Genomic DNA, 144,179 nt, shown 5'->3' with positions numbered 1-144,179 from the left:
GCCTACTCTTGGAGCTCTAAAAAACAATATTATGTTGCTCGGTCGTCCACAGAAGCAGAATATAAAGCCTTGGCTGACACGGCGAGTGAGCTGCTATGGGTCATTTCCCTACTCACCGAACTTAGCCATACTCCAACAGCCAATCCAGTCATCTATTGTGACAATCTCAGTGCTACCCATCTTAGCGCTAATCATGTATTTCACTCTCGGATGAAACATATTGCCTTAGCATACCACTTTGTCCGAGAAAATGTTCAAGATGGCAAGTTTCGCGTATCCTTTGTTTCTATCGATGATCAACTTGCTGATATTCTAACCAAACCCCTGCTTCGTCCTCAGTTCGATTACTTAATGTCCAAGTTGCATCTCTCATTCAGACCATACAACTTGCGGGAGGATATCAATAATAATAATAATTAGAATTTAATTTTCTTTAATTATTATGATTTATAAATATGATATTGACCCATTATACTAATTAGTGAAGAGTTTATAGAAAAGTTGTTAGTCTGACTCACTCTATTTAGGTTTATCTATGTTTACTTGGGTTGTATATATACATGATAGTACCTAATGAGTAAAGTATGATTTCTTTACACAATTCTTTTCTTTCAATTTCTAATATAATATGATGCAAAATGTATGTTTTGCTAGTTATATTTGATATTCAAATAATATTATGATTAAGAATGAAAAGAATTGAATATCTTATAAAATTAATAATAAGTTAAGTATAATGCAAAAGGCACGTTTTGTTGGTTATATTTGAGTTTCAAATAATATTATGATTAAGAATGAAAAATTCTTATAAAAAAATCTAAATACAACGTGGTGTAGCAAAATTTGAAGTCTCCAACATCACTTTTTTAATGAAGAGGTGATGATATAAAATTATAAAGGTAATCTTTTTGTGGTGCTGGTTTCCTTTCCACTATCGAGTTTTCTTTATTATGTGTCCTTACACTCATTAACATGCATTAAAAGACTACTTTTCTTTATTATTTATTTTTATTTTTATCATGCATATTTCTAATGGATTTTTGCAAACCAATTAGAAAGTAAACTATGCTACAAACTAGTAACAATCAATCTATTCACTTTCTGACCTTATTTTTATGTGTCCAATCACAAACGTAATATCATGTTATAATTCTTTTCGCACCCATATATTTTATAGAGTAATACTAATTTGTGACCTAAAGACACAGGTTAAAAACTAATTAATAATATTATATTGAAAATTATGGATTAATTTTAATAAAAATATAAAATTAATTTTTTAATTATTTTTCCAAATACAAACTTTTTATAAATAGGTTTCTTAGCAAGATTATTTTTATCCTTACTTTAACAAAATTTATTATTAATAATATTATGAAAAAAATTATTATACATCCCTTAGAAGTATAAATTTAAACTTTTTCCACTAAAAATCGACACATGCGTATGCGTTTTTCAACTTGAGCCTCATGCAACATTTTGTGATTATAAAAACCAAAAAAGGAACTAAACAATTTACTGAATCACTTATTTTTTTGGAAAAAATCATTTTTTTATATTTTAATGAAAAAAATTAAGTTTTTTTTCGGGAAAAAAACATATTTTTGTAATTTCAGAAAAATAAATTTAAAAATTGTTTTTTTTGGAAAAAAATTATTTTTTTATATTCGTAAAAAAAAAAATTTTTTGAAAATAAAATAGAATTTGGGTAATTTAGAAAAAACGATTTTTTAATTTTTGGGAAAAATCAATTTTTTTTATTTTAAAAAAAAATCGATTTTCTCCGAAAAAAAAATAATTTTGTATTTTTTAAAAAATATAATTTTTTAATATTTTAAAATATTCATTTTTATAAAACTAGATATAAAAAATCTACTGGATCATTAAAATGTGTTGGATGGATTGGATTAATCCATACTCATAGATGGATGGATTTAATTCAATCAATTAACTTAGTTTTTATATAGTGGATGAATTGGATGAATTTTGTCTTAATGGAATCACTTGCCACCCCTTTGATATTTCATGTAGACTAGGCATTTTTTGAAGAAAAAAAAGATTTACCAGTTGAAAGACAGGTTTTGCCTAACTCATTTTATCTTTTTTAGATACGAAGAAATACTTGCTAAGTTAAGTTCACATAGAGGATTCAATTTACATTCATCCTACACCTGTCCAAGGCGGCCTTTCATTCTTATCTCTAACCTTTTTAAATATATCAGTCACTCGTTTGATATATTTTTGATGAAACAAATATTTTCATTTTAGCATCATCATAATATTCTAATGATACAAGCGACTGCCAAAATCTACTAGTAAGACAAACTCTAAAAAATCTACATTATTATCATCAAACTACTAAAAAAGAAATTACATTTCTTACTTTAAACATACCAAACCACTCTTTTCTCTCTTTTTCCCTTCCTTGGACTTTAAGCTCACGTTGAACGTTCCCCGATAATATTTTCTACAATTTTTGGAATCGCCGTGATAACAACATTGTTTGGATGTAACCTATAATCACATGCATAACAATAAAATCAACAGTAGCATATGAGACAGAAAGCTTGCAATTGATGCAATATGGTGTCATTTATGTGATGCAATATTTTTTAATAAAAGAGATAGAACAAGGAGTAAAAGAAGAGCAAAACTAGTCCAACAATATTGAACAATTTTTACATGTAAGGGAATCGTATATCAATACTGACAATTTTTATGTAACATGTAAAGGGATTTATGCAATAATTTTTAAATGAAAAGGAACCTTATAACTAGCCATACTAGTCTCTAATCTCATTGCATGAAATTCTGTTCAACATCACACCCTTTTTGGATTAATTAACAACAATAACTCATTCGATAATCCATGATTGCAATTAATGTCCCAAATGCACAGAGATCATTTAATTCTCACCAATTTTTAAATTATGTGGCTCTCAAATCTTTTAGGTGAACATGGAATTCCATCTCAAATCCCTACCCTTTTGTGATGATATTGGTACAACTTGGGTATGTTATAAGGGGTATATTATGATATAATCCAAGTTGTGGCCCAAGCCCAAGTTAGTTCGGGTTAGGGTTTGTTACTTAGTAGTCAAGTCACTTAGTTGTATATAAATAGATACTTTGTAATTCAATTATTAGCCTTTCAATAATAACAATCCTTATATATTCATACTCCCTTTATTTCTCTCCTTACTAAAAGTGCCTCACGCACTAACAAATTGGTATGTAGAGCTCAATTAGTTTCTTGATTGTGTTTTCAAGAATCACACGTTGGTGATCGTGTTTCCGGGATCGTGGGTTGTTAATCGTGTTTGCTAAAAAGATGAATGGTAATTATGGAATTTAAAATTCTCTTCCAATTCTTGACGCCAAGAATTGGATCCGATGGAGAAAGCAGATGCAATATTTGTTTGACTTTCATGAAATCCTTGAAGTGGTTACTAATGACGTCCCTGAGCTTGCTGAGAATGCAATTTAAGCTCAGAGAGTCACAAACAAGGAGGCCAATAAGGAAGATTGCAAGACTTTATTTTGTTTTCAATCGGTGTTATGCGCGGCAAACTTTGATAGGATTTCTCATGCTGAATTGGTGAAGGAGGCATGCGATATTCTTGTCAAGTATTACGAATGAGGTAGGAAGGTTAAAGTCGTCAAATCATAGAAGTTGTGAAGGAAGTATGAATTAATGAAGATGGGATAAGAAGAAAAGATTGTAGGATATTTCTCGAAGGTGTATAATCTTGTCCATCTCTTGAAAGGTTGCAGTGAAACCCTAAATGATAAGATGATAGTTGAGAAGGTAATGTGTGCATTGACCTCTCACTTTGATCATATTATCGTTGCTATTCAAGAATCCAACAATCTTGAAATATTGAAATTGGAAGATTTTATTGGTTTGTTTGAGGCATATGAGATGAGGATTATCGAAAGGAAAAGTGTTCAAGATTGGATACAAGATCTACAAGCTCGGACATGGAAGAAACATGGTGGTCCCAACAAGTTCAAGGGAAAAGGAGAAAAGACTTAGAGCAAGAAGTCTTGGTCGAACCCTAAAAAATATAAGGTCGGTGATATGACTTATGAATCCTCGAAAAGAGGAGAAGGAAACTCCTATCAGAAAGACAAAGAAGATAAAAAAGGTGTGTAGTGCTATCACTATGAAAAATAGGGTCACTTGTCCAAGAATTATTGGTACAAGAAAGGGAAGAATGAAGGAGAAAACCTTGCACGCCAAGATTCAGATAATTCTGAAGATATGGTGGTTATGACTGGAATCACAAATGACCATGTCGACTCCAAAATCTAGTTCGTCGATATAGGCTACTAGAAGAGCAAGGTCAAACTTGTCGATAAAATCTAATTGCAAATAGAAGGTACTAACAACATAGATATTTAAAGGAGCAATTGAGCAAAAGATATGATCAAATATGTACTCTTTGTACCTGGAATGAAGTGCAACATGCTAAGTGTTAGATAATGGTCGAAAAAGGTTTCTCAGTGGTTGTGAAAGATGGAGCCTTTGAACAGTTTGAAACCCATAATAATTTGGTCTTGATGTTGGTGTAAGCCCTAGAGGCCAATACTTTTGGTACTTGTATCGAATTATTTATTAATAATAAAAGGCTTTTTCTTTATTATGTTTGTTTAATAAAGTCCCTAGGATAGCTAGTCAGTTTAATGTATCAAGTATGACTTAATCATGAGATCACATTAAACATAAGGACATTATTCTTAAATTTTCCGTAGTCGAGCTTTAGTGTGAAGTGGGGTAACATTAAAGCATTAAGACTATTATGTATATAGGTTGATGATCACATCTCATGGATCATGGATAAGGAGTTATCAAGTCTTAAACATAGGTATGAATATTAAGAGTAATATTTATACTGGATTGACCCGCTATGAGAATACTATATAGAATGTTATGCAAAGTGTCATAAGTTATTCTCATGGTGATAACGGTGTATACCACCCTTCGACCTGAAACCACTATGGACCCTAGATGTAGAGTCGAGTGCTTTATTGTTGATCAAACATTGTCCGTAACTGGATAACCATAAAGACAGTTGATGGGTACTCCATGAAGCATGCTAAAGGACATGAGTGACCTAGATGGAATTTTCCCATCCTGCGTAACAGGATAAATGTCTATGGGCCCAATATTGAACTGGACAAGGATGACACGATCTATGCCTTGTGTTCAATATAGACATAAGGGCAAAAGGATAATTGTACACATAAGTATTATCACAGAAGGATTTGTCATCTCACATGACATTTTCGTGTCTTGGGTAGCAGTGATGTGTTGCTAGATACCGCTCACTGTTTATTATGTTAAATACGCGATTTAATATAATTGCCAATGCCGCGAAAACCTATAGGGTCACACACAAAGGATGGATTGATGAGAGATAGAGTAACTAAGGAACACCGTAAGGTACGGTACACTTAAGTGAATTATAGAACATCGTAAGATACAGTGCACTTAAGTAGAATACGAAATATGGTAAGGTACCATGCGCTTAAGTGAATTTGGCATATTATAAGATATGGGCCACATACACTTAAGGGGGCTTTTTAGCTTGAAGCCCACACAAGTGGTTCTATAAATAGAACCCTTGTGCAGAAGCATTAAGTGCGGTTGCATTATTTTCATTTTCTCTCTCTCTCACTCAACGCCTTCATTCGTAGCAGCTAGCACTGATATTGAAGGAATTCGTTCGTGTGGACTGAGTAGAGGCGTTGTCATCGTTCAACGTTCGTGATCGCTCCGTAGATCTGCATCAAAGGTTTCAATCGTCACAAGAGGTAACTATTCTATCATTGATCATGCCCATTCGTAAGGATCACTAAAGGAGAAAATTTTAAATTCCGCTGCGTTTTGGATCGCCTTTCTCCTTCACTTAAAATCTCCTTTGTCAAAGAACATGACATTTAAGATCATGATCAGTTCGACTGAGGTACAATGCATCAAAATAGTTGTCGACCATAAGAATAACTGGTTGTGGCCTTTGAGGTTTGGCCATTTGAATTTTAGGTCACTCGATCAACTGACTAGTCAAGATATGGTAACTGGTATACCAAGTCTTGATATACCCAACAAACTTTGTGAATGTTGCTTGGTAGGTGTAGCGGTGTATTCGTCACTTTATGATTTATTGACTAAATCAAAAGTAAAGTATACAAAGAATCGAGTCGCCACCGCACTTTTATTTATCCAAAGGAATGGCTAAAAAGCGAACAAAAGCCTAAGAAGTTTTACACATAGAAAACTAATGAAAAGATCAGAGATCTGGGTAAGGGGTAAATTACGCAATGGGAAGGTGTTAGGCATCCAAAACGTCCTAGGTACTCCTAGGGAGCCCTTTTCACACTTGTTGTATAAAATGTTATTTGTTTATGAAATATTTATTGTGCAAACATGATTGAAGAGATGAGAAAAGAATATACAAGTTATTAATTTTGTGTTTGGATGGATAACCATTGCCTACGTACCTTTACAGGATCAAAACCTCGTAGTTCGGCTAAAAGATTTCCAAAAATATGAGTGGGTTCATTTTAAACAAAAGCCCTAAGGTCTTTCATTATCCACGGGAGAAAACTCAACCTTATACAAACAACAAGTCCACCATGTGAGAAAAGCTTCAACTTGCTAGTGAGGGGTTAACCCTATAATAAGCAAGGAAGTCTTACAATTCAATCACTAAGGACAAAAGGTGAGATTAACATCAACCACTAAGATAATTTAGATCTATGGCTAATGTATGAAAACTTGATTAAGAATGGACAAAGCCACAAAACAATTGAATGAGTTGGATTAACCAATTAGAATCTATTCACAAAAGAGGGTCAAAGTATGATCAGAATTCAATTCAAAGAAATATTATGAAAATGAAGTTTGAAAAAGTCAAAGGCTTAAGGCCTAGGTTTCTAATTTGAAAAGAGATGAAAATGTTTGCACAATAGTTTTCAAGTTTGGATTAACATGCAAATGGAGGTTTAAAGAAACAAAAGGTGGGAGGGTGAGGGATGTAAAACTTCTTAGATGTTCACCTCTTGAGATCATATGTAGATGATCCAAGTGATTCCTTTGGAATAGGCAATGAGCAATAACAGATAAACAACAAAGCAAATGGATACCGGATGCCAATCAATGGACTTATACCAATCTCCTAAAACAAACATGGATACCGGATACCAATCAATGGATTTACACCAATCTCCTAAAACAAAACATGGATACCAGATGCCAATATATGGACTTATACCAATCTCCCAAAACAAACATGGATATCAGATGCCAATCAATGGACTTATACCAATCTCCTAAGGCAAAATGAAACAATGATACCAGATGCCAATCAATGGACTTATACTAGTCTCACAAACAAAATGGATACCGGATACCAATCAATGGATTTACACCAATCTCCAAAGAATGATCATAGGAAACAAATGCCAATAAATGGGCTTACAATTGACTCCTCACATACAACAAACAAAACAAATGCAATAAGCAAGAGGAAACAAGTTGCCAATAAATGGTCTTACACTCGACTCTAAGGAAATAGGATGCCAATAAATGGTCTTAGTCCCAACTCCTTCCAGATCATAGGAAACAACTGCCAATAAATGGACTTACAATTGAATCCTCAATGGACAAACAAAAGTGTCACAAAGATATGAACAATGATCATGAAATTATGTACAATTAATGATGCTAAATGCACAAAGGCACACTCAAACAAATATGCACAGATGAATCAGGTAATCAGACAAACAAGTCAATTAGCACACACTATACACAAGCAATAAGGCTCAAGCAAGGTTAGACTTTACAGTCAACTGGAATGGGGTAATATGAGCTCTTAACCCTAACATTGAGAGTTAGGGTGAAGCAGATGAAATGGAGATGAGGAGTATGCCTCATAGCTCTTATCCCTGGCCTGGGAGAGCTTTAAACAATAGAAGATGTGGGAGTTCAGAAAGTAGGAACTCTTCTCCACAAGTGAATGACTCTATAAGATCTTGGGTTAATATCCATAATGCATCAACACATTGTGTGAGCAAAGGAATGACACACTGAATAGCAGGAGATGGATTACACATCTCTTTTATCTGCCAATTGCCTCATAAGAGGACTTTTCCTGCTTGGCAAAAAGATAAACAAACACAAGCATTGCCTCTTAAGGAGGACTTCAGACAGGTGCCTGCCCACATAACAGGACAGGTCTTCCATACTACATGAAGATTAGAGGTTATACCTAAGTGGTTAAGCAACCAAGCAAAAGCAAAGTTCAAATGAACTTAAAGCAACTTATGTACCTGTGGAAACATCAAACAAATCAGTACAAAGTTCAGATAATCAAACAACAGTCAATAAGCAACAAGCAATCCCAATGTACAGAATGTATAAGCCAAAGGTCAAACTCAAATGAGTCAACATCAACCTACAAAACACACAAAGATTAGTAATCAAAGGAAAACATCAATGCTCAAATGATGAAGCATCAACAACTATGGAACTTGGATGTTCAACCTGAAATCAAAGCTTCAAATGTGATAGGCAAACCACTAGGTCAAAGCCTAGGGTCAAAGGTGGAGGAAAAATTCAAAACAGAAGCTGAAAATTAACATGAATCAACTTCAAACATATCTTGAAACGTTCCAAAAGGTCTCGCATCAATATCATTAACCAAAAGCATTTCATGATCAAATGAATTTCAAGGCAATTTTAAAACTCAAATGTGACCGACCAGAATGAAAAATCTCAATTAAATCAGAAATGATTCAAATAATTCTAAAACAAATCATGCACATTCACAACATCCATAATATGCATCACACAAAAAATCAGGACAATTGGAGATCATTTGGCATGGTAAACACATCACCTAAGTTGAACATCAAAAGGTGTGACACAAATTGTCACATCAAATTAACATGATCATAAAACAGAAATGATAAATGGTAAAAATCCCAAATCAACACCAAGATGTCAAGCAATGAGTCTAGTTTTATCATGCAAATTTTCAAGTTCATTGGATAAAAGATCAGCATTTCACAAATGATATAGCAAGGTAAGGTACAAAATGGCATACATGTTCAAACACCCTAGCACAAAACAAAATCCAGCCAAGTACAATTTTGAAATTAATGATCAAAAAATAATGGACAAGATAAGGAATGCAATGCAAAAAACCTCATAATTTTTGGATCAATTTTCAATTTGATATAAATTTTGCAAGTTGAGAAAAAAATAAAAAATGTATGAAGCATAGCACATGAATATATGGAGGGAAAATGAAAAAGAATGAAGCATTTGAAATATTTGGAGCCGCTGGGAATCGAAGTAGGGAAATATTTGAAATGCTGCGCGCCAAGCCTTGAAACGATGCGTTTCATTTATCCATGTGGCTTGGTTAACGCGCAGTCAAACGTGGATAGCCAATCAGAAGCTAGCATGGCAATCAGCATGCACCAATCACACGCGAGCCCTATTCTAACATACAGGAACGGATTTATGTTTGCAGAAAATGAATCAAAAGCGTGGCCTAATCATGAACAACATCATCTTCATCGTGAATGCATGAACAGTGATATGCAGCAAGAACAATTTTTCCAGAATTCATAATCAAGCATACTAACACGTAGATCCTTCATTCTAGGTCACGAATCCATGCCTAGTTTAGCCTAATTCCAACTATCATGAGCAAATCGAAGCCGACAACATTTATGCACAAAACTTTAAACAACCCTAACTCATTCAATTTTGCATGGAATTTCATGATTTAAAGCTCAGCATCACCAACAAACTTAGATCTACAACAATAACATAAGAATTTTAAGAATTAGAGAGATCGATTGGTAACCTCTTTGAAGTGCAGAACTGGAATTCGTGTAGTTCAAGGCCTTGTGATGCTCAACAGTTCTTCTATGATGCTTGTACAAGTGATTGGATGAGAGATCGAAGCTCAATTGTGCATGATTATACCAGAATTTGAATTCACCATTGTTGCTTCAATCTTCAAGAATACTTCAATCTTGTACTGTTTCTACTGATTCCACGTGCCAATCTTCTTATGAACACTTCAAGAACAGGAATCAAGCCAGAGAAATGGATTGAATGTGAAGAAAATGCAAGAAATTTTTGAGAGAAAATTTGAGAGTTTAAGATCTAGATCTGAAATTATGAATGTTAATCTGAAAAACAGTTAGAGCTTTAGCTTATATAGGCAATGCTAATCATGTTTAATTAAGCTTAAACCAAATGCTAATGGAATTAATTGAATTTTAAGGTGTAAGTGCAAATTTGGTTTTCCACCCTTATGCATGAAAATGCATGTGAACAGTGCACGAAATTTTATTTGATTTCACTTAAAATTCTGTTTTGGAGCCAATGGTGGTGGTGAAATGCTTGAATGATGCACCAATTTTAAATTTCATATTTTCCCTCCAAAAATCAAGTGAAATATCAAATGCTCATCTGAATATAATTTGTACAATGCAATGTATGATTTGGAAACTAGAAGTCAAAATGAGAAGAATGCAAAAAGAGCCATCCAATTTGGAGTTTTGGTTGAGAAGTTATGCTCATTTGAAGTTCCATGCATACTTTGCCATGTTTTGATCATATCTCCTTAACCACACACGCGAAATTGATGATCTTGGACTTTTTGGAAATGGGAGAGAAATATCTATAACTTTCATGTTCAACAAAATTTCATTTGAAGCTTTTTTGATGATGTAATTTGAAGTTGAAGTTGGGCTAAAACCTTTCCATTTTTGGCAAGTTTGAATTATAGGTCACTTTCTATTTTTGGAAAGTTTTGACCTGACTTAAAATTCTTCAATGTTGATGTTTGAAATGTCAAATGAGACTTGTTTGAACATGAATGAAGTATTTCTAATCACTTCCCACCTCCAATTCCACAGTTGACTTGGCAGTTGACTTTCTAGGTCTTCAATTGACCTGGCAATGTTCTGATGAAATTCAAGCCTCTACCACTTGGGATTTTGCTTCAAAATAACATCATAGCTCATATGAACTCTTGATAATGATCATGGGGTCCAAATTCTCAAGAATGGCCATCATCTATTGCTCAATGACTGCCTTTGACTGCCTTGTCCTGTGATTGCTTCATCTGCAAGACAAAGGTTAGATGACATATTTTTGTACTTTTGGTTAGTGATAAAAAGAAAAAGCAAATGACATACAAATGCAAGGAATGCTTGGTGATCAAGAACCACTCTCAATAAGATAACCCACCCACAAGGAAGGAGGCAAGGTGCACAATGATCCTTGAGGCAATGAAATGGTATGATATGATGCCATGAGGGATCTTAGGGACAAAAATTGGGGTCTTACAGATGCCCCTATTTAAGGTCATTCTAGCCGGAGAAGTGAAGTTTAGAAATCTTCATCTCGACGCAGTAAAATGGGCTTAAATAACAGTAATGAGACAAATTTTGGTCCCTAAGAGACCTCATGATGCAGAAGTATGCATGCAAAAGAAACAACCTCTTTGGGGGGTAGTGATCCACAAAGAAGAAAAGACGATCCATCGGAGTAATACACTCACCAGGAACAGAGACTTTAATAGGACTCTCATGGGGATAGGAAAAAGAGAAAAGAAAGCGTGAGCAGGACACGACTCTGAATTAGGGAAAACAAACTGACACTGCGTGAACAAAGCACGACTGGACTGGAGACCTCACTGGGGAGTGAAGGACTCGCACTGGGGAAAAGAAGAATTCCAAAGGAAAACACGTCCCTTGGAAAGACTCAAGCTGACTCAAGCTATCCATGAAGGATACTTCGGATAAAAATCCGGATTCGGACTAGGAAAAGGATTCACACAGAATCTCCCTGCCGGGAATTTTTTTTTTGCATATATTGGGGAACGCCAATACAACAAAAGGGTAAAATCACAACGGAAACTCCACTGGAGAAGGTCAACAAAAAAGACTCTTCTGAGGAAGAAACAAAGAATGAGGTGTTACCGGTATAAGGGTAACAAGCTCAGGAAGAATGAATATCTAAGACCGGTATAAGGGTGAGAGATATCAATCAACCAAACATCTGAGAAAGACCTAAAAAGGTACATCATCTCAGGAAAATCTGACTCCACAGGGGACCAAGGTCATAATAGGGAGCAGAAAGGAAGGAACACCAGGGATACCGGGTACTGGGTATATAATAGGTGACCGACCAAAGTGTGAATTAGTATATATGCCAAAACACTCATCATCCGAAAGGAGGGCTTGAAAAAGCAAATCGACTTACAGGATGGACATTCGAATCCACAACGGGAAAACGAACCTTACTCAGCTGGGGAAACAAACCCAAAGAGCGCATGAGATATAATATCCATTACCGTCAGAACATGGATAGTATACTCGCATGAGATATATTATCTATTACCGTCAGAACATAGACAATATACTCGCATGGAAGGAAACACCAGGGATATCAGTTACTGGGTATATAATAGGTGACCTACCGAAAACGTGAATTGGTATATATGCCAAGACACTCATCATCCAAAACACAAACTTGTTAAAGGATGGATATTCGATTCTACAAAGAATACGAATCTTACTCCGCTGGGGAAAATCAATAAAGGATTCCAACCAAAGAGTGAAAGAGATATATTATTCATTACCGTCAGAACGTGAATAACATACGCGAAAAGGAAGAGACACCAGAGATACCGGTTACAGGGTATATAACAGGTGACCTACCGAAAAGAGAGACAATCGTTACCAACAACAACAGGGTGAACGAAAGACAACTCACAGGGGATAAATTGCAAGCATCCGACACTTATCCAAGAGACAACAAATATTCGATTCCACAAAGGAAAAACGAATCTTACTCGACTGGGGAAACACAACAGGCTTCGACTGAAGAGTGCATGAGATATATTATCCATTACCGTCAGAACGTGGATAACATACTCGCATGGAAGATTATCCACAACCGGTTACTGGGTTAATAAAGGATAAATCCACCGAAAAAGAAAGGCATCGGGATACCAAAACGAGGTATATAAAGATGACCGATCAAAGGGAGCAACAATCATTACCAAGCAAAAGGGTAAATGAAAGACGACCCGCTGGGGATGAATTGCATAAACAGCAATTATCCACAAGGACTTGCTGGGGACACAATTGCTAGCAAACGGCAATTACCCACAAGAAAGGAGGGAATATCAACATCGAATATTGAATGAAGATAACCACAAAGAGTAACCATCATCGGTTAGGATGAACAACAAGGTTAACTCTGCACAGGGGAGAAATTAGGGTTTACAACTACCGAATACGGGGTAGAAAACCACAAACTCTGGCTAAGGATAAAATTGCTAGCATCCGACAATTATCCACAAGAAAGCACAGACTCCGTTGGGGATAAAACCACAACAACATAGGATTTACAACTACCGAATACGGGGTAGAAGACCACAAAATCCACCATCAACCAGAATGAACCACAAAGGTTACCTCTGCTAGGGGAAAAGAGATAGGACTTATAACCACCGAATACTGGGTCGTAGCCAACAACTCTGATGAGGATAAAAAGATAGGGTTTACATCTACCGAATACGGGTAGAAAACCAACAACGTCCGCATGGGAATGAAAGAAACACAATTCCGCACGAGAAACAAAATAGGGTTAATAACAAACCACAAACTGCTGGAGAGCAAGAAAACTAGGATTTACGGCTACCGACTACTGGGTAGAAAACCAACAACTCTTGCCGAGGAATAAAAGGTATATAACCACAAATTCCGCCAAGAGGCAAGGAACAAAGGACTTACAACTACCGGTATAAGGGTAGAGGCCCAAAAAGATTCCGCTGGGGGATAAAAAGAATTTTTGCCGGTTACTAGGCAATTCATTCATTTATTCCACAGGGAAGCACAAGAAACAGTTGACAAATGGTCAATTCGGGATCAATCCGAACAGACAGACTGAATCAAGACTCGTCCTAATGAGGATATAACTCAATAGGAAGATCCATCCCAATATATGTGTTGGGAGGAAACGGAAAAAACCGTCATCCACGAGGATACATCTCAGTGGGGAACTGCAGAAGGAAAGACAGACACTTTCTGCTTATGGGGCTGACTCTATATGGAGAGATTAAACCCCCGACATCTGCTTGGAAAAGATCTATTGGAGAGATCTTTATCACCATTAGCAGGGAACAACAAACAAGAGATATATGGCAAAAAAAATGAAATCATGAATATCTAAATGTTGAAAGTATGCATGAATATGCGTAATTTATGTTTGATGAATGCTGACAAAACAGACATTTCTAACACAAACAGGCCCAGGAATCAAACGCCCGGTACTACACTTCCAGAGGAAAATCCAAGAAATTCAACTGGACAACCCATTTGCTGGAGATCCATATGCTAAAAGCAAAGATCTGCGGGGAGCAAAAGATGTCAGAGATATCAAGGAAATCACAAAATCTATGAGTGATGGATCAACAATCAACCCAACTGGCGTAGAAAGTCACAACAGGCAGGAACTGCCACAAAGACAAATCTGTTGGGGAAATGGAGAAATCCCGAGATTTCTGCAGGGGGATCCTCAGTATCAATTGGGAAACAAGAGTTCACTGCACAAACAAGAACTGCCGAAGAGAACAGGACACACAAGTAGAATCTAGCTGCACAAGCAACTCTACTGGGAATACTGTCAGCCACTCCATTGGGGAATAAACCCACTGAGGGAAAATGGATCACAAAAGTAGATTCTGTCACAAGCCACTCTACTAGGGATCAAAAGCATCAGGGAATCAACCACATCTCTAGATGATAGATCACCAACCGACCCTACTGGGGAAACAGAGATTTCAACAGGCAGAAACTGCCACAAAAACAACTATGTTGAGAATACCAACTCTTGGCGGGGATCCTGACTCTGTTGGGGATACCAACTCTATTGAGGAATCACATAGATACAATCCACCATACCACAAATCTACTGGCGGTTCAACTGGGGATGAGGAGGAGAGTTGGGGATCAACCACCAAATGCTTATGCTGAACCTTCCAAGAGAAACCCAACAACCGCGGAGGAGGAAAATAAACACTGCTCTGCTGAAGGGATAAGAGGTGAAAACCTCAACAAGCGCTCCGATGGGGAAGAATATAGCATATCATATCAACAAACCCTGCTAGCGACTGTGCTGAGGAAAGTGGTAAAGTACCGGGATGTCAACCCACCAACCATTGAATCTTCCAAAAGGAAGCACCCATGCTGGGGAGAGAATACTGTTGGAGAGGATTGTAAAGTCTTAACCAACACTCTGCTTGAGGAACAACCCCAACAAAAGCTCTGCTTGGGGGACAACCCCAACAATAAATCTGGAGAAAGAGGATACAACCATGCCAGGAATATGAATAAATGTCTTACCTGCTGGAAATCATGCCACCCTTGGGAGAGCACTGAGAAATTCTTGAGTATCCTTTCAGCATTGTGAATGTTCACTTTATTTAAAACAAATTTTGAAAAAAAAATTTATTGTTTAAAACAATGACATTTTATCAATTAAAACATGCAAAACATTTGTTGAATTGAAACAAATAAGAGTGCAAATAATTGGATAAAAGCTCAAATTTATTTGATGGAATAGTAGCCTGCCAAAGGCAAGACTCCATAGATCTGTACAAATTTGAAATCAGTGATATATATTGGAAGAGGGCTACATTGAACATAATGATCCTTTCTCTACCAATTTGAATTTCGATGTATTCGAAGCTTCCGTCGATGACGAATCACGAATCTCTGACGAAAAGACAGTTGTGGAACAGAAAGTCTTGTCAGGATGTTGTTACTTGCCATATCCCTAATTTTTGCCTAGATTTCCCCAGGGTGAGGTACACAATCTAGCGGGATACAAATATTCTTTTTTATGTCTCTAACTTTTGCCTGGATCGCCCTTGCGGGTTCTCCACCGAGACACTCATTTTTGCCTAAGCCGCCCTTTCGGGTTTTCAACTTAGCGAGCTATTCTGTTTTTCTTTTATATACTGTTTTTTTAGGCAAAGTATTTCTTGACTGCATCTGAATTCACAGGACGAGTGAAATCCTCCCCATCCATTGTTGTAAGCATCAAAGCTCCGCCTGAAAAGGCTCTCTTGACAACATATGTACCCTCATAGTTTGGAGTCCACTTGCCCCTGGAATCGGGTGCGAAAGACAAGACTTTCTTGAGCACGAGGTCACCTTCTCGGAACACACGGGGCTTTACCTTCTTATCGAATGCTTTCTTCATTCTCTGCTGATATAACTGACCATGGCACATGGCAGTCAATCGCTTCTCTTCAATCAAATTCAGCTGGTCATAACGACTCTAAATCCATTCAGCATCAGTCAACTTGGCTTCCATCAAGACTCGCATTGATGGGATCTCCACCTCTACTGGGAGAACAGCCTCCATGCCGTAAACAAGAGAGAAAGGGGTTGCCCCTGTTGAAGTGCGGACAGATGTACGATAACCATGCAAAGCAAATGGCAGCATCTCATGCCAATCTTTGTACGTAACTGTCATCTTCTGGATAATCTTCTTGATATTCTTATTAGCAGCTTCAACAGCCCCGTTCATCTTTGGTCTGTAAGGAGAGGAATTATGATGTGCAATCTTGAATTCAGCGCACAACTTATCCATCATCTTATTATTCAGATTAGATCCATTATCAGTAATGATCTTATCTGGCACACCATAACGGAAAATCAGCTGATTCTTGATAAACTTCACAACCACCTGCCTGGTCACATTCGCATACGAAGCGGCTTCAACCCATTTGGTGAAGTAATCAATTGCTACGAGAATAAACCTGTGTCCATTGGACGCTTTTGGTTCAATCATGCCGATCATGTCGATTCCCCACATAGAGAAAGGCCATGGTGATGAAATCACATTCAGAAGTGTCGGAGGAATATGAATCTTGTCCGCATAAATCAGACACTTGTGGCATTTCTTCACATATTTGCAGCAGTCAGACTCCATTGTCAGCCAATAGTAGCCTGCTCTCAACATCTTTCTAGCCATGGCATGTCCATTGGAATGAGTACCAAATGAACCCTCATGGACCTCAGTCATCAACAGGTTTGCTTCGTGTCTATCCACGCATCTGAGCAAAACCATGTCAAAATTTCTCTTATACAGCACTTCACCACTGAGGTAGAAACTGCCTGACAACCTTCTCAAAGTTTTCCTATCTTTCACAGATGCCCCAGGCGGGTAGACCTGGTTCTGAAGGAAATTCTTGATATCAAAATACCAAGGCTTGTCATCATTTACTTCTTCAACTGCAAACACGTGAGCTGGTCTATCCAAGCGCATCACGGTGATGTTGGGAACTTCATTCCAATACTTGACCACAATCATGGAAGCAAGCGTAGCAAGAGCATCTGCTATCCGATTCTCCTCTCGAGGAATATGATGAAAGTCAACTTCTATAAAGAACGTTGAAATCCTTCTCGCATAATCTCTATACAGAATGAGACCTGGCTTATTCGTCTCCCATTCACCCTTGATCTGATTGACAACTAGGGCCGAATCACCATACACATCAAGATGCTTGATTCTCAAATCAATGCATTCTTCCAATCCCATAATACAGGCTTCGTACTCAGCCATATTATTCGTGCATTTGAAAGTTAGCCTTGCTGTAAACGGAATATGTGTGTGTCGCATCACGCGAAAAACCGGCGGGAAAAGAAAGAAACAACAGAGCCGCCACCGTGCGTTATTTATCCCAAAGAGGGAAAGGAAACGCTCGAAGTAAACCTAGGAAAGAACATGGTCTCGCGACCAAAGAGAATGGGTTCGGGAGTCGGTTATGCGAAGGGAAGGTGTTAGGCACCCTACGCATCCGTAGTACTCTACGGGATCCACGCACAATAGAAAGGATAAATTGGTTGCTAAACACTGCTCAAACACACACACGCACTGGCTGAAAAGAGACAAAAGAAACTGACTGAAACTGACTCGGCAGGATGTCGCATCCTGGGCCTACTTAGTCTATCAGGCATAGACATCAGAGTCGAAGTAGTTCGGACTGGGGAAACGAAACATGCTCGCTAGGATGTCGCATCCTATGCATACGTATCTTCTCGGACGAGAGAAGAATCAGAGCATTCGTAGCTCGGCTGACACGCACACAAACAAACAAGACACGGGCAAACGCGGAGCCCGACTGCCAATCACTGGACTTATGTCAGCATCCGAACCTAAACACACGCACACTGGAACCCAAATGCCACTCGATGGACTTACATCGGCTTCCAAGCACACAACAACACAACAAGCTAATAGGGAGTCGGGGACTCGAGTCTATAACTGTCAAGCACACACTCAATCAAACAGACAATAAATTGCTAAGGAGTCAGGCACTCGAGCCTAGCAACTGTCAGACAACACACACAAAAAGAAAAAGGGCGCCCGGAGAGATCAGCTCAATCTCCTGCCTACATACTTCATCTGGTGTGAAGATCAGGGCGATGTAGTTCCCCTACGCAGGGACAAAGGTTCTAGCCTAACCAGATAACAGAGGGAGACACAACACTAGGGAGACTACGACTCGAGCCTAGATGTTGTCATGCAAAGTCAACCCTAAGTTAAGGTTTCTAGCTAAATGGCACAAGGGCCGACCTATCCTAAGCAAGACTTGCACAGGAAGCAAGGGTCTCGATTGCAACTAGGGCAAGAGAAAGGGGAGGTCTCAATCGCAACGAGGGCGAGAGAAAAGAAGAGATCTCAATCACACAGGGGTGAGAGAAAAGAATTAGATGTTAGTGGTTAGTCAAAACTCGGCAAGACATCGCGTCTCGTGCCTACGTATCTCACCTGAACGTGAGAATCAGAGTTGCCGTAGTTCGGCTGAACAACTCTAAGCATGGCTCACACAGGGAGCAAGCCACACAGACTTGACTTGCACAGGAAGCAAGTCAAGCACAACCTATCTTGCACAAGGGCAAGTCTAAGCTACACCTAAAGAGGCAAAGCAAACAGGCAATCACAAAAAGCACACTCTATATGCATACAAGAGATTCATACAAGGGTTAGGCACTAGGGCCAACTGGAATAGGGTAAGTGTGCTCTTAACCTTGCCATTGAGAGGCTAAGGTGAAGCAGATGAAAGGATGAAGTGAGGATGAGACCTCACAGCTCTTATCCCTGGCCAGGGAGAGCTAATAGACAAATGAGCATGGGTCCAGAAAGTGGGAACCCTTCTATACTCGAAGACTCTGACACTGTACACTTTGTACAAGATCTTGGGTTTGTATCCCAATGCATCAACACACAGCAGTGTGAGCAGAGGGATGACACAACAAGAGTAGTGGGGGATAGATTGCATATCCCTACCTTCCACCAATTGCCTTACTTGAAGGACTTTTCCTGCTTGGGACAATTTTAAACACACACAAGCATGGCCTCTTAAGGAGGACTTCAGACAGTTTGCCCGACCAAGTAACAGGCCGGGTCTCCAGACTACATGAAGTAACAGAGATTATACCTCAAGCAAGTTGCTAAAAAGCAAAGCAAAGCAAGTTCAGAGAACTTAAGCAACTAAGGTACCTGAAAAAGTCAAAAAAATCAGCAAACAGTTCAAAAGTTTAGATCAAAAGGAATTGGTAAACAGTCAACACAGATGGTCAACTGTGCAAGGCACAAGACTCAAACACATGAGTCAAACCTACAAAACAAAGGTTAGCATATGATAAACAATCAAGTTCAAACAAGTTTGAATGATCCTTGAGGCATTGGTGCTTAACCTGAAACAGGAACTCAATTGTAAGCTCAAAAGACCACTAGGACTAGCCTAGGGTCAAGGATGAAAGAAAAAAGTCAAAACAGCAAAGAAAAGTCAATTAAAGTCAAGTTCAAACATTTAGGAAACAATCACAATTGGGCCCACATTCAAATCATGCATCATTATCATCTCATGAACATTTGAAGTCAAAGTAAGGCAAATGAAAGCACAAAAAAGTCAACAGAATGACTTGCATCAAAAGTCAAACCAAACAATCTCAAAAATCATCAAATAAATCACATTCAATCCTAACATCTAGCATGGCAAACATGTCAAATTTCATGGCATTTGGATGAGAGGAAGGCAGTCAATGAAAATCAAGAAGTCAAACCAAATTTAAGCATGCACAATGAAGGTCAACAAACATGGGTCAACTTCAAAAAATCATATCAAATTGAAAACAGATGAGAAATGAATGAGATTAACACCAATGCAAAGCTTAAGATGTCTAGTTATCACATATGAAATTTCATGATCATACAATATGGTATGAGAATTTCCCAAAGGATTTGGCAACATGTATCACATAAAGTCAACCATTGACTAGGCAGGGAAGAAAAATCTCAAATAAATGGAAAACAGCACAATTAATTCCAAGAAAATTCACACATGAACTAGACATATAATAGAGGGATCATGCAAAATTTGGGGTCATTTGGATGTCAGGAAGTATGTCATCAAAATTCATGAAAATGCACATCATTGGTGTGACACAAGTTGTCACACCCTACTCCAAAAAATCATACCCAGCAAACCACAAATGATAAATGCACAAACTTTACATCAAAACAAAGGTGAATGTGTCTGGTTTCTTCACAAAAAATTTTAGGACCAATGGATGCATCATCATTATTTCACAAAAGAAATGGCAAGAGGTATCAATTTTTGTCACATAACACAAACCCTAGAGCCAATTAACATCCAATGATCAGAAAAAATATTAAAAATCATGGTAAAATACTAGACATCCAACAGGTCACAATGCAAAAAATCCCATGATTTTTGGAGTTGAAATGAATTAGAAATGATTTATGGAAGATGATGAACAAATTGGAATAAACATAGACAAATAACATGGATGGATGGTCAAACATGGTTGACCGAGTGGCAATGCTGTAATTATGCGTACCACTTAATTAAACACAGCGTTTTGGGGACGGATATAGAATTTTGTGATTGGCTAGTGGCTCAAAGGAACAGTGAAGCTCATGCCATGCAAGAGTTCAATACGCAGAACAATATCCAAATGCAATTTCTGGGTTTAGGGTTTGGAAATACAGCAACCATTGTCAACAAACACCATGAACGAAATTCAAGCAGGGTTTAACAAGCAGCATGGCAATGCAATAGTAATGTTCATGCAACATAAAAAAACCAATAGCAATAACCAAACACGGTTCATGTTCTGGGCAGGTGTTAGGGTTTATGCAACAGCAAGTTCAACTTGTTCATGCTAATCAACATAAAACGAATTCAAACAAAATTTCAAACACAGCCAGGCAATGGAATATTAACATTCGATGCGATATCAAACCAACACAAACCAAACACACTGCAAGTGAATTTTCTGGGCAGATTTCCTTAAGGTTTATGAACAGAGTAACTTCATTTCCAACATTCAAGCATGAAAAAGCAAAGTGCCCAGAAATCAACAATATGTATACCAATCGAGCAATCAGACCAAGCATAATCATAATCTCAAGTCCATATTCGTTAAAACAAACTGGGCACAAAGTAATAAGCAAAAACGTTTATGAACAACCAACTTCAAAACTGAGTTACTCACTCCATACTCAACCAATTTCAATGATCTAAAGCTCTTTGGACTCGGCAAGATGTAAGCTATCTAAAACATGGCACGATTTTGGAAAATAAATGGATCGAAAATTTACCAAAATGAAGCTCAGTTGCAGATTCAATGATGTTTTAGCTCCACAAGTCTGAAACAGTTACTCCACAAGCTTCAAGAAGCTGAATGAATGAAGGTTGCGAGCTCAAAGATGCTGGGTATGGTTCATGCTTAGAAATGCCATGTGTGAAGCTTGCAATGGAACAATGAATTTCTTCTGCTTGCAGTCGAGCAGTAAGGTCCAAAACAGCCTCCAAATAGTTGATGGATGATGGAATAATGAAGGGAACTCGTGGTGTTTTGAAGTTTTGCTTAGAAATTCAATTTTGGTCAAAATGCCAAATGAGAGAGAAGAGAGTATTCTGTGGTTTTTAGGTTGTGGCTAGGGTTGATTTCTGCTGAAAATGATCTTTTATATGGCTGCTTAAAGTTACCAATCCATGTGCTAACCAGAATTAATCTTAATTAAACCATTTGCCATTTGCTAAGTTTGACATAAGTGGATATGGAGGTGTGGTATTGTACACGAATTGGGCCTCAAAACAGGCTGCCAATGATCCTTACATCATCTGTTTTTTGTTGGTTCAATGAATGGTAATCATGCTTAAGTGAAAATGAAGTAAAATCACAATTTGCTAACTTGGCCAAAAAAATGCAAATGGAGGTGGTATGATGAAATGCTGCTCAATTTTGGGCTTGGAACATCTTGCAAATGACATTTAAAATGAATCCCAATTGTCCAATTATGCTGAAAAGGCTTAATTCAAAAAGTCAAACTTGAGTCAAACTTGAATTTTAAATGGAACAAGTCAAAAAATGCCATTTTGATTGGCAAGGTTTTGGTTCATGAAATTTATATTTTTGGAAAGAGGAGGAAAAATGTGGTTTGTAGGAAAAAAACCCACCAAATTTGGCCTTATGGTTTGAGAGATATGCCCCTTTGAAGTTCACAAATTTTTGAAATTGAATTGATCATATCTTGACAACCACACATGGGATTTGAGAGTTCTTGGACTTTTTGAAAATGGGAGAACAAAATCTTCAACTTTCATGTTGGGCAAAAATTCATTTGAAGCTTGTATCATGATGCAAGTTGAGGATCAAGAAGTTTCCATTTTTGGCAGTTAAAATTACAGGTCCAGTTTCTATTTTTGGAAATTTTCTGATTGGCTTCAAATTCTTCAATGATGTTGATTGCCATGATATATGAGGCCTATTAGGACATGAATAAGCTCCCTCAAACCATTTCCATCCATCAAATCCATAGAATCAACCACAGTTGACCAAGTTTGACTTTTCTAGGGTTTTGGACTGACTGTGCACTTCTGATGAATTCCAAACCCTAATTCCTTGAGACCTTGACTTCAAATGATGTCCCAAGTTGTATGGACTCTTGATTATTGATCATGGTGCCCAAATTCCACAAGAATGGCCACCATCCACTGCAAAGACTGACTTTGACTGATTTTGACCTAATTGACTGATTGTGCATGAACTGATGACCTCTGAACATCCAACCCTTGACTTGAACACTTCAAATGGACCTTCAAGTCATGTGAACTTGTTGGACAAACCCTAGGACCTTGGCTCCTTGAGAAACACCTTTGCTTGATTGGTGGACTGATCTCCTGATCAGTTTGACCTAATTCTTGCTTGCTTGCTCTTGAGGCAACTGGGGACAATGCAATGCTATGCAATGTATCATGATATGCTATGACCTAATATGAGATAGTATGTACAATGATAGGTGCAAATTTGAGGTGCTACAGTGTGCCCTGAGGAGTAATGATTACTGCCCCAATTCCATTTCCGTACTGATTCACAGCGCCATCAAACACCATCGTCCATCTGGAACCAGGTTCCAGACCTTCATCAAGTGTAGGCTCATCACAATCTTTCATTTTCAAATACAGAATCTCCTCATCTGGGAAGTCGTACTGAACAGACTGATGATCTTCAATCGGCTGGTGCGCTAAATGGTCAGCCAAGATACTACCTTTGATAGCTTTCTGAGCTCGATACTCGATATCATACTCAGATAACAACATCTGCCAACGGGCAATTCTCCCAGTTAAAGCAGGCTTCTCGAAAATATACTTGATTGGATCCATTCTGGATATCAACCAAGTTGTATGATTTATCATGTACTGGCGCAAACGCTTAACAACCCAAGCCAAAGCATAGCACGTCTTCTCAAGCATTGAGTATCGAGACTCACAATTAGTGAACTTCTTACTCAGGTAGTAAATAGCAGATTCTTTCTTCCCTGATTCGTCTTGTTGACCGAGTACACAACCCATCGAGTCTTCAAGAACAGTCAGATACATGATCAAAGGTCTTCCTTCTACAGGCGGAGACAAGATCGGAGGTTCAGACAGATATTCTTTGATACTGTCGAAAGCTTTCTGGCAATCCTCGGTCCAATCATGAGATTGATCTTTCCGAAGAAGCTTGAATATCGGCGCACATGTGGCAGTCATGTGGGATATAAATCTGGAAATGTAATTCAAGCGGCCAAGAAAACCTCGGACTTGTTTCTCAGTTTTGGGTGCAGGCATCTCTTGTATTGCTTTGACCTTTGCAGGATCAACTTCAATACCTCTCTCGCTGACAACAAAACCCAACAACTTGCCAGAACGGACTCCAAATGTACATTTGTTCGGATTCAGACGAAGCTTGTACTTTCTCAGACGTTGAAAAAGCTTCAACAAATGTTCAACATGTTCAACTTCCGTTCTTGACTTAGCAATCATGTCATCGACATAGACCTCTATCTCTTTGTGCATCATATCATGAAACAAGGTAGTCATAGCACGTTGATACGTGGCTCCGGCATTCTTCAAACCGAAGGGCATCACTCGATAACAGAATGTTCCCCAAGGTGTGATGAATGTTGTCTTCTCCATATCCTCGGGTGCCATCTTGATTTGATTATAACCGGAAAATCCGTCCATAAACGAAAAGACTTTGAATTTAGCTGTATTGTCTACCAACATATCAATGTGTGGTAGAGGAAAATCATCTTTAGGACTAGCTTTATTCAAATCTCTGTAATCAACACACATACGGACTTTTCCGTCCTTCTTAGGCACAGACACAATGTTGGCCACCCATAGAGGATATGTGGAAGTCACCAGAAACCCCGCATCAATTTGCTTCTGAACTTCCTCTTTGATCTTCACCGCCATATCTGGATGAGTTCTTCTGAGCTTCTGCTTCACAGGCACACACTCAGGCTTCAAAGGCAGGAAATGTTGCACAATATCTGTATCTAGACCCGGCATGTCTTCATACGACCAAGCAAAGATATCGGAATATTCTCGTAGCAAACTGATCAACCCCTTCTTGACAGACTCTTCAAGAAGTGCCCCAATCTTCACCATACGAACACAATCTTCAGACCCCAAGTTGACTGTTTCCAGATCTTCGAGATGCGGCTAAATTATCTTCTTCTCGTGCTCAAGGAGACGGGTAATCTCATCAGGAATCCCTTCAACATCATCTTCCTCTACCTCAAATACAAGGAATTCAAAATTTGGAGATGGCGTTGGATCATTATGTTCAATGGGTTTTAGAATCAACCTGCATAATGATTTTGGTTAATAAAAAACTTCAGAATTTAAACAAGCAAATCATTATGCAGATGAAAAAGATTGCTTTTATTCTTGTTTTTTAGGGTTTTTTGTGATCACTGATTTCATGCAAAAGCAAAAAGTGAAAACAAATGGAAAAACAAATGTTTAACAATGCATTAATTGAATGAAATATCATCGTATAAATGCTTTGCCAACAATGTCATCACTTCTCCTTTTGGCATGGGAGAAGGGTTTTTGAACAAAGTGAACAAATTACGCTGACTTATGAATGATTGTAGGAACATCCACAGCGACCCAATTATGGCAGACACCACCAGGGATGACAAAGTTGCTCAAATCCTCTGCATCCTCTTCCAAAATAGCACCAGCTTCCTCAGCTTGATCAGCATGGATGAAACCTCCACTCTTGAACAATCCTTGCTCGTTGAATGCCCCATAAGAATAGCCAATGCCAGCCCGGGATTTATTGTCTTCAAGCTCAATCATCTTCCCTAAACCAGCAACTGCACCACATTCAATGGCCAGTTTCGCATCACGATATGAAGCAAATGAAGGAGACTTCTTCTCAATTGGCTCAGCAATAGATAAAGCTTGGAAAGGCGTTCCAACTTCATCCTCAGCATCAATATATGAGAAAGAAGACAAGTGGCTAACCAGGAGAGCCTTTTCTCCCCCTACCACAACCAGTTTCTTATTCTTGACGAATTTCAGCTTCTGGTGTAGGGTGGATGTCACGGCGCCAGCCTCGAGAATCCATGGTCTACCAAGGAGACAGCTATAAGATGGGTGGATATCCATAACCTGAAAGGTAACTTGGAAATCACTTGGTCCAATCTTGATTGGGAGATCAACTTCCCCAATCACGGTCTTACGCGACCCATCAAAAGCCTTCACAACAACACCACTCTGCCTCATAGGAGGACCTTGATACGACAATCTCGAAAGAGTGGTCTTTGGAAATACATTTAGAGATGACCCAGTGTCCACCAGCACGTTGGACATGGCGTCGGTCTTGCAATTCATGGAAATATGTAGAGCCATGTTGTGGTCTCTTCCCTCCTCAGGGAGATCAGCGTCACAGAAACTCAAGGTGTTGCAAGCAGTGATGTTTGCAACTATACTGTCAAACTGTTCAATCGTGACATCATGATCAACATACGCCAGGTCCAATACTTTCTGCAGAGCCTCCCTATGGGGTTCTGAATTCAGAAGCAAAGATAGTACGGAGATCTTGGATGGCGTTTGTAGAAGCTGGTCTACAACGTTGTACTCACTCTTCTTGATGAGCCTCAGCATCTCATCGCATTCTTCATTCACAGTGCCACTAGGGCCAACAGAAGAAGCAGGAGTCTTTTGTACAGAGGAGGGTTTGGCAACAGGTGCCAGATTCTGAACATTCACCGCAGTCCTAACCGGACGCTCAGCAGAATCAGAAACAACAGCTCTACCTGAGGCTTAGGTGCTGAAAACACACGACCACTCCGAGTTAACTCGCTCACATCAGCAATATTGACCACAGAGGTAGAAGGCAAAGGCACTTCTTTCCCATCTTCCACAGCAACGGGATTGTACCAGAAGGGAATAACTTTATCTGAAGAATAAGGCACAGGGCCTGCAGGCTTGATCACCAGAGAAGGAGAGGCTTTCGGCTTGCTACCATCATAACGGATGACAACAGGCTCAGGAAGCTTGAACACAGGAGAAATCACATTCACTTCTGGTTCATCTTCATCAACATTTCTGTTCTGAAGAATCTCAATGGTACCCTCATCCAACAGTTCTTGAAGCTCTCTTCGCACCTGGCGACAACCCAATCTATTAACAGAACAGATACGGCATCTGTCATGGTCGTGCTCCATATGACTGTACTGACACAGCAGGCGATGCAACTCAACCAATGACTGTCGAATATGACTCACATATTTGACTTTATATTTGCCAGGGAAACCCTGGACCATGTTCACTGACTTCCCATGCTCGGGCAATGGGTTCTTCGTAACATTCGGGCCTGAGTCCTCGAAGCTCAGAATGTCGCACCTCATAAGGTCTTGAACCTTGGTTTTCAATGGATATCAGTTCTCAATATTGTGTCCCGGAGCACCGAAATGATAAACACAATGTTGATCGGGCTTGTACCACCACTGCGGGTTAGCAGGCACAGCCAGAGGCTCTCTGGGAGTAATCAGTTTCCGCTCTATTAAAGAGGGATATAGCTCATCATATGACATAGGAATATGATCGAAACTGATCTTTTTCCTATCATAATTCAGATTGGCCTGATTACTGGTGTTGCCACGAGGCTGGTAAGCCTGTTGCTGTGGACGATGTTGCTGTTGATACTGAGGTTGTTGCTGATGCTGATGATTGGGCTGCTGATATTGCTGAGCGTTATCTCTGAAAACAGGTGCTATATGAGCCACCTGGTGCTGATGACGCGCCGGCTTCCTCTTAACAGAGGGTCTTCTTGGTTTAGCATGGGACTGCACAACATGTGCCTCCCCATCTTTCTTCTTAAACGCCCCATATCGTTTAGAAGAGCTCTCATCCTTAGACAAACGTCCTTCACGGACACCTTCCTCCATACGCATCCCCATGTTCACCATCTCGGTGAAATCAGAGGGAGCACTCGCAACCATCCGCTCATAATAAAATGAACTAAGAGTCTTCAAAAAGATCTTAGTCATCTCCTTCTCTTCCAGCGGAGGAGTAATCTGAGCTGCTAACTCTCGCCACCTCTGGGCGTACTCCTTGAATGTCTCTTTATCCTTCTGAGACATGGCCCTGAGTTGATCACGGTCAGGCGCCATATCAACATTGTATTTGTATTGCTTGACGAAGGCTTCGCCAAGATCGTTGAAGGATCGGATGTTTGCGCTATCAAGGCTCATATACCAACGAAGAGCCGCACCAGACAAACTATCCTGAAAGTAATGAATCAGCAAATGATCATTATCAGTCTGAGTAGACATTTTCCTGGCGTACATGACCAGGTGAGCGAGAGGGCAGGTGTTCTCTTTATACTTCTCAAAGTCAGGGACTTTGAACTTGACCGGAATCTTAACACCGGGAACCAGGCAGAGTTCAGCAGCAGACTTGCCGAACAGATCTTTCCCTCTGAGGGTCTTCAATTCCTTTCGGAGCTCGAGGAATTGGTCATTCATCGCATCCATCTTCTCATTAACATCTGGGCCCTCAGACGGCTCAGAATGATAGATGGTGTCGTCTACCCTGGGAATGGTATGCACGACAGGAGGAGGCATTGCAAGGACCGGGCTAGACGCCGACATAGAAGCAAAGGTAAGAGCTGGAATATCTGGCATGAAACCTGGAGGCATACCCCACGGAAACCCGGCTGGCATGGCATTCGGCATGAAATGGGCACTGGCAGCTGGCATAGTCGGAGCAACCACTTCTGATATAACAGTCCTCTAGGGAGGAGTTGCAGGAGGTGGAGATGGTTGATTCTGAGCAGCCAAGAATTGCTCCATCAGAGCGCTCAATCTGGCGACCTCTTCCTTCAGCTCTCTGTTCTCTTGTTCAAGTTGATCCATCACTTTAGCAGAATTGGCTCTGGTGTAATACCGGTGAGTCAGCTTGTCTTCAAAATAAATGAAGAGCACAGAGTTAGGCCACAAACAAGAAGACCAGAACAACCTGCTTATGCAAAATGATACATGCAATGCTTGTGCATATGCATATGCTTTATTTTATTTCAAGGAACTTTTTAGGGTATTATTTGCAAATTTTTGAATATTTAAACATTTAATCGCATATGGAAAATATCTCATCAAATATATTTGAGACAAAGAAGTACAACATTGTTGATTATTACAAGGGAAAAGGAAAATGAACATCCTATGGATCCCTAGAAGCTCGGGATGCTGGAAGACGAGATGCACAAAGCTTCTTGATCTCTCTCTCATAGGCAGCTTCCATATCCGCTTTCTCCTTCGCAAGTCGATCATACTTCCTCTTCCAGAATTTGGAAGACTGAGGGAGCAGAGAAGTCCAAGTATCATTCGGATCATCTATCACCTGATGCTCAAGAAACTCAATCAGAGCATCCTTCTCCTTGATTTGTTGAAGCAACTCTTCCCTTTCACGGATCCAGGCACGTGAAAGGTCTTCATTTCTCAACTCCTCTACGCCTTGGTTAGGGAGGGTTGAAGGCCCAGCCACAACCAACGGTGTAGGTCTCGAATAATCATATGGCATAAGATACTCAGAAGCCCTCTGTCTGACCCAAGAAGTATACGGCTCCAAAGCAATGCAGTTCTTCGGACCCAACTCGTTTCTACCCTTCTTATGAATCTTGCGCCAAGCGCGGACCATCCTGGCTTTCAGGCCTTGGGGATCTTTACCCTCCTGAAAGAACACACCTTCTAATAGAATGTTATGAGGTTTATCCTTTAGGGGGAACCCAAGCTGATGACGTGCTAAGATAGGGTTGTAGCTGATCCCACCACATGTACCAAGAAGAGGCACATTAGGGAATTCACCACAATAATCAATGATCTGAACAGTATCATACACGCGATTATACCAATAGATATCGTCATTAGTGAGAGACATAAGTCTCGTGGACCACCGTAGACATCCCTTGTTCTCCTTGAAAGCACACGTCTGCGGTAAGTGAGAAATAAACCACTTATACAGCAGAGGCAAACAGCACACAATAACTCCTCCACCCTTTGCATTCCTCAGATGCAAAGAGACATAGGCATCACCCAACAGAGTCGGAACGGGATTAAGAACAGAAAAGATCCTAATGGCGTTCACATCCACAAATTTGTCGATGTTGGGGAACAATACCAAACCATAGATGAGTAGCACAAATAAAGCCTCAAAGGCATCCTCACTCATGGCCTTCCCATAAACGGTAGCTTGAGCGACGAGGAAATCAGAAGGAAGACCCTGAATTCCACCTTTGGTGGTCATATGCACTTCAATAAGGGATTCATCTATGTGCAACAAGTCTGCGATCTCTCGAGAAGTCGGAATACTCTTTAAGCCACTGAACGGCACCTGATCCAGAATAGGAATACCCACAAGATGAGCGTACTCCTCCAAGGTAGGCAACAGCTGGAAGTCCGGGAAAGAGAAGTAGTGATACAGAGGATCATAAAACTGCGCCAAAGTACTCATCAGTCCTTCATCAACCTGAGTAGTCAACAGAGGCAGAAGCTTCCCATAGCGAGCTTTGAAACCCAAGGGATCTAATACATAAGATGTCAGATTCCTTAACTCTTTCACATCGGGCTGTCTAAAGTTGTACTTCTTTATATGCCTTTTTGGTCTTTCCATGTTTGAAAATTTTGCAAATAAACCCTTTAAGTTCCTTGAAAATTTTCTCATTTTTCTGATGACATGAATGCAGATGAATGTATGAATGCATGAATGCAGCAATCACACTCAAGGATCAAGCAAATCACACCAGACAAAGGTCATGGGAAAGCTCATAGTATCCTTAATATCAATCATCCATTTTGGTGGATTATGGTTTACACCTTATCGACACCCAAGTTCCATTGATATTAACAATACATGAACCGGCTCAATCATCCTTAATATCAATCATCCATTTTGGTGGATTATAGTTTACACCTTATCAACACCCAAGTTCCATTGATATTAGGGATGTCTGAACGACTCGACCATGAATCACGGGTTTGTTGAGAGTCACGAGCATGGAGTCTCGGTTAAGAACCACCCAAAGGGAGTGTACTAGGGTTTAAACCTGCCGAACATGTTCTACCAGAGGTTCCCATAGTCATCATCCCATCTTTTGAATATTATCGGAGGAACGAATACTCGTATTCCAAAAATATTCTCAAGAGAGACTCTTATGAGTGTAGTATCGCGTAACAATCGCATCAGATCTGACATCTGAACGACCTCCGCACTACGTCCTAAAAATAGGCCAAGATGGGCTTAGTAAACTAAGGTCCTTGGCTTCTAAGGCACATGATTGAAAGAATAATGCCTAACCATAAATAACTTGTGTGACATTATTAATCCAACATGACCTCCACCAAGTGAATGGACTCGCAAGTCAACTTGTTAAGGAATACTCCACACAAGTCGACAAGACTATGCCATTCTCCTATCCTAAGGTGCACTCGAGTTCGGGTATAGAACTCATCTCACAGAGATCACCAAGCAAACAGCAATTGTATATCAAGCAATTCAAACATTACAATCAATACAGTTATCCCAAATTGTACAAAAATATACAAAGAATCGAGTCGCCACCGCACTTTTATTTATCCAAAGGAATGGCTAAAAAGCGAACAAAAGCCTAAGAAGTTTTACACATAGAAAACTAATGAAAAGATCAGAGATCTGGGTAAGGGGTAAATTACGCAATGGGAAGGTGTTAGGCATCCAAAACGTCCTAGGTACTCCTAGGGAGCCCTTTTCACACTTGTTGTACGAAATGTTATTTGTTTATGAAATATTTATTGTGCAAACATGATTGAAGAGATGAGAAAAGAATATACAAGTTATTAATTTTGTGTTTGGATGGATAACCATTGCCTACGTACCTTTACAGGATCAAAACCTCGTAGTTCGGCTAAAAGATTTCCAAAAATACGAGTGGGTTCATTTTAAACAAAAGCCCTAAGGTCTTTCATTATCCACGGGAGAAAACTCAACCTTATACAAACAACAAGTCCACCATGTGAGAAAAGCTTCAACTTGCTAGTGAGGGGTTAACCCTATAATAAGCAAGGAAGTCTTACAATTCAATCACTAAGGACAAAAGGTGAGATTAACATCAACCACTAAGATAATTGAGATCTATGGCTAATGTATGAAAACTTGATTAAGAATGGACAAATCCACAAAACAATTGAATGAGTTGGATTAACTAATTAGAATCTATTCACAAAAGAGGGTCAAAGTATGATTAGAATTCAATTCAAAGAAATATTATGAAAATGAAGTTTGAAAAAGTCAAAGGCTTAAGGCCTAGGTTTCTAATTTGAAAAGAGATGAAAATGTTTGCACAATAGTTTTCAAGTTTGGATTAACATGCAAATGGAGGTTTAAAGAAACAAAAGGTGGGAGGGTGAGGGATGTAAAACTTCTTAGATGTTCACCTCTTGAGATCATATGTAGATGACCCAAGTGATTCCTTTGGAATAGGCAATGAGCAATAACAGATAAACAACAAAGCAAATGGATACCGGATGCCAATCAATGGACTTATACCAATCTCCTAAAACAAACATGGATACCGGATATCAATCAATGGATTTACACCAATCTCCTAAAACAAAACATGGATACCAGATGCCAATATATGGACTTATACCAATCTCCCAAAATAAACATGGATATCAGATGCCAATCAACGGACTTATACCAATCTCCTAAGGCAAAATGAAACAATGATACCAGATGCCAATCAATGGACTTATACTAGTCTCACAAACAAAATGGATACCGGATACCAATCAATGGATTTACACCAATCTCCAAAGAATGATCATAGGAAACAAATGCCAATAAATGGGCTTACAATTTACTCCTCACATACAACAAACAAAACAAATGTAATAAGCAAGAGGAAACAAGTTGCCAATAAATGGTCTTACACTCAACTCCAAGGAAATAGGATGCCAATAAATGGTCTTAGTCCCAACTCCTTCCAGATCATAGGAAACAACTGCCAATAAATGGACTTACAATTGAATCCTCAATGGACAAACAAAAGTGTCACAAAGATATGAACAATGATCATGAAATTATGTATAATTAATGATGCTAAATGTACAAAGGCACACTCAAACAAATATGCACAGATGAATCAGGTAATTAGACAAACAAGTCAATTAGCACACACTATACACAAGCAATAAGGCTCAAGCAAGGTTAGACTTTACAGTCAACTGGAATGGGGTAATATGAGCTCTTAACCCTAACATTGAGAGTTAGGGTGAAGCAGATGAAATGGAGATGAGGAGTATGCCTCATAGCTCTTATCCCTGGCCTGGGAGAGCTTTAAACAATAGAATATGTGGGAGTTCAGAAAGTAGGAACTCTTCTCCACAAGTGAATGACTCTATAAGATCTTGGGTTAATATCCACAATGCATCAACACATTGTGTGAGCAAAGGAATGACACACTGAATAGCAGGAGATGGATTACACATCTCTTTTATCTGCCAATTGCCTCATAAGAGGACTTTTCCTGCTTGGCACAAAGATAAACAAACACAAGCATTGCCTCTTAAGGAGGACTTCAGACAGGTGCCTGCCCACATAACAGGACAGGTCTTCCAGACTACATGAAGATTAGAGGTTATACCTAAGTGGTTAAGCAACCAAGCAAAATCAAAGTTCAAATGAACTTAAAGCAACTTATGTACCTGTGGAAACATCAAACAAATCAGTACAAAGTTCAGACAATCAAACAACAGTCAATAAGCAACAAGCAATCCCAATGTACAAAATGTATAAGCCAAAGGTCAAACTCAAATGAGTCAACATCAACCTACAAAACACACAAAGATTAGTAATCAAAGGCAAACATCAATGCTCAAATGATGAAGCATCAACAACTATGGAACTTGGATGTTCAACCTGAAATCAAAGCTTCAAATGTGAGAGGCAAACCACTAGGTCAAAGCCTAGGGTCAAGGTGGAGAAAAAATTCAAAACAGAAGCTGAAAATTAACATGAATCAACTTCAAACATATCTTGAAACGTTCCAAAAGGTCTCACATCAATATCATTAACCAAAAGCATTTCATGATCAAATGAATTTCAAGGCAATTTTAAAACTCAAATGTGACCAACCAGAATGAAAAATCTCAATTAAATCATAAATGATTCAAATAATTCCAAGAAAAATCATGCACATTCACAACATCCATAATATGCATCACACAAAAAATCAGGACAATTGGAGATCATTTGGCATGGTAAACACATCACCTAAGTTGAACATCAAAAGGTGTGACACAAATTGTCACACCAACTTAACATGATCATAAAACAGAAATGATAAATGGTAAAAATACCAAATCAACACCAAGATGTCAAGCAATGAGTCTAGTTTTATCATGCAAATTTTCAAATTCATTGGATAAAAGATCAGCATTTCACAAATGATATAGCAAGGAAAGGTACAAAATGGCATACATGTTCAAACACCCTAGCACAAAACAAAATCCAGCCAAGCACAATTTATAAATTAATGATCAAAAAATAATAGACAAGATAAGGAATGCAATGCAAAAAACCTCATAATTTTTGGATCAATTTTCAATTAGATATGAATTTTGCAAGTTGAGAAAAAAATAAAAAATGTATGAAGCATATCACATGAATATATGGAGGGAAAATGAAAAAGAATGAAGCATTTGAAATATTTGGAGCCGCTGGGAATCGAAGTAGGGAAATATTTGAAATGCTGCGCGCCAAGCCTTGAAACGATGTGTTTCATTTATCCATGTGGCTTGGTCAACGCGCAGTCAAACGTGGATAGCCAATCAGAAGCTAGCATGGCAATCAGCATGCACCAATCACACGCGAGCCCTATTTTAACATACAGGAACGGATTTATGTTGTAGAAAATGAATCAAAAGCGTGGCCTAATCATGAACAACATCATCTTCATCGTGAATGCATGAACAGTGATATGCAACACGAACAATTTTTCCAGAATTCATAATCAAGCATACTAACACGTAGATCCTTCATTCTAGGTCACGAATCCATGCCTAGTTTAGCCTAATTCCAACTATCATGAGCAAATCGAAGCCGACAACATTTATGCACAAAACTTTAAACAACCCTAACTCATTCAATTTTGCATGGAATTTCATGATTTAAAGCTCAGCATCACCAGCAAACTTAGATCTACAACAATAGCATAAGAATTTTAAGAATTAGAGAGATCGATTGGTAACCTCTTTGAAGTGCAGAACTGGAATTCGTGTAGTTCAAGGCCTTGTGATGCTCAACAGTTCTTCTATGATACTTGTGCAAGTGATTGGATGAGAGATCGAAGCTCAATTGTGCTTGATTATACCAGAATTTGAATTCACCATTGTTGCTTCAATCTTCAAGAATACTTCAATCTTGTACTGTTTCTACTGATTCCACGTGCCAATCTTCTTATGAACACTTCAAGAACAGGAATCAAGCCAGAGAAATGGATTAAATGTGAAGAAAATGCAAGAAATTTTTGAGAGAAAATTTGAGAGTTTTAGATTTAGATCTGAAATTATGAATGTTAATCTGAAAAACAGTTAGAGCTTTAGCTTATATAGGCAATGCTAATCATGTTTAATTAAGCTTAAACCAAATGCAAATGGAATTAATTGAATTTTAAGGTGTAAGTGCAAATTTGGTTTTCCACCCTTATGCATGAAAATGCATGTGAACAGTGCACGAAATTTTATTTGATTTCACTTAAAATTCTGTTTTGGAGCCAATGGTGGTGGTGAAATGCTTGAATGGTGCACCAATTTTAAATTTCATATTTTCCCTCCAAAAATCAAGTGAATTATCAAATGCTCATGTGAATATAATTTGTACAATGCAATGTATGATTTGGAAACTAGAAGTCAAAATGAGAAGAATGCAAAAAGAGCCATCCAATTTGGAGTTTTGGTTGAGAAGTTATGCTCATTTGAAGCTCCATGCATACTTTGCCATGTTTTGATCATATCTCCTTAACCACACATGCGAAATTGATGATCTTGGACTTTTTGGAAATGGGAGAGAAAGATCTACAACTTTAATGTTCAACAAAATTTCATTTGAAGCTTTTTAGATGATGTAATTTGAAGTTGAAGTTGGGCCAAAACCTTTCCATTTTTGGCAAGTTTGAATTATAGGTCACTTTCTATTTTTGGAAAGTTTTTACCTGACTTAAAATTCTTCAATGTTGATGTTTGAAATGTAAAATGAGACTTGTTTGAACATGAATGAAGTATTTCTAATCACTTCCCACCTCCAAATCCACAGTTGACTTTCTAGGTCTTCAATTGACCTGGCAATGTTCTGATGAATTCAAGCCTCTACCACTTGGGATTTTGCTTCAAAATAACATCATAGCTCATATGAACTCTTGATAATGATCATGGGGTCCAAATTCTCAAGAATGGCCACCATCTATTGCTCAATGACTGCCTTTGACTGCCTTGTCCTGTGATTGCTTCATCTGCAAGACAAATGTTAGATGACATATTTTTGTACTTTTGGTTAGTGATAAAAAGAAAAAGAAAATGACATACAAATGCAAGGAATGCTTGGTGATCAAGAACCACTCTCAATAAGATAACCCACCCACAGGGAAGGAGGCAAGGTGCACAATGATCCTTGAGGTAATGAAATGGTATGATATGATGCCATGAGGGATCTTAGTGACAAAAATTGGGGTCTTACAGTAGGGAAGCAATCCAGAAAGTCTTTTGTTTCGAATATGCCAATGAGGTCCTCTTGCATATTAGAAGTAGTACATTCAGATGTATGTGGCTAGTTCGAAGATCATGCCATTGGTGGAAACATGTATTTTGTATCATTTGTCGATGAGTATAGTCGAATGATTTTGATCTATGTGATCAAGCGAAAGGATGAAGTATTTCAAATCTTTAAGATATTCAAGATGCTTGTCGAAAGCCATAGTGAAAAGAAGATCAAGATTCTGCGAATAGATGGAGATGGTGAATACACATCCAAGATATTTGAGGAGTTATGTGTAGAACATGTTATTGATCATGAGATAAATTCTCCTTACACGCCTGAACATAATGGAATAGATGAAAGAAGAAACATGACCATATTGGATATGGAGAGATGCATGTTGAAGTAAAATAATTTGCCAAAATCCTTATGGGATGAAGCTGTCACTAGTATTGTTTATATTATGAGAAGGTGACCTACCAAGAAGATGGAGAACAAGGTTCCTGAAGAAGTGTGGAGTGGAAAATGACCATCAGTGAGTCAACTGAAGGTATTTATCTCTAATTGCTACAAGCATGTTCCTGATGCATGGAGAATGAAGCTTAATGAGAAAAGTGAACCTATGACTCTGGTAGGATATCACAAGACTAGAGCATAGAATTTATTCAATCCAATAAACAATAAAACCATGATGAGTTGATAAATTGTAATTGATGAAAACACTGACTTGACTTGGAATTCAAGTTATGCAATTAATAAGCCTTTGATGAGTTATGGAGCCGATGAAGAAACTGGTGAAGTCGAAGTCGAAACAGTTACGGATATTCTAGACACAGTCGAAGTTGAAGAGGGTGTGGGTAGCACAAGCCAAAGACCTTAAAGAACCAGATTACACCTAGAAAGGCTTCAAGACTGGGAAGTGGTTGGTGATGATTAAGTCACACCAGATAGAGATTTGGTTCATTTCTCTTTACATGCAGGTGTTAAACCAATCAAGTATAGCGAGGCCTTCAAAGACAAACAATGGAAGGAGGTTATGGTTGAAGAGTTACAACCGATCAAAAGAAACAATACATGGGAGCTAGTTGAATTGCCAGCACACACAAAAGCAATCAAAGTGAAATGGGTGTTCAAACTGAAGCAAAATCTTGATGGTTCGATTATAAGACACAAGGTAATATTAGTAGCTCGGGGATTTCTTCAGAGAACATGACACGACTAATGTGAAACATATGCATGACTTTTCGATTGGACGTAGCCTTGGCATGCAAGCAAGGAATGTAATAATTTCACTTAGATGTGCAATCAAAATTTTTGAGTGGTCCTCTAGATAAAGTTGTGTATGTCACACAACCTCCCGGGTTTCTGATACAAGAGGAAGCAAGGAAAAGTGTAAAAGTTTCACAAACCCCTATATGGTCTCAAGCAGGAACCTAGGGCGTGGAACAAGAAGATCGACTCATACTTGGTAGAATTGAGATTCATCAAATGAAAATCTGAGTATGGTGTCTATTTTCATTTTGTGGCACAAGATATAACAATCATCTTCTTATATGTTGATGACTTGTTAGTAACTACAAATAGCTTGGAGAACATGTTAAAGTTCAAAGAGCTAATGAAAAAGGAATTTGAAATGTCGAATATGGGAAAGTTGTCATACTTCCTAGGCACGGAATTTCAAATTTTAAAGTAAGGTATGGTCATACATCAAAGAAAGTATGTCAAAAAGATACTCAAGAGATTCGTGATGGAAGACTCGAATCCTACATCTTCGCCTGTCAAATCAAATTTGAAGATGGAGAAGCATGGAGAGGAAAATAAAATGGATGTCACTTTGTTCAAACAAAATTTCAGATCTCTGAGATATGTGCGAAACAGCCGACCTGATATAAGTTTCTAAGTCAGATTAGTGAGTAGATACATGGATAAACCAAAGGTGTCGCAAATGAATACTGCAAGAAGAATCTTGAGATACTTAAAGGATCAATAAATTATAGAATTGTATTTCCATGAGATTCTGAAAGCAAAGAAGCTAAGATTACTTGCTATTCAGATGTTGATTGATGTAGAGATAAGGAATATCGAAGAAGCACACTTGGTTATTTCTTTCAAGTATTTGGTGCCCCAATATCATGGTGCTTGAGAAAGAAACTTGTGGTGGTATTATCATTATGTGAGGCTGAGTATATAGCAGGATTCAATATTGTGTGTCCAAAAATTTGGATTGGATCTGTGCTGGAAGAGATGGAGGTCTAAGTGAAGAAACCTCTGGTGCGGAAGATCGACAACAAGTCAACCATTAATCTTGCAAAGAATCTAGTTCTGAATGGAAGGAGTAAGCAGATTTAGGCTAGGTTTCATTTCCTAAGGAATAAGGTAAACCAAGGTGAACATGAAGTGAGGCATTGCTCGAGTGAAGCACACATGGCCAAAATTTTCACCAAAGGACTGAAGATCGACAGATTCTTAACATTGAGAAAGAAATTAGGAATCACAACTAGAAAATATACCTTCGGTGACACAATATTAAAACAACCACTTTTCCACCATAGTCATATCATATTTTTTACGCGCATGTTTTTTTATTTTATTAAGAAACTTTTCATCACGGTTCCTAAAAAGAATCGTGGTCATAGAATTTTGATGACAAGCTTCGAATCCCAACATCAATATTTTTCCCTTTTTTTGATAAAAATAAGCGCATGTCCCTTCACCTTTATTGTCGTCGTACCCCAAATTTTGACCACCCATTTTCCTCTTTTATCCGACTTAGAACATAGTACATTGACTTAGTAGAATCTCATGTATGTCATCTGGTTAATCCCAATGACCTAAAAAGTCAAAGAGATACTGTTTAGACTTTTTAACCCCCTTAAGGAATTTGATTTTATACTAGGGTTTAGTTGTTATTTTAGGACTTTTTAAGGACTTTATTTTTAATATATAGTTTTTATTCAATTATTTAATTAGAATAAGAATTAGGCTACTAGGTTATTATTATTAGCTTGCTAGAAACATATTTTAATTGGGAAAATCAATCTCTTTATTTAAAACTAATCATTTAGGTATTATTAAGATAATTATTATTTGATAACTAAAGGGTAATTAGTATATTTAATTCATTGATAAAAATTAATAATAATATTATTATATTCTCATTGGTTTTATAATATTGAAATACGTTTATTGTTATGGATAATTAAATGATTATTATAATTATTAATAGTATTATTATTAATATCATTTGTTGTACCATAAATTTTGACCACCTCTTCTTTCATGCTAACATAGTTAGATATTCAACCTCAGGACCTAAAAAGTCAAGGGGGGCGTTTTGACTTCTTAGTTCCTCTTACGAGTTGATTTTAGTTTAGAGGTATTATTTAGACTTTTCAAAATAATATAATTTGTAGGATTATGCTAAAAAAGTGTTTATAACTATTAAAATTATTTTTTAGGAAAAATAAATAGGATTAGTAATTAGAATATTATATCTCATTAGATTATATTATTAAGAAGGTAATTAAATACAAATATTATATTATGTTGTTACTTATTTAATGAAATTATAAATTAATGGTTTAGGAGGTCTTTTCTATTATTAAAAATTAGGCAAAAAGTTTAGTTATTATTTCCTAATAATAATTATTTTTTATTTAAGTATTTAGAAGTGTCAATTTAATTTTGAATGAGTACAATAGTCTAATGGTTGGTAGAGTATGGGTAAGGAGTTATGAGTATGAGAGGTTATGAGCTTGAATCTCACATTTCTTATTTTTAGTGTTTTTTCTCTTTTATTTGTTTCTAATCTATCTATTTATTTTCAAATGAATATGTAAATTGTGGATGAGAAATAATGTAGAAAACATGTGTTATTTATAGATAAAAGTTAAGTTTAAAAATGAACGTGGTTGAATCGTTTAGGAAATATTTCATTTAACCTGATTTTATCTATTCTTAAGGGATAAGCCAATAAATCTGGATGGATTCATGGTCTGGAATCAAGAATGAAAGAATCAGAAGGGAAAGGGGAAGCAGGTCAACAAAAGAAGATTCAAAGAAAGTTTTACCTTTTTCACCGGAGAATCCCTCCTCTCCGTAGGTTGGTTACATTACTTGTTGCCTGATGATAATTGTTATCCTTGCATATATTGTATTAGTGTGTTGATGGATATTGCTTACGTGTGAATTGTAGATCAAAGTTTTGTTTCTGTTTGATTTAGGTTAAGGGTTTGAGGGGTTAATTGGTTCCAAATAAGGTTGGATCTATTGTTTAGGGTTACCGGGGGCTTTATCTGGGTGGTTTATGAATAAATATAGGTTAAATTAGGTTAGAGTTAGAGGGAAGAAGATAAATCTTCATCTTCTTTGATAGGGTTCGTTTGAGACAAATGTAGTAGGGTTAGGGTTCTTCATTGTTAAGGTTAGGGTCTGTCACCCGGGGTTAGGGTTTGAAGAGTTCAGGTTAGGGTTCATATGGTTTAATGGGTTATGGGAGTTTTGGATGAAGGTATGAAGTTTCATGTTGAACTTCAACCAAAAATTAGAGAATAAGGTGGTTTTATGACTGTTTGTTAGGAATATAGGGTGGTTGTAGAAGTGAGTCTGAGAGAACGAAAAAAGAATAAAGTGAGAGAGGTGAGTTAAGGAGAGAGAAAAGGAAAGAAAAAATGAAATGGTTATGAAGGTTTCACACTAAAATACCCCCTCTGTCTGCGTCCAGGTCATGCTTAAGTGACATGTTTCCATTCAATTATTTTGCTGACTCTGACGAGGCATAGTGGATCCACGCTTACCATGCTCCTTCCGTGACTTTGCATCTTTGTGCTCCATTGCACATACCTTAACTAGTAGGATTAATAAAAGGCTATGATCTCACACAACAGGGCCCTTCTGATCATGATCCCACGTCACATAGGGAGTCTAACTTTGACTCTCTCTCCTAGACCACACTCAGCGTTAGGTCCCAGGAAGCTAATGGGCTTCCTCTTTTTGCTATTCACGTACCTAAACTTAGCCCATTTACTAAATATAACTAGGTCTGCACCCCCTTAGAACTTTGTTTATTTTCTTATTTATTTTGTTTTGTTTTTTAATAATTATTATTTAGGATCATTGTTAGGTTAATCTTAAATAATTAATTAGGATAATTAGAGTTAATTAGTTTAATTAATTAGTTAATATAATTTATAGCTAAGCATTTTATAATAAAACATTTTATCTTATAATTAACATAAAAATCCAAAAAATAATAAGTGATTAGTATTTGGTAATTAGGATAATATTAGGGTTTTGATTAGGATAGTGTTAGGATTTTAATTAGCGTAACGGTAGGGATTAGTTAGAATAATTAAGATTAAATAATTAAATAAAAATAAAAATATATAACATTAATCAAAAAGATATAAGTAGAAAATTGTTTTCTCTTACAAAGATTTGTAAGTTTTTTATAAATGATGGAAAATTGTGTTTTCTAAAACAGATTTCTCAACTTTGTTTTTATTGAAGAAACTCAATATTAATTGATGGTTGAACTATGAGTTGTCACAAATTTATTTGCACCTTTCACTATTTATATTTAGAATGTATTACACCAAACACTTTTGTTTTTTTATTTTATTTATAAATAAAAAATAATATTTATAAGAAAATATATTTATTTTTAAAATTATTTTATAAAATAAATATAAAATTTGTGATTAACTAATATTATTATTATATTAACCACAAAATATAGGTCCTTAAACACATATTTTATTTATAATTCATTAATCAAATTTATTATTTCATTAATTAATAAATTTTATAACATTAACTAAGTTATGACATACAATAATTAATCATATTCTATTATATTTAATATTTTAATTTTAAATTTAGTTATTATTATGAAATTTATTAACTAATAAAGTAATAAATTTGATTAATAAATTAGAAGTAAAATATGTGGTTAATAATTTATATTTTTATGGTTAATATAATAATTAAATTGATTGATCATAATTTTTTTATGTTATAAATATAATTGTAAAAATATTAATATTCTTTTATTAATATTATTTTTTATTTAAAAATAAATAAAAATACTGTTTAATATATAAATACGTGAATAATATTAGATGTAAGTATTTAATATAGAAATTTGTATAGGAAAAGTAAAGACCTGTTCTTACCAAACTCATGTCTTAAAAAAAAATTCCCCTCATCCAAGCACTATTTCATATTTTCATGCATAGTGCATGAAATAGTCCCCAAACATTTGTGTTAATTTAACAATATGTAATTTTTTTCTTTAAAATTTCTTACTCCTTAAAAAAAATCCTAAATATAATTATGGTTAAAATTGAGACAAAAATAACAATATGATGTAAGTTAGAAAGAAAAAAAAACTTTTTTTATATTATTATATTTTAAATTTGATATTTATCTGTTTAATGTCTTCAAAAACTTTTATTTGTGAAGATGGTTTATAGATTTTTTAAATACAAAAAATATCAAAAATTAATTAAAAATAATAGTTTAAATTTTAAGTATTTGAATTTGATTAGTTTAGTGTTCTATAGCTATGTTTTAAAAATCGAATTGGAGATTGAACCAATGAAACTTGTGATTTAATGTTTAATTGGTTCAATCGGTTAATAAAATAAATATTTCAAAAATCTATTACAAAATTAATACAATAATATCGATAATACATATAATAATATAAGATAGTTCAACAATCATTTCAACCATCACTTAAGAATAATTTGATCAAATTAAAAAATTATAATAAAAATAGTTAAATTAATTCAAATCAAAATTAAAAAAATAGCATATAATATCTAAAATAAAGCTAAAATAAATAAGAATACATAAATTAAATAAGAAGAATATCAAAAATAAATAATATAATATATTTCATTAAACAAAAAAAATGAATTTGAGTTGAAGTAAGACAAACAAGTCTTAATTGAGAATAAATAATATTGACTTGAACATTAATTAATACATCGTGACTATGCTTAAAAGAGACGACATGATAATGATTGAGTGGAGTTGAAAGAAAAACTATAATTGAGTGACAAAATTTAGAAGTTTATATTGTTGTAAAAGAAATATGAAATTCTTTTTGTGATTGCACAATGTTAAATTTTGATATTGACGTATTAAAATTAAAATTAAAATAAAAATATTATTAACTTTATGTTTTTTTAATCGGTTTTACATGATTGACTTTGGTTCGAATGATTTTGGACGGTTCAATTCAGTTTTACTTCAATTTTGACTCATTAAGGATTTTGAAATATTGATCCAATCGAATTCATCTATGATTCTTGACCAACCGATCGATTCGATCCGGTTTTTAAAACATTATTCCTGAGGACAGAAAATAGAATTTTTTAGAAGATCATCTTCATGTGGATATATGATTGTCATTGAATAAAAAATTTAAAAATTGAAGACTACGATAACTAATTTGCAACATCGATTTAATATTAATAAATGATGTTTAATATAATAAATTTAATACAATATAATCATATTTTTAATAGTTATTATAAAATTAGATTAGCATAGTTGTAACATGATAAACTAATAGATATTTTTCACAAGTCCTCTCCAAAAAGAATTTATAAGTGAGCTTGTTCAGATATTTTTTAATTAATAATTTAGTATAATTTTAAACAAATATTAGCATTACTTAATTTACGTTTTCATTGTAATTAGGCAAACATCCATGTTTTCGTACAGGTTTCCTATAAATATCATTTTTAATTATTCATAAAATATATAATATGTAATATATTTTACTAAACAAATTAATATAGTATGTGATTCATTTGATATATTTAAAATGAAATAATATGATTAGTAGAAAAAAAATTAATTAAACAACCATGTATTTTCAAAATAATTAAACCAAATGATTTATGTTTTGTATTGGTCAAAAAATACATGTGTACGATGGTGGAGTTTACCCACGACAGTGAGAAGCCGTGTATGGTTGTGTTGTAAGGTTCTTTGCGGGGTCATGCTCACGTGAGATGAAAGACCATGTAGATATATGGACTGCTTAGGTAAAAGCTCCTAAAAGGTGTAATGATCGGTATGACTTAAGATTCCCATTTTCCATTATGAGGGAGGTATTTATAGAGGCCTTCGGGCAAAGGGCTTGGGTACCCTTGAGTGGCGGCAATGGCTCCCTCATGACCAGGATAGGTTGTTGACTATCTATTCTTCAAGAAATGGTGGTGGACTCTATTTCCTCTGACCAACGGCTTTATACACGTCAGCAGTCATAGGTCAGTCCCCTATTCTAGTAAGGATACCTCCCCAGGAGATACTATACTTGGGTGAGGGCGTCCTAATATAGCATGCTCATAAATATAACACTACATAATACCTCACGCATTAGGGGTTTTACTAAGGACTAAGTGTTTTTAATACCTCATTTTTGCTCAGGATGCGCCCCTTGCCTTAGTAGTGAGTTTCTGGGTTGATAGTGTCCACTACGCCAAAAATGACTTTTAACAGCGCGTCTTAGACAACACTTTTAAAAGAAAGCGCTGTCTAAGGTTAAAATTAAAATAAAACACGGAAAATGTTCCAAAAAAATAATGAAAGCGCTGTCTAAGGGGGGGGGGGGGGTCTTAGACAGCGCTTTCTAAAAGCGCTGTCTAAGACCCCCCCTTAGACAGCGCTTTTAGAAAGCGCTTTTAAATATAGACCTTAGTCAGCGCTTTTGATAAAGCGCTGTCTAAAGTCTTTAAATTAAAAAAAAAATTAAAACCAAAAGCGCTGTCTAAGGGGGGGTTTAGAAAGCGCTTTTGGAAAGCGCTGTCTAAGGCATACCTTAGAAAGCGCTGTCTAAGGCATACCTTAGAAAGCGCTTTCCACAAAAGCGCTGTCTAAGGTCTAATTAAAATAAAATTTCAGACTCCATTTCAATTTTCGTTCTCTGTTCTTTTGTTTTCCCTCCTGCGAACGTTGAAACCCTATCAGCGAAAACCATAACAGCGAACACGAATACACTTCCATTTTTCGGTTTCAATCATTGAACGTGTTTGAAGAATCGTACGTGTCTCGACATTTGGGTGTTGACTTCGTTTTTCGTTTCTACTGTTCTTCATTTCTTGCGGTATGTTCTTCAATATTTCTTCATTTCTTCGTTTCTACTGTATAATCTTGTTGAGAATGTTGAGAATGTTTATAATCTTGTTGAGAATGTTTATAATCTTGCGGTAGTTTACTAATGTTGAGAATGTGCATAATCTTGTTGACTGAGTTTAGTGTATTATTCTTGTTGAAGTTGTTTTGATTCATAAAAACTGAGTTTAGAAGTTGACAATAGAAAAATGTTGATGTTTGTAAGGAAAACAATAAGGTACATTGTTGTTGTTATGTTTGATTAGAAAACTGAGTTTGTAAAAACTGAGTTCATAAGGTACATTGTTGTTGTTATGTTTGATAAGTAATAATGTTGATAATAGAAAAATGTTGATAATAGAATAATGTTGATAAGAGAAAAGTAATGGAAGAAAAAGTTTGATTCTTGTAATAGAAAAAATGAAAGTGATGAGGTAATTAAAGTTGTTATGTTTGATAAGTAATAATGTTGTAATAGAAAATTAAAGTTAGTTATAGAAAAATTAACGTGTTATAGGTATAGTTATAGGTATATTGTAATAGAAAAAGTTTGATTCTTGTAATATAAAAAATAAAAGTGATGAGGTAATTAAAGTTGGTATATTGGCGTATCGGATACGTTATTGAAGTTTATATTAACATTGGTTATGTATAGGTTTTTGAAGTTTAAAATGAATTGAACTTTATAATTGTTAGGATATTCAAAGATACTACCTTAGTTATGTATTTTCGTCTGGATTAATTGTTTACTTTAATAAGTAGGAAAACCATGGATAAAACATGGATCTGTGTCGATCGAATGACCAAAGAGTACGAGAGTGGGGTTGCGGAATTCGTTAAGTATGTTGTTCAACACGCTGAAAACCCCAGACGAATGCATTGTCCTTGCTTGCGTTGTTGTTATATTGGTAAGGTTGACGCACATGGATTGAAATCGCATTTGCTGAGGCATGGAATTGATCAAAGTTATCAGTGTTGGATATTTCATGGTGAGAAAATTAACGAGAATGTTGAATCGAGTGGAAAAAGTAATACGACCTATGCTTCATACGACAAAGACACGGAAACATACGATTGTGATCGAGTTGAAGAGATTGTAGAAGCACTGGAAGAAGATCTTCATGATTGTCCTGAAATGTTTGAGAGGATGGTAAGCGATGCAGAGAAACCGTTGTACAAAGGTTGCACTAAATTCTCAAGACTTTCTGCGGTATTAAAGTTGTACAACTTAAAGGCGGGCAATGGATGGTCGGATAAAAGTTTCACAGAGTTGTTGGCCCTTATGAGAGAAATGCTACCGGATGATAATGTTCAAAAAATTTCTTAGTTTATGTGAATTGTTCTAATTGCTTCATTTTTATTTTATTAGCGTCCTACAAGCTTTTCGGGCCCAACGAGATATCCAAACCTCAAGGAGGGGCGCCAACTCCATTACATGGATTAAAGTGGCGGTATATTTTTAATTACCACATTTTTTATTATATTAGTGATGACACTTGATAAAACTTAGGATTTATAATCCATATTTTTTTTTCATATGTAGTGTCCTCAACAACGTAATCAAATAGATTGCGGGTATTTCATGTTGAGGTTTATGCGAGATACTCTTGCTTTGGGCCGATTAAAGATTCCCACCGATGTATGTATTTCTAACTTATGAGTTATTTTTATATTTACACATATCTTATATAATTAAATAGTTGGAATTAATTCAAAATATGTTATATTATTATGTAGTACTTTGAGGAATTCAAGTGTGCATTTTATACAAAGGATCAAGTGGACGAAATCAAAGAGGAGTGATGTCAATTCATGATAGAGCTCAATGTTTGTTCATAAATTTGTGTAATTAATGTGTACATTTGTAGTATATGTAATGACTTGTAAATGTGTACATAAATTTGTATATATTTTGATACATTTAAGGCAAAATTGGTTTGAATTGGTATATATATATATTTGTTAGCCAAAAATTGGTAGAAAAAAGGCCAAAATGGCATATATAAAATGTGATAATTGTCTGTCAAAATCTGGTTGAAAACAGGTAGAAATTCTGGTTTATAAACCTGGAAAAAATGTGGTTTAAAACAAAAGCTTCAAAAAATTTCGTATACCTTAGACAGCGCTTTTGTAAAAAGCGCTGTCTAAGGGGGGATTAGAAAGCGCTTTAGGCAAAAGCGCTGTCTAAGGGGGGGGGGGGGGGGGGGGGCTTAGACAGCGCTTTTTGAAAAGCGCTGTCTAAGGTATACCTAAAAAAATTAAAATAGGAGGGTCTTAGAAAGCGCTTTTGGCCAAAGCGCTGTCTAAGGTGGTGGGGCATAGACAGCGCTTTTCAAAAGCGCTGTCTAAGGTATACCTAAAAAATTTAAAATAAGAGGGTCTTATAAAGCGCTTTTGGCCAAAGCGCTGTCTAAGGGGGGGGGGGCTTAGACAGCGCTTTTAAGATTTAAAAAAGCGCTGTCTAAACCTTTAGCAGCGGAGGTTTAGACAGCGCTTTAAAGCGCTGTCTAAGGCTAAAAAAAACGTTGTCTAAGGTCTTGTTTGTTGTAGTGGTCCCTAAAAAGGGGAGTCTCTCAACCTGAAGTGAGTTCCTTAGCTGAAGGGGACTTTATTCAAAGGGTGAGTCCCTTAGCTTCAAGAGAGTCCCTTAGTTAAAGGCGACTACAATCAACCCAAACTAAAACAACGACTATTAAACAGTCAGTTTTCTCCTCCAGACGCACTAAATATCAAGAATAATGGGAACGATAAAGTAAATGGTTCTTGATACATTCATACACGATTACCAACGTTAAACCCTAACAAAATTAAGCAAAGATATAATGTTATTCCATAACACATGTCAACAATCATAGAAAATTCTGAGACACACCCTTGGATGTGTGAACCACTGCGAAATGTTATTCAACGTGATGCTTGAAAAGTATTTTCCAAGATAGAATTTTTGCCTCTTTAACCATCTTCATAATAGTTATTTCCTCATTTTGAAAAGTTATTTCGTTTTTGGCGTCCCATATTGTCCCCACACACACGAACCATAACATCACATTTTTCGAAGGCGACTGACTACCTTTGCTCAACAGCCATTCAAACTGCAATAAATGTTGTTAACATTCATTATGCATAGCAGTAGACACTCCCAGCCATTAACGGATACAATTCCACACACCTACAAAATCAGGGCACTTAAAAAGGTGAGAAACTCGCATACCTATGATCAATCACTCCCCTTTTAGCAAGGTTATCTTTGGTTGGGATCTTATGTTCAAATATTCTCCACACCATCCCCGACACTTTTGACGTAACCGCCTTATTCTAAACTTTAGACCAAGGAATAATAGTCACTACTACAAAATATATCTTTGATACCACTATCTTACAAAGGCCATTTGAAAAAATATAGTAATATCTTAGTTTTGCTCGTCTTAAGTTTGTTTATTATTTTATTGAAATACATCTCATCACAGTTCTTAATAACAACCGTTGTGATTGATGGTCACTTGCTTCGATTCTCAACACCAACTTTTTATATTTTTTGTTATTGAAATATGTCGTTTATTTTTTTTTTTGAAGATGTTAGAAGAGTAAATTAATATCATATAGTGAATTTTAAGAAATGTACATAAAATAAGTAGTCACCTACTCACGCGTTTGTACTGGTCACACAATATCGTTATAAAGAGTAAATAAATATAGTGTAGTGGTGGTAAAGAAATGTATAGAAAAGATATATAAATTATGTATTTTTGACCCATCGAAAATGTATATTTTAGTAGAAAAATAAATAAAATAATAAAGTTGTCATCTACCCCTGCGCTCACACGAGTCATGCAATGTCTTTATAAATAATAAATAAATATATTACAGTGATGGTTAATAAATTTTTATAAAAGATACACAAATTAAGTTGTCTCGGCATGTCGAAAATGTATATTTTAGTAGAAAAAATAAATTAAATAATTAAGTAGTCATCTACTTGTTGTTCGCACGGTTTGCGCAATATCGTAATAAATAGTAAATAAATATAGTATGGTGATGATTAATATGTACATATAAAATCTTTAAATAAATGAAAAAGTAGTTTTAAATTTTGAATACGGTATGAATATTAATTTAATTTAGAAGAGGTTAGTTTATTATCAGAAATTACATGAATATTATGTTAATAGAAATAAGTATCATCTTTATATATATATATATATATATATATATATATATATATATATATATATATATATATATATATATATATATATATATATATATATATATATATATATATATATATATATATATATATATATATATATATATATATATATAATCATGTATAATTTATAACTTTGTGTTTTATGTAAACAATTAAAATAAAATTTGAATAATTGTGGACACAAATATTATTAATTTTACTGTTTTTAGACGATAATACTAAATATGAAATAGATAAATATTGTATTATATATGATTTTATAATTGATATTAAAAAAATATATCAATACTATTACATGAAATTTATATTCATTTTATCTGTACTATTGAAAATTAAATAGATGTGATTCTATAGTTGATAATAAATCCAAATGTATAGGGTACAAGAAAATCAAATAAATATGATTATATTATTGATGTGTAAATATTTGATATGATTTAATAATTGATAATAAATCGATAATATTGAAAGTTAAATAGATATGCTTTTATAATCGATAATAAATCAAAATGTATAATAAAATATAAAGGTTGATGTAAATCGATACTTCCTCCGTTCCTTTTTAAGTGTGTATTTTTAAAAAAAAAATGTTTCTTTTTAAGTGTCATTTATAAAGTTCAAGGTAGTATTTATTGTATTTTGTCAAAATTATTAGAGAGAGAAAAAGTAAAATGAATATAATAAATAGCTAAGGGTATTTTAGGTAAAAGAAGAATTGTTGTTGAAAAAATAACAATAATAATTAGTAGGGATGGCAATATGACCCATTCCTAATGGGCACCCGCAAATTTACCCACAACAGGTAGGGTAAAAACCCGCAAAAATGGGTACGGGCATGACTCGGGTAATTACCCATAAAAAAAGAGGGTGCGGGTATAGGCACCTTGGTTCCCAGCCCGCCTCATACCCGCGCAATATATATTTATGTATTTTTATTTTTATTTATATATTTTAGTTTATATTATTGTATAAAAATGTATGTCTATCAATTATAAAACGTATATCAATGTTAAGCCATTACATGTTTAATATAAGTATTCATTTATTTCAATAATAAATTGTTTGAAAATATTTTTAATGTTTTTAAAAACTTAAAATTATATGGTATTTTATAATTGATCTATTTATTTTTAATACGAATGCGGGTCACGGGTACGGGTATGAATACTTACATACCCATAGGGCACGGGTACGGGTGCTAACTTTGACACCTAAGCTGGTATGGACTCGAACACGGGGATTTTTTCAAATTGCGGGTATGGGAATGAGTATTATAGTACATTACTCAAACTCTGCCCATTGCCATCTCTAATGATTACGTTTATTGGTATGTGGTAAAAGTAAAAAAAATGACATTTAAAAAGGAACGGATTTTAAGTAAATTTTTTCCATTGTCTCAATAAAAGTTGTTAAGTAACTAACTAACATAAATTCCAATAAGTTGTTTTTGACTTTCTATAGAATATACTTAATATAGACTCAATTCGACTCGGTTGAACGCACACTACTTTGACATACAAAATTACATATTTAATCGTACTGAGTACGTACCAGAATTGGTGTAATGCATATCAAAATATTAAAACGGATTACCCGACCCTAAATAGGCCGGTCCTGGTGGACCTCAGGCTTTTAAGGACCATGTCAAAAAAAAGCATATTATAATATAGGCTCAAATATTACTACCCGAGTCTGACCCTATACAAGCTTCGGACTACCAGACCTTAGACGAGTTTTTTAAAATTATTTTTTATAAAATAAGTAAAATAAAAACCTTATAATATTAACATGTCGATATTTAATTACTATATTAATTTTATAAATACTTTAATATGTTTTTGGATTACATGTCGATATTGTATAAAATAATATTCAAATATTTAACCTAAAATGAACTAATATAATATGAAGAAGTTGTGAATTAAAACACAAAATAGTTACCTATTAATTTGATTATATCAATGTATAATATTTTTAAAAGATAAAATTTATTGAGGTGAGAAAATGTAATGTGTTATTTTAGAGTGAGATAACATAAATATTAATACTATTTGTTTAAATTTATAGTTATGCAGACATAACGGCTACTCGCTGTCCATATTTATGAACTCTAATAGATAAGTAATTTTTTATAACCAAGTTAAAAAAGCCTAAAAAAATATGAATTTTAATTTTAAGATTCAAACTGTGTGATTTTATGGACTTGACAGACTGACCCATATAACTATTCCATTTTGACTGTTATATTTTCAGACAATTGTTTCATTATCCTCCTAGCCGGGAAAAAATATCAGTGTCATTGTTAATGAATCTTTAGAAAAGTCAAAAGTATAATGAAATTAAAATGAAAATGTCTAAAACAATCATTTCTTTTATTTAATAACAATTCTAATATTTTTAAATAAGTCTTACTAATAAAACAATCTTCAAATTAACGGAAAAGAGAAGGCGAGTAAACTTCTTTGTACTTTCACTTTGAGTGACATGGTTTTTCATGGATTCCACTCAAGGGTTAGCTAAACTATGAAATGGTTGGCTTTTCCCAAAGAAGAAAAAAAGATAGTAAACATTCTAAAAGATATTAAATTCATTGTCCAACCTTTTATATCCTCTTCTTTTGATAGATCGAAAGTGGATTGATAATGGAATTGAGAAGACTTTTAATAAACTTTAAACATGTCTTAAGTTGTAAAGCAAGTAGTAGTAGTATTCGATTAGACTACAACTTTCAATTTCATTCGTTATTTATTATTATGTGAAAACTTCATAAACCATGATGTTTTTTTGTTGGATTTTTATCTTTAATAATTTAAATTTTGAATTTGTATTTTATGCATATTTAATTTAAATTAATATTTAAAATAAATTGAAAGTATTTTTCTAATTTATTGTTATATATGGCTTTAAAACAATTTGGTTTGGATTTGTATGTTATGTATATTTATTTTTAATTAATATTTAAAATAAATTGGAAATATTTCTCTAATTTGGTATTATATATGGCTAAAAACAATTTGGTTTGGATTTGTATATTAGACATATTTAATTTGAAGTAGTATTTAAAATAAACTGGAAATATTTATCTAATTTGGTATTATATATGGCTTTAAAACAATTTGGTTTGTAATTGTATTTTAGACATATTAATTTAAATTAATATTTAAAATAAATTGGAAATATTTCTCTAACTTGGAGTTATATATGGCTTAAAAACAAATTGGATTGAATTTGTACTTTAGACATATTTAATTTAAATTAATATTAAATATAAAAATTCACTATCTTTTATCTGAATTAGTATTTATTTATAATTAATTGATCATATCATTTATCTTATTTTAATATAATAAATTAGTCATTTATTTATTTATTTAATAAATTTGTCCTTTAATCATTTTAAAACCTGTACGTTGTCATTATGATAGGAAGAGTTAAAAAAATTAATGAAGAATTTTTAACTACCAAATGATTTTTATTTCAATTAAGAATGAATGGATGAAAAAATAGTTTTAAATTTTTAAATATAGTATGGTGGTGGTTAATATGTACATATAAAATATTTAAATAAATGAAAAAATAGTTTTAAATTTTGAATATAATATGAATATTAATATAATTTAGAAGAGGTTAGCTTATTGTCAGAAATTACAGGTAAATTATGTTAATAGAAATAAGTATCATCTTAATTTATATATATATATATATATATATATATATATATATATATATATATATATATATATATATATATATATATATATATATATATATATATATATATATATATATATATATATATATATATATATATATATATATATATATATATATATATATAAAGAAGTTATAATCATGTATACAATTGAATAATTGTGGACACAAATATTATTAATTTTACTGTTTTTAGACAGTAATACTAAATATGAAATAGATAAATATTGTATTATATATGATTTTATAATTGATATTAAAAAAAATATATCAATACTATTACCTGAAATTTATATTCACTTTATCTATACTATTGAAAATTAAATAGATGTGATACTATAGTTGATAATAAATCAAAATGTATAGGGTACAGGAAAATCAAATAAATATGATTATATTATTGATGTGTAAATATTTGATATGATTTAATAATTGATAATAAATCGATAATATTGAAAATTAAATAGATATGATTTTATAATCATTAATAAATCAAAATGTATAATAAATTATAAAGGTTGATGTAAATCGATACTTCCTCCGTTCCTTTTTAAGTGTCTCTTTTTAAAAAAAATGTTTCTTTTTAAGTGTCATTTATAAAGTTCAAGGTAATATTGATTGTATTTTGTCAAAATTATTAGAGAGAGAAAAAGTAAAATGAATGTAATAAATAGTTAAGAGTATTTTAGGTAAAAGAAGAATTATTGTTGAAAAAATAACAATAATGATTCAATTCGTATAAAAAAAATGACATTTAAAAAGGAACATATTTTAATTAAATTTTTCCATTGCCTCCATAAAAGTTGTTAAGTAACTGACTAACATAAATTTCAATAAGTTGTTTTTTACTTTCGATAAAATATACTTAATATAGACTCAATTCGTCTCTGTCGAACGCACACTACTTTGACATACAAAATTACATATTTAATCGTATTGAGTATGTATCAGAATTGGTGCAATACATATCAAAATATTGAAACGGATTACCCGACCCTAAATGGGTCGGTCCTGGTGGACCTCAGGCTTTTTAGGACCATGTCAAAAAAACATATTATAATATAAGCTCAAATATTACTATCCGAGTCTGACCCTATAAAGGCCTCGGAATACCAGACCTTAGACGAGTTTTTTAAAATTATTTTTTATAAAAAAAAGTAAAATAAAAACCTTATAATATTAACATGTCGATATTTAATTACTATATTAATTTTATAAATACTTTAATATGTTTTTGGATTACATATCGATATTGTATAAAATAATATTCAAATATTTAACATATAATAAACTAATATAATACGAAGAAATTGTGAATTAAAACAAAAAATAGTTACCTATTAATTTGATTATATCAATGTATAATATTTAAAAAAGATAAAATTTATTGAGATGAGACAATGTAATGTGTTATTTTAGAGTGAGATAACATAAATATTAATACTATTTGTTTAAATTTATAGGTATGCAGACATAAGGGCTACTCGCGGTCCATACTTATCAGCTTTAATAGTTAGAGAATTTTTTATAACCAAGTTAAAAAATCCTAAAAAATATGAATTTTAATTTTAAGATTCAAACTCTGTGATTTTATGGACTTGACAGACCGACCCTTATAACTATTCCATTTTGACTGTTATATATTCAGACAAGTATTTCAAAATCATTGTCATTGTTAATGAATCTTTAGAAAAGTCAAAAGTATAATGAAATTAAAATGAAAATATCTAAAACAATCATTTCTTTTATTTAATAATAATTCTAATATTTTTAAATAAGTCTTACTAATAAAACAATCTTCAATTTGCAATCCATATTTTCCTAAAGCATCAATCATAGAACAATCTAGGGGTCACAAATTTATCTATTCATTTATTATCATTCCAATTTCAATATTAATTGATGGCTGAGTATGAGTTGTGACAAATTTATTTGTACCTTAAATCTTAAATTGTGGAGTAGGCACAAACACAATTACTGTTTATATTTAATCACATGCATGCATACTGCTTTTATCTTGTTTAAAAAGGAAAGATGTGTTCTTTCCCCTCATCCCAACACTATGCACATAATCATTATATCATGAAACTTCTTTTCATAATAAAGCCTCTTTCTTTATCAAATTACTAATATAGTACCAACAACATCTTATTTACTGAAAGCTTCTTTAATAATCAAAATTAAAGCTACTCGTACATGAAGAAATCATTGGTTTATATGTCATGGGCATGATACAAGATCTGAGAGAATTAGTACGATAAATAGGATAAAAAGTGTGACTTTTGATTTGGTATATGTGAAGAGAAAATTTTAATGTTTTAATTGATTATATCACACTTGAGAGACATAATAGTTAAACACTTCAATATGAATAATTAATAATTATTATTAATTTCTAAACAGTTTAATAATTTATTTTCTATTGCTATATATTTTAATATTTTATATAGAAAAACTTAGAGAAAATTATTAATAATTAAAATAAGAGGAGGATAAAAACATGTTAAAATAATATGTCTACATCAAAAATGAAAAGGAAGAATAAGAGTTATATTTAAAAAAATAAAAGTTGATAAATTAGGAAAAACATAAATGTATGAATTTTAATCACATCTTCATTTATCTCTTCATATAATATTGTGAACAGTTGAATTTTTCCCAATACAAACTTTTTATAAATATAAAATTAATTTTTTAATTATTTTTCCCAATAGAAACTTTTTATAAATAGGTTTCTTAGCAATATAATTATTTTTATTCCTACTTTAACAAAATTTATTATTAATAACAATATTATTATAAAAAAAAATTATTATACATCTTTTAGAAGTATAAATTTAGACTTTTTCCACTAAAAATCGATACATGCGTATGCGTTTTATCAGTATTTAGAAGAATATATGTTAAAATTTTCTTTTCAGTTAGTTATGAAATAAGAACTTATCAGTATTTAGAAGAATATATGTTAAAATTTTCTTTTCAGTTAGTTATGATATAAGAACTTATCGGTCTATTACAAAATTAATAGTAAGCAAGTTAAAAAAACATTAAAAATAAAACAATACCTGCAAATTCATCATTTAGAAATATATAATCATACGTGTTGGCCGAATAAGAGAAACCAACACCAGCTGGAGAATCCAAGTATATCATGCTTGCTTCTGTAATAGAGAATGCAAAATCAGTAAAAAAAAACAAATTTTATAATGGAGAACTCATAAATAATTTTTGTGGTAATTACTTGAAAAAATGTATAAAAATACCTCTATTCCAGTTGAAGGGATTTTTTGTTGGTGCAAAGGTAGAATAAAAGATGAATATTCTATTAAGAGAATGACGGCTACAAAAAGGATTAAAAGTTACAATGATTGACACCCTATTTATAAGCCTCTAACAAACTTAAATATGAATCAAATCTAATATTTAAATCTAATATCTAACAAACTTAAATATGAATCAAATCTAATATTTAAATCTAATATCTAACAAATATGAATTAAATCTAATAATTAAATCTAATACCATCCCTTAATTCATATTCCATCAAAACTTGTAACACCAATTCCATCCCTTAATCTGAGAAATTGATCAGTCTTGATAGCTTTCGTCAGAACATCTGCCAACTGCTTCTGAGTGCTGCAGTGTACAACTTCTAACACTCCCCTCTGAACTTGATGTCTCAGAAAATGATACTTGGTCTCAATGTGCTTGCTTTTCCCATGCAACACTGGGTTTCTGGCAAGATTGATTGCAGACTTGTTGTCAATCATCAGCTTCAGAGGTTTGTTTACTTTAATCTTCAGATCCTGCAATAGATTCAGAATCCACACAGCTTGGCATGCAGTAACAGCACCTGCAATATATTCAGCTTCACAAGTTGACAACGCCACAACAGGTTGCTTCTTGGAACACCAAGAAATGGGACCTCCCAGAAATTTGAATAAGTACCCAGACGTACTTCTTCTGTCAACTCTGTCTCCACACCAATCAGAATCTGAATAACTCAGAAGTTCTGACTCATCCTTTCTTCCAGAAGGAAATAATACTCCATACTTCAGAGTTCCCTTGATATACCTCAGAATCCTGACTGCAGCTTGGTAGTGGGACCACTTAGGTTTACTCATGAACCTACTAACCATCCCAACTGAATAGCAAATATCAGGTCTGGTATTGCACAAATACCTCAGAGAACCAACTAACTGTTTGAAGGTTGTAGCGTCCACATCCTTTCCATCAGAGTCAGAATCCAGCTTCTGATTTGTATCAGAAGGTGTGACAGCAATCTTACAATTCTCTAATTCAAATCTCTTCAGAAGTTCTAATTCATACTTGAGCTGATGCAAAATAATACCTTTCTCAGAGTATCTGAATTCCATCCCTAGAAAGTATGTCATTTTGCCTAGATCAGTCATTTCGAATTCATTCATCAGAACTTTCTTGAACTTAGTTATCTCCTGTTCAGAACTTCCAGTCAGCAGTATATCATCAACATATAAGCATACCAGAGTCATATTTCCTTCAGAAGTATGCTGAACATAGACACCGTACTCCATCTCACATTTCTGAAAGCCTTGCTTCTTGAAAAAAGAATCAATCTTCTTATTCCAAGCTCTGGGCGCTTATTTCAATCCATATAGAGCTTTGTATAATCTGTACACCATCCCTTCCTGATTCTTTTTCACAAATCCAGGAGGTTGTGACACGTAAACTTCTTCTTCTAATGGACCGTTCAGAAATGCAGATTTTACATCTAAATGCATCAGAGGCCAATTCCTGTTAGCAGCTATTGCAATCACCATTCTGATTGTTTCATGTCTTGCTACAGGTGCAAACACTTCAGAGTAATCCAGCCCAGGTTTCTGTAGAAATCCTCTGGCTACCAACCTTGCTTTATGTTTGCCAATTGAACCATCTGGCTTTAACTTCTGCTTGAAACCCATCTGACGCTGATGGCTTTCTTGTCTGTTGGAAGTTCTGTCAGCTTCCATGTCTTGTTTCTCTCTATAGCATCAAGTTCTTCTTTCATGGCCTTCAGCCAGAGCTTCTGCTTAAGAGCCTCTTCTGTACTTATGAGTTTAGAGTCTACTAACATGGCACACTGAATAACTTCTCCTTCAGAGTCTACTTCAGTGTCTTGCAGCATGTCAAATTCTGCATATCTTCTGGGGATGTTTCTGATTCTTTGTGGTCTCTGAACTTGTTTAGAGTCTTGAGCTTCAGAGTTTCTAGCTTCAGATGGTTGACTTCCTCCAGAACTTTGACCATCTTCAGGGTCTGACATATTTCCAGAGTCTGAATTGCCACCAGAATCTGGATTACCATCAGAGTCTGGGTCATCAGAGTCTGGATCATCAGAGTCTGGATCATCAGAGTCTGGAACATCAGAGTCTGGAACATCAGAGTCTGGATCACTATCAGAGTCAGAATCAACGTCAGAGTTTACTCCAACCTCAGAAATTCTTAACTCTGACCTTTCTTCAGAAGTTCTAACATCAGAATCAGATTGAGACTTATCCCAACTCCAAACTTCTGATTCCTTCACAATCACATCTCTGCTGAATTCAATTTTATTGGTTTCTGGACAATAGAGCTTGTATGCACCTGTACTGTGGTACCCTATCAGAATCATCACTTTGCTTCTATCATCCAGCTTCTGTCTTCTGGCTTCTGGAACATGTTTATAGCAAACAGAACCAAACACCTTCAAATGACTAACACTTTGCTTATCTCCAGTCCACTTCTGTATTGGAACTATTTCCTTCAACTTCTTCGTAGGACATCGGTTGAGTACATACGTTGCAGTGGCAACAGCTTCTCCCCAGAGCTTCTGAGGAAGCTTCTTCTCCTTTAGCATGCTTCTCACCATATCAAGCAAAGTGCGGTTTCTTCTTTCAGCAAGACCATTGTGTTGAGGGGTATAAGGAGCAGTAACCTCATGCTCAATTCCATTCTCCTCACAGAATTTCTGGAATTCTTTGGAGTTATACTCACCTCCACCGTCAGTTCTAAGAATCTTCAACTTCTGACCACTCTGATTCTCAGCCTTCATTCTGAACTTCTTGAATTCATCAAACACCTCGTGTTTAAACTTAATAAGGGATACCCATGTCATTCTTGTGAATTCATCAACAAATAACACAAAGTATTTATTCCCTCCAATCGATGCTACTGGAAATGGACCACACACATCAGAATGTACAACTCCCAAGGCATGTTTTGCTCTTGGAGCAGTTTCTGACGCAAATGGCAATCGTGGTTGTTTTCCTTCCATGCAAACTTTGCATGACTTTTCAGGCTTCTTAATTGCAGGAATTCCATGTACCAACTTCTTTGAATTCAGATGTTTTAAGCTTCTGAAATTCAAATGACCAAATCTTCTGTGCCACAGCTCACTCTCCTTCTCAGCACTTGTTGCACTAAGATATTCTGAGTCTGCAGTTCTGACATTCACCTTGAATGTTCTATTCCTTCCCTGTTCTGACTCCATAATCAACTTCTGATTGCAGTCATACAGCTTCAGAAGATTGTCCTTCATGGTAACTGAAAAACCTTTCTCAATTAATTGTCCCACACTCATCAGATTGCTTCTGATGCCAGGTACATACCACACGTTCTGAATCAATGCTGTTTTCCCATTGTTCAGAGTCACTCTGACATTTCCCATACCTTCTGCATTAAGATATTTGTCATCAGCACATCTGATCTTTGTCCTCTTTTCAGAGTCAAAGTCAACCAGCCATTTCTTGTTTCCAGTAAGATGATTTGAGCAGCCAGTGTCCATATACCACCAGTCTATCAGATCCATATTATCCGATTCAGAGGCCATCAATAGCACAGATTCGTCATCAGAACTTCTGGCTATATTTGCTTCTTCTGATTTTCTCTCCTTGTTTGACCAACAGTCTCTAGCAAAGTGACCGAACTTCTTACAGCAGTAACATTGGATTTTCTTCTTGTCATACTTCTCTTTTCCCTTCTGAACATTCTTTTGTCTGTCAGAGGTTGAGCTTTCTGACTTCTGACCACCATCAGATCTTCTCCTGGCTTCTGACTGCTTCTGATACCTCCTATCAGAAGTTGCTTTCAGAGCCTGCTGCTCTACTTCCCTTTCAGAAGTTCTTTCAGTCAAACGCAACTCTTGCGCTTCTAGACTGCTCTGCAGCTCTTCAATTCTCATGGTGCTCAGATCCTTGGAATGTTCTATTGCTACCACAATGTAATCAAATTGAGAGGTAAGGGATCTCAATACCTTCTCCATGATTGTTTCTTCAGAAAGAGTTTCTCCACACGCTTTCATCTCATTAGTGATCAGAATCACTCTGGAGATGTATTCAGAAACTTTCTCATTATTCTTCATGTTGAGATTCTCGTATTGCTTTCTCAAGGACTGAAGCTTCACCTTCTTCACTGATGCGTCACCACCATAACATCTAACCAGTGTGTCCCACGCAGCCTTTGCTGTCGTTGAATCTGCAATCTTCTCAAACACATTTACATCAACACATTGATGAATGAAGAACAATGCTTTCTGATCCTTCTTCCTTACTTCCTTCTGCGTGTTTTTCTGTTCATCCGTCGCATCTGCTGCTACCGGAACATAACCATCAGTGACAAGATCTAGAACATCTTGAGCACCAAACAGTACACGCATTTGGATCATCCAACGATTCCAGTTTTTACCGTCAAATACTGGAAGTTTGGTGTTCATGTTGCCGTTTCCGTTCATCTTTCTACCATTAACAGTACACTCAGATTTCTCACACAGTGTTTCCCAACCCACAGAATTAAAATTCTGATCAGATTTTGTTCAAGATTCAACACGAATCTAAGAATCAAAATCAAACACACAAGACCTCACGTTCACTCGTGTTTCCCGTGTTTCCCAATGAATCCGAACCGGAGCTCTAGATACCAATTGTTGGTGCAAAGGTAGAATAAAAGATGAATATTCTATTAAGAGAATGACGGCTACAAAAAGGATTAAAAGTTACAATGACTGACACCCTATTTATAAGCCTCTAACAAACTTAAATATGAATCAAATCTAATATTTAAATCTAATATCTAACAAACTTAAATATGAATCAAATCTAATATTTAAATCTAATATTTTTGACCAAACCCTTGGGACTGACCAGGAAAGGTTCGTGCTGGGTGAAAGCAGCTTCTCCTACGGCAGAACACCTAGGCCCTTCAAAATATATAAGACTAATGAGTAAAAATCACATAAATTAATTTTACAATATATATAAAAACGTTAAAAAAATTACGAACCTCCATGTAACCAGAGTATAACTGGTTTTGATGATCGGTCAACTTCTACTTCTACGAAATAGTAGAATAGGTTCCTCTGGTGATTAACATCGACAGTGATGTAACCGGAGTATTGGCTGAAGTTTACCGGTGGCTAATCCGGTAAACTGATAATCTTATGTGTTGCTGCTCCATATGAAAATAGAAAGCAAAACAATATCAAGAAGAAAATAGATAATGCAGACATTTTGACACTTAGGGTCTGATTGGTAATAAGAGAGATTAAGCAGAGAGAAGTTGAAGAGATATATATGATCTTAGATAGCTCTCTTTTCCTTGGAGTATGGTATAAATAGAGGAGAATGAATGATGTGGGCTCCACTTTTGTTTTCTCCATTGAACAGAAATCAAGAAAATATATGTTAGCTACATGTATGATTTCATTGCAGCTCACGTAAAATTAAAGAAAGAGCAAAAGTAAACATGAGTTGATATTTTTAATTTTAAAAATACATTTGTAAAATAAATTTTGGTTAAATAATTTAATGAATTAGGTTGATAAGTTTTTTTACAAATATAACTAATGAAAAATAAATTATAATAATAAGTCAATGAAATAACATTCCTAATTATATTATATAAAACGAATAAATATAATTTAGCTATGTCCATGATAAAATGAAATGAACTTAATTTAATCTAATTATTATTATTCTTGAATTAGATTAATAATTAATTAAAAAATTATTATTATTTAAAGAAAATTAATAAATGAGATTGAATAAATTATTTGAATTTTTATATTAGTTTAACTAATTAACTTTAATTTTTTGCATATCTTTTTAAGTTAGAGATATTTTTTACTTTTAAAAAATTAACTATATTTCTGTCTCCACGTGCTTCTGCATCTCAGCTTTTATTTCTATCTAATTTGTTTATGATTCCTTTTCTAATTACATGAGAAATGAAAAAGAAAAACAAGTTTATCTTAGTGTAAAATGTGAAAGAAAAGATAGTGAAAATAGTGGTCACTTATAGAGTGAGAAAAAAGTTTCAAATTAACAAAAAAGAGAAGGTGAGTAAACTTCTTTATGCTTTCACTTTGAGTGACGTAGTTTTTCATGGGTTCCACTCAAGGGTTAGTTGCCTTTTCCCAAACAAGAAAAAAAGATAGTATACATTCTAAAAAATATTAAATTCATTGTCCAACCTTATTAGTCAAAATGGTCTCACCCCCAACATTTTCGTGTCTTCTTCTTTTGATAAAACGAAAGTGGATTGATAATGGAATTGAGAAGACTTTAATAAACTTTAAACATGTCTTAAGTTGTAAAGCAAGTAGTACTAGTACTAGATTAGACTACAACTTTCAATTTCATTCATTATTTATTATTATGCGAAAGCTTCATAAACCATGATGTTTTGTTTGATTTTTGTCTTAATAATTTAAATTTTGAATTTGTATTTTATGCATATTTAATTTAAATTAATATTTCAGATAAATTAAAAGTATTTCTCTAATTTATTGTTATATATGGCTTTAAAACAATTTGGTTTGGATTTGTATGTTATGTATATTTATTTTAAATTAATATTTAAAATAAATTGGAAATATTTCTCTAATTTGGTATTCTATATGGCTAAAAAACAATTTGGTTTGGATTTGTATATTAGACATATTTAATTTGAATTAGTAATTAAAATAAATTGGAAATATTTATCTAAGTTGGTATTATATATGGCTTAAAAACAATTTGGTTTGTAATTGTATTTTAGACATATTAATTTAAATTAATATTTAAAATAAATTCGAAATATTTCTCTAACTTGGAGTTATATATGGCTTAAAAACAAGTTGGTTTGAATTTGTACTTTAGACATATTTTATTTAAACTAATATTAAATATAAAAAATTCACTATCTTTTATCTAAATTAGTATTTATTTATAATTAATTGATCAGATCACTTATCTTATTTTAATATAATAAATTAGTTATTTATTTATTTAATAAATTTGTCCTTTAAAACCTGTACATTGTAATTATGATAAGAAGAGTTAAAAAAAATTAATGAAGAATTTTTAACTACCAAATGATTTTTATTTCAATTAAGCATGAATGGATGAATGGTATGATGAAGAAAATTGTAATCACTTGTTAAATTTTACACACTCTCTCTTGTTAGATATATCGGTAAAGTTGAATGAATTCACTCTCTTTATTACTAGCATCCACTCCAATGTCCGCCACATATAAGTTACTCAAGGATTCAGGCAATCTCATACCCTCCCCAACCGAGTATCGAGCTCTCGTTGGAAGCCTCCAATACTTGAGCCTTACTCGCCCAGACATTGCCTTCAACACCAACAAACTAGTCCAATTCATGCAGAATCCCAGAATGACGCATTGGACTGCACTCAAAAGAGTGCTCGGATACTTGGCGGGTTCATGTGACAAAGGTGTCTTCATTTCCGTGACCACCCCACTAAATTTTCACGCGTAATCGGATGTGGACTGGGCAGGCGACAAGGATGATTATATTTCTACCACTGGCTACCTATTATATCTTGGCAACACGCCTACTCTTGGAGTTCTCGAAAACAATGTTTTGTTGCTCGATCGTCCATAGAAGCAGAATATAAAGCCTTGACTGACATGGCGAGTGAGCTACTATGGATCCTTTCCCTACTCATCAAATTTGACCACACTCCAACAGCCAATCCAATAATCTATTGTGACAATCTTGGTGTTATCTTAGTGATAATCCTGTATTTCACTCTCGGATGAAACATATTGTCTTAGCATACCACTTTGTCCGAGAAAATGTTCAAGATGCTGATATTCTAACCAAACCCCTACTTCGTCCTCAGTTCGATTATTTACGGTCCAAGTTGCATCTCTCATTCAGACCATACAACTTGCGGGAGGATATAAATAATAATAATAATAATTAGAATTTAATTTTCTTTAATTATTATGATTTGTAAATCTGATATTGACCTATTATTCACTCACCTAATTAATGAAGAGTTTATAGAAAAGTTATTAGCCTGACTCACTCCATTTAGATTTATTTATGTTTACTTGGGTTGTATATATACATGATAGTAGCTAATGAGTAAAGGATGAATTATTTACACAATTCTTTTCTTTCAATTTCTAATATATATACATGAGAGTACCTAATGAGTAAAGGATGAATTATTTACACAATTCTTTTCTTTCAATTTCTTATGTAATATGATGCAAAAGGTATGTTTTGCTAGTTATATTTGAGATTCAAATAATATTATGATTAAGAATGAAAAGAATTGAATATCTTATAAAATTAATAATAAGTTAAGTATAATGCAAAAGGCATGTTTTCTTGGTTATTTTTGAGATTCCAATAATATTATGATTAAGAATGAAAAAAATTCTTATAAAAAAATCTAAATACATCGTGGTGTAGGGTCAAAATATGAAGTCTCCAACATCACTTTTTTAATGAAGAGGTGATGATATAGAATTATAAAGGTAATCTTTTTGTGGTGTTGGTGTCCTTTCCATTATCGAGTTTTCTTTATTCTTTGTGTCCTTACACTCATTAACATGCATTAAAAGACTACTTTTCTTTATTATTTATTTTTATTTTTATCATGCATATTTCTAATGGATTTTTGCAAACCAATTAGAAAGTAAACTATGCTACAAACTAGTAACAATCAATCTATTCATTTTTTGACCTTATTTTTATGTGTCCAATCATAACTTAATATCAAGTTATAATTTTTTTCGCACCGATTTATTTTATAGGGTAATACTAATTTGTGGCCTAAAGACACAAGTTAAAAACTAATTAATAATGTTATATTGAAAATTATGGATTGATTTTAATAAAAATATAAAATGAATTTTCTAATTATTTTTCCCAATACAAACTTGTTATAAATAGTTTTCTAAGCAATATAATTATTTTTATCCTTACTTTAACAAAATTTATTATTAATAAAAATATTATCAAAAAAAACTTATTATACATCCCTTAGAAGTATAAATTTAGACTTTTTCCACTAAAAATTGACACATGCGCGTGCGTTTTTCAACTTGAGCCCCATGCAACATTTTGTGATTATAAAAACCAAAAAAGGAACTAAACAATCTACTGAATCACATATGTTTTTGAAAAAAATTAATTTTTTGTATTATAATGAAAAAAATTAATTTTTTTTGGAATTATTTTTCGGGAAAAAAACATATTTTTGTATTTTAAGAAAAATAAATTTAAAAATTGTTTTTTTTTCGAAAAAAAAATGTTTTTTTTATATTCATAAAAACATAACTTTTTTGAAAATAAAATCCAATATTGGTAATTTTCAAAAAAAATGATTTTTTAATTTTTGGGAAAAAACAATTTTTTGTTTTTATCAAAACAAATCATTTTTTCGAAAAAAAAAATAATTTTGTATTTTTCAAAAAATTAATTTTTTAATATTTAAAAAAATTCATTTTTATAAAACTAGATATAAAAAATCCACTGGATCATTAAAATATGTTGGATGGATTGGATCAATCCATACTTATAAATGGATGGATTTAATTCAATCCATTAACTTAGTTTTCATGGTTCGCTCAATATCGTAATAAATAGTAAATAAATATAGTATGGTGGTGGTTAATATGTACATATAAAATATTTAAATAAATGAAAAAATAGTTTTAAATTTTGAATATAATATGAATATTAATATAATTTAGAAGAGGTTAGCTTATTGTCAGAAATTACAGGTAAATTATGTTAATAGAAATAAGTATCATCTATATATATATATATATATATATATATATATATATATATATATATATATATATATATATATATATATATATATATATATATATATATATATATATATATATATATATATATATATATATATAAAGAAGTTATAATCATGTATACAATTGAATAATTTTGGACACAAATATTATTAATTTTACTGTTTTTAGACAGTAATACTAAATATGAAATAGATAAATATTGTATTATATATGATTTTATAATTGATATTAAAAAAAATATATCAATACTATTACCTGAAATTTATATTCACTTTATCTATACTATTGAAAATTAAATAGATGTGATACTATAGTTGATAATAAATCAAAATGTATAGGGTACAGGAAAATCAAATAAATATGATTATATTATTGATGTGTAAATATTTGATATGATTTAATAATTGATAATAAATCGATAATGTTGAAAATTAAATAGATATGATTTTATAATCATTAATAAATCAAAATGTATAATAAATTATAAAGGTTGATGTAAATCGATACTTCCTCCGTTCCTTTTTAAGTGTCTCTTTTTTAAAAAAAATGTTTCTTTTTAAGTGTCATTTATAAAGTTCAAGGTAATATTGATTGTATTTTGTCAAAATTATTAGAGAGAGAAAAAGTAAAATGAATGTAATAAATAGTTAAGAGTATTTTAGGTAAAAGAAGAATTATTGTTGAAAAAATAACAATAATGATTCAATTCGTATAAAAAAAATGACATTTAAAAAGGAACATATTTTAATTAAATTTTTCCATTGCCTCCATAAAAGTTGTTAAGTAACTGACTAACATAAATTTCAATAAGTTGTTTTTTACTTTCGATAAAATATACTTAATATAGACTCAATTCGTCTCTGTCGAACGCACACTACTTTGACATACAAAATTACATATTTAATCGTATTGAGTATGTATCAGAATTGGTGCAATACATATCAAAATATTGAAACGGATTACCCGACCCTAAATGGGTCGGTCCTGGTGGACCTCAGGCTTTTTAGGACCATGTCAAAAAAAACATATTATAATATAAGCTCAAATATTACTATCCGAGTCTGACCCTATAAAGGCCTCGGAATACCAGACCTTAGACGAGTTTTTTAAAATTATTTTTTATAAAAAAAAAGTAAAATAAAAACCTTATAATATTAACATGTCGATATTTAATTACTATATTAATTTTATAAATACTTTAATATGTTTTTGGATTACATATCGATATTGTATAAAATAATATTCAAATATTTAACATATAATAAACTAATATAATACGAAGAAATTGTGAATTAAAACAAAAAATAGTTACCTATTAATTTGATTATATCAATGTATAATATTTAAAAAAGATAAAATTTATTGAGATGAGACAATGTAATGTGTTATTTTAGAGTGAGATAACATAAATATTAATACTATTTGTTTAAATTTATAGGTATGCAGACATAAGGGCTACTCGCGGTCCATACTTATCAGCTTTAATAGTTAGAGAATTTTTTATAACCAAGTTAAAAAATCCTAAAAAATATGAATTTTAATTTTAAGATTCAAACTCTGTGATTTTATGGACTTGACAGACCGACCCTTATAACTATTCCATTTTGACTGTTATATATTCAGACAAGTATTTCAAAATCATTGTCATTGTTAATGAATCTTTAGAAAAGTCAAAAGTATAATGAAATTAAAATGAAAATATCTAAAACAATCATTTCTTTTATTTAATAATAATTCTAATATTTTTAAATAAGTCTTACTAATAAAACAATCTTCAATTTGCAATCCATATTTTCCTAAAGCATCAATCATAGAACAATCTAGGGGTCACAAATTTATCTATTCATTTATTATCATTCCAATTTCAATATTAATTGATGGCTGAGTATGAGTTGTGACAAATTTATTTGTACCTTAAATCTTAAATTGTGGAGTAGGCACAAACACAATTACTGTTTATATTTAATCACATGCATGCATACTGCTTTTATCTTGTTTAAAAAAGGAAAGATGTGTTCTTTCCCCTCATCCCAACACTATGCACATAATCATTATATCATGAAACTTCTTTTCATAATAAAGCCTCTTTCTTTATCAAATTACTAATATAGTACCAACAACATCTTATTTACTGAAAGCTTCTTTAATAATCAAAATTAAAGCTACTCGTACATGAAGAAATCATTGGTTTATATGTCATGGGCATGATACAAGATCTGAGAGAATTAGTACGATAAATAGGATAAAAAGTGTGACTTTTGATTTGGTATATGTGAAGAGAAAATTTTAATGTTTTAATTGATTATATCACACTTGAGAGACATAATAGTTAAACACTTCAATATGAATAATTAATAATTATTATTAATTTCTAAACAGTTTAATAATTTATTTTCTATTGCTATATATTTTAATATTTTATATAGAAAAACTTAGAGAAAATTATTAATAATTAAAATAAGAGGAGGATAAAAACATGTTAAAAATAATATGTCTACATCAAAAATGAAAAGGAAGAATAAGAGTTATATTTAAAAAAATAAAAGTTGATAAATTAGGAAAAACATAAATGTATGAATTTTAATCACATCTTCATTTATCTCTTCATATAATATTGTGAACAGTTGAATTTTTCCCAATACAAACTTTTTATAAATATAAAATTAATTTTTTAATTATTTTTCCCAATAGAAACTTTTTATAAATAGGTTTCTTAGCAATATAATTATTTTTATTCCTACTTTAACAAAATTTATTATTAATAACAATATTATTATAAAAAAAAATTATTATACATCTTTTAGAAGTATAAATTTAGACTTTTTCCACTAAAAATCGATACATGCGTATGCGTTTTATCAGTATTTAGAAGAATATATGTTAAAATTTTCTTTTCAGTTAGTTATGAAATAAGAACTTATCAGTATTTAGAAGAATATATGTTAAAATTTTCTTTTCAGTTAGTTATGATATAAGAACTTATCGGTCTATTACAAAATTAATAGTAAGCAAGTTAAAAAAACATTAAAAATAAAACAATACCTGCAAATTCATCATTTATAAATATATAATCATACGTGTTGGCCGAATAAGAGAAACCAACACCAGCTGGAGAATCCAAGTATATCATGCTTGCTTCTGTAATAGAGAATGCAAAATCAGTAAAAAAAAACAAATTTTATAATGGAGAACTCATAAATAATTTTTGTGGTAATTACTTGAAAAAATGTATAAAAATACCTCTATTCCAGTTGAAGGGATTTTTTGTTGGTGCAAAGGTAGAATAAAAGATGAATATTCTATTAAGAGAATGACGGCTACAAAATGGATTAAAAGTTACAATGATTGACACCCTATTTATAAGCCTCTAACAAACTTAAATATGAATCAAATCTAATATTTAAATCTAATATCTAACAAACTTAAATATGAATCAAATCTAATATTTAAATCTAATATCTAACAAATATGAATTAAATCTAATAATTAAATCTAATACCATCCCTTAATTCATATTCCATCAAAACTTGTAACACCAATTCCATCCCTTAATCTGAGAAATTGATCAGTCTTGATAGCTTTCGTCAGAACATCTGCCAACTGCTTCTGAGTGCTGCAGTGTACAACTTCTAACACTCCCCTCTGAACTTGATGTCTCAGAAAATGATACTTGGTCTCAATGTGCTTGCTTTTCCCATGCAACACTGGGTTTCTGGCAAGATTGATTGCAGACTTGTTGTCAATCATCAGCTTCAGAGGTTTGTTTACTTTAATCTTCAGATCCTGCAATAGATTCAGAATCCACACAGCTTGGCATGCAGTAACAGCACCTGCAATATATTCAGCTTCACAAGTTGACAACGCCACAACAGGTTGCTTCTTGGAACACCAAGAAATGGGACCTCCCAGAAATTTGAATAAGTATCCAGACGTACTTCTTCTGTCAACTCTGTCTCCACACCAATCAGAATCTGAATAACTCAGAAGTTCTGACTCATCCTTTCTTCCAGAAGGAAATAATACTCCATACTTCAGAGTTCCCTTGATATACCTCAGAATCCTGACTGCAGCTTGGTAGTGGGACCACTTAGGTTTACTCATGAACCTACTAACCATCCCAACTGAATAGCAAATATCAGGTCTGGTATTGCACAAATACCTCAGAGAACCAACTAACTGTTTGAAGGTTGTAGCGTCCACATCCTTTCCATCAGAGTCAGAATCCAGCTTCTGATTTGTATCAGAAGGTGTGACAGCAATCTTACAATTCTCTAATTCAAATCTCTTCAGAAGTTCTAATTCATACTTGAGCTGATGCAAAATAATACCTTTCTCAGAGTATCTGAATTCCATCCCTAGAAAGTATGTCATTTTGTCTAGATCAGTCATTTCGAATTCATTCATCAGAACTTTCTTGAACTTAGTTATCTCCTGTTCAGAACTTCCAGTCAGCAGTATATCATCAACATATAAGCATACCAGAGTCATATTTCCTTCAGAAGTATGCTGAACATAGACACCGTACTCCATCTCACATTTCTGAAAGCCTTGCTTCTTGAATAAAGAATCATTCTTCTTATTCCAAGCTCTGGGCGCTTGTTTCAATCCATATAGAGCTTTGTATAATCTGTACACCATCCCTTCCTGATTCTTTTTCACAAATCCAGGAGGTTGTGACACGTAAACTTCTTCTTCTAATGGACCGTTCAGAAATGCAGATTTTACATCTAAATGCATCAGAGGCCAATTCCTGTTAGCAGCTATTGCAATCACCATTCTGATTGTTTCATGTCTTGCTACAGGTGCAAACACTTCAGAGTAATCCAGCCCAGGTTTCTGTAGAAATCCTCTGGCTACCAACCTTGCTTTATGTTTGCCAATTGAACCATCTGGCTTTAACTTCTGCTTGAAACCCATCTGACGCTGATGGCTTTCTTGTCTGTTGGAAGTTCTGTCAGCTTCCATGTCTTGTTTCTCTCTATAGCATCAAGTTCTTCTTTCATGGCCTTCAGCCAGAGCTTCTGCTTAAGAGCCTCTTCTGTACTTATGAGTTTAGAGTCTACTAACATGGCACACTGAATAACTTCTCCTTCAGAGTCTACTTCAGTGTCTTGCAGCATGTCAAATTCTGCATATCTTCTGGGGATGTTTCTGATTCTTTGTGGTCTCTGAACTTGTTCAGAGTCTTGAGCTTCAGAGTTTCTAGCTTTAGATGGTTGACTTCCTCCAGAACTTTGACCATCTTCAGGGTCTGGCATATTTCCAGAGTCTGAATTGCCACCAGAATCTGGATTACCATCAGAGTCTGGGTCATCAGAGTCTGGATCATCAGAGTCTGGATCATCAGAGTCTGGAACATCAGAGTCTGGAACATCAGAGTCTGGATCACTATCAGAGTCAGAATCAACGTCAGAGTTTACTCCAACCTCAGAAATTCTTAACTCTGACCTTTCTTCAGAAGTTCTAACATCAGAATCAGATTGAGACTTATCCCAACTCCAAACTTCTGATTCCTTCACAATCACATCTCTGCTGAATTCAATTTTATTGGTTTCTGGACAATAGAGCTTGTATGCACCTGTACTGTGGTACCCTATCAGAATCATCACTTTGCTTCTATCATCCAGCTTCTGTCTTCTGGCTTCTGGAACATGTTTATAGCAAACAGAACCAAACACCTTCAAATGACTAACACTTTGCTTATCTCCAGTCCACTTCTGTATTGGAACTATTTCCTTCAACTTCTTCGTAGGACATCGGTTGAGTACATACGTTGCAGTGGCAACAGCTTCTCCCCAGAGCTTCTGAGGAAGCTTCTTCTCCTTTAGCATGCTTCTCCCCAGTGAACATGGAATTCCATCTCAAATCCCCACCCTTTTGTGATAATATTGGTACAACTTGGGTATGTTATAAGGGGTATATTATGATATAATCCAAGTTGTGGCCCAATCCCAAGTTAGTTCGGGTTAGGGTTTGTTACTTAGTAGTCAAGTCACTTAGTTGTATATAAATAGATACTTTGTAATTCAATTATTAGCCTTTCAATAATAACAATCGTTATATATCCATACTCCCTTTCTTTATCTCCTTACTAAAAGTGCCTCACGCACTAACAAATTGCTATCTAGAGCTTGATTAGTTTCTTGATTGTGTTTTCAAGAATCACACGTTGGTGATCGTGTTTCCTGGATCGTGGGTTGTTAATCGTGTTTGCTAAAAAGATGAATGGTAATTATGGAATTTCAAATTCTCTTCCAATTCTTGACGGCAAGAATTGGATCCGATAAAGAAAACAGATGCAATCTTTGTTTGACTTTCATGAAATACTTGAAGTGGTTACTAATGACGTCCCTGAGCTTGTTGAGAATGAAATTTAAGCTTAGAGAGTCACAAACAAGGAGGCCAATAAGGAAGATTGCAAGACTTAATTTCGTATTTAATCGGCGGTATACGCGGCGAACTTTGATAGGATTTCTCATGCTGAATCGGTGAAGGAGGCATGCGATATTCTTGTCAAGTATTACGAATGAGGTATGAAGGTTAAAGTCGTCAAATCATAGAAGTTGTGAAGGCAGTATGAATTACTGAAGATGGGATAAGAAGAAAAGATTGTAGGATATTTCTTGAAGGTGTATAATCTTGTCCATCTCTTGAAAGGTTGCAGTGAAACCCTAAATGATAAGATGATAGTTGAGAAGGTAATGTGTGCATTGACCTCTCACTTTGATCATATTATCGTTACTATTCAAGAATCCAACAATCTTGAAATATTGAAATTGGAAGATTTTATTGGTTTGTTTGAGGCACATGAGATGAGGATTATCGAAAGGAAAAGTGTTCAAGATTGGATACAAGATCTACAAGCTCGGACATGGAAGAAACATGGTGGTTCCAACAAGTTCAAGGGAAAAGGAGAAAAGACTTAGAGCAAGAAGTCTTGGTCAAACCCTAAAAAATGTAAGGTCGGTGATATGACTTATGAATCCTCGAAAAGAGGAGAAGGAAACTCCTATTAGAAAGACAAAGAAGATAAAAAAAAAGGTGTGTAATGCTATCACTATGAAAAATAGGGTCACTTGGTCAAGAATTATTGGTACAAGAAAGGGAAGAATGAAGGAGCAAACCTTGCACGCTAAGATTCAGATAATTCTGAAGATATAGTGGTTATGACTGGAATCACAGATGACCATGTCGACTCCAAAATCTAGTTCCTTGATATAGGCTACTAGAAGAGCAAGGTCAAACTTGTCGATAAAATCTCATTGCAAAAAGAAGGTACTAACAACATAGATATTTAAAGGAGCAATAAAGCGAAAGCTATGGTCAAATATGTACTCTTTGTACCTGGAATAAAGTGCAACATGCTAAGTGTTAGATAATGGTCGAAAAAGGTTTCTCAGTGGTTGTGAAAGATGGAGCCTTTGAACAGTTCAAAACCCATAATAGTTTGGTCTTAATGTTGGTGTAAGCCCTAGAGGCCAATACTTTTGGTACTTGTATCGAATTATTTATTATTAATAAAAGGCTTTTTCTTTATTATGTTTGTTTAATAAAGTCCCTAGAATAGCTAGTCCATTTAATGTATCAAGTATGACTTAATCATGAGATCACATTAAACATAAGGACACTATTCTTAAAGTACCCATAGTCGAGCTTTAGTGTGAAGTGGGATAACATTAAAGCATTAAGACTATTATGTATATAGAATGATGATCACATCTCATGGATCATGGATAAGGAGTTATCAAGTCTTAAACATAGGTATGAATAAGGTTATGGTCGAAGAGTTACAATCGATCAAAAGAAACAATACATGGGAGCTAGTTGAATTGCCAGCACACACAAAAGCTATCAAAGTGAAGTGGGTGTTCAAACTGAAGTAAAATCTTGATGGTTCGATTACAAGACACAAGGTAAGATTAGTAGCTTGGGGATTTCTTCGGAGATCATGACACGACTAATGTGAAACATATGCATGACTATTCGATTGGTCGTAGCCTTGGCATGCAAGCAAGGAATGTAATAATTTCACTTAGATGTGCAATCAAATTTTTTGAATGGTCCCCTAGATAAAGTCGTGCATGTCACACAACCTCCCGGGTTTCTGATACAAGAGGAAGCAAGGAAAAGTGTAAAAGTTTCACAAACCCCTATATGGTCTCAAGCAGGTACCTAGGGCATGGAACAAGAAGATCGACTCATACTTGGTAGAATTGAGATTCATCAAATGCAAATTTGAGTATGGTGTCTATTTTTATTTTGTGGCACAAGATATAACAATCATCTGCTTATATGTTGATGACTTGTTAGTAACTGCAAATAGCTTGGAGAACATGTTAAAGTTCAAAGAGCTGATGAAAAAGGAATTTGAAATGTCGAATATGGGAAAGTTGTCATACTTCCTAGGCATGGAATTTCAAATTTTAAAGTAAGGTATGGTGCTACATCAAAGAAAGTATGTCAAAAAGATACTCAAGAGATTCGTGATGGAAGACTCGAATCCTACATCTTCGCCTGTCAAATCAAATTTGAAGATGGAGAAGCATGGAGAAGAAAATAAAGTGGATGTCACTTTGTTCAAACAAAATGTCAGATCTCTGAGATATGTGCGAAATAGTCGACCTGCTATAAGTTTCTAAGTCAGATTAGTGAGTAGATACATGGATAAACCAAAGGTGTCGCAAATGAATGCTGCAAGAAGAATCTTGAGATACTTAAAGGATCAATAAATTATAGAATTCTATTTCCATGAGATTCTGAAAGCAAAGAAGCTGAGATTACTTGCTATTCAGATGTTGATTGATGTAGAGATAAGGAATATCAAAGAAGCACACTTGGTTATTTCTTTCAAGTATTTGGTGCCCCAATATCATGGTGCTTGAGAAAGAAACTTGTGGTGGTATTATCATTATGTGAGGCTGAGTATATAGCAGGATTCAATATTGTGTGTCCAAAAATTTGGATTGGATCTGTGCTGGAAGAGATGGAGGTCTAAGTGAAGAAACCTCTGGTGCGGAAGATCGACAACAAGTCAACCATTAATCTTGCAAAGAATCTAGTTCTGTATGGAAGGAGTAAGCAGATTTAGGCTAGGTTTCATTTCCTAAGGAATAAGGTAAACCATGGTGAACATGAAGTGAGGCATTGCTCGAGTGAAGCACACATGGCCAAAATTTTCACCAAATGACTGAAGATCGACAGATTCTTAACATTGAGAAAGAAATTAGGAATCACAACTAGAAAATATACCTTCGGTGACACAATATTAAAACAACCACTTTTCCACCATAGTCATATCATATTTTTTACGCGCATGTTTTTTTATTTTATTAAGAAACTTTTCATCACGGTTCCTAAAAAGAATCGTGGTCATAGAATTTTGATGACAAGCTTCGAATCCCAACATCAATATTTTTCCCTTTTTTTGATAAAAATAAGCGCATGTCCCTTCACCTTTATTGTCGTCGTACCCCAAATTTTGACCACCCATTTTCCTCTTTTATCCGACTTAGAACATAGTACATTGACTTAGTAGAATCTCATGTATGTCATCTGGTTAATCCCAATGACCTAAAAAGTCAAAGAGATACTGTTTAGACTTTTTAACCCCCTTAAGGAATTTGATTTTATACTAGGGTTTAATTGTTATTTTAGGACTTTTTAAGGACTTTGTTTTTAATATATAGTTTTTAGTCAATTATTTAATTAGAATAAGAATTAGGCTACTAGGTTATTATTATTAGCTTGCTAGAAACATATTTTAATTGGGAAAATCAATCTCTTAGTTCCTCTTACGAGTTGATTTTAGTTTAGAGGTATTATTTAGACTTTTCAAAATAATATAATTTGTAGAATTATGCTAAAAAAGTGTTTATAACTATTAAAATTATTTTTTAGGAAAAATAAATAGGATTAGTAATTAGAATATTATATCTCATTAGATTATATTATTAAGAAGGTAATTAAATACAAATATTATATTATGTTGTTACTTATTTAATGAAATTATAAATTAATGGTTTAGGAGGACTTTTCTATTATTAAAAATTAGGCAAAAAGTTTAGTTATTATTTCCTAATAATAATTATTTTTTATTTAAGTATTTAGAAGTGTCAATTTAATTTTGAATGAGTACAATAGTCTAATGGTTGGTAGAGTATGGATAAGGAGTTATGAGTATGAGAGGTTATGAGTTTGAATCTCACATTTCTTATTTTTAGTGTTTTTTCTCTTTTATTTGTTTCTAATCTATCTATTTATTTTCAAATGAATATGTAAATTGTGGATGAGAAATAATGTAGAAAACATGTGTTATTTATAGATAAAAGTTAAGTTTAAAAATGAACGTGGTTGAATCGTTTAGGAAATATTTCATTTAACCTGATTTTAGTGCCTTTTCTCTTTTATTTGTTTCTAACCTTTCTATTTATTTTCCAATCCCAAAAATAGTTTTTTCTTATTATTTTATTATTAATTTTCATATTTTTTATTAATGCAATTTTTAAAATATGAGTTTTTTCTCATTTAAATCATGATTTTATGCACAAAATAGTTTTTTATTAATGCATTTTTAAAAATATGATTTTTTTCATTAAAATCATGATTTTAAGCACAAAATAGTCACAAAATCATAAAATAAGATAAAATCAATCAAAATCTTTTTTTCTTATTATTACTATTAGAATATTTTCATTATTTAAAATTCATAAATCCATGAATCCATCTATAGATTCATTGACTTGACCATTAAGAAATAGATAAAATCAGATTAAATGAAATCTTTCCTAAACGATTCAATCACGTTTAATTTTTTAATCTAATTTTTACCTATAAATAGCATATGTTTTCTATATTTTTTCTCATCTATAATTTACATATTCATTGTCCTAAATAATTTTTACGTTATAAATATAATTTTAAAAATAAGAATATTCTTTTATTAATATTCTTTTTTATTTAAAAATAAATAAAAATACTATTTAATATAGAAATACGTGAATAGTATTAGATGTAAGTATTTAATTTATATAGGAAAAGTAAAGACGTGTTCTTGCCAAACTCATGTCTTAAAAAAAGTTTTTCGCCTCATCCTAGCACTATTTCATGCATAATGCATGAAATAGTCTCCAAACATTTGTATTAATTTAATAATATGTAATTCTTTTTCTTTAAAATTTGTTACTCCTTAAAAAATATTCTAAAATAATTATGGTTAAAATTGAGACAAAACTAAATATGATGTAAGTTAGAGAAAAAAAAACTTTTTTTTTATATTATTATATTTTAAATTTGATATTTATCTGTTTAACGTCTTCAAAAACTTTTATTTGTGAAGATGGTTTATAGATATTTTAAATACAAAAAATATCAAAAATTACTTAAAAATAATAGTTTAAATTTTAAGTGTTCGAATTTGATTAATTTATTGTTCTATAGCAATGTTTTAAAAATCGAATTGGAGATTGAACCGAAGAATCTTGCGATTTAAGGTTTAATTGATTCAATCGGCTAATAAAATAAATATTTCAAAAATCTATTATAAAACTAATACAATAATATCGGTAATACAAATAATAACCTAACATAGTTCTACAATCATTTCAACATCACTTAAGAATAATTTGATCAAATTAAAAAACTATAATAAAAATAGTTAAACTAATTCAAATCAAAATTAAAACAATAGCATATAATATGTAAAATAAATATTAAATAATTAAGAATACATAAATTAAATAAGATAGAGTATTAAAAATAAATAATATAATATATTTCATTAGAAAAAAAATGAATTTGAGTTGAAGTACGACAAACAAATCTTAATTGACAATAAATAATATTGATTTGAACGATAATTAATACATCATGATTATGCTTAAAAGAGACGACATGATATTTAAATACTATATTAATTTTATAAATACTTTAATATGTTTTTGGATTACATATCGATATTGTATAAAATAATACATGTGTACGATGGTGGAGTTTATCCACAACAGTGAGAAGCCTTGTACGGTTGTGTTTTAAGGTTCTTTCCGGGGTCATGCTCACGTGAGCTGAAAGACCATGTAGATATATGGACTGCTTAGGTAAAAGCTCCTAAAAGGTGTAATGATCAGTATGGCTTAAGATTCCCATTTTTCCATTATGAGGGAGGTATTTATAGAGGCCTTCGGGCAAAGGGTTTGGGTACCCTTGAGTGGCGGCAATGGCTCCCTCATGATCAAGAGAGGTTGTTGACTACCTATTCTTCAAGAAATAGTGGTGGACTCTGTTTCCTTTGACCAACGGCTTTATACACGTCACCAGTCATAGGCGAGTCCTCTTTTCTAGTAAGGATACCTCCCCAGGAGATACTATTCTTGGGTGAGGGCGTCCTAATATAGCACGCTCATAAATATAACTCTACATAATATCTCATGCATTAGGGGTTTTGCTAAGGACTAAGTGTTTTTAAAACCTCATTTTTGCTCCGGATGCGCCCCTTGTCTTAGTAGTGAGTTTCTGGGTTGATAGTGTCCATAAAAAGGGGAGTCTCTCAACCTGAAGTGAGTTCCTTAGCTGAAGACGACTTTAATCAAAGGGTGAGTCCCTTAGCTTCAGGAGAGTCCCTTAGTTGAAGGCGACTACAATCAACCCAAACTAAAACAACGACTATTAAACAATCAGTTTTCTCCTCCACTCGCACTAAATATCAAGAATAACGGGAACGATAAAGTAAATGGTTCATGATGCATTCATATTTCAACAAAGTGAACACTCTCCTATTGATGAACAACCTACACAGGATTACCAACATTAAACCCCAACAAAATTGCGCAAAGATCTAATGTTATTCCACAACACCTGTCAATAATCATACAAAATTTTGAGACACACCCTTGGATGTGTGAACCACTGCGAAATGTTATTCAACGTGCTGCTTGAAAAGTATTTTCCAAGATAGAAATTTTGCCTCTTTAACCATCTTCACAATAGTTATTTCCTCATTTTAAAAAGTATTTTAGTTTTTGGCGTCCCATATTGTCACCACACACATGAACCATAACATCACATTCTTCGAAGGCGACTAACTACCTCTGCTCAACAGCCATTCAAACTGCAATAAATATTGTCAAACTGCAATAAATATTGTCAACATTCATTATGCATAGCAGTAAACACTCCCAGCCATTAACGGATACAGTTCCACACACCTACAAAATCAGGGCACTAAAAAAGGTGAGAAACTCGCACATGGCACACCTATGATCAATCACTCCCCTTTTAGCAAGGTTATCTTTGGTTGTGATCTTATTTTGAAATATTCTCCACACCATCCCCGACACTTTTGACGTAACCGCCTTATTCTACACTCTAGACCAAAGAATAATAGTCACTACTATAAAATACATTTTTGGTATCACTATCTTGCGACGGTTGTTTAAAAAAGTATAGTGATATCTCATTTTTGCTCGTGTTAAGTTCTTTTATTATTTTATTGAAATATATCTCATTCTTGTTCTTAATAACAACCGTTGTAACAACCGTTGTGATTGATGGTCAGTTGCTTCGATTCTCAACACCAACTTTTTATATTTTTTGTTATTGATATATGTCGTTTATTTTATTTTTTTGAAGTTGTTAGAAGAGTAAATTAAAATCATATAGTGAATTTTAAGAAATGTACATAAAATAAGTAGTCACCTACACATGAGTTTGTATAGGTCACACAATATCGTTATAAAGAGTAAATAAATATAGTATAGTGGTGGTTAAGAAATGTATATAAAAGATATATAAATTATGTATTTTTGACCCATCGAAAATATATATTTTAGTAGAAAAAATAAATTAAATAATTAAGTAGTCATCTACTCGCGTGTTTTCATGGTTCGCTCAATATCGTAATAAATAGTAAATAAATATAGTATGGTGGTGGTTAATATGTACATATAAAATATTTAAATAAATGAAAAAATAGTTTTAAATTTTGAATATAATATGAATATTAATATAATTTAGAAGAGGTTAGCTTATTGTCAGAAATTACAGGTAAATTATGTTAATAGAAATAAGTATCGTCTTAATATATATATATATATATATATATATATATATATATATATATATATATATATATATATATATATATATATATATATATATATATATATATATATATATATAAAGAAGTTATAATCATGTATACAATTGAATAATTTTGGACACAAATATTATTAATTTTACTGTTTTTATACAGTAATACTAAATATGAAATAGATAAATATTGTATTATATATGATTTTATAATTGATATTAAAAAAAATATATCAATACTATTACCTGAAATTTATATTCACTTTATCTATACTATTGAAAATTAAATAGATGTGATACTATAGTTGATAATAAATCAAAATGTATAGGGTACAGGAAAATCAAATAAATATGATTATATTATTGATGTGTAAATATTTGATATGATTTAATAATTGATAATAAATCGATAATATTGAAAATTAAATAGATATGATTTTATAATCATTAATAAATCAAAATGTATAATAAATTATAAAGGTTGATGTAAATCGATACTTCCTCCGTTCCTTTTTAAGTGTCTCTTTTTTAAAAAAAATGTTTCTTTTTAAGTGTCATTTATAAAGTTCAAGGTAATATTGACTGTATTTTGTCAAAATTATTAGAGAGAGAAAAAGTAAAATGAACGTAATAAATAGTTAAGAGTATTTTAGGTAAAAGAAGAATTATTGTTGAAAAAATAACAATAATGATTCAATTCGTATAAAAAAAATGACATTTAAAAAGGAACATATTTTAATTAAATTTTTCCATTGCTTCCATAAAAGTTGTTAAGTAACTGACTAACATAAATTTCAATAAGTTGTTTTTTACTTTCAATAAAATATACTTAATATAGACTCAATTCGTCTCTGTCGAACGCACACTACTTTGACATACAAAATTACATATTTAATCGTATTGAGTATGTATCAGAATTGGTGCAATACATATCAAAATATTGAAACGGATTACCCGACCCTAAATGGGTCGGTCCTGGTGGACCTCAGGCTTTTTAGGACCATGTCAAAAAAAACATATTATAATATAAGCTCAAATATTACTATCCGAGTCTGACCCTATAAAGGCCTCGGAATACCAGACCTTAGACGAGTTTTTTAAAATTATTTTTTATAAAAAAAAAGTAAAATAAAAACTTTATAATATTAACATGTCGATATTTAATTACTATATTAATTTTATAAATACTTTAATATGTTTTTGGATTACATATCGATATTGTATAAAATAATATTCAAATATTTAACATATAATAAACTAATATAATACGAAGAAACTGTGAATTAAAACAAAAAATAGTTACCTATTAATTTGATTATATCAATGTATAATATTTAAAAAAGATAAAATTTATTGAGATGAGACAATGTAATGTGTTATTTTAGAGTGAGATAACATAAATATTAATACTATTTGTTTAAATTTATAGGTATGCAGACATAAGGGCTACTCGCGGTCCATACTTATCAGCTTTAATAGTTAGAGAATTGTTTATAACCAAGTTAAAAAATCCTAAAAAATATGAATTTTAATTTTAAGATTCAAACTCTGTGATTTTATGGACTTGACAGACCGACCCTTATAACTATTCCATTTTGACTGTTATATATTCAGACAAGTATTTCAAAATCATTGTCATTGTTAATGAATCTTTAGAAAAGTCAAAAGTATAATGAAATTAAAATGAAAATATCTAAAACAATCATTTCTTTTATTTAATAACAATTGTAATATTTTTAAATAAGTCTTACTAATAAAACAATCTTCAATTTGCAATCCATATTTTCCTAAAGCATCAATCATAGAACAATCTAGGGGTCACAAATTTATCTATTCATTTATTATCATTCCAATTTCAATATTAATTGATGGCTGAGTATGAGTTGTGACAAATTTATTTGTACCTTAAATCTTAAATTGTGGAGTAGGCACAAACACAATTACTGTTTATATTTAATCACATGCATGCATACTGCTTTTATCTTGTTTAAAAAAGGAAAGATGTGTTCTTTCCCCTCATCCCAACACTATGCACATAATCATTATATCATGAAACTTCTTTTCATAATAAAGCCTCTTTCTTTATCAAATTACTAATATAGTACCAACAACATCTTATTTATTGAAAGCTTCTTTAATAATCAAAATTAAAGCTACTCGTACATGAAGAAATCATTGGTTTATATGTCATGGGCATGATACAAGATCTGAGAGAATTAGTACGATAAATAGGATAAAAAGTGTGACTTTTGATTTGGTATATGTGAAGAGAAAATTTTAATGTTTTAATTGATTATATCACACTTGAGAGACATAATAGTTAAACACTTCAATATGAATAATTAATAATTATTATTAATTTCTAAACAGTTTAATAATTTATTTTCTATTACTATATATTTTAATATTTTATATAGAAAAACTTAGAGAAAATTATTAATAATTAAAATAAGAGGAGGATAAAAACATGTTAAAAATAATATGTCTACATCAAAAATGAAAAGGAAGAATAAGAGTTATATTTAAAAAAATAAAAGTTGATAAATTAGGAAAAACATAAATGTATGAATTTTAATCACATCTTCATTTATCTCTTCATATAATATTGTGAACAGTTGAATTTTTCCCAATACAAACTTTTTATAAATATAAAATTAATTTTTTAATTATTTTTCCCAATAGAAACTTTTTATAAATAGGTTTGTTAGCAATATAATTATTTTTATTCCTACTTTAACAAAATTTATTATTAATAACAATATTATTATAAAAAAAAATTATTATACATCTTTTAGAAGTATAAATTTAGACTTTTTCCACTAAAAATCGATACATGCGTATGCGTTTTATCAGTATTTAGAAGAATATATGTTAAAATTTTCTTTTCAGTTAGTTATGAAATAAGAACTTATCAGTATTTAGAAGAATATATGTTAAAATTTTCTTTTCAGTTAGTTATGAAATAAGAACTTATCGGTCTATTACAAAATTAATAGTAAGCAAGTTAAAAAAACATTAAAATAAAACAATACCTGCAAATTCATCATTTAGAAATATATAATCATACGTGTTGGCCGAATAAGAGAAACCAACACCAGCTGGAGAATCCAAGTATATCATGCTTGCTTCTGTAATAGAGAATGCAAAATCAGTAAAAAAAAACAAATTTTATAATGGAGAACTCATAAATAATTTTTGTGGTAATTACTTGAAAAAATGTATAAAAATACCTCTATTCCAGTTGAAGGGATTTTTGACCAAACCCTTGGGACTGACCAGGAAAGGTTCGTGCTGGGTGAAAGCAGCTTCTCCTACGGCAGAACACCTAGGCCCTTCAAAATATATAAGACTAATGAGTAAAAATCACATAAATTAATTTTACAATATATATAAAAATGTTAAAAAAATTACGAACCTCCATGTAACCAGAGTATAACTGGTTTTGATGATCGGTCAACTTCTACTTCTACGAAATAGTAGAATAGGTTCCTCTGGTGATTAACATCGACAGTGATGTAACCGGAGTATTGGCTGAAGTTTACCGGTGGCTAATCCGGTAAACTGATAATCTTATGTGTTGCTGCTCCATATGAAAATAGAAAGCAAAACAATATCAAGAAGAAAATAGATAATGCAGACATTTTGACACTTAGGGTCTGATTGGTAATAAGAGAGATTAAGCAGAGAGAAGTTGAAGAGATATATATGATCTTAGATAGCTCTCTTTTCCTTGGAGTATGGTATAAATAGAGGAGAATGAATGATGTGGGCTCCACTTTTGTTTTCTCCATTGAACAGAAATCAAGAAAATATATGTTAGCTACATGTATGATTTCATTGCAGCTCACGTAAAATTAAAGAAAGAGCAAAAGTAAACATGAGTTGATATTTTTAATTTTAAAAATACATTTGTAAAATAAATTTTGGTTAAATAATTTAATGAATTAGGTTGATAAGTTTTTTTACAAATATAACTAATGAAAAATAAATTATAATAATAAGTCAATGAAATAACATTCCTAATTATATTATATAAAACGAATAAATATAATTTAGCTATGTCCATGATAAAATGAAATGAACTTAATTTAATCTAATTATTATTATTCTTGAATTAGATTAATAATTAATTAAAAAATTATTATTATTTAAAGAAAATTAATAAATGAGATTGAATAAATTATTTGAATTTTTATATTAGTTTAACTAATTAACTTTAATTTTTTGCATATCTTTTTAAGTTAGAGATATTTTTTACTTTTAAAAAATTAACTATATTTCTGTCTCCACGTGCTTCTGCATCTCAGCTTTTATTTCTATCTAATTTGTTTATGATTCCTTTTCTAATTACATGAGAAATGAAAAAGAAAAACAAGTTTATCTTAGTGTAAAATGTGAAAGAAAAGATAGTGAAAATAGTGGTCACTTATAGAGTGAGAAAAAAGTTTCAAATTAACAAAAAAGAGAAGGTGAGTAAACTTCTTTATGCTTTCACTTTGAGTGACGTAGTTTTTCATGGGTTCCACTCAAGGGTTAGCTGCCTTTTCCCAAACAAGAAAAAAAGATAGTATACATTCTAAAAAATATTAAATTCATTGTCCAACCTTATTAGTCAAAATGGTCTCACCCCCAACATTTTCGTGTCTTCTTCTTTTGATAAAACGAAAGTGGATTGATAATGGAATTGAGAAGACTTTTAATAAACTTTAAACATGTCTTAAGTTGTAAAGCAAGTAGTACTAGTACTAGATTAGACTACAACTTTCAATTTCATTCATTATTTATTATTATGCGAAAGCTTCATAAACCATGATGTTTTGTTTGATTTTTGTCTTAATAATTTAAATTTTGAATTTGTATTTTATGCATATTTAATTTAAATTAATATTTCAAATAAATTAAAAGTATTTCTCTAATTTATTGTTATATATGGCTTTAAAACAATTTGGTTTGGATTTGTATGTTATGTATATTTATTTTAAATTAATATTTAAAATAAATTGGAAATATTTCTCTAATTTGGTATTCTATATGGCTAAAAAACAATTTGGTTTGGATTTGTATATTAGACATATTTAATTTGAATTAGTAATTAAAATAAATTGGAAATATTTATCTAAGTTGGTATTATATATGGCTTAAAAACAATTTGGTTTGTAATTGTATTTTAGACATATTAATTTAAATTAATATTTAAAATAAATTCGAAATATTTCTCTAACTTGGAGTTATATATGGCTTAAAAACAAGTTGGTTTGAATTTGTACTTTAGACATATTTTATTTAAACTAATATTAAATATAAAAAATTCACTATCTTTTATCTAAATTAGTATTTATTTATAATTAATTGATCATATCACTTATCTTATTTTAATATAATAAATTAGTTATTTATTTATTTAATAAATTTGTCCTTTAAAACCTGTACATTGTAATTATGATAAGAAGAGTTAAAAAGAATTAATGAAGAATTTTTAACTACCAAATGATTTTTATTTCAATTAAGCATGAATGGATGAATGGTATGATGAAGAAAATTGTAATCACTTGTTAAATTTTACACACTCTCTCTTGTTAGATATATCGGTAAAGTTGAATGAATTCACTCTCTTTATTACTAGCATCCACTCCAATGTCCGCCACATATAAGTTACTCAAGGATTCAGGCAATCTCATACCCTCCCCAACCGAGTATCGAGCTCTCGTTGGAAGCCTCCAATACTTGAGCCTTACTCGCCCAGACATTGCCTTCAACACCAACAAACTAGTCCAATTCATGCAGAATCCCAGAATGACGCATTGGACTGCACTCAAAAGAGTGCTCGGATACTTGGCGGGTTCATGTGACAAAGGTGTCTTCATTTCCGTGACCACCCCACTAAATTTTCACGCGTAATCGGATGTGGACTGGGCAGGCGACAAGGATGATTATATTTCTACCACTGGCTACCTATTATATCTTGGCAGCACGCCTACTCTTGGAGTTCTCGAAAATAATGTTTTGTTGCTCGATCGTCCATAGAAGCAGAATATAAAGCCTTGACTGACATGGCGAGTGAGCTACTATGGATCCTTTCCCTACTCATCAAATTTGACCACACTCCAACAGCCAATCCAATAATCTATTGTGACAATCTTGGTGTTATCTTAGTGATAATCCTGTATTTCACTCTCGGATGAAACATATTGTCTTAGCATACCACTTTGTCCGAGAAAATGTTCAAGATGCTGATATTCTAACCAAACCCCTACTTCGTCCTCAGTTCGATTATTTACTGTCCAAGTTGCATCTCTCATTCAGACCATACAACTTGCGGGAGGATATAAATAATAATAATAATAATTAGAATTTAATTTTCTTTAATTATTATGATTTGTAAATCTGATATTGACCCATTATTCACTCACCTAATTAATGAAGAGTTTATAGAAAAGTTATTAGCCTGACTCACTCCATTTAGATTTATTTATGTTTACTTGGGTTGTATATATACATGATAGTAGCTAATGAGTAAAGGATGAATTATTTACACAATTCTTTTCTTTCAATTTCTAATATATATACATGAGAGTACCTAATGAGTAAAGGATGAATTATTTACACAATTCTTTTCTTTCAATTTCTTATGTAATATGATGCAAAAGGTATGTTTTGCTAGTTATATTTGAGATTCAAATAATATTATGATTAAGAATGAAAAGAATTAAATATCTTATAAAATTAATAATAAGTTAAGTATAATGCAAAAGGCATGTTTTCTTGGTTATTTTTGAGATTCCAATAATATTATGATTAAGAATGAAAAAAATTCTTATAAAAAAATCTAAATACATCGTGGTGTAGGGTCAAAATATGAAGTCTCCAACATCACTTTTTTAATGAAGAGGTGATGATATAGAATTATAAAGGTAATCTTTTTGTGGTGTTGGTGTCCTTTCCATTATCGAGTTTTCTTTATTCTTTGTGTCCTTACACTCATTAACATGCATTAAAAGACTACTTTTCTTTATTATTTATTTTTATTTTTATCATGCATATTTCTAATGGATTTTTGCAAACCAATTAGAAAGTAAACTATGCTACAAACTAGTAACAATCAATCTATTCATTTTTTGACCTTATTTTTATGTGTCCAATCATAACTTAATATCAAGTTATAATTTTTTTTGCACCGATTTATTTTATAGGGTAATACTAATTTGTGGCCTAAAGACACAAGTTAAAAACTAATTAATAATGTTATATTGAAAATTATGGATTGATTTTAATAAAAATATAAAATGAATTTTCTAATTATTTTTCCCAATACAAACTTGTTATAAATAGTTTTCTAAGCAATATAATTATTTTTATCCTTACTTTAACAAAATTTATTATTAATAAAAATATTATCAAAAAAAACTTATTATACATCCCTTAAAAGTATAAATTTAGACTTTTTCCACTAAAAATTGACACATGCGCGTGCGTTTTTCAACTTGAGCCCCATGCAACATTTTGTAATTATAAAAACCAAAAAAGGAACTAAACAATCTACTGAATCACATATGTTTTTGAAAAAAATTAATTTTTTGTATTATAATGAAAAAAATTAATTTTTTTTGGAATTATTTTTCGGGAAAAAAACATATTTTTGTATTTTAAGAAAAATAAATTTAAAAATTGTTTTTTTTTCGAAAAAAAATGTTTTTTTTTATATTCATAAAAACATAACTTTTTTGAAAATAAAATCCAATATTGGTAATTTTCAAAAAAAATGATTTTTTAATTTTTGGGAAAAAACAATTTTTTGTATTTATCAAAACAAATCATTTTTTCGAAAAAAAAAATAATTTTGTATTTTTCAAAAAATTAATTTTTTAATATTTAAAAAAATTCATTTTTATAAAACTAGATATAAAAAATCCACTGATTCATTAAAATATGTTGGATGGATTGGATCAATCCATACTTATAAATGGATGGATTTAATTCAATCCATTAACTTAGTTTTCATGGTTCGCTCAATATCGTAATAAATAGTAAATAAATATAGTATGGTGGTGGTTAATATGTACATATAAAATATTTAAATAAATGAAAAAATAGTTTTAAATTTTGAATATAATATGAATATTAATATAATTTAGAAGAGGTTAGCTTATTGTCAGAAATTACAGGTAAATTATGTTAATAGAAATAAGTATCATCTAATATATATATATATATATATATATATATATATATATATATATATATAATATATATATATATATATATATATATATATATATATAAAGAAGTTATAATCATGTATACAATTGAATAATTGTGGACACAAATATTATTAATTTTACTGTTTTTAGACAGTAATACTAAATATGAAATAGATAAATATTGTATTATATATGATTTTATAATTGATATTAAAAAAAATATATCAATACTATTACCTGAAATTTATATTCACTTTATCTATACTATTGAAAATTAAATAGATGTGATACTATAGTTGATAATAAATCAAAATGTATAGGGTACAGGAAAATCAAATAAATATGATTATATTATTGATGTGTAAATATTTGATATGATTTAATAATTGATAATAAATCGATAATATTGAAAATTAAATAGATATGATTTTATAATCATTAATAAATCAAAATGTATAATAAATTATAAAGGTTGATGTAAATCGATACTTCCTCCATTCCTTTTTAAGTGTCTCTTTTTTAAAAAAAATGTTTCTTTTTAAGTGTCATTTATAAAGTTCAAGGTAATATTGATTGTATTTTGTCAAAATTATTAGAGAGAGAAAAAGTAAAATGAATGTAATAAATAGTTAAGAGTATTTTAGGTAAAAGAAGAATTATTGTTGAAAAAATAACAATAATGATTCAATTCGTATAAAAAAAAATGACATTTAAAAAGGAACATATTTTAATTAAATTTTTCCATTGCCTCCATAAAAGTTGTTAAGTAACTGACTAACATAAATTTCAATAAGTTGTTTTTTACTTTCGATAAAATATACTTAATATAGACTCAATTCGTCTCTGTCGAACGCACACTACTTTGACATACAAAATTACATATTTAATCGTATTGAGTATGTATCAGAATTGGTGCAATACATATCAAAATATTGAAACGGATTACCCGACCCTAAATGGGTCGGTCCTGGTGGACCTCAGGCTTTTTAGGACCATGTCAAAAAAAACATATTATAATATAAGCTCAAATATTACTATCCGAGTCTGACCCTATAAAGGCCTCGGAATACCAGACCTTAGACGAGTTTTTTAAAATTATTTTTTATAAAAAAAAAGTAAAATAAAAACCTTATAATATTAACATGTCGATATTTAATTACTATATTAATTTTATAAATACTTTAATATGTTTTTGGATTACATATCGATATTGTATAAAATAATATTCAAATATTTAACATATAATAAACTAATATAATACGAAGAAATTGTGAATTAAAACAAAAAATAGTTACCTATTAATTTGATTATATCAATGTATAATATTTAAAAAAGATAAAATTTATTGAGATGAGACAATGTAATGTGTTATTTTAGAGTGAGATAACATAAATATTAATACTATTTGTTTAAATTTATAGGTATGCAGACATAAGGGCTACTCGCGGTCCATACTTATCAGCTTTAATAGTTAGAGAATTTTTTATAACCAAGTTAAAAAATCCTAAAAAATATGAATTTTAATTTTAAGATTCAAACTCTGTGATTTTATGGACTTGACAGACCGACCCTTATAACTATTCCATTTTGACTGTTATATATTCAGACAAGTATTTCAAAATCATTGTCATTGTTAATGAATCTTTAGAAAAGTCAAAAGTATAATGAAATTAAAATGAAAATATCTAAAACAATCATTTCTTTTATTTAATAATAATTCTAATATTTTTAAATAAGTCTTACTAATAAAACAATCTTCAATTTGCAATCCATATTTTCCTAAAGCATCAATCATAGAACAATCTAGGGGTCACAAATTTATCTATTCATTTATTATCATTCCAATTTCAATATTAATTGATGGCTGAGTATGAGTTGTGACAAATTTATTTGTACCTTAAATCTTAAATTGTGGAGTAGGCACAAACACAATTACTGTTTATATTTAATCACATGCATGCATACTGCTTTTATCTTGTTTAAAAAAGGAAAGATGTGTTCTTTCCCCTCATCCCAACACTATGCACATAATCATTATATCATGAAACTTCTTTTCATAATAAAGCCTCTTTCTTTATCAAATTACTAATATAGTACCAACAACATCTTATTTACTGAAAGCTTCTTTAATAATCAAAATTAAAGCTACTCGTACATGAAGAAATCATTGGTTTATATGTCATGGGCATGATACAAGATCTGAGAGAATTAGTACGATAAATAGGATAAAAAGTGTGACTTTTGATTTGGTATATGTGAAGAGAAAATTTTAATGTTTTAATTGATTATATCACACTTGAGAGACATAATAGTTAAACACTTCAATATGAATAATTAATAATTATTATTAATTTCTAAACAGTTTAATAATTTATTTTCTATTACTATATATTTTAATATTTTATATAGAAAAACTTAGAGAAAATTATTAATAATTAAAATAAGAGGAGGATAAAAACATGTTAAAAATAATATGTCTACATCAAAAATGAAAAGGAAGAATAAGAGTTATATTTAAAAAAATAAAAGTTGATAAATTAGGAAACACATAAATGTATGAATTTTAATCACATCTTCATTTATCTCTTCATATAATATTGTGAACAGTTGAATTTTTCCCAATACAAACTTTTTATAAATATAAAATTAATTTTTTAATTATTTTTCCCAATAGAAACTTTTTATAAATAGGTTTCTTAGCAATATAATTATTTTTATTCCTACTTTAACAAAATTTATTATTAATAACAATATTATTATAAAAAAAAATTATTATACATCTTTTAGAAGTATAAATTTAGACTTTTTCCACTAAAAATCGATACATGCGTATGCGTTTTATCAGTATTTAGAAGAATATATGTTAAAATTTTCTTTTCAGTTAGTTATGAAATAAGAACTTATCAGTATTTAGAAGAATATATGTTAAAATTTTCTTTTCAGTTAGTTATGATATAAGAACTTATCGGTCTATTACAAAATTAATAGTAAGCAAGTTAAAAAAACATTAAAAATAAAACAATACCTGCAAATTCATCATTTAGAAATATATAATCATACGTGTTGGCCGAATAAGAGAAACCAACACCAGCTGGAGAATCCAAGTATATCATGCTTGCTTCTGTAATAGAGAATGCAAAATCAGTAAAAAAAAACAAATTTTATAATGGAGAACTCATAAATAATTTTTGTGGTAATTACTTGAAAAAATGTATAAAAATACCTCTATTCCAGTTGAAGGGATTTTTGACCAAACCCTTGGGACTGACCAGGAAAGGTTCGTGCTGGGTGAAAGCAGCTTCTCCTACGGCAGAACACCTAGGCCCTTCAAAATATATAAGACTAATGAGTAAAAATCACATAAATTAATTTTACAATATATATAAAAACGTTAAAAAAATTACGAACCTCCATGTAACCAGAGTATAACTGGTTTTGATGATCGGTCAACTTCTACTTCTACGAAATAGTAGAATAGGTTCCTCTGGTGATTAACATCGACAGTGATGTAACCGGAGTATTGGCTGAAGTTTACCGGTGGCTAATCCGGTAAACTGATAATCTTATGTGTTGCTGCTCCATATGAAAATAGAAAGCAAAACAATATCAAGAAGAAAATAGATAATGCAGACATTTTGACACTTAGGGTCTGATTGGTAATAAGAGAGATTAAGCAGAGAGAAGTTGAAGAGATATATATGATCTTAGATAGCTCTCTTTTCCTTGGAGTATGGTATAAATAGAGGAGAATGAATGATGTGGGCTCCACTTTTGTTTTCTCCATTGAACAGAAATCAAGAAAATATATGTTAGCTACATGTATGATTTCATTGCAGCTCACGTAAAATTAAAGAAAGAGCAAAAGTAAACATGAGTTGATATTTTTAATTTTAAAAATACATTTGTAAAATAAATTTTGGTTAAATAATTTAATGAATTAGGTTGATAAGTTTTTTTGCAAATATAACTAATGAAAAATAAATTATAATAATAAGTCAATGAAATAACATTCCTAATTATATTATATAAAACGAATAAATATAATTTAGCTATGTCCATGATAAAATGAAATGAACTTAATTTAATCTAATTATTATTATTCTTGAATTAGATTAATAATTAATTAAAAAATTATTATTATTTAAAGAAAATTAATAAATGAGATTGAATAAATTATTTGAATTTTTATATTAGTTTAACTAATTAACTTTAATTTTTTGCATATCTTTTTAAGTTAGAGATATTTTTTACTTTTAAAAAATTAACTATATTTCTGTCTCCACGTGCTTCTGCATCTCAGCTTTTATTTCTATCTAATTTGTTTATGATTCCTTTTCTAATTACATGAGAAATGAAAAAGAAAAACAAGTTTATCTTAGTGTAAAATGTGAAAGAAAAGATAGTGAAAATAGTGGTCACTTATAGAGTGAGAAAAAAGTTTCAAATTAACAAAAAAGAGAAGGTGAGTAAACTTCTTTATGCTTTCACTTTGAGTGACGTAGTTTTTCATGGGTTCCACTCAAGGGTTAGCTGCCTTTTCCCAAACAAGAAAAAAAGATAGTATACATTCTAAAAAATATTAAATTCATTGTCCAACCTTATTAGTCAAAATGGTCTCACCCCCAACATTTTCGTGTCTTCTTCTTTTGATAAAACGAAAGTGGATTGATAATGGAATTGAGAAGACTTTTAATAAACTTTAAACATGTCTTAAGTTGTAAAGCAAGTAGTACTAGTACTAGATTAGACTACAACTTTCAATTTCATTCATTATTTATTATTATGCGAAAGCTTCATAAACCATGATGTTTTGTTTGATTTTTGTCTTAATAATTTAAATTTTGAATTTGTATTTTATGCATATTTAATTTAAATTAATATTTCAAATAAATTAAAAGTATTTCTCTAATTTATTGTTATATATGGCTTTAAAACAATTTGGTTTGGATTTGTATGTTATGTATATTTATTTTAAATTAATATTTAAAATAAATTGGAAATATTTCTCTAATTTGGTATTCTATATGGCTAAAAAACAATTTGGTTTGGATTTGTATATTAGACATATTTAATTTGAATTAGTAATTAAAATAAATTGGAAATATTTATCTAAGTTGGTATTATATATGGCTTAAAAACAATTTGGTTTGTAATTGTATTTTAGACATATTAATTTAAATTAATATTTAAAATAAATTCGAAATATTTCTCTAACTTGGAGTTATATATGGCTTAAAAACAAGTTGGTTTGAATTTGTACTTTAGACATATTTTATTTAAACTAATATTAAATATAAAAAATTCACTATCTTTTATCTAAATTAGTATTTATTTATAATTAATTGATCATATCACTTATCTTATTTTAATATAATAAATTAGTTATTTATTTATTTAATAAATTTGTCCTTTATAACCTGTACATTGTAATTATGATAAGAAGAGTTAAAAAGAATTAATGAAGAATTTTTAACTACCAAATGATTTTTATTTCAATTAAGCATGAATGGATGAATGGTATGATGAAGAAAATTGTAATCACTTGTTAAATTTTACACACTCTCTCTTGTTAGATATATCGGTAAAGTTGAATGAATTCACTCTCTTTATTACTAGCATCCACTCCAATGTCCGCCACATATAAGTTACTCAAGGATTCAGGCAATCTCATACCCTCCCCAAGCGAGTATCGAGCTCTCGTTGGAAGCCTCCAATACTTGAGCCTTACTCGCCCAGACATTGCCTTCAACACCAACAAACTAGTCCAATTCATGCAGAATCCCAGAATGACGCATTGGACTGCACTCAAAAGAGTGCTCGGATACTTGGCGGGTTCATGTGACAAAGGTGTCTTCATTTCCGTGACCACCCCACTAAATTTTCACGCGTAATCGGATGTGGACTGGGCAGGCGACAAGGATGATTATATTTCTACCACTGGCTACCTATTATATCTTGGCAGCACGCCTACTCTTGGAGTTCTCGAAAACAATGTTTTGTTGCTCGATCGTCCATAGAAGCAGAATATAAAGCCTTGACTGACATGGGGAGTGAGCTACTATGGATCCTTTCCCTTCTCATCAAATTTGACCACACTCCAACAGCCAATCCAATAATCTATTGTGACAATCTTGGTGTTATCTTAGTGATAATCCTGTATTTCACTCTCGGATGAAACATATTGTCTTAGCATACCACTTTGTCCGAGAAAATGTTCAAGATGCTGATATTCTAACCAAACCCCTACTTCGTCCTCAGTTCGATTATTTACTGTCCAAGTTGCATCTCTCATTCAGACCATACAACTTGCGGGAGGATATAAATAATAATAATAATAATTAGAATTTAATTTTCTTTAATTATTATGATTTGTAAATCTGATATTGACCCATTATTCACTCACCTAATTAATGAAGAGTTTATAGAAAAGTTATTAGCCTGACTCACTCCATTTAGATTTATTTATGTTTACTTGGGTTGTATATATACATGATAGTAGCTAATGAGTAAAGGATGAATTATTTACACAATTCTTTTCTTTCAATTTCTAATATATATATACATGAGAGTACCTAATGAGTAAAGGATGAATTATTTACACAATTCTTTTCTTTCAATTTCTTATGTAATATGATGCAAAAGGTATGTTTTGCTAGTTATATTTGAGATTCAAATAATATTATGATTAAGAATGAAAAGAATTGAATATCTTATAAAATTAATAATAAGTTAAGTATAATGCAAAAGGCATGTTTTCTTGGTTATTTTTGAGATTCCAATAATATTATGATTAAGAATGAAAAAAATTCTTATAAAAAAATCTAAATACATCGTGGTGTAGGGTCAAAATATGAAGTCTCCAACATCACTTTTTTAATGAAGAGGTGATGATATAGAATTATAAAGGTAATCTTTTTGTGGTGTTGGTGTCCTTTCCATTATTGAGTTTTCTTTATTCTTTGTGTCCTTACACTCATTAACATGCATTAAAAGACTATTTTTCTTTATTATTTATTTTTATTTTTATCATGCATATTTCTAATGGATTTTTGCAAACCAATTAGAAAGTAAACTATGCTACAAACTAGTAACAATCAATCTATTCATTTTTTGACCTTATTTTTATGTGTCCAATCATAACTTAATATCAAGTTATAATTTTTTTCGCACCGATTTATTTTATAGGGTAATACTAATTTGTGGCCTAAAGACACAAGTTAAAAACTAATTAATAATGTTATATTGAAAATTATGGATTGATTTTAATAAAAATATAAAATGAATTTTCTAATTATTTTTCCCAATACAAACTTGTTATAAATAGTTTTCTAAGCAATATAATTATTTTTATCCTTACTTTAACAAAATTTATTATTAATAAAAATATTATCAAAAAAAACTTATTATACATCCCTTAGAAGTATAAATTTAGACTTTTTCCACTAAAAATTGACACATGCGCGTGCGTTTTTCAACTTGAGCCCCATGCAACATTTTGTGATTATAAAAACCAAAAAAGGAACTAAACAATCTACTGAATCACATATGTTTTTGAAAAAAATTAATTTTTTGTATTATAATGAAAAAAATTAATTTTTTTTGGAATTATTTTTCGGGAAAAAAACATATTTTTGTATTTTAAGAAAAATAAATTTAAAAATTGTTTTTTTTTTCGAAAAAAAAATGTTTCTTTTATATTCATAAAAACATAACTTTTTTGAAAATAAAATCCAATATTGGTAATTTTCAAAAAAAATGATTTTTTAATTTTTGGGAAAAAACAATTTTTTGTATTTATCAAAACAAATCATTTTTTCGAAAAAAAAATTAATTTTGTATTTTTCAAAAAATTAATTTTTTAATATTTAAAAAAATTCATTTTTATAAAACTAGATATAAAAAATCCACTGGATCATTAAAATATGTTGGATGAATTGGATCAATCCATACTTATAAATGGATGGATTTAATTCAATCCATTAACTTAGTTTTTATGTAGTCGATGAATTGGATGGATTTGTTGATGGATGAATTTTGCCTTAACGGATCCAATTGACACCCCTATGATATTTCATGTAGACTAGGCATTTTTTCAAAAAAAAAAAAATTTACCAGTTGAAAGAGAGATTTTGCCTAACTCATTTTATCTTTTTTAGATACGAAGAAATAATTGCTAAGTTAAGTTCACATAGAGAATTCAACTTACATTCATCCTAATAGGCTGATTGTCATGCTAATAAACTTACAAGTGTTGTTGTGCACGAATGTCAACCTACTCCCCATTTTTCTTTTTGTGGGTGACGATAAAGAGCTCATCCAAATGTGTGGTTTGATTAGACTATACTCAAAGACAATATATATGATTATAATGTATATTAGATATAATTATCTTAACGCATTGTAATTACAAATAGAATATACATCAATTTTAGAGCAACACCATGGTGAGCCCTATGACTTGTCATATGTACTGTCCCACCTCTGCTTGATGATCGATTAATCTTATTTAGTTGAAAGAGTTTTCTGAAGTCTTCTTTCTTCCACTCATAAAGAAGATATGTATGTGCATCTACACCTGTCCAAGGCGGCCTTTCATTCTCATCTCTAAACTTTTTAAATATATCAGTCACTCGTTTGATATATTTCTAATGAAACAAGTCTTTCATTTTAGCATCATCACAATATTCTAATGATACAAGTGACTGCCAAAATCTACTAGTAAGTCAAACTCTACAAAATCAACATTATTTTCATCAAACTACTAAAAAAGAAATTAAATTTCTTACTTTAAACATACCAAACCACTCTTTTCGCTCTTTTTCTCTTCCTTGGACTTTAAGCTCACGTTGAACGTTCCCCGATAATCTTTTCTACAATTTTTGGAATCGCCACGGTAACAACATTGTTTGGATGTAACCTACAATCACATGCATAACAATAAAATCAACAGTAGCATATGAGACAAAAAGCTTGCAATTGATGCAATATGGTGTCATTTATGTGGTATCATTTATGTGATGCAATATTGTTTAATAAAAGAGATAGAACAAGGAGTAAGAGAAGAGCAAAACTAGTCCAGCAACATTCAACAATTTTTAAATGTAGGGGAATCGTATATCAATACCGACAATTTTTATGTAACATGTAAAGGGAGATATGCAATAAGTTTTACATGAAGAGGAACCTTATAACTAGCCAAACTAGTCTCTGATCTGATTGCATGAAATTATGTTCAACATCACACCCTTTTTGGATTAATGAACAACAATAACTCATTCGATAATCCATGATCGCAATTAATGTCCCAAATGCACAAAGATCACCTAATTCACACCAATTTTTAAATTATGTGGCTCTCAAATATTTTAGGTGAACATGGAATTCCATCTCAAATCCCCACCCTTTTGTGATAATATTGGTACAACTTGGGTATGTTATAAGGGGTATATTATGATATAATCCAAGTTGTGGCCCAATCCCAAGTTAGTTCGGGTTAGGGTTTGTTACTTAGTAGTCAAGTCACTTAGTTGTATATAAATAGATACTTTGTAATTCAATTATTAGCCTTTCAATAATAACAATCCTTATATATCCATACTCCCTTTCTTTATCTCCTTACTAAAAGTGCCTCACGCACTAACAAATTGCTATCTAGAGCTTGATTAGTTTCTTGATTGTGTTTTCAAGAATCACACGTTGGTGATCGTGTTTCCTGGATCGTGGGTTGTTAATCGTGTTTGCTAAAAAGATGAATGGTAATTATGGAATTTCAAATTCTCTTCCAATTCTTGACGGCAAGAATTGGATCCGATAAAGAAAACAGATGCAATCTTTGTTTGACTTTCATGAAATACTTGAAGTGGTTACTAATGACGTCCCTGAGCTTGTTGAGAATGAAATTTAAGCTTAGAGAGTCACAAACAAGGAGGCCAATAAGGAAGATTGCAAGACTTAATTTCGTATTTAATCGGCGGTATACGCGGCGAACTTTGATAGGATTTCTCATGCTGAATCGGTGAAGGAGGCATGCGATATTCTTGTCAAGTATTACGAATGAGGTATGAAGGTTAAAGTCGTCAAATCATAGAAGTTGTGAAGGCAGTATGAATTACTGAAGATGGGATAAGAAGAAAAGATTGTAGGATATTTCTTGAAGGTGTATAATCTTGTCCATCTCTTGAAAGGTTGCAGTGAAACCCTAAATGATAAGATGATAGTTGAGAAGGTAATGTGTGCATTGACCTCTCACTTTGATCATATTATCGTTACTATTCAAGAATCCAACAATCTTGAAATATTGAAATTGGAAGATTTTATTGGTTTGTTTGAGGCACATGAGATGAGGATTATCGAAAGGAAAAGTGTTCAAGATTGGATACAAGATCTACAAGCTCGGACATGGAAGAAACATGGTGGTTCCAACAAGTTCAAGGGAAAAGGAGAAAAGACTTAGAGCAAGAAGTCTTGGTCAAACCCTAAAAAATGTAAGGTCGGTGATATGACTTATGAATCCTCGAAAAGAGGAGAAGGAAACTCCTATTAGAAAGACAAAGAAGATAAAAAAAAAGGTGTGTAATGCTATCACTATGAAAAATAGGGTCACTTGGTCAAGAATTATTGGTACAAGAAAGGGAAGAATGAAGGAGCAAACCTTGCACGCTAAGATTCAGATAATTCTGAAGATATAGTGGTTATGACTGGAATCACAGATGACCATGTCGACTCCAAAATCTAGTTCCTTGATATAGGCTACTAGAAGAGCAAGGTCAAACTTGTCGATAAAATCTCATTGCAAAAAGAAGGTACTAACAACATAGATATTTAAAGGAGCAATAAAGCGAAAGCTATGGTCAAATATGTACTCTTTGTACCTGGAATAAAGTGCAACATGCTAAGTGTTAGATAATGGTCGAAAAAGGTTTCTCAGTGGTTGTGAAAGATGGAGCCTTTGAACAGTTCAAAACCCATAATAGTTTGGTCTTAATGTTGGTGTAAGCCCTAGAGGCCAATACTTTTGGTACTTGTATCGAATTATTTATTATTAATAAAAGGCTTTTTCTTTATTATGTTTGTTTAATAAAGTCCCTAGAATAGCTAGTCCATTTAATGTATCAAGTATGACTTAATCATGAGATCACATTAAACATAAGGACACTATTCTTAAAGTACCCATAGTCGAGCTTTAGTGTGAAGTGGGATAACATTAAAGCATTAAGACTATTATGTATATAGAATGATGATCACATCTCATGGATCATGGATAAGGAGTTATCAAGTCTTAAACATAGGTATGAATAAGGTTATGGTCGAAGAGTTACAATCGATCAAAAGAAACAATACATGGGAGCTAGTTGAATTGCCAGCACACACAAAAGCTATCAAAGTGAAGTGGGTGTTCAAACTGAAGTAAAATCTTGATGGTTCGATTACAAGACACAAGGTAAGATTAGTAGCTTGGGGATTTCTTCGAAGATCATGACACGACTAATGTGAAACATATGCATGACTATTCGATTGGTCGTAGCCTTGGCATGCAAGCAAGGAATGTAATAATTTCACTTAGATGTGCAATCAAATTTTTTGAATGGTCCCCTAGATAAAGTCGTGCATGTCACACAACCTCCCGGGTTTCTGATACAAGAGGAAGCAAGGAAAAGTGTAAAAGTTTCACAAACCCCTATATGGTCTCAAGCAGGTACCTAGGGCATGGAACAAGAAGATCGACTCATACTTGGTAGAATTGAGATTCATCAAATGCAAATTTGAGTATGGTGTCTATTTTTATTTTGTGGCACAAGATATAACAATCATCTGCTTATATGTTGATGACTTGTTAGTAACTGCAAATAGCTTGGAGAACATGTTAAAGTTCAAAGAGCTGATGAAAAAGGAATTTGAAATGTCGAATATGGGAAAGTTGTCATACTTCCTAGGCATGGAATTTCAAATTTCAAAGTAAGGTATGGTGCTACATCAAAGAAAGTATGTCAAAAAGATACTCAAGAGATTCGTGATGGAAGACTCGAATCCTACATCTTCGCCTGTCAAATCAAATTTGAAGATGGAGAAGCATGGAGAAGAAAATAAAGTGGATGTCACTTTGTTCAAACAAAATGTCAGATCTCTGAGATATGTGCGAAATAGTCGACCTGATATAAGTTTCTAAGTCAGATTAGTGAGTAGATACATGGATAAACCAAAGGTGTCGCAAATGAATGCTGCAAGAAGAATCTTGAGATACTTAAAGGATCAATAAATTATAGAATTCTATTTCCATGAGATTCTGAAAGCAAAGAAGCTGAGATTACTTGCTATTCAGATGTTGATTGATGTAGAGATAAGGAATATCAAAGAAGCACACTTGGTTATTTCTTTCAAGTATTTGGTGCCCCAATATCATGGTGCTTGAGAAAGAAACTTGTGGTGGTATTATCATTATGTGAGGCTGAGTATATAGCAGGATTCAATATTGTGTGTCCAAAAATTTGGATTGGATCTGTGCTGGAAGAGATGGAGGTCTAAGTGAAGAAACCTCTGGTGCGGAAGATCGACAACAAGTCAACCATTAATCTTGCAAAGAATCTAGTTCTGTATGGAAGGAGTAAGCAGATTTAGGCTAGGTTTCATTTCCTAAGGAATAAGGTAAACCATGGTGAACATGAAGTGAGGCATTGCTCGAGTGAAGCACACATGGCCAAAATTTTCACCAAAGGACTGAAGATCGACAGATTCTTAACATTGAGAAAGAAATTAGGAATCACAACTAGAAAATATACCTTCGGTGACACAATATTAAAACAACCACTTTTCCACCATAGTCATATCATATTTTTTACGCGCATGTTTTTTTATTTTATTAAGAAACTTTTCATCACGGTTCCTAAAAAGAATCGTGGTCATAGAATTTTGATGACAAGCTTCGAATCCCAACATCAATATTTTTCCCTTTTTTTGATAAAAATAAGCGCATGTCCCTTCACCTTTATTGTCGTCGTACCCCAAATTTTGACCACCCATTTTCCTCTTTTATCCGACTTAGAACATAGTACATTGACTTAGTAGAATCTCATGTATGTCATCTGGTTAATCCCAATGACCTAAAAAGTCAAAGAGATACTGTTTAGACTTTTTAACCCCCTTAAGGAATTTGATTTTATACTAGGGTTTAATTGTTATTTTAGGACTTTTTAAGGACTTTGTTTTTAATATATAGTTTTTAGTCAATTATTTAATTAGAATAAGAATTAGGCTACTAGGTTATTTTTATTAGCTTGCTAGAAACATATTTTAATTGGGAAAATCAATCTCTTAGTTCCTCTTACGAGTTGATTTTAGTTTAGAGGTATTATTTAGACTTTTCAAAATAATATAATTTGTAGGATTATGCTAAAAAAGTGTTTATAACTATTAAAATTATTTTTTAGGAAAAATAAATAGGATTAGTAATTAGAATATTATATCTCATTAGATTATATTATTAAGAAGGTAATTAAATACAAATATTATATTATGTTACTTATTTAATGAAATTATAAATTAATGGTTTAGGAGGACTTTTCTATTATTAAAAATTAGGCAAAAAGTTTAGTTATTATTTCCTAATAATAATTATTTTTTATTTAAGTATTTAGAAGTGTCAATTTAATTTTGAATGAGTACAATAGTCTAATGGTTGGTAGAGTATGGATAAGGAGTTATGAGTATGAGAGGTTATGAGTTTGAATCTCACATTTCTTATTTTTAGTGTTTTTTCTCTTTTATTTGTTTCTAATCTATCTATTTATTTTCAAATGAATATGTAAATTGTGGATGAGAAATAATGTAGAAAACATGTGTTATTTATAGATAAAAGTTAAGTTTAAAAATGAACGTGGTTGAATCGTTTAGGAAATATTTCATTTAACCTGATTTTAGTGCCTTTTCTCTTTTATTTGTTTCTAACCTTTCTATTTATTTTCCAATCCCAAAAATAGTTTTTTCTTATTATTTTATTATTAATTTTCATATTTTTTATTAATGCAATCTTTAAAATATGAGTTTTTTCTCATTTAAATCATGATTTTATGCACAAAATAGTTTTTTATTAATGCATTTTTAAAAATATGATTTTTTTCATTAAAATCATGATTTTAAGCACAAAATAGTCACAAAATCATAAAATAAGATAAAATCAATCAAAATCTTTTTTTCTTATTATTACTATTAGAATATTTTCATTATTTAAAATTCATAAATCCATGAATCCATCTATAGATTCATTGACTTGACCATTAAGAAATAGATAAAATCAGATTAAATGAAATCTTTCCTAAACGATTCAATCACGTTTAATTTTTTAATCTAATTTTTACCTATAAATAGCATATGTTTTCTATAATTTTTTCTCATCTATAATTTACATATTCATTGTCCTAAATAATTTTTACGTTATAAATATAATTTTAAAAATAAGAATATTCTTTTATTAATATTCTTTTTTATTTAAAAATAAATAAAAATACTATTTAATATAGAAATACGTGAATAGTATTAGATGTAAGTATTTAATTTATATAGGAAAAGTAAAGACGTGTTCTTGCCAAACTCATGTCTTAAAAAAAGTTTTTCGCCTCATCCTAGCACTATTTCATGCATAATGCATGAAATAGTCTCCAAACATTTGTATTAATTTAATAATATGTAATTCTTTTTCTTTAAAATTTGTTACTCCTTAAAAAATATTCTAAAATAATTATGGTTAAAATTGAGACAAAACTAAATATGATGTAAGTTAGAGAAAAAAAACTTTTTTTTTTATATTATTATATTTTAAATTTGATATTTATCTGTTTAACGTCTTCAAAAACTTTTATTTGTGAAGATGGTTTATAGATATTTTAAATACAAAAAATATCAAAAATTACTTAAAAATAATAGTTTAAATTTTAAGTGTTCGAATTTGATTAATTTATTGTTCTATAGCAATGTTTTAAAAATCGAATTGGAGATTGAACCGAAGAATCTTGCGATTTAAGGTTTAATTGATTCAATCGGCTAATAAAATAAATATTTCAAAAATCTATTATAAAACTAATACAATAATATCGGTAATACAAATAATAACCTAACATAGTTCTACAATCATTTCAACCATCACTTAAGAATAATTTGATCAAATTAAAAAACTATAATAAAAATAGTTAAACTAATTCAAATCAAAATTAAAACAATAGCATATAATATGTAAAATAAATATTAAATAATTAAGAATACATAAATTAAATAAGATAGAGTATTAAAAATAAATAATATAATATATTTCATTAGAAAAAAAAATGAATTTGAGTTGAAGTACGACAAACAAATCTTAATTGACAATAAATAATATTGATTTGAACGATAATTAATACATCATGATTATGCTTAAAAGAGACGACATGATATTTAAATACTATATTAATTTTATAAATACTTTAATATGTTTTTGGATTACATATCGATATTGTATAAAATAATACATGTGTACGAGGGTCATGCTCACGTGAGCTGAAAGACCATGTAGATATATGGACTGCTTAGGTAAAAGCTCCTAAAAGGTGTAATGATCGGTATGGCTTAAGATTCCCATTTTTCCATTATGAGGGAGGTATTTATAGAGGCCTTCGGGCAAAGGGTTTGGGTACCCTTGAGTGGCGGCAATGGCTCCCTCATGATCAAGAGAGGTTGTTGACTACCTATTCTTCAAGAAATAGTGGTGGACTCTGTTTCCTTTGACCAACGGCTTTATACACGTCACCAGTCATAGGCGAGTCCTCTTTTCTAGTAAGGATACCTCCCCAGGAGATACTATTCTTGGGTGAGGGCGTCCTAATATAGCACGCTCATAAATATAACTCTACATAATATCTCATGCATTAGGGGTTTTGCTAAGGACTAAGTGTTTTTAAAACCTCATTTTTGCTCCGGATGCGCCCCTTGTCTTAGTAGTGAGTTTCTGGGTTGATAGTGTCCATAAAAAGGGGAGTCTCTCAACCTGAAGTGAGTTCCTTAGCTGAAGACGACTTTAATCAAAGGGTGAGTCCCTTAGTTTCAGGAGAGTCCCTTAGTTGAAGGCGACTACAATCAACCCAAACTAAAACAACGACTATTAAACAATCAGTTTTCTCCTCCACTCGCACTAAATATCAAGAATAACGGGAACGATAAAGTAAATGGTTCATGATGCATTCATATTTCAACAAAGTGAACACTCTCCTATTGATGAACAACCTACACAGGATTACCAACATTAAACCCCAACAAAATTGCGCAAAGATCTAATGTTATTCCACAACACCTGTCAATAATCATACAAAATTTTGAGACACACCCTTGGATGTGTGAACCACTGCGAAATGTTATTCAACGTGCTGCTTGAAAAGTATTTTCCAAGATAGAAATTTTGCCTCTTTAACCATCTTCACAATAGTTATTTCCTCATTTTAAAAAGTATTTTAGTTTTTGGCGTCCCATATTGTCACCACACACATGAACCATAACATCACATTCTTCGAAGGCGACTAACTACCTCTGCTCAACAGCCATTCAAACTGCAATAAATATTGTCAAACTGCAATAAATATTGTCAACATTCATTATGCATAGCAGTAAACACTCCCAGCCATTAACGGATACAGTTCCACACACCTACAAAATCAGGGCACTAAAAAAGGTGAGAAACTCGCACATGGCACACCTATGATCAATCACTCCCCTTTTAGCAAGGTTATCTTTGGTTGTGATCTTATTTTGAAATATTCTCCACACCATCCCCGACACTTTTGACGTAACCGCCTTATTCTACACTCTAGACCAAAGAATAATAGTCACTACTATAAAATACATTTTTGGTATCACTATCTTGCGACGGTTGTTTAAAAAAGTATAGTGATATCTCATTTTTGCTCGTGTTAAGTTCTTTTATTATTTTATTGAAATATATCTCATTCTTGTTCTTAATAACAACCGTTGTAACAACCGTTGTGATTGATGGTCAGTTGCTTCGATTCTCAACACCAACTTTTTATATTTTTTGTTATTGATATATGTCGTTTATTTTATTTTTTTGAAGTTGTTAGAAGAGTAAATTAAAATCATATAGTGAATTTTAAGAAATGTACATAAAATAAGTAGTCACCTACACATGAGTTTGTATAGGTCACACAATATCGTTATAAAGAGTAAATAAATATAGTATAGTGGTGGTTAAGAAATGTATATAAAAGATATATAAATTATGTATTTTTGACCCATCGAAAATATATATTTTAGTAGAAAAAATAAATTAAATAATTAAGTAGTCATCTACTCGCGTGTTTTCATGGTTCGCTCAATATCGTAATAAATAGTAAATAAATATAGTATGGTGGTGGTTAATATGTACATATAAAATATTTAAATAAATGAAAAAATAGTTTTAAATTTTGAATATAATATGAATATTAATATAATTTAGAAGAGGTTAGCTTATTGTCAGAAATTACAGGTAAATTATGTTAATAGAAATAAGTATCATCTTAATATATATATATATATATATATATATATATATATATATATATATATATATATATATATATATATATATATATATATATATATATATATATATATATATATAAAGAAGTTATAATCATGTATACAATTGAATAATTGTGGACACAAATATTATTAATTTTACTGTTTTTAGACAGTAATACTAAATATGAAATAGATAAATATTGTATTATATATGATTTTATAGTTCATATTAAAAAAAATATATCAATACTATTACCTGAAATTTATATTCACTTTATCTATACTATTGAAAATTAAATAGATGTGATACTATAGTTGATAATAAATCAAAATGTATAGGGTACAGGAAAATCAAATAAATATGATTATATTATTGATGTGTAAATATTTGATATGATTTAATAGATGATAATAAATCGATAATATTGAAAATTAAATAGATATGATTTTATAATCATTAATAAATCAAAATGTATAATAAATTATAAAGGTTGATGTAAATCGATACTTCCTCCGTTCCTTTTTAAGTGTCTCTTTTTTAAAAAAAATGTTTCTTTTTAAGTGTCATTTATAAAGTTCAAGGTAATATTGATTGTATTTTGTCAAAATTATTAGAGAGAGAAAAAGTAAAATGAATGTAATAAATAGTTAAGAGTATTTTAGGTAAAAGAAGAATTATTGTTGAAAAAATAACAATAATGATTCAATTCGTATAAAAAAAATGACATTTAAAAAGGAACATATTTTAATTAAATTTTTCCATTGCCTCCATAAAAGTTGTTAAGTAACTGACTAACATAAATTTCAATAAGTTGTTTTTTACTTTCGATAAAATATACTTAATATAGACTCAATTCGTCTCTGTCGAACGCACACTACTTTGACATACAAAATTACATATTTAATCGTATTGAGTATGTATCAGAATTGGTGCAATACATATCAAAATATTGAAACGGATTACCCGACCCTAAATGGGTCGGTCCTGGTGGACCTCAGGCTTTTTAGGACCATGTCAAAAAAAACATATTATAATATAAACTCAAATATTACTGTCCGAGTCTGACCCTATAAAGGCCTCGGAATACCAGACCTTAGACGAGTTTTTTAAAATTATTTTTTATAAAAAAAAAGTAAAATAAAAACCTTATAATATTAACATGTCGATATTTAATTACTATATTAATTTTATAAATACTAATATAATATCGAAGAAATTGTGAATTAAAACAAAAAATAGTTACCTATTAATTTGATTATATCAATGTATAATATTTAAAAAAGATAAAATTTATTGAGATGAGACAATGTAATGTGTTATTTTAGAGTGAGATAACATAAATATTAATACTATTTGTTTAAATTTATAGGTATGCAGACATAAGGGCTACTCGCGGTCCATACTTATCAGCTTTAATAGTTAGAGAATTTTTTATAACCAAGTTAAAAAATCCTAAAAAATATGAATTTTAATTTTAAGATTCAAACTCTGTGATTTTATGGACTTGACAGACCGACCCTTATGACTTGACAGACCGACACTTATAACTATTCCATTTTGACTGTTATATATTCAGACAAGTATTTCAAAATCATTGTCATTGTTAATGAATCTTTAGAAAAGTCAAAAGTATAATGAAATTAAAATAAAAATATCTAAAACAATCATTTCTTTTATTTAATAACAATTCTAATATTTTTAAATAAGTCTTACTAATAAAACAATCTTCAATTTGCAATCCATATTTTCCTAAAGCATCAATCATAGAACAATCTAGGGGTCACAAATTTATCTATTCATTTATTATCATTCCAATTTCAATATTAATTGATGGCTGAGTATGAGTTGTGACAAATTTATTTGTACCTTAAATCTTAAATTGTGGAGTAGGCACAAACACAATTACTGTTTATATTTAATCACATGCATGCATACTGCTTTTATCTTGTTTAAAAAAGGAAAGATGTGTTCTTTCCCCTCATCCCAACACTATGCACATAATCATTATATCATGAAACTTCTTTTCATAATAAAGCCTCTTTCTTTATCAAATTACTAATATAGTACCAACAACATCTTATTTACTGAAAGCTTCTTTAATAATCAAAATTAAAGCTACTCGTACATGAAGAAATCATTGGTTTATATGTCATGGGCATGATACAAGATCTGAGAGAATTAGTACGATAAATAGGATAAAAAGTGTGACTTTTGATTTGGTATATGTGAAGAGAAAATTTTAATGTTTTAATTGATTATATCACACTTGAGAGACATAATAGTTAAACACTTCAATATGAATAATTAATAATTATTATTAATTTCTAAACAGTTTAATAATTTATTTTCTATTACTATATATTTTAATATTTTATATAGAAAAACTTAGAGAAAATTATTAATAATTAAAATAAGAGGAGGATAAAAACATGTTAAAAATAATATGTCTACATCAAAAATGAAAAGGAAGAATAAGAGTTATATTTAAAAAAATAAAAGTTGATAAATTAGGAAAAACATAAATGTATGAATTTTAATCACATCTTCATTTATCTCTTCATATAATATTGTGAACAGTTGAATTTTTCCCAATACAAACTTTTTATAAATATAAAATTAATTTTTTAATTATTTTTCCCAATAGAAACTTTTTATAAATAGGTTTCTTAGCAATATAATTATTTTTATTCCTACTTTAACAAAATTTATTATTAATAACAATATTATTATAAAAAAAAATTATTATACATCTTTTAGAAGTATAAATTTAGACTTTTTCCACTAAAAATCGATACATGCGTATGCGTTTTATCAGTATTTAGAAGAATATATGTTAAAATTTTCTTTTCAGTTAGTTATGAAATAAGAACTTATCAGTATTTAGAAGAATATATGTTAAAATTTTCTTTTCAGTTAGTTATGATATAAGAACTTATCGGTCTATTACAAAATTAATAGTAAGCAAGTTAAAAAAACATTAAAAATAAAACAATACCTGCAAATTCATCATTTAGAAATATATAATCATACGTGTTGGCCGAATAAGAGAAACCAACACCAGCTGGAGAATCCAAGTATATCATGCTTGCTTCTGTAATAGAGAATGCAAAATCAGTAAAAAAAAAAACAAATTTTATAATGGAGAACTCATAAATAATTTTTGTGGTAATTACTTGAAAAAATGTATAAAAATACCTCTATTCCAGTTGAAGGGATTTTTGACCAAACCCTTGGGACTGACCAGGAAAGGTTCGTGCTGGGTGAAAGCAGCTTCTCCTACGGCAGAACACCTAGGCCCTTCAAAATATATAAGACTAATGAGTAAAAATCACATAAATTAATTTTACAATATATATAAAAACGTTAAAAAAATTACGAACCTCCATGTAACCAGAGTATAACTGGTTTTGATGATCGGTCAACTTCTACTTCTACGAAATAGTAGAATAGGTTCCTCTGGTGATTAACATCGACAGTGATGTAACCGGAGTATTGGCTGAAGTTTACCGGTGGCTAATCCGGTAAACTGATAATCTTATGTGTTGCTGCTCCATATGAAAATAGAAAGCAAAACAATATCAAGAAGAAAATAGATAATGCAGACATTTTGACACTTAGGGTCTGATTGGTAATAAGAGAGATTAAGCAGAGAGAAGTTGAAGAGATATATATGATCTTAGATAGCTCTCTTTTCCTTGGAGTATGGTATAAATAGAGGAGAATGAATGATGTGGGCTCCACTTTTGTTTTCTCCATTGAACAGAAATCAAGAAAATATATGTTAGCTACATGTATGATTTCATTGCAGCTCACGTAAAATTAAAGAAAGAGCAAAAGTAAACATGAGTTGATATTTTTAATTTTAAAAATACATTTGTAAAATAAATTTTGGTTAAATAATTTAATGAATTAGGTTGATAAGTTTTTTTGCAAATATAACTAATGAAAAATAAATTATAATAATAAGTCAATGAAATAACATTCCTAATTATATTATATAAAACGAATAAATATAATTTAGCTATGTCCATGATAAAATGAAATGAACTTAATTTAATCTAATTATTATTATTCTTGAATTAGATTAATAATTAATTAAAAAATTATTATTATTTAAAGAAAATTAATAAATGAGATTGAATAAATTATTTGAATTTTTATATTAGTTTAACTAATTAACTTTAATTTTTTGCATATCTTTTTAAGTTAGAGATATTTTTTACTTTTAAAAAATTAACTATATTTCTGTCTCCACGTGCTTCTGCATCTCAGCTTTTATTTCTATCTAATTTGTTTATGATTCCTTTTCTAATTACATGAGAAATGAAAAAGAAAAACAAGTTTATCTTAGTGTAAAATGTGAAAGAAAAGATAGTGAAAATAGTGGTCACTTATAGAGTGAGAAAAAAGTTTCAAATTAATAAAAAAGAGAAGGTGAGTAAACTTCTTTATGCTTTCACTTTGAGTGACGTAGTTTTTCATGGGTTCCACTCAAGGGTTAGCTGCCTTTTCCCAAACAAGAAAAAAAGATAGTATACATTCTAAAAAATATTAAATTCATTGTCCAACCTTATTAGTCAAAATGGTCTCACCCCCAACATTTTCGTGTCTTCTTCTTTTGATAAAACGAAAGTGGATTGATAATGGAATTGAGAAGACTTTTAATAAACTTTAAACATGTCTTAAGTTGTAAAGCAAGTAGTACTAGTACTAGATTAGACTACAACTTTCAATTTCATTCATTATTTATTATTATGCGAAAGCTTCATAAACCATGATGTTTTGTTTGATTTTTGTCTTAATAATTTAAATTTTGAATTTGTATTTTATGCATATTTAATTTAAATTAATATTTCAAATAAATTAAAAGTATTTCTCTAATTTATTGTTATATATGGCTTTAAAACAATTTGGTTTGGATTTGTATGTTATGTATATTTATTTTAAATTAATATTTAAAATAAATTGGAAATATTTCTCTAATTTGGTATTCTATATGGCTAAAAAACAATTTGGTTTGGATTTGTATATTAGACATATTTAATTTGAATTAGTAATTAAAATAAATTGGAAATATTTATCTAAGTTGGTATTATATATGGCTTAAAAACAATTTGGTTTGTAATTGTATTTTAGACATATTAATTTAAATTAATATTTAAAATAAATTCGAAATATTTCTCTAACTTGGAGTTATATATGGCTTAAAAACAAGTTGGTTTGAATTTGTACTTTAGACATATTTTATTTAAACTAATATTAAATATAAAAAATTCACTATCTTTTATCTAAATTAGTATTTATTTATAATTAATTGATCATATCACTTATCTTATTTTAATATAATAAATTAGTTATTTATTTATTTAATAAATTTGTCCTTTATAACCTGTACATTGTAATTATGATAAGAAGAGTTAAAAAGAATTAATGAAGAATTTTTAACTACCAAATGATTTTTATTTCAATTAAGCATGAATGGATGAATGGTATGATGAAGAAAATTGTAATCACTTGTTAAATTTTACACACTCTCTCTTGTTAGATATATCGGTAAAGTTGAATGAATTCACTCTCTTTATTACTAGCATCCACTCCAATGTCCGCCACATATAAGTTACTCAAGGATTCAGGCAATCTCATACCCTCCCCAACCGAGTATCGAGCTCTCGTTGGAAGCCTCCAATACTTGAGCCTTACTCGCCCAGACATTGCCTTCAACACCAACAAACTAGTCCAATTCATGCAGAATCCCAGAATGACGCATTGGACTGCACTCAAAAGAGTGCTCGGATACTTGGCGGGTTCATGTGACAAAGGTGTCTTCATTTCCGTGACCACCCCACTAAATTTTCACGCGTAATCGGATGTGGACTGGGCAGGCGACAAGGATGATTATATTTCTACCACTGGCTACCTATTATATCTTGGCAGCACGCCTACTCTTGGAGTTCTCGAAAACAATGTTTTGTTGCTCGATCGTCCATAGAAGCAGAATATAAAGCCTTGACTGACATGGGGAGTGAGCTACTATGGATCCTTTCCCTACTCATCAAATTTGACCACACTCCAACAGCCAATCCAATAATCTATTGTGACAATCTTGGTGTTATCTTAGTGATAATCCTGTATTTCACTCTCGGATGAAACATATTGTCTTAGCATACCACTTTGTCCGAGAAAATGTTCAAGATGCTGATATTCTAACCAAACCCCTACTTCGTCCTCAGTTCGATTATTTACTGTCCAAGTTGCATCTCTCATTCAGACCATACAACTTGCGGGAGGATATAAATAATAATAATAATAATTAGAATTTAATTTTCTTTAATTATTATGATTTGTAAATCTGATATTGACCCATTATTCACTCACCTAATTAATGAAGAGTTTATAGAAAAGTTATTAGCCTGACTCACTCCATTTAGATTTATTTATGTTTACTTGGGTTGTATATATACATGATAGTAGCTAATGAGTAAAGGATGAATTATTTACACAATTCTTTTCTTTCAATTTCTAATATATATATACATGAGAGTACCTAATGAGTAAAGGATGAATTATTTACACAATTCTTTTCTTTCAATTTCTTATGTAATATGATGCAAAAGGTATGTTTTGCTAGTTATATTTGAGATTCAAATAATATTATGATTAAGAATGAAAAGAATTGAATATCTTATAAAATTAATAATAAGTTAAGTATAATGCAAAAGACATGTTTTCTTGGTTATTTTTGAGATTCCAATAATATTATGATTAAGAATGAAAAAAATTCTTATAAAAAAATCTAAATACATCGTGGATATATGATTGTCATTGAAACATTATTCCTGAGGACAGAAAATAGAATTTTTTAGAAGATCATCTTCATGTGGATATATGATTGTCATTGAATAAAAAATTTAAAAATTGAAGACTACGATAACTAATTTGCAACATCGATTTAATATTAATAAATGATGTTTAATATAATAAATTTAATACAATATAATCATATTTTTAATAGTTATTATAAAATTAGATTAGCATAGTTGTAACATGATAAACTAATAGATATTTTTCACAAGTCCTCTCCAAAAAGAATTTATAAGTGAGCTTGTTCAGATATTTTTTAATTAATAATTTAGTATAATTTTAAACAAATATTAGCATTACTTAATTTACGTTTTCATTGTAATTAGGCAAACATCCATGTTTTCGTACAGGTTTCCTATAAATATCATTTTTAATTATTCATAAAATATATAATATGTAATATATTTTACTAAACAAATTAATATAGTATGTGATTCATTTGATATATTTAAAATGAAATAATATGATTAGTAGAAAAAAAATTAATTAAACAACCATGTATTTTCAAAATAATTAAACCAAATGATTTATGTTTTGTATTGGTCAAAAAATACATGTGTACGATGGTGGAGTTTACCCACGACAGTGAGAAGCCGTGTATGGTTGTGTTGTAAGGTTCTTTGCGGGGTCATGCTCACGTGAGATGAAAGACCATGTAGATATATGGACTGCTTAGGTAAAAGCTCCTAAAAGGTGTAATGATCGGTATGACTTAAGATTCCCATTTTCCATTATGAGGGAGGTATTTATAGAGGCCTTCGGGCAAAGGGCTTGGGTACCCTTGAGTGGCGGCAATGGCTCCCTCATGACCAGGATAGGTTGTTGACTATCTATTCTTCAAGAAATGGTGGTGGACTCTATTTCCTCTGACCAACGGCTTTATACACGTCAGCAGTCATAGGTCAGTCCCCTATTCTAGTAAGGATACCTCCCCAGGAGATACTATACTTGGGTGAGGGCGTCCTAATATAGCATGCTCATAAATATAACACTACATAATACCTCACGCATTAGGGGTTTTACTAAGGACTAAGTGTTTTTAATACCTCATTTTTGCTCAGGATGCGCCCCTTGCCTTAGTAGTGAGTTTCTGGGTTGATAGTGTCCACTACGCCAAAAATGACTTTTAACAGCGCGTCTTAGACAACACTTTTAAAAGAAAGCGCTGTCTAAGGTTAAAATTAAAATAAAACACGGAAAATGTTCCAAAAAAATAATGAAAGCGCTGTCTAAGGGGGGGGGGGGGTCTTAGACAGCGCTTTCTAAAAGCGCTGTCTAAGACCCCCCCTTAGACAGCGCTTTTAGAAAGCGCTTTTAAATATAGACCTTAGTCAGCGCTTTTGATAAAGCGCTGTCTAAAGTCTTTAAATTAAAAAAAAAATTAAAACCAAAAGCGCTGTCTAAGGGGGGGTTTAGAAAGCGCTTTTGGAAAGCGCTGTCTAAGGCATACCTTAGAAAGCGCTTTCCACAAAAGCGCTGTCTAAGGTCTAATTAAAATAAAATTTCAGACTCCATTTCAATTTTCGTTCTCTGTTCTTTTGTTTTCCCTCCTGCGAACGTTGAAACCCTATCAGCGAAAACCATAACAGCGAACACGAATACACTTCCATTTTTCGGTTTCAATCATTGAACGTGTTTGAAGAATCGTACGTGTCTCGACATTTGGGTGTTGACTTCGTTTTTCGTTTCTACTGTTCTTCATTTCTTGCGGTATGTTCTTCAATATTTCTTCATTTCTTCGTTTCTACTGTATAATCTTGTTGAGAATGTTGAGAATGTTTATAATCTTGTTGAGAATGTTTATAATCTTGCGGTAGTTTACTAATGTTGAGAATGTGCATAATCTTGTTGACTGAGTTTAGTGTATTATTCTTGTTGAAGTTGTTTTGATTCATAAAAACTGAGTTTAGAAGTTGACAATAGAAAAATGTTGATGTTTGTAAGGAAAACAATAAGGTACATTGTTGTTGTTATGTTTGATTAGAAAACTGAGTTTGTAAAAACTGAGTTCATAAGGTACATTGTTGTTGTTATGTTTGATAAGTAATAATGTTGATAATAGAAAAATGTTGATAATAGAATAATGTTGATAAGAGAAAAGTAATGGAAGAAAAAGTTTGATTCTTGTAATAGAAAAAATGAAAGTGATGAGGTAATTAAAGTTGTTATGTTTGATAAGTAATAATGTTGTAATAGAAAATTAAAGTTAGTTATAGAAAAATTAACGTGTTATAGGTATAGTTATAGGTATATTGTAATAGAAAAAGTTTGATTCTTGTAATATAAAAAATAAAAGTGATGAGGTAATTAAAGTTGGTATATTGGCGTATCGGATACGTTATTGAAGTTTATATTAACATTGGTTATGTATAGGTTTTTGAAGTTTAAAATGAATTGAACTTTATAATTGTTAGGATATTCAAAGATACTACCTTAGTTATGTATTTTCGTCTGGATTAATTGTTTACTTTAATAAGTAGGAAAACCATGGATAAAACATGGATCTGTGCCGATCGAATGACCAAAGAGTACGAGAGTGGGGTTGCGGAATTCGTTAAGTATGTTGTTCAACACGCTGAAAACCCCAGACGAATGCATTGTCCTTGCTTGCGTTGTTGTTATATTGGTAAGGTTGACGCACATGGATTGAAATCGCATTTGCTGAGGCATGGAATTGATCAAAGTTATCAGTGTTGGATATTTCATGGTGAGAAAATTAACGAGAATGTTGAATCGAGTGGAAAAAGTAATACGACCTATGCTTCATACGACAAAGACACGGAAACATACGATTGTGATCGAGTTGAAGAGATTGTAGAAGCACTGGAAGAAGATCTTCATGATTGTCCTGAAATGTTTGAGAGGATGGTAAGCGATGCAGAGAAACCGTTGTACAAAGGTTGTACTAAATTCTCAAGACTTTCTGCGGTATTAAAGTTGTACAACTTAAAGGCGGGCAATGGATGGTCGGATAAAAGTTTCACAGAGTTGTTGGCCCTTATGAGAGAAATGCTACCGGATGATAATGTTCAAAAATTTTCTTAGTTTATGTGAATTGTTCTAATTGCTTCATTTTTATTTTATTAGCGTCCTACAAGCTTTTCGGGCCCAACGAGATATCCAAACCTCAAGGAGGGGCGCCAACTCCATTACATGGATTAAAGTGGCGGTATATTTTTAATTACCACATTTTTTATTATATTAGTGATGACACTTGATAAAACTTAGGATTTATAATCCATATTTTTTTTTTCATATGTAGTGTCCTCAACAACGTAATCAAATAGATTGCGGGTATTTCATGTTGAGGTTTATGCGAGATACTCTTGCTTTGGGCCGATTAAAGATTCCCACCGATGTATGTATTTCTAACTTATGAGTTATTTTTATATTTACACATATCTTATATAATTAAATAGTTGGAATTAATTCAAAATATGTTATATTATTATGTAGTACTTTGAGGAATTCAAGTGTGCATTTTATACAAAGGATCAAGTGGACGAAATCAAAGAGGAGTGATGTCAATTCATGATAGAGCTCAATGTTTGTTCATAAATTTGTGTAATTAATGTGTACATTTGTAGTATATGTAATGACTTGTAAATGTGTACATAAATTTGTATATATTTTGATACATTTAAGGCAAAATTGGTTTGAATTGGTATATATATATATTTGTTAGCCAAAAATTGGTAGAAAAAAGGCCAAAATGGCATATATAAAATGTGATAATTGTCTGTCAAAATCTGGTTGAAAACAGGTAGAAATTCTGGTTTATAAACCTGGAAAAAATGTGGTTTAAAACAAAAGCTTCAAAAAATTTCGTATACCTTAGACAGCGCTTTTGTAAAAAGCGCTGTCTAAGGGGGGATTAGAAAGCGCTTTTGTAAAAAGCGCTGTCTAAGGGGGGATTAGAAAGCGCTTTAGGCAAAAGCGCTGTCTAAGGTATACCTAAAAAAATTAAAATAGGAGGGTCTTAGAAAGCGCTTTTGGCCAAAGCGCTGTCTAAGGTGGTGGGGCATAGACAGCGCTTTTCAAAAGCGCTGTCTAAGGTATACCTAAAAAATTTAAAATAAGAGGGTCTTATAAAGCGCTTTTGGCCAAAGCGCTGTCTAAGGGGGGGGGGGGGGGCTTAGACAGCGCTTTTAAGATTTAAAAAAGCGCTGTCTAAACCTTTAGCAGCGGAGGTTTAGACAGCGCTTTAAAACGCTGTCTAAGGCTAAAAAAAACGTTGTCTAAGGTCTTGTTTGTTGTAGTGGTCCCTAAAAAGGGGAGTCTCTCAACCTGAAGTGAGTTCCTTAGCTGAAGGGGACTTTATTCAAAGGGTGAGTCCCTTAGCTTCAAGAGAGTCCCTTAGTTAAAGGCGACTACAATCAACCCAAACTAAAACAACGACTATTAAACAGTCAGTTTTCTCCTCCAGACGCACTAAATATCAAGAATAATGGGAACGATAAAGTAAACGGTTCTTGATACATTCATACACGATTACCAACGTTAAACCCTAACAAAATTAAGCAAAGATATAATGTTATTCCATAACACATGTCAACAATCATAGAAAATTCTGAGACACACCCTTGGATGTGTGAACCACTGCGAAATGTTATTCAACGTGATGCTTGAAAAGTATTTTCCAAGATAGAATTTTTGCCTCTTTAACCATCTTCATAATAGTTATTTCCTCATTTTGAAAAGTTATTTCGTTTTTGGCGTCCCATATTGTCCCCACACACACGAACCATAACATCACATTTTTCGAAGGCGACTGACTACCTTTGCTCAACAGCCATTCAAACTGCAATAAATGTTGTTAACATTCATTATGCATAGCAGTAGACACTCCCAGCCATTAACGGATACAATTCCACACACCTACAAAATCAGGGCACTTAAAAAGGTGAGAAACTCGCATACCTATGATCAATCACTCCCCTTTTAGCAAGGTTATCTTTGGTTGGGATCTTATGTTCAAATATTCTCCACACCATCCCCGACACTTTTGACGTAACCGCCTTATTCTAAACTTTAGACCAAGGAATAATAGTCACTACTACAAAATATATCTTTGATACCACTATCTTACAAAGGCCATTTGAAAAAATATAGTAATATCTTAGTTTTGCTCGTCTTAAGTTTGTTTATTATTTTATTGAAATACATCTCATCACAGTTCTTAATAACAACCGTTGTGATTGATGGTCACTTGCTTCGATTCTCAACACCAACTTTTTATATTTTTTGTTATTGAAATATGTCGTTTATTTTTTTTTGAAGTTGTTAGAAGAGTAAATTAATATCATATAGTGAATTTTAAGAAATGTACATAAAATAAGTAGTCACCTACTCACGCGTTTGTACTGGTCACACAATATCGTTATAAAGAGTAAATAAATATAGTGTAGTGGTGGTAAAGAAATGTATAGAAAAGATATATAAATTATGTATTTTTGACCCATCGAAAATGTATATTTTAGTAGAAAAATAAATAAAATAATAAAGTTGTCATCTACCCGTGCGCTCACACGAGTCATGCAATGTCTTTATAAATAATAAATAAATATATTACAGTGATGGTTAATAAATTTTTATAAAAGATACACAAATTAAGTTGTCTCGGCATGTCGAAAATGTATATTTTAGTAGAAAAAATAAATTAAATAATTAAGTAGTCATCTACTTGTTGTTCGCACGGTTTGCGCAATATCGTAATAAATAGTAAATAAATATAGTATGGTGATGATTAATATGTACATATAAAATCTTTAAATAAATGAAAAAGTAGTTTTAAATTTTGAATACGGTATGAATATTAATTTAATTTAGAAGAGGTTAGTTTATTATCAGAAATTACATGAATATTATGTTAATAGAAATAAGTATCATCTTAATATATATATATATATATATATATATATATATATATATATATATATATATATATATATATATATATATATATATATATATATATATATATATATATATATATATATATATATATATATATATATATATATATATATATAATCATGTATAATTTATAACTTTGTGTTTTATGTAAACAATTAAAATAAAATTTGAATAATTGTGGACACAAATATTATTAATTTTACTGTTTTTAGACGATAATACTAAATATGAAATAGATAAATATTGTATTATATATGATTTTATAATTGATATTAAAAAAATATATCAATACTATTACATGAAATTTATATTCATTTTATCTGTACTATTGAAAATTAAATAGATGTGATTCTATAGTTGATAATAAATCCAAATGTATAGGGTACAAGAAAATCAAATAAATATGATTATATTATTGATGTGTAAATATTTGATATGATTTAATAATTGATAATAAATCGATAATATTGAAAGTTAAATAGATATGCTTTTATAATCGATAATAAATCAAAATGTATAATAAAATATAAAGGTTGATGTAAATCGATACTTCCTCCGTTCCTTTTTAAGTGTGTATTTTTAAAAAAAAAATGTTTCTTTTTAAGTGTCATTTATAAAGTTCAAGGTAGTATTTATTGTATTTTGTCAAAATTATTAGAGAGAGAAAAAGTAAAATGAATATAATAAATAGCTAAGGGTATTTTAGGTAAAAGAAGAATTGTTGTTGAAAAAATAACAATAATAATTAGTAGGGATGTCAATATGACCCATTCCTAATGGGCACCCGCAAATTTACCCACAACAGGTAGGGTAAAAACCCGCAAAAATGGGTACGGGCATGACTCGGGTAATTACCCATAAAAAAAGAGGGTGCGGGTATAGGCACCTTGGTTCCCAGCCCGCCTCATACTCGCGCAATATATATTTATGTATTTTTATTTTTATTTATATATTTTAGTTTATATTATTGTATAAAAATGCATGTCTATCAATTATAAAACGTATATCAATGTTAAGCCATTACATGTTTAATATAAGTATTCATTTATTTCAATAATAAATTGTTTGAAAATATTTTTAATGTTTTTAAAAACTTAAAATTATATGGTATTTTATAATTGATCTATTTATTTTTAATACGAATGCGGGTCACGGGTACGGGTATGAATACTTACATACCCATAGGGCACGGGTACGGGTGCTAACTTTGACACCTAAGCTGGTATGGACTCGAACACGGGGATTTTTTCAAATTGCGGGTATGGGAATGAGTATTATAGTACATTACTCAAACTCTGCCCATTGCCATCTCTAATGATTACGTTTATTGGTATGTGGTAAAAGTAAAAAAAATGACATTTAAAAAGGAACGGATTTTAAGTAAATTTTTCCATTGTCTCAATAAAAGTTGTTAAGTAACTAACTAACATAAATTCCAATAAGTTGTTTTTGACTTTCTATAGAATATACTTAATATAGACTCAATTCGACTCGGTTGAACGCACACTACTTTGACATACAAAATTACATATTTAATCGTACTGAGTACGTACCAGAATTGGTGTAATGCATATCAAAATATTAAAACGGATTACCCGACCCTAAATAGGCCGGTCCTGGTGGACCTCAGGCTTTTAAGGACCATGTCAAAAAAAAGCATATTATAATATAGGCTCAAATATTACTACCCGAGTCTGACCCTATACAAGCTTCGGACTACCAGACCTTAGACGAGTTTTTTAAAATTATTTTTTATAAAATAAGTAAAATAAAAACCTTATAATATTAACATGTCGATATTTAATTACTATATTAATTTTATAAATACTTTAATATGTTTTTGGATTACATGTCGATATTGTATAAAATAATATTCAAATATTTAACCTAAAATGAACTAATATAATATGAAGAAGTTGTGAATTAAAACACAAAATAGTTACCTATTAATTTGATTATATCAATGTATAATATTTTTAAAAGATAAAATTTATTGAGGTGAGAAAATGTAATGTGTTATTTTAGAGTGAGATAACATAAATATTAATACTATTTGTTTAAATTTATAGTTATGCAGACATAACGGCTACTCGCTGTCCATATTTATGAACTCTAATAGATAAGTAATTTTTTATAACCAAGTTAAAAAAGCCTAAAAAAATATGAATTTTAATTTTAAGATTCAAACTGTGTGATTTTATGGACTTGACAGACTGACCCATATAACTATTCCATTTTGACTGTTATATTTTCAGACAATTGTTTCATTATCCTCCTAGCCGGGAAAAAATATCAGTGTCATTGTTAATGAATCTTTAGAAAAGTCAAAAGTATAATGAAATTAAAATGAAAATGTCTAAAACAATCATTTCTTTTATTTAATAACAATTCTAATATTTTTAAATAAGTCTTACTAATAAAACAATCTTCAAATTAACGGAAAAGAGAAGGCGAGTAAACTTCTTTGTACTTTCACTTTGAGTGACATGGTTTTTCATGGATTCCACTCAAGGGTTAGCTAAACTATGAAATGGTTGGCTTTTCCCAAAGAAGAAAAAAAGATACTAAACATTCTAAAAGATATTAAATTCATTGTCCAACCTTTTATATCCTCTTCTTTTGATAGATCGAAAGTGGATTGATAATGGAATTGAGAAGACTTTTAATAAACTTTAAACATGTCTTAAGTTGTAAAGCAAGTAGTAGTAGTATTCGATTAGACTACAACTTTCAATTTCATTCGTTATTTATTATTATGTGAAAACTTCATAAACCATGATGTTTTTTTGTTGGATTTTTATCTTTAATAATTTAAATTTTGAATTTGTATTTTATGCATATTTAATTTAAATTAATATTTAAAATAAATTGAAAGTATTTTTCTAATTTATTGTTATATATGGCTTTAAAACAATTTGGTTTGGATTTGTATGTTATGTATATTTATTTTTAATTAATATTTAAAATAAATTGGAAATATTTCTCTAATTTGGTATTATATATGGCTAAAAACAATTTGGTTTGGATTTGTATATTAGACATATTTAATTTGAAGTAGTATTTAAAATAAACTGGAAATATTTATCTAATTTGGTATTATATATGGCTTTAAAACAATTTGGTTTGTAATTGTATTTTAGACATATTAATTTAAATTAATATTTAAAATAAATTGGAAATATTTCTCTAACTTGGAGTTATATATGGCTTAAAAACAAATTGGATTGAATTTGTACTTTAGACATATTTAATTTAAATTAATATTAAATATAAAAAATTCACTATCTTTTATCTGAATTAGTATTTATTTATAATTAATTGATCATATCATTTATTTTATTTTAATATAATAAATTAGTCATTTATTTATTTATTTAATAAATTTGTCCTTTAATCATTTTAAAACCTGTACGTTGTCATTATGATAGGAAGAGTTAAAAAAATTTAATGAAGAATTTTTAACTACCAAATGATTTTTATTTCAATTAAGAATGAATGGATGAAAAAATAGTTTTAAATTTTTAAATATAGTATGGTGGTGGTTAATATGTACATATAAAATATTTAAATAAATGAAAAAATAGTTTTAAATTTTGAATATAATATGAATATTAATATAATTTAGAAGAGGTTAGCTTATTGTCAGAAATTACAGGTAAATTATGTTAATAGAAATAAGTATCATCTTAATATTTATATATATATATATATATATATATATATATATATATATATATATATATATATATATATATATATATATATATATATATATATATATATATATATATATATATATATATATATATATAAAGAAGTTATAATCATGTATACAATTGAATAATTTTGGACACAAATATTATTAATTTTACTGTTTTTAGACAGTAATACTAAATATGAAATAGATAAATATTGTATTATATATGATTTTATAATTCATATTAAAAAAAATATATCAATACTATTACCTGAAATTTATATTCACTTTATCTATACTGTTGAAAATTAAATAGATGTGATACTATAGTTGATAATAAATCAAAATGTATAGGGTACAGGAAAATCAAATAAATATGATTATATTATTGATGTGTAAATATTTGATATGATTTAATAATTGATAATAAATCGATAATATTGAAAATTAAATAGATATGATTTTATAATCATTAATAAATCAAAATGTATAATAAATTATAAAGGTTGATGTAAATCGATACTTCCTCCGTTCCTTTTTAAGTGTCTCTTTTTTAAAAAAAATGTTTCTTTTTAAGTGTCATTTATAAAGTTCAAGGTAATATTGATTGTATTTTGTCAAAATTATTAGACAGAGAAAAAGTAAAATGAATGTAATAAATAGTTAAGAGTATTTTAGGTAAAAGAAGAATTATTGTTGAAAAAATAACAATAATGATTCAATTCGTATAAAAAAAATGACATTTAAAAAGGAACATATTTTAATTAAATTTTTCCATTGCCTCCATAAAAGTTGTTAAGTAACTGACTAACATAAATTTCAATAAGTTGTTTTTTACTTTCGATAAAATATACTTAATATAGACTCAATTCGTCTCTGTCGAACGCACACTACTTTGACATACAAAATTACATATTTAATCGTATTGAGTATGTATCAGAATTGGTGCAATACATATCAAAATATTGAAACGGATTACCCGACCCTAAATGGGTCGGTCCTGGTGGACCTCAGGCTTTTTAGGACCATGTCAAAAAAAAACATATTATAATATAAGCTCAAATATTACTATCCGAGTCTGACCCTATAAAGGCCTCGGAATACCAGACCTTAAACGAGTTTTTTAAAATTATTTTTTATAAAAAAAAAGTAAAATAAAAACCTTATAATATTAACATGTCGATATTTAATTACTATATTAATTTTATAAATACTTTAATATGTTTTTGGATTACATATCGATATTGTATAAAATAATATTCAAATATTTAACATATAATAAACTAATATAATACGAAGAAATTGTGAATTAAAACAAAAAATAGTTACCTATTAATTTGATTATATCAATGTATAATATTTAAAAAAGATAAAATTTATTGAGATGAGACAATGTAATGTGTTATTTTAGAGTGAGATAACATAAATATTAATACTATTTGTTTAAATTTATAGGTATGCAGACATAAGGGCTACTCGCGGTCCATACTTATCAGCTTTAATAGTTAGAGAATTTTTTATAACCAAGTTAAAAAATCCTAAAAAATATGAATTTTAATTTTAAGATTCAAACTCTGTGATTTTATGGACTTGACAGACCGACCCTTATAACTATTCCATTTTGACTGTTATATATTCAGACAAGTATTTCAAAATCATTGTCATTGTTAATGAATCTTTAGAAAAGTCAAAAGTATAATGAAATTAAAATGAAAATATCTAAAACAATCATTTCTTTTATTTAATAACAATTGTAATATTTTTAAATAAGTCTTACTAATAAAACAATCTTCAATTTGCAATCCATATTTTCCTAAAGCATCAATCATAGAACAATCTAGGGGTCACAAATTTATCTATTCATTTATTATCATTCCAATTTCAATATTAATTGATGGCTGAGTATGAGTTGTGACAAATTTATTTGTACCTTAAATCTTAAATTGTGGAGTAGGCACAAACACAATTACTGTTTATATTTAATCACATGCATGCATACTGCTTTTATCTTGTTTAAAAAAGGAAAGATGTGTTCTTTCCCCTCATCCCAACACTATGCACATAATCATTATATCATGAAACTTCTTTTCATAATAAAGCCTCTTTCTTTATCAAATTACTAATATAGTACCAACAACATCTTATTTACTGAAAGCTTCTTTAATAATCAAAATTAAAGCTACTCGTACATGAAGAAATCATTGGTTTATATGTCATGGGCATGATACAAGATCTGAGAGAATTAGTACGATAAATAGGATAAAAAGTGTGACTTTTGATTTGGTATATGTGAAGAGAAAATTTTAATGTTTTAATTGATTATATCACACTTGAGAGACATAATAGTTAAACACTTCAATATGAATAATTAATAATTATTATTAATTTCTAAACAGTTTAATAATTTATTTTCTATTACTATATATTTTAATATTTTATATAGAAAAACTTAGAGAAAATTATTAATAATTAAAATAAGAGGAGGATAAAAACATGTTAAAAATAATATGTCTACATCAAAAATGAAAAGGAAGAATAAGAGTTATATTTAAAAAAATAAAAGTTGATAAATTAGGAAACACATAAATGTATGAATTTTAATCACATCTTCATTTATCTCTTCATATAATATTGTGAACAGTTGAATTTTTCCCAATACAAACTTTTTATAAATATAAAATTAATTTTTTAATTATTTTTCCCAATAGAAACTTTTTATAAATAGGTTTCTTAGCACTATAATTATTTTTATTCCTAATTTAACAAAATTTATTATTAATAACAACATTATTATAAAAAAAAATTATTATACATCTTTTAGAAGTATAAATTTAGACTTTTTCCACTAAAAATCGATACATGCGTATGCGTTTTATCAGTATTTAGAAGAATATATGTTAAAATTTTCTTTTCAGTTAGTTATGAAATAAGAACTTATCAGTATTTAGAAGAATATATGTTAAAATTTTCTTTTCAGTTAGTTATGATATAAGAACTTATCGGTCTATTACAAAATTAATAGTAAGCAAGTTAAAAAAACATTAAAAATAAAACAATACCTGCAAATTCATCATTTAGAAATATATAATCATACGTGTTGGCCGAATAAGAGAAACCAACACCAGCTGGAGAATCCAAGTATATCATGCTTGCTTCTGTAATAGAGAATGCAAAATCAGTAAAAAAAAACAAATTTTATAATGGAGAACTCATAAATAATTTTTGTGGTAATTACTTGAAAAAATGTATAAAAATACCTCTATTCCAGTTGAAGGGATTTTTGACCAAACCCTTGGGACTGACCAGGAAAGGTTCGTGCTGGGTGAAAGCAGCTTCTCCTACGGCAGAACACCTAGGCCCTTCAAAATATATAAGACTAATGAGTAAAAATCACATAAATTAATTTTACAATATATATAAAAACGTTAAAAAAATTACGAACCTCCATGTAACCAGAGTATAACTGGTTTTGATGATCGGTCAACTTCTACTTCTACGAAATAGTAGAATAGGTTCCTCTGGTGATTAACATCGACAGTGATGTAACCGGAGTATTGGCTGAAGTTTACCGGTGGCTAATCCGGTAAACTGATAATCTTATGTGTTGCTGCTCCATATGAAAATAGAAAGCAAAACAATATCAAGAAGAAAATAGATAATGCAGACATTTTGACACTTAGGGTCTGATTGGTAATAAGAGAGATTAAGCAGAGAGAAGTTGAAGAGATATATATGTGATCTTAGATAGCTCTCTTTTCCTTGGAGTATGGTATAAATAGAGGAGAATGAATGATGTGGGCTCCACTTTTGTTTTCTCCATTGAACAGAAATCAAGAAAATATATGTTAGCTACATGTATGATTTCATTGCAGCTCACGTAAAATTAAAGAAAGAGCAAAAGTAAACATGAGTTGATATTTTTAATTTTAAAAATACATTTGTAAAATAAATTTTGGTTAAATAATTTAATGAATTAGGTTGATAAGTTTTTTTGCAAATATAACTAATGAAAAATAAATTATAATAATAAGTCAATGAAATAACATTCCTAATTATATTATATAAAACGAATAAATATAATTTAGCTATGTCCATGATAAAATGAAATGAACTTAATTTAATCTAATTATTATTATTCTTGAATTAGATTAATAATTAATTAAAAAATTATTATTATTTAAAGAAAATTAACAAATGAGATTGAATAAATTATTTGAATTTTTATATTAGTTTAACTAATTAACTTTAATTTTTTGCATATCTTTTTAAGTTAGAGATATTTTTTACTTTTAAAAAATTAACTACATTTCTGTCTCCACGTGCTTCTGCATCTCAGCTTTTATTTCTATCTAATTTGTTTATGATTCCTTTTCTAATTACATGAGAAATGAAAAAGAAAAACAAGTTTATCTTAGTGTAAAATGTGAAAGAAAAGATAGTGAAAATAGTGGTCACTTATAGAGTGAGAAAAAAGTTTCAAATTAACAAAAAAGAGAAGGTGAGTAAACTTCTTTATGCTTTCACTTTGAGTGACGTAGTTTTTCATGGGTTCCACTCAAGGGTTAGCTGCCTTTTCCCAAACAAGAAAAAAAGATAGTATACATTCTAAAAAATATTAAATTCATTGTCCAACCTTATTAGTCAAAATGGTCTCACCCCCAACATTTTCGTGTCTTCTTCTTTTGATAAAACGAAAGTGGATTGATAATGGAATTGAGAAGACTTTTAATAAACTTTAAACATGTCTTAAGTTGTAAAGCAAGTAGTACTAGTACTAGATTAGACTACAATTTTCAATTTCATTCATTATTTATTATTATGCGAAAGCTTCATAAATCATGATGTTTTGTTTGATTTTTGTCTTAATAATTTAAATTTTGAATTTGTATTTTATGCATATTTAATTTAAATTAATATTTCAAATAAATTAAAAGTATTTCTCTAATTTATTGTTATATATGGCTTTAAAACAATTTGGTTTGGATTTGTATGTTATGTATATTTATTTTAAATTAATATTTAAAATAAATTGGAAATATTTCTCTAATTTGGTATTCTATATGGCTAAAAAACAATTTGGCTTGGATTTGTATATTAGACATATTTAATTTGAATTAGTAATTAAAATAAATTGGAAATATTTATCTAAGTTGGTATTATATATGGCTTAAAAACAATTTGGTTTGTAATTGTATTTTAGACATATTAATTTAAATTAATATTTAAAATAAATTCGAAATATTTCTCTAACTTGGAGTTATATATGGCTTAAAAACATGTTGGTTTGAATTTGTACTTTAGACATATTTTATTTAAACTAATATTAAATATAAAAAATTCACTATCTTTTATCTAAATTAGTATTTATTTATAATTAATTGATCATATCACTTATCTTATTTTAATATAATAAATTAGTTATTTATTTATTTAATAAATTTGTCCTTTATAACCTGTACATTGTAATTATGATAAGAAGAGTTAAAAAGAATTAATGAAGAATTTTTAACTACCAAATGATTTTTATTTCAATTAAGCATGAATGGATGAATGGTATGATGAAGAAAATTGTAATCACTTGTTAAATTTTACACACTCTCTCTTGTTAGATATATCGGTAAAGTTGAATGAATTCACTCTCTTTATTACTAGCATCCACTCCAATGTCCGCCACATATAAGTTACTCAAGGATTCAGGCAATCTCATACCCTCCCCAACCGAGTATCGAGCTCTCGTTGGAAGCCTCCAATACTTGAGCCTTACTCGCCCAGACATTGCCTTCAACACCAACAAACTAGTCCAATTCATGCAGAATCCCAGAATGACGCATTGGACTGCACTCAAAAGAGTGCTCGGATACTTGGCGGGTTCATGTGACAAAGGTGTCTTCATTTCCGTGACCACCCCACTAAATTTTCACGCGTAATCGGATGTGGACTGGGCAGGCGACAAGGATGATTATATTTCTACCACTGGCTACCTATTATATCTTGGCAGCACGCCTACTCTTGGAGTTCTCGAAAATAATGTTTTGTTGCTCGATCGTCCATAGAAGCAGAATATAAAGCCTTGACTGACATGGCGAGTGAGCTACTATGGATCCTTTCCCTACTCATCAAATTTGACCACACTCCAACAGCCAATCCAATAATCTATTGTGACAATCTTGGTGTTATCTTAGTGATAATCCTGTATTTCACTCTCGGATGAAACATATTGTCTTAGCATACCACTTTGTCCGAGAAAATGTTCAAGATGCTGATATTCTAACCAAACCCCTACTTCGTCCTCAGTTCGATTATTTACTGTCCAAGTTGCATCTCTCATTCAGACCATACAACTTGCGGGAGGATATAAATAATAATAATAATAATTAGAATTTAATTTTCTTTAATTATTATGATTTGTAAATCTGATATTGACCCATTATTCACTCACCTAATTAATGAAGAGTTTATAGAAAAGTTATTAGCCTGACTCACTCCATTTAGATTTATTTATGTTTACTTGGGTTGTATATATACATGATAGTAGCTAATGAGTAAAGGATGAATTATTTACACAATTCTTTTCTTTCAATTTCTAATATATATATATACATGAGAGTACCTAATGAGTAAAGGATGAATTATTTACACAATTCTTTTCTTTCAATTTCTTATGTAATATGATGCAAAAGGTATGTTTTGCTAGTTATATTTGAGATTCAAATAATATTATGATTAAGAATGAAAAGAATTGAATATCTTATAAAATTAATAATAAGTTAAGTATAATGCAAAAGGCATGTTTTCTTGGTTATTTTTGAGATTCCAATAATATTATGATTAAGAATGAAAAAAATTCTTATAAAAAAATCTAAATACATCGTGGTGTAAGGTCAAAATATGAAGTCTCCAACATCACTTTTTTAATGAAGAGGTGATGATATAGAATTATAAAGGTAATCTTTTTGTGGTGTTGGTGTCCTTTCCATTATCGAGTTTTCTTTATTCTTTGTGTCCTTACACTCATTAACATGCATTAAAAGACTACTTTTCTTTATTATTTATTTTTATTTTTATCATGCATTTTTCTAATGGATTTTTGCAAACCAATTAGAAAGTAGACTATGCTACAAACTAGTAACAATCAATCTATTCATTTTTTGACCTTATTTTTATGTGTCCAATCATAACTTAATATCAGGTTATAATTTTTTTCGCACCGATTTATTTTATAGGGTAATACTAATTTGTGGCCTAAAGACACAAGTTAAAAACTAATTAATAATGTTATATTGAAAATTATGGATTGATTTTAATAAAAATATAAAATGAATTTTCTAATTATTTTTCCCAATACAAACTTGTTATAAATAGTTTTCTAAGCAATATAATTATTTTTATCCTTACTTTAACAAAATTTATTATTAATAAAAATATTATCAAAAAAAACTTATTATACATCCCTTAGAAGTATAAATTTAGACTTTTTCCACTAAAAATTGACACATGCGCGTGCGTTTTTCAACTTGAGCCCCATGCAACATTTTGTGATTATAAAAACCAAAAAAGGAACTAAACAATCTATTGAATCACATATGTTTTTGATAAAAATTAATTTTTTGTATTATAATGAAAAAAATAATTTTTTTGGAATTATTTTTCGGGAAAAAAACATATTTTTGTATTTTAAGAAAAATAAATTTAAAAATTGTTTTTTTTTCGAAAAAAAATGTTTTTTTTATATTCATAAAAACATAACTTTTTTGAAAATAAAATCCAATATTGGTAATTTTCAAAAAAATGATTTTTTAATTTTTGGGAAAAAACAATTTTTTTGTATTTATCAAAACAAATCATTTTTTCGAAAAAAAAATTAATTTTGTATTTTTCAAAAAATTAATTTTTTAATATTTAAAAAAATTCATTTTTATAAAACTAGATATAAAAAATCCACTGGATCATTAAAATATGTTGGATGGATTGGATCAATCCATACTTATAAATGGATGGATTTAATTCAATCCATTAACTTAGTTTTCATGGTTCGCTCAATATCGTAATAAATAGTAAATAAATATAGTATGGTGGTGGTTAATATGTACATATAAAATATTTAAATAAATGAAAAAATAGTTTTAAATTTTGAATATAATATGAATATTAATATAATTTAGAAGAGGTTAGCTTATTGTCAGAAATTACAGGTAAATTATGTTAATAGAAATAAGTATCATCTTAATATATATATATATATATATATATATATATATATATATATATATATATAAAGAAGTTATAATCATGTATACAATTGAATAATTGTGGACACAAATATTATTAATTTTACTGTTTTTAGACAGTAATACTAAATATGAAATAGATAAATATTGTATTATATATGATTTTATAATTCATATTAAAAAAAATATATCAATACTATTACCTGAAATTTATATTCACTTTATCTATACTATTGAAAATTAAATAGATGTGATACTATAGTTGATAATAAATCAAAATGTATAGGGTACAGGAAAATCAAATAAATATGATTATATTATTGATGTGTAAATATTTGATATGATTTAATAATTGATAATAAATCGATAATATTGAAAATTAAATAGATATGATTTTATAATCATTAATAAATCAAAATGTATAATAAATTATAAAGGTTGATGTAAATCGATACTTCCTCCGTTCCTTTTTAAGTGTCTCTTTTTTAAAAAAATGTTTCTTTTTAAGTGTCATTTATAAAGTTCAAGGTAATATTGATTGTATTTTGTCAAAATTATTAGAGAGAGAAAAAGTAAAATGAATGTAATAAATAGTTAAGAGTATTTTAGGTAAAAGAAGAATTATTGTTGAAAAAATAACAATAATGATTCAATTCGTATAAAAAAAATGACATTTAAAAAGGAACATATTTTAATTAAATTTTTCCATTGCCTCCATAAAAGTTGTTAAGTAACTGACTAACATAAATTTCAATAAGTTGTTTTTTACTTTCGATAAAATATACTTAATATAGACTCAATTCGTCTCTGTCGAACGCACACTACTTTGACATACAAAATTACATATTTAATCGTATTGAGTATGTATCAGAATTGGTGCAATACATATCAAAATATTGAAACGGATTACCCGACCCTAAATGGGTCGGTCCTGGTGGACCTCAGGCTTTTTAGGACCATGTCAAAAAAAACATATTATAATATAAGCTCAAATATTACTATCCGAGTCTGACCCTATAAAGGCCTCGGAATACCAGACCTTAGACGAGTTTTTTAAAATTATTTTTTATAAAAAAAAAGTAAAATAAAAACCTTATAATATTAACATGTCGATATTTAATTACTATATTAATTTTATAAATACTTTAATATGTTTTTGGATTACATATCGATATTGTATAAAATAATATTCAAATATTTAACATATAATAAACTAATATAATACGAAGAAATTGTGAATTAAAACAAAAAATAGTTACCTATTAATTTGATTATATCAATGTATAATATTTAAAAAAGATAAAATTTATTGAGATGAGACAATGTAATGTGTTATTTTAGAGTGAGATAACATAAATATTAATACTATTTGTTTAAATTTATAGGTATGCAGACATAAGGGCTACTCGCGGTCCATACTTATCAGCTTTAATAGTTAGAGAATTTTTATAACCAAGTTAAAAAATCCTAAAAAATATGAATTTTAATTTTAAGATTCAAACTCTGTGATTTTATGGACTTGACAGACCGACCCTTATAACTATTCCATTTTGACTGTTATATATTCAGACAAGTATTTCAAAATCATTGTCATTGTTAATGAATCTTTAGAAAAGTCAAAAGTATAATGAAATTAAAATGAAAATATCTAAAACAATCATTTCTTTTATTTAATAATAATTCTAATATTTTTAAATAAGTCTTACTAATAAAACAATCTTCAATTTGCAATCCATATTTTCCTAAAGCATCAATCATAGAACAATCTAGGGGTCACAAATTTATCTATTCATTTATTATCATTCCAATTTCAATATTAATTGATGGCTGAGTATGAGTTGTGACAAATTTATTTGTACCTTAAATCTTAAATTGTGGAGTAGGCACAAACACAATTACTGTTTATATTTAATCACATGCATGCATACTGCTTTTATCTTGTTTAAAAAAGGAAAGATGTGTTCTTTCCCCTCATCCCAACACTATGCACATAATCATTATATCATGAAACTTCTTTTCATAATAAAGCCTCTTTCTTTATCAAATTACTAATATAGTACCAACAACATCTTATTTACTGAAAGCTTCTTTAATAATCAAAATTAAAGCTACTCGTACATGAAGAAATCATTGGTTTATATGTCATGGGCATGATACAAGATCTGAGAGAATTAGTACGATAAATAGGATAAAAAGTGTGACTTTTGATTTGGTATATGTGAAGAGAAAATTTAATGTTTTAATTGATTATATCACACTTGAGAGACATAATAGTTAAACACTTCAATATGAATAATTAATAATTATTATTAATTTCTAAACAGTTTAATAATTTATTTTCTATTGCTATATATTTTAATATTTTATATAGAAAAACTTAGAGAAAATTATTAATAATTAAAATAAGAGGAGGATAAAAACATGTTAAAAATAATATGTCTACATCAAAAATGAAAAGGAAGAATAAGAGTTATATTTAAAAAAATAAAAGTTGATAAATTAGGAAAAACATAAATGTATGAATTTTAATCACATCTTCATTTATCTCTTCATATAATATTGTGAACAGTTGAATTTTTCCCAATACAAACTTTTTATAAATATAAAATTAATTTTTTAATTATTTTTCCCAATAGAAACTTTTTATAAATAGGTTTCTTAGCAATATAATTATTTTATTCCTACTTTAACAAAATTTATTATTAATAACAATATTATTATAAAAAAAAATTATTATACATCTTTTAGAAGTATAAATTTAGACTTTTTCCACTAAAAATCGATACATGCGTATGCGTTTTATCAGTATTTAGAAGAATATATGTTAAAATTTTCTTTTCAGTTAGTTATGAAATAAGAACTTATCAGTATTTAGAAGAATATATGTTAAAATTTTCTTTTCAGTTAGTTATGATATAAGAACTTATCGGTCTATTACAAAATTAATAGTAAGCAAGTTAAAAAAACATTAAAAATAAAACAATACCTGCAAATTCATCATTTATAAATATATAATCATACGTGTTGGCCGAATAAGAGAAACCAACACCAGCTGGAGAATCCAAGTATATCATGCTTGCTTCTGTAATAGAGAATGCAAAATCAGTAAAAAAAAACAAATTTTATAATGGAGAACTCATAAATAATTTTTGTGGTAATTACTTGAAAAAATGTATAAAAATACCTCTATTCCAGTTGAAGGGATTTTTTGTTGGTGCAAAGGTAGAATAAAAGATGAATATTCTATTAAGAGAATGACGGCTACAAAAAGGATTAAAAGTTACAATGATTGACACCCTATTTATAAGCCTCTAACAAACTTAAATATGAATCAAATCTAATATTTAAATCTAATATCTAACAAACTTAAATATGAATCAAATCTAATATTTAAATCTAATATCTAACAAATATGAATTAAATCTAATAATTAAATCTAATACCATCCCTTAATTCATATTCCATCAAAACTTGTAACACCAATTCCATCCCTTAATCTGAGAAATTGATCAGTCTTGATAGCTTTCGTCAGAACATCTGCCAACTGCTTCTGAGTGCTGCAGTGTACAACTTCTAACACTCCCCTCTGAACTTGATGTCTCAGAAAATGATACTTGGTCTCAATGTGCTTGCTTTTCCCATGCAACACTGGGTTTCTGGCAAGATTGATTGCAGACTTGTTGTCAATCATCAGCTTCAGAGGTTTGTTTACTTTAATCTTCAGATCCTGCAATAGATTCAGAATCCACACAGCTTGGCATGCAGTAACAGCACCTGCAATATATTCAGCTTCACAAGTTGACAACGCCACAACAGGTTGCTTCTTGGAACACCAAGAAATAGGACCTCCCAGAAATTTGAATAAGTACCCAGACGTACTTTTTCTGTCAACTCTGTCTCCACACCAATCAGAATCTGAATAACTCAGAAGTTCTGACTCATCCTTTCTTCCAGAAGGAAATAATACTCCATACTTCAGAGTTCCCTTGATATACCTCAGAATCCTGACTGCAGCTTGGTAGTGGGACCACTTAGGTTTACTCATGAACCTACTAACCATCCCAACTGAATAGCAAATATCAGGTCTGGTATTGCACAAATACCTCAGAGAACCAACTAACTGTTTGAAGGTTGTAGCGTCCACATCCTTTCCATCAGAGTCAGAATCCAGCTTCTGATTTGTATCAGAAGGTGTGACAGCAATCTTACAATTCTCTAATTCAAATCTCTTCAGAAGTTCTAATTCATACTTGAGCTGATGCAAAATAATACCTTTCTCAGAGTATCTGAATTCCATCCCTAGAAAGTATGTCATTTTGCCTAGATCAGTCATTTCGAATTCATTCATCAGAACTTTCTTGAACTTAGCTATCTCCTGTTCAGAACTTCCAGTCAGCAGTATATCATCAACATATAAGCATACCAGAGTCATATTTCCTTCAGAAGTATGCTGAACATAGACACCGTACTCCATCTCACATTTCTGAAAGCCTTGCTTCTTGAAAAAAGAATCAATCTTCTTATTCCAAGCTCTGGGCGCTTGTTTCAATCCATATAGAGCTTTGTATAATCTGTACACCATCCCTTCCTGATTCTTTTTCACAAATCCAGGAGGTTGTGACACGTAAACTTCTTCTTCTAATGGACCGTTCAGAAATGCAGATTTTACATCTAAATGCATCAGAGGCCAATTCCTGTTAGCAGCTATTGCAATCACCATTCTGATTGTTTCATGTCTTGCTACAGGTGCAAACACTTCAGAGTAATCCAGCCCAGGTTTCTGTAGAAATCCTCTGGCTACCAACCTTGCTTTATGTTTGCCAATTGAACCATCTGGCTTTAACTTCTGCTTGAAACCCATCTGACGCTGATGGCTTTCTTGTCTGTTGGAAGTTCTGTCAGCTTCCATGTCTTGTTTCTCTCTATAGCATCAAGTTCTTCTTTCATGGCCTTCAGCCAGAGCTTCTGCTTAAGAGCCTCTTCTGTACTTATGAGTTTAGAGTCTACTAACTTGGCACACTGAATAACTTCTCCTTCAGAGTCTACTTCAGTGTCTTGCAGCATGTCAAATTCTGCATATCTTCTGGGGATGTTTCTGATTCTTTGTGGTCTCTGAACTTGTTCAGAGTCTTGAGCTTCAGAGTTTCTAGCTTTAGATGGTTGACTTCCTCCAGAACTTTGACCATCTTCAGGGTCTGGCATATTTCCAGAGTCTGAATTGCCACCAGAATCTGGATTACCATCAGAGTCTGGGTCATCAGAGTCTGGATCATCAGAGTCTGGATCATCAGAGTCTGGAACATCAGAGTCTGGAACATCAGAGTCTGGATCACTATCAGAGTCAGAATCAACGTCAGAGTTTACTCCAACCTCAGAAATTCTTAACTCTGACCTTTCTTCAGAAGTTCTAACATCAGAATCAGATTGAGACTTATCCCAACTCCAAACTTCTGATTCCTTCACAATCACATCTCTGCTGAATTCAATTTTATTGGTTTCTGGACAATAGAGCTTGTATGCACCTGTACTGTGGTACCCTATCAGAATCATCACTTTGCTTCTATCATCCAGCTTCTGTCTTCTGGCTTCTGGAACATGTTTATAGCAAACAGAACCAAACACCTTCAAATGACTAACACTTTGCTTATCTCCAGTCCACTTCTGTATTGGAACTATTTCCTTCAACTTCTTCGTAGGACATCGGTTGAGTACATACGTTGCAGTGGCAACAGCTTCTCCCCAGAGCTTCTGAGGAAGCTTCTTCTCCTTTAGCATGCTTCTCACCATATCAAGCAAAGTGCGGTTTCTTCTTTCAGCAAGACCATTATGTTGAGGGGTATAAGGAGCAGTAACCTCATGCTCAATTCCATTCTCCTCACAGAATTTCTGGAATTCTTTGGAGTTATACTCACCTCCACCGTCAGTTCTAAGAATCTTCAACTTCTGACCACTCTGATTCTCAGCCTTCATTCTGAACTTCTTGAATTCATCAAACACCTCGTGTTTAAACTTAATAAGGGATACCCATGTCATTCTTGTGAATTCATCAACAAATAACACAAAGTATTTATTCCCTCCAATCGATGCTACTGGAAATGGACCACACACATCAGAATGTACAACTCCCAAGGCATGTTTTGCTCTTGGAGCAGTTTCTGACGCAAATGGCAATCGTGGTTGTTTTCCTTCCATGCAAACTTTGCATGACTTTTCAGGCTTCTTAATTGCAGGAATTCCATGTACCAACTTCTTTGAATTCAGATGTTTTAAGCTTCTGAAATTCAAATGACCAAATCTTCTGTGCCACAACTCACTCTCCTTCTCAGCACTTGTTGCACTAAGACATTCTGAGTCTGCAGTTCTGACATTCACCTTGAATGTTCTATTCCTTCCCTGTTCTGACTCCATAATCAACTTCTGATTGCAGTCATACAGCTTCAGAAGATTGTCCTTCATGGTAACTGAAAAACCTTTCTCAATTAATTGTCCCACACTCATCAGATTGCTTCTGATGCCAGGTACATACCACACGTTCTGAATCAATGCTGTTTTCCCATTGTTCAGAGTCACTCTGACATTTCCCATACCTTCTGCATTAAGATATTTGTCATCAGCACATCTGATCTTTGTCCTCTTTTCAGAGTCAAAGTCAACCAGCCATTTCTTGTTTCCAGTAAGATGATTTGAGCAGCCAGTGTCCATATACCACCAGTCTATCAGATCCATATTATCCGATTCAGAGGCCATCAATAGCACAGATTCGTCATCAGAACTTCTGGCTATATTTGCTTCTTCTGATTTTCTCTCCTTGTTTGACCAACAGTCTCTAGCAAAGTGACCGAACTTCTTACAGCAGTAACATTGGATTTTCTTCTTGTCATACTTCTCTTTTCCCTTCTGAACATTCTTTTGTCTGTCAGAGGTTGAGCTTTCTGACTTCTGACCACCATCAGATCTTCTCCTGGCTTCTGACTGCTTCTGATACCTCCTATCAGAAGTTGCTTTCAGAGCCTGCTGCTCTACTTCCCTTTCAGAAGTTCTTTCAGTCAAACGCAACTCTTGCGCTTCTAGACTGCTCTGCAGCTCTTCAATTCTCATGGTGCTCAGATCCTTGGAATGTTCTATTGCTACCACAATGTAATCAAATTGAGAGGTAAGGGATCTCAATACCTTCTCCATGATTGTTTCTTCAGAAAGAGTTTCTCCACACGCTTTCATCTCATTAGTGATCAGAATCACTCTGGAGATGTATTCAGAAACTTTCTCATTATTCTTCATGTTGAGATTCTCGTATTGCTTTCTCAAGGACTGAAGCTTCACCTTCTTCACTAATGCGTCACCACCATAACATCTAACCAGTGTGTCCCACGCAGCCTTTGCTGTCGTTGAATCTGCAATCTTCTCAAACACATTTACATCAACACATTGATGAATGAAGAACAATGCTTTCTGATCCTTCTTCCTTACTTCCTTCTGCGTGTTTTTCTGTTCATCCGTCGCATCTGCTGCTACCGGAACATAACCATCAGTGACAAGATCTAGAACATCTTGAGCACCGAACAGTACACGCATTTGGATCATCCAACGATTCCAGTTTTTACCGTCAAATACTGGAAGTTTGGTGTTCATGTTGCCGTTTCCGTTCATCTTTCTACCTTGCACAGTACACTCAGATTTCTCACACAGTGTTTCCCAACCCACAGAATTAAAATTCTGATCAGATTTTGTTCAAGATTCAACACGAATCTAAGAATCAAAATCAAACACACAAGACCTCACGTTCACTCGTGTTTCCCGTGTTTCCCAATGAATCCGAACCGGAGCTCTAGATACCAATTGTTGGTGCAAAGGTAGAATAAAAGATGAATATTCTATTAAGAGAATGACGGCTACAAAAAGGATTAAAAGTTACAATGACTGACACCCTATTTATAAGCCTCTAACAAACTTAAATATGAATCAAATCTAATATTTAAATCTAATATCTAACAAACTTAAATATGAATCAAATCTAATATTTAAATCTAATATTTTTGACCAAACCCTTGGGACTGACCAGGAAAGGTTCGTGCTGGGTGAAAGCAGCTTCTCCTACGGCAGAACACCTAGGCCCTTCAAAATATATAAGACTAATGAGTAAAAATCACATAAATTAATTTTACAATATATATAAAAACGTTAAAAAAATTACGAACCTCCATGTAACCAGAGTATAACTGGTTTTGATGATCGGTCAACTTCTACTTCTACGAAATAGTAGAATAGGTTCCTCTGGTGATTAACATCGACAGTGATGTAACCGGAGTATTGGCTGAAGTTTACCGGTGGCTAATCCGGTAAACTGATAATCTTATGTGTTGCTGCTCCATATGAAAATAGAAAGCAAAACAATATCAAGAAGAAAATAGATAATGCAGACATTTTGACACTTAGGGTCTGATTGGTAATAAGAGAGATTAAGCAGAGAGAAGTTGAAGAGATATATATGATCTTAGATAGCTCTCTTTCCTTGGAGTATGGTATAAATAGAGGAGAATGAATGATGTGGGCTCCACTTTTGTTTTCTCCATTGAACAGAAATCAAGAAAATATATGTTAGCTACATGTATGATTTCATTGCAGCTCACGTAAAATTAAAGAAAGAGCAAAAGTAAACATGAGTTGATATTTTTAATTTTAAAAATACATTTGTAAAATAAATTTTGGTTAAATAATTTAATGAATTAGGTTGATAAGTTTTTTTGCAAATATAACTAATGAAAAATAAATTATAATAATAAGTCAATGAAATAACATTCCTAATTATATTATATAAAACGAATAAATATAATTTAGCTATGTCCATGATAAAATGAAATGAACTTAATTTAATCTAATTATTATTATTCTTGAATTAGATTAATAATTAATTAAAAATTATTATTATTTAAGAAAATTAATAAATGAGATTGAATAAATTATTTGAATTTTTATATTAGTTTAACTAATTAACTTTAATTTTTTGCATATCTTTTTAAGTTAGAGATATTTTTTACTTTTAAAAAATTAACTATATTTCTGTCTCCACGTGCTTCTGCATCTCAGCTTTTATTTCTATCTAATTTGTTTATGATTCCTTTTCTAATTACATGAGAAATGAAAAAGAAAAACAAGTTTATCTTAGTGTAAAATGTGAAAGAAAAGATAGTGAAAATAGTGGTCACTTATAGAGTGAGAAAAAAGTTTCAAATTAATAAAAAAGAGAAGGTGAGTAAACTTCTTTATGCTTTCACTTTGAGTGACGTAGTTTTTCATGGGTTCCACTCAAGGGTTAGCTGCCTTTTCCCAAACAAGAAAAAAAGATAGTATACATTCTAAAAAATATTAAATTCATTGTCCAACCTTATTAGTCAAAATGGTCTCACCCCCAACATTTTCGTGTCTTCTTCTTTTGATAAAACGAAAGTGGATTGATAATGGAATTGAGAAGACTTTTAATAAACTTTAAACATGTCTTAAGTTGTAAAGCAAGTAGTACTAGTACTAGATTAGACTACAACTTTCAATTTCATTCATTATTTATTATTATGCGAAAGCTTCATAAACCATGATGTTTTGTTTGATTTTTGTCTTAATAATTTAAATTTTGAATTTGTATTTTATGCATATTTAATTTAAATTAATATTTCAAATAAATTAAAAGTATTTCTCTAATTTATTGTTATATATGGCTTTAAAACAATTTGGTTTGGATTTGTATGTTATGTATATTTATTTTAAATTAATATTTAAAATAAATTGGAAATATTTCTCTAATTTGGTATTCTATATGGCTAAAAAACAATTTGGTTTGGATTTGTATATTAGACATATTTAATTTGAATTAGTAATTAAAATAAATTGGAAATATTTATCTAAGTTGGTATTATATATGGCTTAAAAACAATTTGGTTTGTAATTGTATTTTAGACATATTAATTTAAATTAACATTTAAAATAAATTCGAAATATTTCTCTAACTTGGAGTTATATATGGCTTAAAAACAAGTTGGTTTGAATTTGTACTTTAGACATATTTTATTTAAACTAATATTAAATATAAAAAATTCACTATCTTTTATCTAAATTAGTATTTATTTATAATTAATTGATCATATCACTTATCTTATTTTAATATAATAAATTAGTTATTTATTTATTTAATAAATTTGTCCTTTATAACCTGTACATTGTAATTATGATAAGAAGAGTTAAAAAGAATTAATGAAGAATTTTTAACTACCAAATGATTTTTATTTCAATTAAGCATGAATGGATGAATGGTATGATGAAGAAAATTGTAATCACTTGTTAAATTTTACACACTCTCTCTTGTTAGATATATCGGTAAAGTTGAATGAATTCACTCTCTTTATTACTAGCATCCACTCCAATGTCCGCCACATATAAGTTACTCAAGGATTCAGGCAATCTCATACCCTCCCCAAGCGAGTATCGAGCTCTCGTTGGAAGCCTCCAATACTTGAGCCTTACTCGCCCAGACATTGCCTTCAACACCAACAAACTAGTCCAATTCATGCAGAATCCCAGAATGACGCATTGGACTGCACTCAAAAGAGTGCTCGGATACTTGGCGGGTTCATGTGACAAAGGTGTCTTCATTTCCGTGACCACCCCACTAAATTTTCACGCGTAATCGGATGTGGACTGGGCAGGCGACAAGGATGATTATATTTCTACCACTGGCTACCTATTATATCTTGGCAGCACGCCTACTCTTGGAGTTCTCGAAAACAATGTTTTGTTGCTCGATCGTCCATAGAAGCAGAATATAAAGCCTTGACTGACATGGGGAGTGAGCTACTATGGATCCTTTCCCTACTCATCAAATTTGACCACACTCCAACAGCCAATCCAATAATCTATTGTGACAATCTTGGTGTTATCTTAGTGATAATCCTGTATTTCACTCTCGGATGAAACATATTGTCTTAGCATACCACTTTGTCCGAGAAAATGTTCAAGATGCTGATATTCTAACCAAACCCCTACTTCGTCCTCAGTTCGATTATTTACTGTCCAAGTTGCATCTCTCATTCAGACCATACAACTTGCGGGAGGATATAAATAATAATAATAATAATTAGAATTTAATTTTCTTTAATTATTATGATTTGTAAATCTGATATTGACCCATTATTCACTCACCTAATTAATGAAGAGTTTATAGAAAAGTTATTAGCCTGACTCACTCCATTTAGATTTATTTATGTTTACTTGGGTTGTATATATACATGATAGTAGCTAATGAGTAAAGGATGAATTATTTACACAATTCTTTTCTTTCAATTTCTAATATATATATACATGAGAGTACCTAATGAGTAAAGGATGAATTATTTACACAATTCTTTTCTTTCAATTTCTTATGTAATATGATGCAAAAGGTATGTTTTGCTAGTTATATTTGAGATTCAAATAATATTATGATTAAGAATGAAAAGAATTGAATATCTTATAAAATTAATAATAAGTTAAGTATAATGCAAAAGGCATGTTTTCTTGGTTATTTTTGAGATTCCAATAATATTATGATTAAGAATGAAAAAAATTCTTATAAAAAAATCTAAATACATCGTGGTGTAGGGTCAAAATATGAAGTCTCCAACATCACTTTTTTAATGAAGAGGTGATGATATAGAATTATAAAGGTAATCTTTTTGTGGTGTTGGTGTCCTTTCCATTATTGAGTTTTCTTTATTCTTTGTGTCCTTACACTCATTAACATGCATTAAAAGACTATTTTCTTTATTATTTATTTTTATTTTTATCATGCATATTTCTAATGGATTTTTGCAAACCAATTAGAAAGTAAACTATGCTACAAACTAGTAACAATCAATCTATTCATTTTTTGACCTTATTTTTATGTGTCCAATCATAACTTAATATCAAGTTATAATTTTTTTCGCACCGATTTATTTTATAGGGTAATACTAATTTGTGGCCTAAAGACACAAGTTAAAAACTAATTAATAATGTTATATTGAAAATTATGGATTGATTTTAATAAAAATATAAAATGGAATTTCTAATTATTTTTCCCAATACAAACTTGTTATAAATAGTTTTCTAAGCAATATAATTATTTTTATCCTTACTTTAACAAAATTTATTATTAATAAAAATATTATCAAAAAAAACTTATTATACATCCCTTAGAAGTATAAATTTAGACTTTTTCCACTAAAAATTGACACATGCGCGTGCGTTTTTCAACTTGAGCCCCATGCAACATTTTGTGATTATAAAAACCAAAAAAGGAACAATAAACAATCTACTGAATCACATATGTTTTTGAAAAAAATTAATTTTTTGTATTATAATGAAAAAAATAATTTTTTTTGGAATTATTTTTCGGGAAAAAAAACATATTTTTGTATTTTAAGAAAAATAAATTTAAAAATTGTTTTTTTTTTCGAAAAAAAAAATGTTTCTTTTATATTCAAAAAAACATAACTTTTTTGAAAATAAAATCCAATATGGTTAATTTCAAAAAAAATGATTTTTTAATTTGGGGAAAAAACAATTTTTTGTATTTATCAAAACAAATCATTTTTCGAAAAAAAAAATAATTTTGTATTTTTCAAAAAATTAATTTTTTAATATTTAAAAAAATTCATTTTATAAAAACTAGATATAAAAAATCCACTGGATCATTAAAATATGTTGGATGAATTGGATCAATCCATACTTATAAATGGATGGATTTAATTCAATCCATTAACTTAGTTTTTATGTAGTCGATGAATTGGATGGATTTGTTGATGGATGAATTT

The 144,179-nt window shown here is 31.0% G+C and overlaps 2 long non-coding RNA genes across 4 annotated transcripts; both read right to left on the bottom strand.

Moving 5' to 3' along the window:
- Positions 1–79,657: 79,657 nt before the first annotated feature.
- LOC127086299 (uncharacterized) lies at positions 79,658–92,820 on the bottom strand. Its single transcript, XR_007789455.1, has 3 exons — positions 92,529–92,820; positions 92,146–92,445; positions 79,658–79,942 (listed from the first exon to the last, which is right to left on the bottom strand). It is a non-coding gene; the product is annotated as an uncharacterized LOC127086299 (long non-coding RNA).
- Positions 92,821–97,829: 5,009 nt separating this feature from the next.
- LOC127086177 (uncharacterized) lies at positions 97,830–139,848 on the bottom strand. 3 transcript variants are annotated; one of them, XR_007789449.1, is made up of 3 exons: positions 126,576–126,879; positions 126,193–126,492; positions 97,830–98,037 (listed from the first exon to the last, which is right to left on the bottom strand). It is a non-coding gene; the product is annotated as an uncharacterized LOC127086177 (long non-coding RNA). The 3 variants fall into 3 exon arrangements; XR_007789446.1 differs by lacking the exons at positions 97,830–98,037; positions 126,576–126,879 and adding exons at positions 105,303–105,688; positions 139,557–139,848; XR_007789427.1 differs by lacking the exon at positions 97,830–98,037 and adding an exon at positions 105,303–105,688.
- Between the last annotated feature and the right edge of the window lie 4,331 nt (positions 139,849–144,179).

Source organism: Lathyrus oleraceus, chromosome 1 (assembly GCF_024323335.1).
Source record: "Lathyrus oleraceus cultivar Zhongwan6 chromosome 1, CAAS_Psat_ZW6_1.0, whole genome shotgun sequence".
NCBI classification, from domain to species: Eukaryota; Viridiplantae; Streptophyta; class Magnoliopsida; order Fabales; family Fabaceae; genus Lathyrus; species Lathyrus oleraceus.
The sequence above is the reverse complement of the archived record's forward strand: the minus strand, read 5'-3'. Positions and strand labels throughout refer to the sequence as shown.